This window comes from Achroia grisella, unplaced genomic scaffold (assembly GCF_030625045.1).
Source record: "Achroia grisella isolate CSIRO2021 unplaced genomic scaffold, CSIRO_AGI_Agris_v1 utg241, whole genome shotgun sequence".
NCBI lineage: Eukaryota > Metazoa > Arthropoda > Insecta > Lepidoptera > Pyralidae > Achroia > Achroia grisella.
Genome location: NW_026712734.1, coordinates 1 through 122559, shown reverse-complemented (window position 1 = coordinate 122559; position 122559 = coordinate 1). Strand labels below are relative to the sequence as shown.

The 122559-nt window shown below is 30.3% G+C and overlaps 11 protein-coding genes across 11 annotated transcripts; 6 read left to right on the top strand and 5 right to left on the bottom strand.

The window, feature by feature from the left end:
- Window positions 1-3701: 3701 nt before the first annotated feature.
- On the top strand, window positions 3702-24791 carry LOC131842472 (protein yellow-like). The gene is made up of 7 exons (XM_059190996.1): window positions 3702-4013; window positions 17033-17281; window positions 20873-21042; window positions 21998-22162; window positions 23011-23179; window positions 23596-23780; window positions 24026-24791. Exons 2-7 carry the CDS (start codon window positions 17065-17067, stop codon window positions 24470-24472), a joined length of 1353 nt encoding a protein of 450 aa, XP_059046979.1. The 5' UTR covers window positions 3702-4013; window positions 17033-17064; the 3' UTR covers window positions 24473-24791.
- A 75-nt stretch (window positions 24792-24866) lies between these two features.
- LOC131842619 (ATP synthase subunit O, mitochondrial-like) lies at window positions 24867-26657 on the bottom strand. The gene is made up of 3 exons (XM_059191197.1): window positions 26622-26657; window positions 25718-25902; window positions 24867-25204 (listed from the first exon to the last, which is right to left on the bottom strand). Exons 2-3 carry the CDS (start codon window positions 25890-25892, stop codon window positions 24867-24869), a joined length of 513 nt encoding a protein of 170 aa, XP_059047180.1. The 5' UTR covers window positions 25893-25902; window positions 26622-26657.
- Window positions 26658-26977: 320 nt separating this feature from the next.
- LOC131842673 (UPF0764 protein C16orf89 homolog) lies at window positions 26978-32050 on the bottom strand. The gene is made up of 6 exons (XM_059191244.1): window positions 31849-32050; window positions 29779-29928; window positions 28473-28625; window positions 27462-27755; window positions 27207-27376; window positions 26978-27124 (listed from the first exon to the last, which is right to left on the bottom strand). The coding sequence occupies exons 1-6, from the start codon at window positions 32048-32050 to the stop codon at window positions 26978-26980; spliced, it is 1116 nt and encodes a 371-aa protein (XP_059047227.1).
- Window positions 32051-33622: 1572 nt separating this feature from the next.
- Window positions 33623-40079, top strand: LOC131842507 (protein yellow-like). Its single transcript, XM_059191057.1, has 4 exons — window positions 33623-33944; window positions 38041-38212; window positions 38665-38846; window positions 39172-40079. Exons 1-4 carry the CDS (start codon window positions 33716-33718, stop codon window positions 40077-40079), a joined length of 1491 nt encoding a protein of 496 aa, XP_059047040.1. The 5' UTR covers window positions 33623-33715.
- Window positions 40080-46200: 6121 nt separating this feature from the next.
- LOC131842521 (protein yellow-like) lies at window positions 46201-47819 on the top strand. The gene is made up of 3 exons (XM_059191080.1): window positions 46201-46352; window positions 46545-46723; window positions 46837-47819. The coding sequence occupies exons 1-3, from the start codon at window positions 46201-46203 to the stop codon at window positions 47736-47738; spliced, it is 1233 nt and encodes a 410-aa protein (XP_059047063.1). The 3' UTR covers window positions 47739-47819.
- LOC131842705 (uncharacterized) lies at window positions 47734-51785 on the bottom strand. The gene is made up of 5 exons (XM_059191284.1): window positions 51537-51785; window positions 50960-51106; window positions 49712-49908; window positions 48968-49126; window positions 47734-48873 (listed from the first exon to the last, which is right to left on the bottom strand). The coding sequence occupies exons 1-5, from the start codon at window positions 51660-51662 to the stop codon at window positions 47835-47837; spliced, it is 1668 nt and encodes a 555-aa protein (XP_059047267.1). The 5' UTR covers window positions 51663-51785; the 3' UTR covers window positions 47734-47834.
- A 589-nt stretch (window positions 51786-52374) lies between these two features.
- Window positions 52375-70734, top strand: LOC131842707 (uncharacterized). Its single transcript, XM_059191285.1, has 5 exons — window positions 52375-52562; window positions 67960-68223; window positions 68996-69072; window positions 69741-69921; window positions 70461-70734. The coding sequence occupies exons 2-5, from the start codon at window positions 68037-68039 to the stop codon at window positions 70559-70561; spliced, it is 546 nt and encodes a 181-aa protein (XP_059047268.1). The 5' UTR covers window positions 52375-52562; window positions 67960-68036; the 3' UTR covers window positions 70562-70734.
- A 6339-nt stretch (window positions 70735-77073) lies between these two features.
- On the top strand, window positions 77074-80551 carry LOC131842567 (L-xylulose reductase-like). Its single transcript, XM_059191140.1, has 5 exons — window positions 77074-77293; window positions 77462-77714; window positions 78002-78116; window positions 78998-79200; window positions 79786-80551. Exons 1-5 carry the CDS (start codon window positions 77242-77244, stop codon window positions 79895-79897), a joined length of 735 nt encoding a protein of 244 aa, XP_059047123.1. The 5' UTR covers window positions 77074-77241; the 3' UTR covers window positions 79898-80551.
- A 960-nt stretch (window positions 80552-81511) lies between these two features.
- On the top strand, window positions 81512-85066 carry LOC131842709 (L-xylulose reductase-like). The gene is made up of 5 exons (XM_059191287.1): window positions 81512-81619; window positions 81876-82128; window positions 83126-83240; window positions 83456-83658; window positions 84164-85066. The coding sequence occupies exons 1-5, from the start codon at window positions 81568-81570 to the stop codon at window positions 84273-84275; spliced, it is 735 nt and encodes a 244-aa protein (XP_059047270.1). The 5' UTR covers window positions 81512-81567; the 3' UTR covers window positions 84276-85066.
- Window positions 85067-85075: 9 nt separating this feature from the next.
- Window positions 85076-99020, bottom strand: LOC131842708 (casein kinase I). The gene is made up of 8 exons (XM_059191286.1): window positions 98660-99020; window positions 98191-98301; window positions 97168-97360; window positions 95469-95611; window positions 94122-94324; window positions 90566-90725; window positions 87544-87627; window positions 85076-87068 (listed from the first exon to the last, which is right to left on the bottom strand). The coding sequence occupies exons 1-8, from the start codon at window positions 98733-98735 to the stop codon at window positions 87010-87012; spliced, it is 1029 nt and encodes a 342-aa protein (XP_059047269.1). The 5' UTR covers window positions 98736-99020; the 3' UTR covers window positions 85076-87009.
- Window positions 99021-108155: 9135 nt separating this feature from the next.
- On the bottom strand, window positions 108156-111452 carry LOC131842614 (class A basic helix-loop-helix protein 15-like). The gene is made up of 4 exons (XM_059191191.1): window positions 111314-111452; window positions 109790-110016; window positions 109060-109199; window positions 108156-108606 (listed from the first exon to the last, which is right to left on the bottom strand). Exons 1-4 carry the CDS (start codon window positions 111450-111452, stop codon window positions 108480-108482), a joined length of 633 nt encoding a protein of 210 aa, XP_059047174.1. The 3' UTR covers window positions 108156-108479.
- Between the last annotated feature and the right edge of the window lie 11107 nt (window positions 111453-122559).

The window sequence follows — 122559 nt, the reverse complement described above, 5'->3', positions numbered from 1 at the left end:
ACATATAATATACATTTTTGACGTACGAAAATTCTAGTTTATTTTAATACTTAACTTAACTTACTTTACGTAAATGCAATATTTATATTTACATTTATAATACTGAAGACTTAAAACTTAAAAAAAAATTCAATCTCTAGGGATAATAAATAATAGAAAAAGTTATTGTAGAAGAAAACTATAGTGAACTGTTAGTGGGGTTGTAATTACTACTCGCTGCAAATAGCCGTTATTATCCTCTAGTTTCAAATGAGTAGGTACTATTTGTCAGGTAAACATATGAGACACTGCACTGACATAATGACGTCGATAAACCTAATAGCCTAACGCATAAAACGATATTGAGTAAGCTAAGCTAACGGTACCTATTTGATGCCGGCTGACTCATTTGTCTGTAGATAGAACCAGTACCACAAATGCAATAGATTTCAGAATTCCATATAACTTGTCAATTAGATACTTTATTGTCTTTACCCACAGAGGCAGCCTATGAAAAATTGTCTGCGTACTTCACAGTCTCACCTATTTCAGCTTACTTTGAAAGCTGTGTTTTGGGTTGTCGCGTATTAGGCAGTGAAATTACAAGATAAGAAGCATGGCGTCTTAGTCCTCTGGAGTTCTATCGCGGGTGGGTGTAGTGCTGTTCATATATTTACAATGGCTATACCTTAACTGCCCGTCTAATGGTAAGTGATAACACTTACCATTAGACGGGCAGTTAAGGTAATGGTAAACATTTTACCATTCCAATTACATAAAAATATTTTTTATCATTAATATATGAAGGAAATCCCTTGATATATTAGTGATAAAAAATGTAGGGTTCTTGTGTAATATGTATAATCTGTTTGTTCCCAGTATATTATTAGATACTTAGAAATCTGCATATCTAATGGAATGTATACATTTTTCGCCATATTGAATCATTTTGATCAAAGCATTATTCTTGTTATGCCTATTTATCTAGATATAACTCACGCTTATTGACAGTGCTGCTTAATAAACATTATAATAATAGATCTGCATCTTTGCATAAATCACAAAATGTACAGTCATGAACTATATACTTAATTAACGGTAAAAATTAATATTTGTAGTCAACATTTTGAAAATATGTATATTTGCATAAACAACAATAAGGAAACGATAATAATTATTGTAAGGAAACAGTTTTATTTTATAATATTTAGTAAATTTAAGTACAGTGTTAATAAACGTACAGTGTCAGGACTTAGATATCCATGTTTCCTGTATGCAGAGAACTTGTTTAACAATTGCAATATGTTGTGATCAATTGTTATTTGAAACTACTTACATCATACCTAGCTATTAGGGCCACCCACACTCATCTAGGTATTATATATACCTACTCACTAATGATGCTGAATGTACCCACCTACATTTGCAATAATAATATAGAAAACCCTATTGGGTTTTTATTATTATTTATTATATTATAGATATACTGTCCCTTAGTTTCCTTTTATATGCTGCTACGATTTGCATTTAATACGTTATTCAATTCTATATGAGATATATGAAACAAATCAATAGGTAATATAAAATTATTTTGCAATAAGAAATATATTTTGAGTTTACACATCGTCATCGTCATCGTAAAAACATCAATCGAATATATTGTGAAGAACTATTTATAAAGCTAAAACCACAGAGAAACACACTTTTTGTGTAATGATAAACAGTGAACTTAATATAAACATATGTAGATACTATTCTATTACGATATTCTAACCGACAGACGACTGGAAATAGAAGTGTTCTGTATTATACAATTAATTATAAATCTATATAGACACATACCCTTACCAAATTCGAGTACTTATTTCTATTCCATATGGTTACAGACTATAAAAATAACTAATAATAATAAATAACATTATTTAAAAATAGTTTCAATTAATTACTCAATGAAATGTAAAAGACCGTAATAGTGTAACAAAAAGACACATGATTGCTCTAGTATTTTTAAAGATCAAATAGGTACATACTTTTCTTTATAAAAAAATATTCCTCCATTTCACAGAATTTTCTCACTTTACAAACTGTTATTACACATGACTTTCATAATTTGTCTTAAACTAACCTAAACCTAAATCTTTCATCTACATCATAAACATGCAATTCGCCGTTTTTAAATTCGATAATGTAAGTCTCATCACTAGGAAAGGAGAGTGACTGCCCCTCTGTGTATGTTCTGTTTTATCCTTTAATTTAAGTATTAGGTAAGCATTTTTTAATCCACAAGATTCCTACAAGTGATTAAAATAGGGAGCGAAAATCTGTGAGAAAATTACATAATTTTTTAAAATATCTAAGTTATAGGTACATGCTTTAGTTTGTATTTAAAACTTTGTATTTAATCTCTATATAAATCTAAGTAAGTTGCACTTTAACAAATGGTACTCAAATAAAATTAACCTTTTTTTATATTAATAAATAATTACCGTTTTCGAGGAAAACTTGTCGATTATTCTAAGACTATATGACTTGTAACTTGTATGTTTTTAAGATAGCACTTAGAAATGTATTATAAATAGTCATGTAGGAGTACGAGTTAAGTAAGAGCTAAATATAAATTAATAATGTTCTGTATGTTAATGATGAATATGTGATATTTACTCATATTTAAAATTATCGAAACAGTCATAACAAAATATTCAGTAAATTAAGTCAACAAACAATGTCAGGAATTCACTCATTAATCGGTACCAAGGATAGTGCCATTGTTAATAATGTTATTACTAATACTGTGATTAATAAATTGCAAAATAATCTAAAATTTAATACGTCATTATAGATAAGAGAATCCCAAACACGAAGGAGGCCAAAAAGTCAGCGAAAACATCACAGTACTAGTTTTAAAAGATTCAATTCAACCAGCACTTATGAAAAGAAAATATTTAACCTACTAAAAATATACAGTGTGGAATCCGAGAAAATTCTTGTCGCTAAATAAAATACCACGCGCCACCACCGCTGCCTATTTCTGTTAATCCTTATTAACAGAAATAAAAAAAAGAAATCTTGAATTGGATAATTTTGACAACATTGCGTACACAACATAGCGTGTGCCAACGCGCTTTCCCTTTTCCTGATTAATAAGTGGCTGCCGCTATTAGGACTAAGAAAATACAGGATTACGCTGATCCCATATTTTTCTAGTCTGTACTTGTATGAAAAGTTGTTTACTTCTACGAACTTTGCATGGTGTGTTTTCCCCTATAAACTAACGTAAACACGGGAAGTGTAGGCTATATCCTTATAATTAGACTTAGCCAGGTTATACTAGGCTAATCCCTAGAGAAAAATATAGGATATTTTTCCCTAGACAATTTTCCGCTGACGTACATACATGTAGTACATAGTACATGGGTAAATACATAACATTACATTAACATTTAGATAATAAAATTAATACCCATTAAAATGAGTTTCTATAAACTAGCTACTTATTTAATAATATCTTAAATTTGGGGATATATAAACAAGAAAGATTACGTCATGCTTTGATTTTTATTTCGTACACGTTTCGTTAAGTTTTTTTATATAGGTATCTACTTAATTTGTAAAAATTGAAGTCATAACGAAATTCAAATAGTAAATATAACATATCAAACAAACCCACATTTATTTAATATTCTTATAAATAGGTATACCTGTATGTAGCGATGATGAATAACATGAATGAAATATGAAAAAGCAACCCTATGATCATGGGATACGCGATGATTGGCGTAACACGAGTATAGTACTTATTTCGGACGTGCCTACAGACCATGTGCGTTATTAGGTACTTTACTTGGGAATTCCTATTAAAAATGAAGATGCAATAGCCGCGTCAAATTGATACTACACTTATCAACAATCATCGGACCTGTTTCACAACAGTACTCACTTGTCTCTTGCTACAGACACGCGCATATTTGAAAAATAATTATTAAACAACTCGTCATCGAAAACAAATAAAGTGAAATCACATCAATAGTTTTAAGGTATGTTGACTTACTAAGTTTATATTATATTTAAATAATATAGAAGTATGTACGTTGTACGTTGTACAATTATATACGACGTAATTGATTTTTAATTTGTTTTATAAATTTATGGGAATAGATTCAATAATATATAAACATACTTAATTTAAATAAATATTTTGTATGTAATGTGTGTAAATATTATGAAACATTTGTTTATATATGTATACACTGCATAAGTAGCAGACACAACTAAATAATACGAGTATAAGTGCCATACATCCGAATTTGCATATTTTTAAATATCGGAATCAAGTGGTAAACACTTGTATACAGTAACGAATTTTGTTGCAAATATAAACAAGAAACAATTATCTATGTATTTCTAAGTTTGTGGTAATTTAATCTTATTATACAATATTGTAATCATATATACATGTAATCATACTTACCCACATTATTTTTCTATACGTGTGAATATAGAAGCATAAATCGAGTTAAATTTTCTGTTGTATTTACTGTGTTTATTTCTCGGGACTTATAATGAATGTTTAGACTTTATTACTATTTACAAACTGGAATGTATAATCATTATACATTCTAGTTTATAAATAGTAATAATAATTCAAATAATAATAATAAATACAAATAATCGCATAATAAATCTGAGTGTAATGTGATGTAATTAATACATTTGTACAAGTGTTTGTATTTATATAAATTTAGTATAAAATGAGCAAGTAGTTTTTTGAACAATTTTTAATTAAGAATCATAAAAAATTTAAGTATATTAATTTAATATTATGAAACATAATAAATCGTTTCCGAGCTTTAAATATAAAACTCCTTTATTTTATACTTCGCCCTTGCCTTTTATAGTATTTAGCCATTAACTATCGTTAAAGATATAAAAAAGAGAACGAATAGCAAGTACTACGTTTTTTAGAATTTAGACATCCAGTATCTATTTTAACAAAATCAAAATTTTATTCAAAATCTACATGTATTTTCTAACAAACGGAACCCGTTATGCTTAGATACCTATATCATCGCAAAATATCACAAAAACAGTCACATAACCTCATATATATGAACTTCTTCGTTTTATTATAATGATATCGGTAATCGAAACACATTAAGATTTTTATTTTTTATCCGCCTAAAAATAAATTTTAACATGGAATCTATAAAAAGATGCTAAATAAGTTTATTTTCGACCTCACCTCATCCCAACCTGTCGCATGCCAACAAACCTTAGTAGTGAATTTTAATAGTATCAGTGTATTGTTGCTTAAAACTAAGTTCAATTATTCTACTGTATTTTATGTTATACAGTCACAGTGTACACTTAAAGAATTATATTATTTCTTGGGCAATAATGACAGATTAATTCATTTCTAATTGAAGTCGAGTTTCCAACTGAATTTAAAGACAAACAGGTTCTAAATACGTTAGTTATTTGTATGTGACATCTTTAAAAATTCCAAACTGAACAAATTACGATTTATTTTTTGTAATTGATGTAGTTTATTCTAATTTAGATCCCATATTGGGATTAAAATATATCAGTGTGTGTGTGTGTGTTTGTATTATACATAACAAAAAAAAAATAGCGAGTACTAACATTTTCTGAAAGTTTCAAATATTTAAAAAATGTTGTCTATTCACTGTAAAATGAATAAAACCAGACATGAATTATTATTTTGTTTTTCTGTCCGCAATAGTCTGGTTATCAATCAACTCATAGAATGTAAAGAATGGTTTGTTCCGCGCCGTAATAATAGCTAATAACCACATACTTATTATAATATTGAGGTTTCAAAACCTGTTCTATTCGTCTATAGTATCATATGTTACAAAATAGTTATTTTTATTTTATATTGTTAATTAACTAAAAATCAGGATTAAATTTCTCACAGTTAATCATAAAATCGACAGTCTTGTTGAGATACCGGGACAAATAGTTAGGACATTCTTAAATTGTTTAGTTAGTCGAATGGAGTAGATACATAATAATAATATCTCAGAACAATTCACACAGCGCCATCTAGTCCCAAGCGAAGCAGAGTATATATACATAAGAACATATCCAGATCGATACAAACAATTCATGAATGTTGTTGTACATGTTTGTACCGTGGATGAATCGAACATTCGATCTATCGGGAGTAAGGCGGTCTGCTTTAAAATCCGCTAGACCACCGAAGTTGTCTATATACATATATGATACATAGATACTGGTTCATAATAACAAAACAAATTATGTTTAGGGTGACAATACAACATCTTCACAAGAAAAGTTTTTTCCCTTTTATTTCTTCTAAACGTCAAATTATTGTTTATTACAATTTGATATGGGTATGCTATTATTAACCGGTAATACCGGTAATATCACCGATAGCAACATGTAGTTTAATAAATAGTAATGTTTTTGTATCGTATCCATTTCAGTTAATAATCCATTACGTTAATATTTGGTTGGCGTCAATTTAAAAATTTATTCATTATGTTATTAACCATTTGTTAGAAAAAAAATCAAAACTAAAAAGTTATGCATTTATTAAATATTTTACTTAACAATTTCAAATATTGGAGGCAACAGTTACTTAGAGTAATTTCTCAAAAATAGAAACAATAAGAATAAATAAAACGTCAACTATGTAGTTGCTATTATTTTTTTTCAGTGCACATTTTAGTGGCCATGTCTGCACATTACAGTGGCCTTTTCAATTATTTTTTCTACACGGACTTTAAGGTCTAGACTAGATAGATTCAAATATTATATATATTTGAGTAAGGTAATATTAGAGACTCTAAGCGTTTTTGAAACTAGAATGGTGTTTCGCGATACATACAAGAGCGTAGAAATATTAAATAGAAAAAAGAAACTTCCTTGTTATTTTCTTTTACATACTATATTTAAAGAAGAGTGCAATTATGTGACCTTAGGAGCAATTATCACAAAGTTTGTAGCCATAATAACAGTTATACCATCTATATTAGATAGGTACAGATCAATCGCGGAACTATGGTTGGTTGATTTGAAAGCATTTCCATAATATTTAGGTTGATCGCGTTTCTCGAGTTTAAATTACTGAATACAAAAACAATAAACCTACTTATAAGAACTCCTTGTCGGTAAACCAAGATTTTCTATAGCACTGTTTCAAATTTTTTAGAAGGCCCTACAAGAACAACGTAAGCGATGTCGAACGGTACACTTTTTTTTACTACCTTGCTATAAAAACTGTACTTTAAATGCTGCTGCAATTTTTTTTTGCTTCATTTATAGATACAGTTATACTATAGTTTAAATTTCATACAAGATTTAGTGACCCGTAACATTGAACTGCGTGATTAAATAACCTCAAGTTCAATATCGATAAAATCATATGAATGTCATGGTAAATTCTACAGTTATCCACTATTCAGTTCTATTATTTGTAACTTTGGAATGAAATTACTTGGACAATTTTTTTTGGGACGACTCCATTTTTGGTACAATTTAGCGATGTTATGTCCTTTTTTTCGTGTTTATGTTACGTGAGTTCCTCCTTATTTTGGTAAGATGGTTATTGATTCTTTCATACCTGATAAGCAATGATTGAGTTTACTTAAATCGTAGGACATAGCCGACGGTTATTTCTGCTAAGAAGCGGATATATTTACCTGCCCGATTATTGATGTTCCAGTTTCATAGCTTTATTAACTTCATAAAATTCTCCACGGACAAATTAATATGAATTAAACACCTAACCTCCGTAGACAAGACACGTATATAGTATATAATAGATAAATATTTGTTATGATAGTTGATCATCTAAAACATGATTACAAGATTTTATCTTTGTAACCTGAAACATAATTATACACAATAAAAATAACAACATGTTAGATTTATACGAGGTATAGATTACATATCTACTTATTTGGTCACGATTTAATTTCCGAGTAGGTATCTAGAACTGTTATCACTATTTTAAACACAGTGCATATTAATAGTGACTATGCCATATTAAATTATTAATTTACAATACATTTTCACAAGACTCTTATTACTTTTCCTATTATCATAATTACAATCTAGATATCCACTGCGCTTTCTTACGGATGTACTAATAAAAACAGTGACGTCAAATCTTGCCTTTACAAGATACAGAAATTTTTATTTTTTGGTGAAGATTTTATAACTTCAACTTTTCACTTTTCCTTACAGTTTTTTGTATTGCTACGCTTAAACAAAACATAAAATTAGCCAAATAGGTGCTAAAGCAAATAATATTTATTGATATATATATTTTTAACAAACTTTGGGAATGGTGATCTACGAGAACACCATTCTATCGTCATTCTGATATGAAAAACCTAATGAATCTTATCTCCTCAGACATGTTATTCTTTATTAAGATAAATACATATGTGTATAGTTCGAATGACATTTGATTTAATTTTTATTTATCAATACTATTGTAATGGTATTGCCATGGCACATTACAATGCCATGAACACGCTAAGGTCTTTTGATGTCTTTTAAAAAAAGCTGCGAGATTTTCTATTTACTCTCCAAATAACATCGTGAAACGTTGTAGGCATCTTATAAAAAGAGAAAATCGAAGTTCAAAGATCAATTTGCTCTCTAATTTGGAATCACGAAATTAAATCGGTCTATAGTTATGAAGAAAACGAAATACTATAGTGCAAAATATTTTCATTATACGCACTTTTACTTTTTCCTTGCTCAATTGTGTACCTTCTACATAATTGAGCGAGGAAATCGATTATATTATATTATATATTAATAAAATATATTAATTTATCGATTGCGTATAAATACAGGATATAATAAATTAGGAAGTAAGTAATAATATTTTTATGAAATAGGCCTATTTACAAATCGACGCGGAGCTAAAGCAGTGTACGTGCACGATGAATTTAATAAGACTACGTCACACTTAGGTCCAATAATATATCGACAAAATAGGGTCATATACAACATAAAAGTACAAAGGTGAATATTATGGTTATAACGGTAATAACCATAACTTCATAATTCACTTTTGTACTTTTACAACTTTTTTATCTAATTATTTAATTTAGTATTTTAACATATTAAAGTAAGAATTAACGAACTAAGTATCTAAAGTAGATAAAAATTTCATGCCTGCATAACTCGCTGAGGTATCTATGTAGATTTCAGACAGATTTAGACCACGTATGAGAGAACATCATAATTAAATCGACGTTTTAGTAGCATTTTTCACAAAATACCAAAAAGCTGTTAGGTTGTCTGTCAAGTTATATTTTGTAAATATAGAACTCGCCGGGTGATATATTTCATAGTGGATTGTATTTCTCTATGATAACCAGATTGCGAATTTTCATTTCAGCCTGAGAACAAATTAATTTGTTTACAAAGAATTGCGTTGCGTTCAATGTTGCAACTCTAATTTCTATCATTGAGATTTTCTGAAACAGATATGACAGTATCCACAGTATCGGGCTTCTTGTTCTCAACGATAGTTTAAATTACGCTATGCACCCAAATAAATATGTGATGATTTGTGAAAAGTGGGCTGATAAATACTACATGAAATCATTTTTGGATAAAAACAAATTTATATATTCAGGTATTTTATAGATTTATGTATAATTTTATTAGTTTCATTTTTATGTTTGCCTGTAAATCTCTATCACAAAGATTGGATTCAGCACAAACACAATATTTGAGATACCTAATAGGTAGTAAAGTTGACTCAGTCGTAAAAAGCTTTAAAATGATAAATTTATGAAATAATATTTTTGCATAATAATATATATCGGGTTTACTCATGTTCAAATGTTTAGTGTAAGTTTATCCGACAAGTTTAACTATGATAGCTATTTCAAAATATTTATGTAAAAAAAAGTTGTTACGATATATACATATATGTATTATATAAACATATTAAAAAGTTTTTATATGGATGTTTGAACACTTTTTAATATATTTATTACGTTTTTAATGTCTAAATCTAAACAATTTAATAATAGAATTTGTTGTGCACAATTCAGACGATAACTATTTATTAATAATAATAATAATAATTTATTTACTTAAAAAACACAGTATAAAAGATGGTAATTAAAACTTAGTATCATGTGTTTTGCCATAGTAGTGGCATGCAAAATAATTAAACATTAAACATCTGTCTGGTAAAACAATGAAATCTTGAATCGTCCCTAATGAGGTACACGATACAGTTACCTACATATCTTGTATATACCTATCTTTGCATGACATGTGTAGCTTTAATGAAAATTCAAAAGCTAATGCGATAATTATGTGAATTGGTATATCAATACTAAAATTGATGTTAAATAAATAGGTGTGTACCATATGTATGTTTGTATTGACAAGTTCAATGCCATGGTCAGGGTCACGACCGCTCACATACATTATAATTCTTGTAAAGTTAACGTGTACCTAGACTAGCGATCAGTTTCTTCTACAATAATCATGATGAACAACCGCCAATTGTTAAGGTTATTTCCGTCTATGATCAATGTCTCGGGTACGATTCCCAGTAAAATGATACACAGGTTTTCAAATTCATTCCGAGTTCTGAATTCAATCCCTATTTCTAAGAAGATTTTATAAGCTTCATTGACAAAATAAAACTAGAAGAGAGTAATAAAAGAATTATTTCTTGTGTAATAGTAGTATAATATAATTAATATTCAATTTTTTTTAAGGTTGAAAAAACCAATTTAAACTCGTTTATAAAACTATGAGTTTCTTTTTTCTATAATACAAAAGTTAGTTATACTATGTAATATTATGTTAACTGTGGTTATATACCTACATTTTTTGTAACTAGATATTTGTTAAAACATTATTGTTTTTTGCTAAATTCAAGCTAGTCTTGTAATTTCAATGTCGTAATCGTAGTTCGTACTCTACAAGATTTTGTGGTCAGTTTATGTGAAGTGCGAATTAGTGGTATTACATGTTTATTGTAATTATATGTTTTTGTAGCATTAAGTTAGAAACATTTTTTTGTTTCAAGGGTAATAAGGTCGTCGACCTTAGCATTTACTTAGCCCGTGACTTCGTCCGCTATATACATGTGATGACATTTTATATTGCCAAGGTTATGTTATAAAGCTGAAGATGTTCTTGACTTTCAACTATGTTAGTAGTACTAGTTTTCGCATGATACTCATAGTATAGAAAGATACAAATCAATAAATTATTATACATATTACCTATATGTAAAACTGACCATGTAATTAGGTAACTGATGGTCCCAATGGCTCTCTATGTGCAATATGAATGTATGTACACAAAAATAAAATATACTTAAGTACTTAGTTTGCCTGGTTTTAGTTTTCATAACGGTGGTAGTTCAAAATTACCGGCAAAGATTATCGTCTAATTTAAAAGCAATAGATGATACGATATTTTATTATTGATAGAGTAGATAAATGATCCTTATTCAATAGTGTCTCTAGAGTCAAATTTGTCAATCAGTCAGATTCATGTTGAGAAATATTGGCTCAACTGAATGATTGGTTTACTTATTGTATGCGGAATTATGTCTCCTAAAGACAGTAAACAGTATAAGGATGGTAAACATTCGTTTTTTGGCGGCCTTGGTGGTGTATCGATTTAACACACTGGCTCACCTTCCGATGATTGCGGGTTCGATCTCCGCACAAATTAAATATTTATACTCATGAATATTACTGTTGATATTATATTGTGTAATGAATATGTGTATTATAAATTATTTGCAATAAAAAGTATAGTGTCTTTATCTGTTTAGTAACCATAGTCTGCTTAGTTTAGGACTAAATAGTACTGTGTAATAATGTTTAGTTATTTAGTTATTCAATTTATTTCTATCGAGCTAATTGTACTACAAAAAAGTATCTACTTATACATTTAATTACAGTAAACTTTCTGAATACCTTTTGTAAAAATGTACTGTTGGTGTTTCTAAAAAAACAAATAAACGTGCTGTTAACGAATTACTATAAATCATTTTTAAAGAACCGGATTTTCAATCATTGCCTATAACCTCGTATACCTCTATTTTTAAGTCGTGACTGCTTGGAGCTTGTTACAGGATTACATTATTTTAGCGAATCTGCACCGTCACTAGATAAATAAAACAATTTTATAGCAACTAGGCATGCTTTGGGGTACAAGCATAGGGTCAATGTCCTAACTAATATCACCGAAGTAAATGATTCTGTTCTGCCATTAAATATTAGTGCCAATTATAATATTAAATCTCCATCAAGCTAAGAATATTTGTTTTATGAGTACTATATAACTGATAGATATATTTAGATACGATAATAGAATACAATACAAACAATCAAACTCAGTAATACAAAAGTTTCTCGAAACTTTTGGAATCGAACCCGCGACCAGCGGAAGTAAATCAGTGTGCGAAACCGCTAGACCACCTAGGCCGTCAAGATATCATATCTCTGTACCCTGACATTTCCATTTTAGGTACCCAAGCTGCAACTTTGTACAAAGTCAAGATATAAAATTAAAGATTAAGAATTTCTATTTTCTAAGAATATCTAAATTATTCTTAAGTAATAAATTGTAAACGGTTCATTTATAATAAAATTGTCTTCATATTAGCATCACAGTCAAGAAAACATACTTCCACATTTTTAGAGAAAATTACCAGAACTAGATAAAGTTCAAACATTAATAATATTCTACTACCTATATTAATAGGCAATTGTTTATTTAGATATATACGTAGATATTTATGATTATTTATTTGTTATTGCATGTTTTAAGGCCGTTCTGTAATTTCTTTTCCATTGAAGATTCTTTCCTGGTGCAGTGATAGGCCTTCAATGCAATGCTTACCTACCTATCGGCATAACAATAAAATTGCCTATTCGATGAGTAGACCAAATGCAATTATCCTTAGTTTAAAATCATTGGGATGTTGCATGTCAGTCTAGTTTAGAACGTTTTATTAATAAGTCGTGACATTTCTCAACTGTACAGTGACTTCGTTTTAAATTATGAATATTAATATTATTTATATACAAATAATAATTAATGTTTTTAATTTTTCTAATTAAAAATATTAGTTTTACATCTAATTAAAGCTTCTATGTAGTGTATTGGATACGAGTGAGTGAAATCTGTATTCACATGACACAAAAATCGTGTGAAATTCTATGGTTGTTAAAAATTGCAGTGATTCAAAATTATACATGATTATAAGTTAAACCAAAATCTCGTTATATTTATACATATTAAAGCACCAGTCATTCAAATTAATAATATCGATGATGAATGATATATAAAATTTTAACCGCCAAATCAACATATTAAAAAAAATATCCTCAAATTTAGTTATAACAAACGGCTAATAGTAATAAATCACATAATAGGTAAATCCAATAATGTTCCACATAAAATATCGACATCTACTCGTACTTAACAGGTTTTATTCAATTATAAGCATACCTATATATTTGTTTTGATACCTGCTGTTGAATTAACTATTGGGTTAAAATAATAAAATACATGTCATAATATAAAGGAATGTTGTAACACATGTCCAAAAAATGTGTTGCGATGTATCCCTCATCTCCGTAAGATACATAAACTACTCCAAAAGTAACCGCAGAATAAAATACCTACACGATTATTAAATAAAAAAAGTATGGTTTTAATTAAATAATTTTCATAATTCAATGAAAGTAGGGATACAAAAATTAACTTATATAATTATACTATATATTTTTAAATGAAATTAAATGAAATCAAAAATCATTATTTATGTTAGACTTCATAGCCGCTAATGAACGTAAATTTTTTTGTATTATAATTCTTTCTCTACCGTCCATTACACATCATTCAAATCAAGATTATTATATCTCTTGAATATTTAAAGTAAATTTAATTTTTAAATACTTGAGAGAAAAATATGTATAAAAATATTTGGTGTTATACTGGTATACGAGTATAAGAATAAATTCCATGTCATTGACAATTCCTGTTACAGGAAAATCAAAAACCGGTCAAGTGTGTATCGAATACGCGATAAAATGGTCCCATAGTTTTTATAAAATATATCGCTCACCTAAAATAATAGTAGATTAAGTCAAAAGTTTTAAATTTTGGAAAATCGTTATGACTATAAAGTCTAATTGCATTTTTTTAATCCAGTCTTACAGTAGGTGTGCGATGTATGAAGTGTTCATTTGTAAATTTCAATATCTCAGTTGCAGTGTCTATGGAGAGCCACTGTTCTTATTTGACCTTGTGCCACTACACAAGGGCTTAACAGTTCCCGTACATTGCGAACGTCAAATAAACGAGTGTTTGTGCAGATATGAATGTTTCGTAATATTAAATATATTACAAATATAGTGTTTAAAATATGTACATATACAATTGTTATTTCTGGTACTTATATGGGTAGCTCTGCCAATTTATGTCTTTGTGGGGGTCATAACACTTAATTAATTAACGATCTAGCGGGGATTACGTTTATCTTTGCTCTTAAACATATTCAAGATGATAGGGTTATGTTATTATTTATTTTATTATTATTTTATTTATTTATATTATTTTATAGTTTCAGTTTAAAAACGGTGTAACTTAGTTGTAACTAGTTGTAAATAGAAATTATGAATTTAATTCTATTTTAGAATTTTTGCATATGTATAATATAATCCAACTCCAGGTAGGTTCTAACTAATTACAGAAATACCTAATCTCAAAAAATATTTATTTACCTGTCCAAACATCTACAGAGATAATTAACACTCTATAGAGTTGATTAAATAATTTAGTTTTTGCCATTTAACCACGAAACCCTATAAAAACACGGCCTATAACCTTTGAATATACATACAGATTTCGATGTCTATTGGAATTTTGTAGTTTCTATGTAGAACTTGAACGTAGTAATATTTATTAGTTTTTTTATTGCGACTTTTGACACTAAAATCTACAGCCACTGAATAGTAATTATTGTTTTAATATCATACATACATACACTGATCACTGCTGATTTATAAGAGCAACGCCTGTTGTAATTTATTTACAAGTTTTTATGCTAAAATTGCACTCTATTTATTTAGTATCTTCAATCTGTGTCACAAAAGAGGTAATTTTATTTAGTGGTGATGTACGATAACGGATGATACAGCCATCGCTGTGATGAAATAAAAATAAAAGCATACACCGATTTGTCATTTCAACTAGTGTGTGAGGTACCGTTACGAGAGAATACAGGGATTTCGTGCATCGATGACCGGTCAGTATCGATTACAAAATTATCAACGACACTCGTATTTGTGTTCAAAGATTTAAGGATCATTCGGTACCTATATTTTTTTAACTTAGTAATAAAATAAAATATGTATACATATATTAAATAAAAACGAAAAAACATTTTAACAAGACAATTGTAAATGCATATAGTTTTTTTTATAATACTAAAATTACTACAGATACTTTAGTATAAAAGTTTTATATTTATGACATAATATTTTTATACTCAAATATCTTGTTATTATTTATCATTGACATAGTAATCGGCATAATTTTAATTCATTTGTATTAAATCAAATTATTAAGTAAAAATAGATTTTTTATTTTTTTATGTTTTTAACTTAGTTCTAGTTCTATCTTCATATTTTATCAAGTACTGTAATCAAGTAATATGCCATATTATAATTTTAAATATACTGTGTTACGTTAAATAAAAGACTTAAAAAAGTTTTTATTCTGTGTTGTAGCGTGCATAATTTTAATCTTCATCACTCAGTGAGCTCAGGTAAAATTATTATTAAAAAAACTTGTGTAAACTATTTGAAAATGTAGTACTTTATATAAATGGAAGCCGTAAATTGTTTTATATGCTCTCAAGATTTTAGCGCTTTTCATTTCGTTGTAAGAATATTAACTTTCCTAAGCATAAGAAAAAATTTTTTTGACTTTTAGAATGTTATTGACTAACAAACTTCCTGTAAAATATGATCATAGAACAAATGTTAAGAACTGACATCTCAATTACCCCAAATTACTCCAAGACATTACCTAGAGTAATTTGGGGTCATTGATATACAAAATAGTCATTGATTCTATTATGTCAATAGAACTAAATCAAACAGAAATATTTTTTAAACCCAATAACAAACATTCCTTTCGGCCATTATCGATACACTTACTTAAATATGAGTGAGTAGATGTAAAAAATATGTGACTTTGGTTTCTGCGAACAGTGCCGTTCTACGATAATATGTCCCAATTCCCATTGAATTATGTGCAGTTTTATGTCAATATGTTCAATGCTTGTCATTCTGTACTAATAGCGTAGAATTTTAAAATCAGGCATGCCATCAGCACTACATAGATCATTTATCGGAGTCACCGTGTTAGTGAATTCACGTACGCAAGCTGTATTGTTTGATTATTAAAATTAGTAAATGAAGTGATTCTTCGTGTGCAAATACAGGCGTCTTTTAAAGGACATTCGTGGAAAAATTCTGTGTGATAATATAAAGTGAGAATAGTGTTCATAGGTACCTACATTATGGGACCATACGGCCCAGAAAATGGATTCTGCGCTACAATGCTTAGCCAATATGGTAAATTTTGCAAAATTTCTTCTAAACAACGATATGCAATTATTATTGTTACTATGTCTAATATTTTAATAAATGACTTAATTACATACATGTAAATTTTAAGTTAAAATTATTTATTAGAAAATTGCGAGCAAAGTTTTTTAATTATAATAACAATAGTGGACATAGCTTGAATTTTTGTAATATTTATGTGTTATATTAAAGTTCATAAATACATAAAACAAAACTAGTTGATAATTAATAATAAATAAATGTATCGTGACTTAGTTGCTTGAATACCTGTATTTTTACATGACAAGCAAAAAAACGAGGGCAGTATTCGTAAAACTTAACATTAACTGTCGTATGTATTTCCGTGTATCGTATATAATAGAATGTATTTTAATATATATATTAACTGTTGTTGGTAGATCCTCAATTGCTGGATAGATTCAAATTGGAGATGTCGTACGGCATCGAAAGGTTCTTCTTGCTATCCTACTGCTTGGCTTGCTGCTGGCCTGGCTTAGGAGCTAAGTCCGAGTTACGCATTGTCAGACAGTGGCCGGAGCTGGAGTTCGTGTTTCCGAGCGAACAAGCATACAAAGAAGCTATAGAGAAACGATACTATGTGCCTGGAAATTCCGTGCCCATTGATGTCGACGTTCATCATAGACAAGGTGAGTTATATATTTAGTTTAATCTACCAATACGTATTACTAAGTATTTACAAGTGCTTACTATTAGTTTAATAGAGTATAAGTCTTTTGAACCACTTGTACCACTGTCTACATTTTTCCGAAAGACAAAATGTGTTTATCATCTGTTTTTTCTGTCAAAAAGCATTTTGCAATTTCAATATACAAAAGTTATAAAATATAATATGCAGTATACAAATGCAGTTTCAACCTAAAATCTACGGATCGTAATAGGTGGTAATAGCACCTGATACCTACATATTATTGCACAATTGAGAATTCCAATATATTTCAAATGAGAAATGTTAGAACTGCTTTACACAACAAGGTCAGAAAAGTAGAAGGCTGCAGAAGAACCACAGAAATAAATATCGACGTCCAAGATGGTCTAGTGGTTTAGCACACGGTCTTACTTCCGATGGGTTCGATTCCTCGCACGGCACAAACATTTATATTCATGAGTATGATTGTTTGTGTCAGACTGGGGTAATTTCTATGTATAATATGCATGTATTTATTGTATATAACCTAAAAATATCGGCAGCTTTCCGGCCTATACACCTTACAAATACGTATACAGCCAAAACCTAGGTATATAGTAAATGGAGCAATGAACTTGGAAATATTGCCAGAAGACGAAAGATGCAGGTTTTTATAGGAAGGTAAACTAGATTTCGGCATGGCGAATAATAAAATCATCATTATATTACTGTTTACTGTTAGTACACAAGATGGGAAGTGATTATTGTTATCAATAACTAAAAAAACAATGTTTATTCCGTAGTCCACGTAAGCAAGGTGTTTTAGAATATTTAACTGTATAATCTATTTTCTGGACAACGAATAATTAATTTCAAGTTGTCGAAAGTTCTCTGTACTATGGAGTATTTTTTACACCATTCCGTTATCTACAATGGGTTGCCAAATACGCACTTGCATTTTACAATAATTGCTTATATTATTAATTGCTTATATACAGTTCGTGAATTCTAAAGTATATATATTGATATATTAGACTATTTAAAGATATTTTTGTACTTATATGTAGGTACTGAATAATGAAAATGCAATAGCATATTGACTTTAATTGAATTTAAGTACAAGCATTTTTCTATTGACATTCACATGAACTTGTGAAACAGATACGTCATCATCATATACATATGTATATAGCCTGTTGTAAAGTAGTCTTAATTTAGTAGATTACATTCCAATTATTTCGTTTGTTACTTTTTTTTCTATTAAAGTATTCTAATTGCTTTGGAAACTTTGCGTATTAAGTGAAAAACAATCGATAAAGGAAATAGTTTTTACAGCACTTCTAAACAATATAGACCGATAAAGTTTTTACACCTGTTTCTAATACGATGACTCGTTGGGAAATTGTTTTTTTTTTATTTTACAATACAATTGACATTAAGTACAGAGCACCAAGTACCTTATCTATTTACAATTTGACATACTTTGCGTATCTAATCCTTTGTTACAATATGTGCACAGGGAAATAACAATGTCATCAACATTTGTGATCGTATTAATCAAACATTATTTTTAATTGTAGTGTAATATCGCTTTTAATTCTTACCAATTCCTATATAAGAATATAATTAACTATATCTAAATTCAGTACGAAGGCAGTTTTCATTTTTTTAATAATTTTATCAAGTAACACAATATTAGCATGGATCAATTCCCTGCTAAGTTACAGTATATGGTACTCGTTAAAACAATTTCATTATTCTTTTGCCGTTTGCAATACTAGAAAATCTTAGTTTTCTTATTGTGTCGATAAATAAAATTAATAGGCAGTTGGTAATTTACTGAGTACATAAAGTGCAGTTCATCGGATGTAAAAGCATGTTGTTTAGATTATTAACCAGATGATTAGGAAATCAGGTTATTCATCAGATGATATGTACATTTCATATATTAATAACAAAAAAGTGACTATATTCAATTGGAAAAAATCACTATGTTCAATTTCGTAAATCTGGAGTACCTAAATACTAATTTATTGTTAATTGAAGTTCACGGATATTTAATTGACATTTATCTTGATTTTAATTTACTTATTAAAAATTATACTATATTTTAGAAATAAACTATCAATGACAAATAACTTATACAATAAAATATATTTTCAGAAACTATATAAATGTTAGGTTAAACTCGCGCTCTATCATTTTTTTCATCATTGTATAATTTATTATAGTCTAGTTAATGTCAATTTATTATAGTGTTAATTTGTACTAATCAGAATGTATTTGTAATGTAATGCATAAATTTTAATATAATAATATAATATACGCAATTCCTTCATATCTTAATATATGTATACAATTGATTATATATATATTAATCCACCCAACGCCCCTAAATAGTTCGTAAATTTATATAACATTTACTGTGTTTATTTCAATGGGTTCCAACTCGTTTTTCCGTGCAATGCGACAGTGACTTCTGCTGCTAGTACTCGTGTACTATTTAACAACGGCTCTCACGATTTGTATAAAAATGCAATAATATAAATATATAAAATCTAATATCCCTTTAGAAGGATTTATCAACGTTCTATGTCGGTCTAGTCTGCAGATTTAAAACATGCATTGCTTAGACAATAGAAGTTATGTACAAGTCAAGGTATTATTATAAATAGAATTTTATGTTTATATTTTATTGTTAGTTTATTAGTAGCGTTCTCCTTATTATCCTTATATCCTTAGTATGTAATTACATAATTTGTAAAGCGTATTTAGGAGGACTTAAGTACACGATATTTAGAATACAATTATTATTGCTATATACTATATAACTGTATAACAAAGAGCAAATGCAGAGCAAAATACCAAAATGTTTGTAATATCAACAGAATGATTTGACTAACATATAATACTTGAATATATTTTACTAGCTGTATACATTATATATACATATATTTAGTTTAAATAACTTTTCTTATGATTAAAATAAACTTTGCTACTATAATTATATGCAAATACAAAGTAATTGCTATTGATCGAATTATTAAGTACTGCGCATTATTATGATGATACACATTTTAATATCTACCTTATAAAATATGCACATTTGCAAAATGTAATTGTAAATAAATTAAGTGAAATAGTAAGTTAGATTTGTCATATAATCTTAAATATCGTACGCGGAGCACGTTTTTATATATGTACTTAGGGCGTGACACCTATGTCATTGAAGGTCTACAACGTTTATACGATATAATATGTAAAGAATTAAGGAAAATAGCAATTAATAACATGGATAAATAGACAAGTCTTCACGCAGGTAGTCCGTTAATCTTCTTAGGGTAGATAATTAAAATATGACAGAGAATCAACTTAATTAGCTTTTAGTGTATTTATTACGATATCAACTGTGCCATTTTTCAGTATTGCCTATTTTTAAGGGTAATATCTTAAATGAGATATGCTATCTAATGTATGACAAAAAATACAATAATTGACAGATGCTCTGTTTATTCCGAAGGATACCTGCCATACCTTTTACCCCATCATAAAATGCGTAATCTAATTTTCTAATCTGTATATTTAATAACAGGTGATTTAAAATCTCGAATCTTTGTCACAATACCAAGATTTGATGAAGGCAGACCCATGACATTGGGTACCGTAGATGACACTGGGAGAGTATCTGCCTACCCAGATTACTCCTGGCACGACAATCAAGGCCAGAACTGCAATGGATTTACATCCGTATTTAGAGTTGCAGTAAGTATAATCAATTTTGTATAGAAACTATTAGGGAAAAAGTGGAAGCGTGTGAGGGTTATGTCAGTACCTTTTGATGCTCCGAGGGCTTTAATGTTTTCCAGCACGTATCAGGGTTTAGGGTATGTATGTCGAAATTTTAGGACTATATTACTCGTTGAGCACTTAGTTTCATCACTCGTTTTTAACTATATGTTAGGGGCGTCATGCGCGCGTGTCAAGTCATAAGGTTGTGGTCTTTGGAACTATCAAAGTCATGGTAGGGAAAAAGAGAAAAAAGGGGGTATGTAAAAAATGCCTAGATACATTTTAGAACAGAAACCTTTAGAAGATTAAACTATAGGTACTCTTTGGTTATTTCTACTTTATTATATTTGTGTAATTTTCAATGTATTACACATTGTACTCGAGGCTGTTCCGGGTATGCATATAATATTACTGAGACTGAGGTACCAACCTTATAACAGAAATTCATCAAACAATATTAGATATAGCAACAGTAGATATAGCTTCAGCTTAAATAGATCTTATTACTGTTTACTTAACCTCTATAATTTTTACTGTAGTTTTATTTAGAATACAGCGTTATTTTTTCCGCTTTGTGTAATAATAAACGAGACGTAATGAAGGCAATTATTTAGAATTACATACTAAATAATGGTCTTAACCATATCAACGTTCTCTATGTAACTTCCTCTGTGGGTGACTCAAAATAGAAATAGGAATAATCTTTATTCAAATAAAATTAATTTAAGTAGATACTTTTAAATACTTTTATAATTATTTACTTTAATAACAAAATAAATCAGTCATAGTTATCAGAGCAGACCAGTCTCTACAAGCAGCACCCGTTCACAACTTAAATAAGATATCTTTGCTTTAATATTGCTTTGGTATGGATTATCACGAATACATCATTCACTTATTAATATGATACTATTTAATTGTTTTATAGATTGATGAATGCAATCGTTTGTGGGTAATGGATACGGGGAAGATTGGAGACCAAAACCACTGTCCACCTAAAGTTGTAGCTTTTGACCTGGCCACCGACAATGTTGTCTTCACCCATATCGTCAACGCATCAAGTTATATTGGAACGTCACTATTTATTACACCTGTAAGTATTAACAACTTTACTAAAGTACCAAGAGGAGACTACAAGCTCTAGGCCAAGGATCCGACCACGATCGGTCTCAGACAAGAGTACCGAGATTTTCTAGTAGTAGAGGATCTCTAATACTAGAAAATCTTGGTTTTCTTATTGTACTCTCAGAGGGGAAACCTGCCAGGATCTTGAGATTCTTTCTCGAGATCCTGGTAGTTTTCCCCTCTCGAGGGATATTGAAAAAGTACTTGTGTATGATCGCTTGTATTAATTATTTAACCTCTAATATCAATAAGAACATCATTGTTGGAGATTTGTTGATATGCATCAGTAATTGTCACATTTTTGTATATCTTGTGACACCGCCTCATTATAATAGTTAATATGCATCTATTCTGCAATAACAAATTTTTAATTTATATTATCCCAAAATACTTAATGTTATTTATTGCCTGATATAAATATTACTGAGGAGAAATAACAGATAGTTTATATGAGAATTTTTTAAATCTATTGGTACTTACATACGGTAGCAAAAGGTATTTGATAAAATAAAAGGATAATTCACAAATATACTCTCAAGGCTACATTAAATTTGTGGCTACGGTAATAAAGTAAAATATGTTTTATGTGTTTAAAAGGTATTAATACAGGTTATCATGTAAATGTGATGAACATTACTATTTCAATTAACATATGTATTAGTTATATTAACATATTTCATAAATCTATTGTCTGTTCCAATATACCAAAACGACATATACTTTGTCTTTGCTATTATTTAGTGTGGTTCTCAGAAATATTTCTAAAGTGATGTAATAGGCTCACGCACTATATTATTTTTATTTTTATTCTTTCAGGTTGTTGATGTACGAAAACGTGGTTATGACTGCTCTGATACATATGTCTATGTAGCTGATGTATCTGGTTTTGGTCTTTTAATTGTTGATGTCGCCAGAAATAGCTCATGGAGAATATCACATCGTCTTATGTTCCCGTATCCATCACGAGGCACATTCACTATTGACGGTAAGGTTATTTCTTATGTACCATCAAAAGAACTACTTACTGGTATAAATCTGTTCTAATCTTAAAGTGCTGCCAAAACTTCAGATTTTAATCTACCATTCTTTATATAAATGTAACAAAAAAATCATATCCAGGATTACTGAATCCGAATACATTTATGCAATAATGCTTAGTTAATTTACGTCTATGGTGACTAAAGGTTAGCTTCTGTGACATTACATTTAAATTGGAGAATCGAGATTTCTCTTGGTATTGCTACGTGGGCATGTCAAATGTTGTAGTTACCAAGCCATAGCCAGCTGATAATAACTCAGGTTATTTCATCTGGAATAATAACCATGCAGATAAATTTATATGTATTCATTGAGGTACATTAATAAGCTTGTTTTATTAATTATTTTAAATGTTACTTTCAGGGCAAAGCTTCGATCTAATGGACGGCATTCTTGGAATGGCCTTGTCTCCTTTACGACATAATGGAATTGACCGTGATTTGTACTTCCATGCCCTGGCGTCTACTACCGAAAATGTTGCACCCACTTCATTATTACGAAATGAATCCTATATCCACGATTCAAATGCTGATCCACAATTGATTAAAGTAAGTGCATTTGGTAAAGTGTTTACTAAATTTCTCAAATATTGAGCTCTGAGAGTCATCTTTTATGATACGTCCGTGAACCAATCGAAAGGCAAACAATTTCAACAGTTTGCAGTAGTCAAATATATGAAAACAAAAATAAAATGTATCAATTAGACTTTGAAAGATGAGGTTAAAAAGATGCAACCACGTGCATGTATGCATTTTAATATAATGTGATAACGTAAATTAATTTGTATTTTTAGGTTTTTGCAGAAGAACGACCAAATCAGTCGGCTGCTGAAGCAATTGATCGTAATGGAATTATGTATTTTGGACTAATGGAGCCACCTAGCATTTGGTGTTGGAATACAGCTACTGAGTTTTCTACCAGAAACTTCCACCAATTGGCTGTTAATAGGGAAACGTTGCAATTTGCCAGTGGTGTTAAAGTCGTCAATAATCTCAAGGGTGAACAAGAATTGTGGGTTTTGACGTCCAGTTTCCAAAGAGTTATGACAGATACACTTACCTCAAATAGAATTAACTTTAGAATTCATGCAGAGAAAATCAAAACACTTATCGATAATTCCCCGTGTAGGGTTTCCCCAAAGGAAAGGATTGGAACACAAAGCTACCATGCCAATCTCATCACGCCCAGCAGGGGTTACAAAAGTGGGACATACAGATATGGCGCTGTCTCATATCTTTAGAAATCCGTGCCATGTCTGACCATTTGCTCAATAGCTTCATGTGGAACTATTGGCCATTTAGGAATATATATTACTAACAAAAATAAATGTTGTCTATTTTTACAATAAATTATTTTACTTCTGTAAGTAAAACTACTGTGTGGATAAAGTATGTAGTGATGAATTACGATAAATACGATACGAACAAATATGCAGTGGCGAGGATAGTTTCCTTGCTTCCACCTTAATATAGAACGGCATATAGTAAAAAAAGGAATTAAATACCGTTATAGCGATTATGTTACCATAGTTGTAAGATTTATAATAGACGTACATTTTTATAAGGATAGTAAAGTTATAAAAATAAAGAACTTGTGATAAATTTTGTAATTATTTAATCCATAAATAAGAGAATTTAAATAGATTGTTTCAGTAAATCAGTATACTTTTGCATTTTTGCGATACTCAAATCAATGTGTTTATCTTCAACACCCACAATCATTGCACCGATAATTGATGGATCTGTTTCTGTAAGTTGTATATTCTTTCCCACTTTGACGAATTTTCTAAGGGCGTCCATAAGAGATTTACGGTTAGAATCATTGAGTCGGCTCGCGGTAATCACTTCACATAATGCTTCGTTTCTATGAGCTGTCATTACAGCAAGAAACATAGTTATCATTCGCCTCAATTTCTTTAACCGACCATTTTCAGCAACAATTGTTAAGAAGTTTATAGCAGTAGCTGGCATACCTGAAAAATATATATAAAATAAATAAGTTCAAGATCTTTTTTCAAAACAAGGAAGCATGGTACCCATAAATGCCTATATGTGCGAGTATATACGTGCATGCATTGGTGCATTCTTATGTAATCCCATTACAGGCGTAAACATGTTTACGCCTGTAACGAAAAGAAATCTGTAAGGTCAATTTTATTAATATTTGAAATAACTTACTCTAATTGTTCCATCATGGGCTTAAGACAGTGAGAAGACGACTGAAGAAAAGATTGTGGGAATGCGTGAAAGATGATATGTATAAGGGAGTAAGCGCAGATAGGGTGCTCTAAAGAAAACAGCGAAAGCAGACCACATATTGCCCACACACATTGTCCCCAAAAAAATAGGATGAAGGGAAGGCAATGGTTATGTTTTTATAGACAGACTAAACACACAGATCAGATAAGATAGGCACTAACGTCTTTTTCTTCCAGATTAAGTTACATTTGTATTTATAGTACACTAACATTTTAATAAATACTTACCAACTTCTTTCCTAATTTCCTGTAACAATTTCGCTTTAGTAGCAGCAGACATCATACTAGTTTCGACAAAATCAATAACTTTGGGTTTGAGTAGTTCTTTTTGCAAAGTTCGAAGATGCTTCTCTACTTCCAATTGCTTCATTTGATAGATGCATTGTACAGTGCCGACACGCATCTACCTTCAACTGCTTGCATTTAGATAAAAAACATACTTCTTTCAATAAATATTTATGTTACTCTAAATATTTAAAAAACTATTAAATCACTACATACGCATCTCATCCTAGGTCTTACAAAACAAGAATATTGGACCAAGTAATTTATTGTTATTATAATAAGACATTTCAATTTTAATATATTATACTTAATCATAATATTGTCTTGTTACTGGAATGGTAAACATACAACATACGGTCTAACTGGTATCGTCGCCTATATAATAGATGAACAGTACCACTGACAATTCGACATCACATTACCACTCCGAAGAACTGAAATGTCTAAGTATACATTATAAATTGACAGCCACACTTACAACTACTTGGCTACTTGACAGCAAAAATAGGTGAGACAAAAGTACCTACGTAGAATATTTTAGACAAAATCTATTTCAGAAAAATAACTGACTAGGTAGGAATTCTCTTTTAACTTTTATCAGAATGAAATTGATTATAGAAAACAAAAACAATAAGCAAATCAAAAATCTATTCACTAATAGAGTCTACGAGAGTATCGTGAACAGGATCCTGACAATAAATATTATCATATGTTAAGGAATTGAAAGAGATCCTCATAATATGTTGTATTAAAGTATGTAGAGTTGCATGCACTTTTTGCCTATTCTAGGACAGATATGATGTATCTCTTGTATTTTGTCATGACAATTATAGAAGTATTTACTAACCAAATACTGGGATAGGCAGTTTTTTTCCTTGTGCAGCGAAGATTTGAAGTACTTTAGCCATAACTAATGAACATATGTTAACTTAAACTTTAGCTTTAAAAAACATTTCAAAATATTACTGTCTTTCATTACGTCATAGATAGAGATAGGTAAGGCCATATTATAAATTGTATATAGTCTAAACTAGGTCCAAAAATTTTTGATAAATTTTACAAATACTCATAGTTCTATTAGCTTATTTGTGTCGCATTCAAAAATTCAAATGATGAATGAATCATATTCTCAATGGATAAAAAAATCTGATTACTTCATAATACATTTTATATTAATTTTATTTAATATTATTTATGAATAAGTTATGTAAACACATCATACTGGAACGCTTGGTCAGTCTCGAGCAAAGCTCTTACGTATATAACCAGCGATCCGAGAGCCATGGCAGACGTTAACGAATTACAATTACCGCCTTCGGACGTCGCTGCTTTCTTTACTCTATATTCTTCCTGAAAATAAAATACATATTTATATGTAAAAAAATGATAATACAATAAATGAAATCAAGATGATCTGCTAAATTATATATACCTCTCGATCTTTCGGAGGAGGAGATGTAGCAGGTTCAATAAATCCCGTCAATTTCATAAAAGGCTGACGGTCATCTGCATAACATCCTTTAGGTTCTTGCCACGATAACATCTTATTCATCCACCTAGGTTTTATGAATTCTCCATAACCTTGCCATGTACAGTAGAATACTATAAAATGTAATACATTAATAGTATACTATAATATGAAGTGTCCTATGAAATGGCAAATAAATAATATTGTTAAATATATTACTTTGCTGCATAAACAAGGTCCTAGTCCCAGCAGGGTGATCCCACGCCTCGAGTGATTTCGACTCCTTATAAATTTGTATGCATGATTTGTAGATATATGCTGATAAATCGACACCTTCCATGCAATCGAATAGGCGAGATAGTATAGCTGCACGTACACGACTCGTTTGCTGGAATGCGAGACCCGACCCCTGCATAATTTGCGTCTGACATTCGGGTGTCAATTCGCAGACTCCATCCGATTGCGTGGTCTGTGTCTCCATAGCTGATATCAATAGTTGCATTGTACACGCATCTGTAATTATAATATTAAGACACGTAACAAGGTCAAAAACTTTCACTTCAAAATTTGCCAATTCGCCTCACATATTATTACTACCTCGAGGGCAAATTGAAGTGCCAAAAACGTTTAGTAACAGTATTTTGTAGACGCAAACTTATAACTATTCAAAGTAGGTGTGTGCATTGTACTTCCTTTAATGCAGCTAGAATTTTATTGCTTTTTTTATTACTTGGAATAGTAAAGAAGCTAACGGATGTAGTGGAAAGTAGCAAAGCGACTTGAAATTAACAGAGTCATAGATAGATCAATATTTAGATTTCATGAAGACTAAGGGAATATGTCGTAAAATATACTCAAAATTGCCACACTTCAAATCGAATCATAGCTTACAAAGCAATTAGTTTGTTGGTAAAAAAATCTGAGAAATACTTATATAAGTAGATCATCTACGGAAAGTATTTACGTATGTAATATAAAATTGTTCAAAGAATAGAATATAATATAATAGAAATAATATTTATTCGAATAAACTCTCAACAAAAACCAACTGAATATAAGTACTTATGAATAGTTTAATATTTTTTATTCTATCATTGTTATTATTTTTTAAAAAGAAAAGTCTTGTAGGTATACTTTTTGAATCTTTTTTCAGGTAAACACATTCTGGCACATTGTTGTTAACGCAATTACAATAAAACGAATTATTAACAAAGTTATACATTAACATACCAGCGGCCTTTCTACTCGGCATCTTTGTCCTCGCTTCTTGCACATATTGTTCGAATGTGAACCTATATGGCTTTTGTGTGCCCATCGTACCAATAGTAATGGGTTCCAATAGAGATGACAGCACCTCCATGTTCTCGAAAATAGATTTCACAACTATAAAACCGTTTAACTCTATTAATATAATCAATGGCAATATTGGAGCAGTACTGGTGGAAGTAAAATCGGCTCGGCGGGGTACGTTATGAGAAATTGGCCGTGGTGATTTAGAAGTTTACTAGCATTGATAACCTGGTGGATCATGGTTATCCTCTCATATAATCACAGAACAACAAACTTGTGTCACTGCAGGTCGTATCTATTTTGTTATTAAAAGGTAGCCTGTGTCCGTCATTCTAATACAAGCAAATAAAACATTTATTCGTATAAAAATAACAAACAGACGTTTGCACACATATGCATTACATAGCCAACTTTATCTTTATACCGAAACATAACACCTAAAAATCACTGTTAAATACCTTGATATATGACATGTTCGGCCTAAATATAGTACTATCAAATAAAGTATTAGGTAATTCAAAATATGCGAATTATATGAACATTAGTATTTTTTGTGTATAGTGTTACTATAATTGCGTCATTGTGATAAAAAGTAGACTTCACTGTTCAATGAAAGTAACACAACGATTAGAATGATCAATGGTTTATTGTAACAACCGATTTAGATACGGGCTATTACAGCTTACTGTTTATGAGAAAGTCGGCATTTTATACCTAGAGAAATACGAGTACTAATGTACATCAGCATCTATATTATAGATTTATACATTTAAATCGTATTAACATAGTCAGAATATAACGTAGTAATTTAAACCATACATATTTCATAACATACTTAAAATAGAGTGGAATTTCATTTATATATATATATTAATGTGATGTGGATTCTTTTTATCATCTAAATTGCGTAATAGGCATTTCCTTTACTTCTGAATGCAGTTGATAAAATAATGTTTTATTCATACACGGAGATTTGTGTAGTTTTTATTTAGTAATTCTAGCATAAAAATTATAACATCTACAGTTCGGCACCTTAGACGTAACTATGACCACTCGTACTACATGTATACCCTCCACTTCATTTTTCACCTAAGTAAGTCTCTTAATGTTAACCAATACCGTGTGGACAAAGCACAAATATTTAACTAACTTATAACTACTACTAAGTAAAAACCAAGCCATAAAGAGTATGATCTAACCAAATAACACTAGAAGTTAAACGATAAAATATAATAACTATACAAACCATATTCATAATCCTTACTGCGATAAACAAGTTTAGTATAATCAGTATTGTTTCGAATACGATCCATTCTTCTAGTTATGTTTTTCAAATTCTCACGCAGTTTTTCTGGCACTGATTTATCTAACTCGTTTATGGTGTATTCTAGCTGACCTGTAATTTTATAAAGTATAAAATGTGCGCAATTAAACACACTACTTACTACATATAATTCATAACCAGAAATTTTACCGAACTACGCCGGTTAGAATTAGCGTATCTACGTAATAAAGCTATATAAGCAACAGTATAGATTAACTGTTACTATAATAGTTATTCAATTTGTATTATAGTGTGTGTTTGTCTGTAATAGCTAGATCTTGAGTTTTATAAGAGGGTATGATTTTTATACAAAACTTAATTTATATTTTAATTTTACGGAGTATTATAGCCGAACAGTAAATTAAAACGGTAAAAGAAGCAAATAAATATAATGTAAATACAATATATTAATCAACCGGCTGATACCTGCCTAGAAAAAATCTAAGACATAGGATGAGATATAACTGTGTTATTCTTGGTTTCTTAAAAGTAAATTGTTATTATCATTACATAGTAATAAAACAAAGTAGCTGTCGCTGTCTGTCCGTCCCTATGTATCCTTATATCTTTAAAACTACGCAACGGATTTTGAAGCGATTTTTTTAATAGATAGAGTGATTCAAAAAGAAGGTTTATATGTTTAATACATGTACATCCGGGCAAAGCCGGGGCGAGTAGCTAGTACACTATAAATATACTATCCCTTGTCTTAGATGGGTTTAGGATGGTTAGTATATAGGCTAATTGTATCAGTGCCAGATTACAATGTATCCAATTCTGAAAAAAGAATAAATCTATGTAGCCGGGGTTCTTTGTGCCTTTTGTGTATCTACAGTCACACGATTTTGTAACAGAAATTTTAACAAAGAATTACAGGAATTTCTTTCCATTATACTTCTTATAGTGTAGAATTATTTTGATAGTTCATATGTTATTAATAATAATATATTGCAAAAATGTGTTTCAAGGGGCTGTGACAGTGATCAACTGACGAGCAAAAGATCAAGGAGATGTACTTTAATACTTTCTATTCCATATTATTTTCGCACTCGCACCCTGAGTTCAAAACTAAGCATGGCACTAGGCCTATAAATTATGGGTCAACTAATAATGTTAATTTGTTAATGTGTACAATGTGCTATATAAATGATCCAGGTAAGTCACTGTACTGTGGCTATTCTATATTGTAGTCTCATAAGGCTGTACAAGGTAGACAGATGAATTTTGTTGAGTAATTTATATGCGATCTATTAATACAATATTACGTATTAGGTATACTTGATTTGATTTAGACAACACTGACTTTGTCAGATTAGAGTTCATATTTTGAGGTAGGTCATATACCTATAGATTTATGTGCATATATGCGAAATAAAAATAAGTTATGTTCTGTGTTATAAAAAAAAATAGAAAGTAGATAGGCATGGTATGCACATAATAGGAGTGTTGAAACGTAGTTACTTGTCAGTGTAACGTAACATAAAATATTAAGTTATAACTCTTGACTTGATCATACTTAAAGTATATATTATATAAATGCACGAATCTATCAGATACATTTTATATTTGTTGTTAATCATAGTAAGATTCTTAAATTGCACTGTATACTATGCGATATATAATTTCTGTTTATATCCCGCAATATCAGCTTCTCAACAACCAGCAGCGCATAATTTTTTATGTATATCAAAAATTATGAATTATTTTAACCATCAATTATTATTCCTCTTTCTCATGTCTAAGAAGAGTAATTGTTATCCGACTTATATGTTTCATTAACAAATAAAAATAAGGAAACGTTTTCGTACAAATACTCGGTTAGATCGGATTATTACGTCCGCCTCAGAATGAACCGCGGATAACATCGTCTTCGTCTGCACAGACCATTAATAACGTTCAAGCCCTTACTTGCATTAATAAAAATGGTAGGTATATTATATATATATATACACATGTGTTTGTAATTAGTATAAAAATAATATGAAAACTGACCTCTTGCTAGACCCAAAGCTATGTACCATTCAGGATCCTTAGAAGGCTTTCGTTCATAATAATCCAGCAATTTATCCAAGGTTATAGATATTCTGTAAACTTTCGGGACGTTATATATAAAGTCTTGGGTATCAAAGTAAGGATATATAGCTGATACTTGGCTAAAAGCAAACGCCAATAAGACGACGTACGTTGTATACATTTTTATCAAAACTGACCTATTAACAGGTAACGAGATTGTGGTACGAAATTGTATTGACGTGGTTGCCAATTATTGGCTAATATTTAAACATAAAATTAGAAATAAATGTGAGAAAATGCCTATATTTCTATGTTTTATGTAATCGACAATCAGAACTTCAATACTATAAGAACAAAAATAATAAAAAGTAATACTATGTACTAGCAATTTGATCTATATTCTATAATGGATTAATTAATGAAATTGATAGGTATATTCAAGGTTTTCTACTAAAGCTATCTCAAGTTACTTATAAAGAGAAAGAACACGTTTGAATTTTGAAACTTTAATCTCGATAGCTTTGATGGTATTACAACAGATATCTTTAAATTGTAATGTAAGTGTTATATTAGCTTACACATAGGTACCTATAAAAGTTCACTTAAAAACACTTCGACTTATGAGAGATTACATAGTAATAGAAGAGAGTATTCTCTGCTTTTTAAAATATAATTCTTCAATATTGTAAAGGATTAATAAGGAATCACAACGAAAATAAAACCTGATATCAAAAAGAATCTGTGCACATGCAGTGCATTATACAATATAGGTATAAGAATACTAACTGCTAAGTTTAGACTTTCCATGTAGCTGAAGTCGATTGAAAATATTACAAGTCATGAAATCTCTTAAGAGTCAGCTCGCACACACAGATGATCCAATTTCGAAAAGATTTTTGCTTTTCTGACTCTAATTCTTTAGATCACAGTTTGCTGTTATCATCCAAAAGTTATATTAGTTATTAATAACCAGAATATAATATTGGTACTTACACAAAAATCCTACATTGTGAAGAATTAAAGTCGGCAGAAAACCATATATAACGAAACATTTCTGAAGACTATCAGATCTTGTAATAGCAACATTAAAAATATCACAGAAATATTCGCGAACTATGACGATCACTGTAATAGTTCGATTTATCATTTTTAAAAACGATTTATTAATTGAAAAATTGCTAATATTCTAAATTAAATAATATTATATTCTTAGTACTAGTACCTACAGCTGCATTGACAAATTAAACCTAGCCTTATACTAATCGATTTTCTGGAACTGGTGTTGTGTGAAGCTAACTTTATTCATGAGTATTTTACCGAGTTTACCAGCTAAGTACATATATTTTATTTTATTAATTATTATTATTATATTTGTCTACTAAATATTACCTTAGCAAAACTAAATTATCACAATTCGTTTTCATTTCATGTTTAAATGAAATACGGACGTCTAAATTTTGTTGAAATTAGAAACGCACTATATAATATTTCAGCAGAGAATATCTATTTTATGGACTTACATAATGTACCTACTAGCCGGACGTTTAGGTATAGGATGGATTATAGTTGCATTACACAATAATGTATTGCAATAGACTCCTTCAGTGAATAAAATGATTAATTACTTAATAAAGAGATGAGCTGCTAAAGTGAATGCATTCTTACATTGAAAGGGTCTCAGCCGCGTGCTACCACAAGCTTTAGTGCTGTGCTTGTACTCATGCGCACTCCGCGCTTATTTACTCGTAATTCTATTACATTAACTCTCTTTGTAGTACAGTGAATAATGAGTTCTGTTAAAGTGAGACTGATAATAAAATTTTAATATCTGCATTATGTAAACAACATGGCGCTATCCCATCAATGGTTCATACAGTGGTCACCACCTTCCATGGTGATCAATGATATTAACAACCAATATAGTGCCGTAAATAATTGGAACAAGGGAAGGAATAAGTTGGAATGGCAGGTCACGGTACATAATAGTGAGGGTGAATATAATAGTGTCCCAAATATTGGTCTTAAGGATTATCCCGATTACTATGGGCGTAAAAGCACTGCTAATAAAAAATACGGTAAGAGATTATAAAATATGTATTTATGGATTTAGTGTTTTCCTACAGAAAAGATAATATCCTTTCTGTAGGAAAACACTAAATAATATTAGGTATTAGATACAGCTAGTTTTTTTATATTGTGTACTTATTTTTACAGTTCAACTAATTGTTATTGAAAATTAAAACTTAATATTTCACAGATCATAAATTCTATTATAAATACACAAGCAGATTTAATCAATTGATGATTTTGCAATCAAGTTTTTATATGTCGGTTTATTTCGTATAATTTTATTAAACGATAAATAAAAGTTTTAGCGGCTTCTAATATATTGGGAGAAGTAAACATAACGTAATGAGAACATTTCCGGAAATGACCCCGCGTGTCTTTTCTTTAGTGGAAAGGTTGAAATGAACAATATAAACCACATCTGAAAGCACATTTGAATATGCCTTATAAGTGGATATAGACATCCATAATCTTATCTATTTATTTCATACTGCATCTATACCATTTTAATTTACTAAAATGCTATAGATGCAGTATAAGTAAAATTACATTTTACAGTAATTACATTATGACTGAATTGTAAAGTTAATTTTCATAAACATTTGTCTTAATAAGATGCCTTGTCAAACCTCATAAAGTTTTTTGTATGATGCTGGTATCCCACTCTAAAAAACAAAAAAATCTAATGTAGAATATTAAAAAAATCCAAAAATAGGACCTTCCACTTACGATACATGTTTTGAAGGATTAGTACCCAAACAATATATTACAGTTACACTATATGAGTTAAATAAATCGAGATAAGATAACTCCAATAATAAGCTAATTTATATTTTACACATATTATAATTATTGAGTATAAATAATAATCAATGATGATTTTGTTTAAATCTAGTCAAAAAAATCGAAGTCAACAATATCGGTTTATAAGGGTTATAAAATAATTATGTTTCGCCTTTGCCTACCAATGTTCTTGTGTTTTTTTGCTGTATTATTGAATTTTCTGCACTAATACTTGGTCTTATTTGTTTTAAGTCAGAAGTATTAGTTATTTGCAATGTCCTTTTTGATTCTTAATTTTTGTCGAGGTTGTTGGGGATCCAATATGGAAACACTACCGTTCATGTAACTACACAGATGTGTCATAATATAATCGAAAACGTAACATGGGTATTTTTCCACAAAATGTCGACAATTATCGAATCGGACATCGGAACATCTCTATTTTACTAGCTAGAGTAGGTCTAACTGATTACTGTACACGATAACAAATAAGAACAGCCGTGAATTTTTTTTAGTATTTGAACCATAATACCAGCTTTATATTTTCCTATAATCATCAGGGTCATACGATTGGCCCCAATATCTCTTGCTAGAAAGTAATGAGGTCGAGCATGAAGCTGGTGGCTCTATGAACAGCGTCAGTCTTACCTTGAAATGCTTACGCTTTTAGAAAATATTTATACCTTGTAAACAATACAGATTATAACAAATTTCTTATGGTTGAATGGTATCTTTATATGCCTACTACCTGTATTCGGTGGTTAAAAGTAGTAGTAGAATGTTTTATAGGTTCTAAACTTAAAGGTTGGAGTAGATCGACGTGAACACATACTTATTTTATCATTATCCTCTGGTATCTCAGCATTATACCGCTAGCGCAGGCGAGTGCACCATTTCATTATCATTGGACAACCTAAGAGAATTCACAAATGTCCCTAAAATAGGTAACCAGAGAATAGTTACTGTACCAAGCTGTTCAACTACACAAAAACATATCCATTAATAGTTATAATTATATTAAATATATTATTATATTAAATACATATCTCTATATAGTATATAAGAAACTTGCTATTTTCGTCTATGTCTTTCTCATAATCCTTTTTTTCAAACTATTCATCTGATTTTGATATGAATTTCACTACCATTTTTAGAATAGGTCTTCAGCAAGATTTTTATGTATCAACGTACACTAAGTTAGATGACCTCTGTTACATAAAATACACTCCTGCAAATACGGGTGTGTATACTAGGCGGGTCACTAGTACATGGTATAGTAATTAGACATTGTAGACAGATCTGCAGGTCTAGTATCTATGCCTATAAATGTGAAATCACGCAACTGTATGGTCGATACTTATATGTTGTTCTTGTGCAATAACTGTATAATGCTTTAGTGAAAGTAAAATGAGTTTTATTAAAAGTGCTGTTAATGAAAACGTGGCTACAATTTTAAAAACTATATACATTTAAGTAAAACTACTGTGTAGTATAATATCGTTATTATATAAATTGTAATAATGTTATTATTTTTACAATCAATTCTATACATTATCATATTTGTGTATAGTCATGGTTTCTATTATTATTTTATTTACCATCGATATACTCTGCTACGTATGAAAATAATTATGTTCGATTTTTTTTCAAAAATAAATACGACAGATAACGTAGGCTGTGTCTATAAGTACGAATTTAAATAAACATGTATTTTTAAGTATATTTAATGTAATCAAAAAATCAAGTTTAGTCTGTTTATTACTTTCGTTTCGTAGAAATGTTTTTATACAGGAGGGAAATTGCTCACATAACTTCTCAAAAAAGAAAGAAGATGTAAATAAATATATATTTATTGGCGAAATTCATTACTCATTTCAATGGACATTGTGTGACTTCGGAAGCATATCAAATACTACTAAAAAGTAAAGCGCAAAATCAATTTGTTTTGCATTGCGTGAATCGCAGCTGGACTTGGACAGTGTTCAAGACGCGTTGACATCTATGCTCTTCTAACAGCCGCCAGTTTATAGTCTCTGGCGGTTTATGACGAACCATGGTAGCTTGCACTAGTCATAAAAAGACAGACCAATACCAATTAACCTCTTTACCAGTTCAATTTTTATATCTTTTGCAGTAGACTTGTATACTTTACAGTGTCTACTGTACTGTACTCTTTAGAGTTGATAGATACCAATTCTTATAAATAAATAATCTATATCCATTTATTAATTCTTTGGTGTATTTTCAAAACTGTCATTTACCTGTGGCTTAGATTTTTGCTTATGTAGTAAAAATGGAAAGAAACTATTCCTCAATCCACTTCGAGACCACAAACTGCAACCTGAAAGACACGTTCACAGTAATTAAAAATAATTTCAAATGTATAAAATATGGGTACAGTCGTGTTGTTAGATACCAGATTACTACAATACATCTATTATCTGAATATCTATATTACTTATATTTACTTTATTAGAATAAATTATTAAGAATTATTACTTAAATGAGAATATGAATAGTGTTTCGTAAACAGATACCTACTCTCTACTACTCTTTTGTACTTGATCTTTTTAAGTACGTCTGTTATCAGACTGGACCGTATGCTTAAAAAATAATTTAAAAGACACTAATGTACCTGCAAGTATACTTTTGATGACTAATTAATATCAATTAAAATACATATGCTACTGTAATATCATTGTTCGGTAAGTTTAAAACAAAATCAAGTCATTGTTGACAAAAAAAAGTTAAATTGAGACCACTTCGTAAAACAATTGCTCAGTCTTGTTTGAAAGTTGGTTATTAACGTTTCCTCTTCATATCCACTATTGTATTTAGTGATATTTTTTTATTGTCTGTTAACTAATTTTAGTCTTTTTTAGCCGATATCTACGATGATTATTATAAGTAAGTTCTAAAAAGGTAAACGAAAATAAGACTGTTATATCAAATTTAGATATAATAGAAGGTTAAAAACATTCGAATTTAATATCGGAAAAATAAAACGTTATTTTTATATTGAATTGTTGAATTTTTAAATTGTTGACTATTACCACTTATAAAATATTAATTATTTTAAATAAACTGATAATTGTTGAGATGATAACAATTATATTTTAACAATGCGATGCTAAACCTAGCAGCTTAATGTAGGTACTTATAATTCATTTCGACTTCTCTCCGAAAAACTCAAAGTAGTACTCTTGAGGATTACAATTCTTAATAGATAATCGTACTTATCACTAGGTCAAGTATTTGTAATAAAATTAATTTATGCTGAAGATACATTTTCAAGTGCAAATAAAATAATTATATTTTTAGATAGATCTCAGGCAGCTGGATTTGCGCTATGGCTGACAATGTTAGGCGTGGCGAGTTCGCAGACCATACCAGCAGACTTGGATACACCACCTTTTAGTACACTTTACAAGTGGAAGCAAATCGACTTTGAGTTTCCCTCTATGAGTCACCGATGGCAAGCTCTCAGCACTGGGTATTACTCTTATTACCATCGTTACATACTCTAGCATAGCTAATCATATGACTAAATAATATCGGCAAACGGTCACAATATTCACGTTTTTATTAATTAATCTAGATAAACTAGAATCCTCAACACGATGTAAGAAAGTATTCACTTATCCAATCTATTTCTCGCACTGTCAAGTGGATTCTAACAGTTGTTCTACAACAGTATTCTTGAGTTGGAACTTCATAATATTAATATAATAATGATATTAAAGCAATGAATTAATCTGAAAGGTATAGCTTAGTAATAATTTTATAATATTAAGCAGTATCACAGGACTTAATTGTAATTCCATTGGTTTTGGGACTCTATAATTTTGTTGGCTAAATAATTGACTCATAAGTTTTAGCCATGAAGATATGAGTATATGTTTTTTTTAATAACACGTAAAATAGTATTATTTATTGTATTTTCAGAAAATACATACCAGAAAATGTGTTACCACTGGGATTGGAAGTGTGGGGGCACCGCGTATTCATCACAGTACCTCGATGGAGACGTGGTATTCCGGCGACTGTTGCCACTGTCTCGCGGTATGGTGGTGTAACCTCACCACCACTCAAGCCATACCCCAATTGGCAATTTAATAATCCATTAAGTAAGTTACTTCACTTTATATATTTCACTTTTTAAGTTTACTTGGTACCTATTTTGAATAAACTTGGCATAATCGCAGGTTCGATTACTTTACTGTACAAACGTTTATTTTCATATTATTATTATATTTAGTTTTCAATTTATCTGCCAATTTTTAATCTAAAATTATGCCATTTTTTGATGATCGAACTGTATAATAGTATAATATTTTTAAGCAATATCGGTTTACTCACTTTATTAATATGTAGATAAAAATGGTGTTAATTGCTATTTTATTATTTATAATTCTAACTTTTGCTGCAATTTATTTGGTCGTCAATTTTCAGGTAACGGCAGGAATTGCTCTGGATTAACATCAGTCTTTCGAGTCCACGTAGACCCCTGTGGAAGACTATGGGTATTAGATTCTGGTCAAATAGATTCTGTAGATAAAGCAGATCAAGTGTGCCCGCCTAGTTTATTAGTATTTGACCTTCAAACAGACACACTTATAGCTCGTTACACTATTCCCAAAAAATATGTGTTAGAAGACTCCCTATATGCGAACCTAGTAATTGATACAAGAACAGAAGACTGTTCAGATGTTCATGTATACATAGCAGATACTTGGCGCTTTGGACTTCTTGTATTTAGGGAAAGGGATGAGAAATTTTGGCGTTTCTCTCACCCCCTATTTTTTCCAGATCCGTTAGCTTCGAATTTCACTTTACACGGACTTAATTTTCAGTGGACTGATGGAATTTTTGGATTATCATTATCGCCGATTGACATATACACAGAGCGTATATTATACTTTCATTCTATGTCGAGCTATAGGGAATTTTATGTATCAACAGCTGTACTACAAGACCCAATGCGTGTGAAAAATAGTTCGTCGGAGTTTAATTTAGCTGGTGAAAGTAGAGGACTATCTGGGCAATCGTCCGCTTCTGCTATTGATGATAGAGGAGTTATGTTTTATGGTCTAGTCACTCGTGATAGTATTGGTTGTTGGGACACAAAGAAACCATACACGAAGGTAATGAATGGGGTGGTAGCTAAGAATTCAGAAACTCTTATATTTCCTAATGACATAAAAATTGATCAAGAAGAACGACAAAATGTTTGGGTCATCTCCAATCGTCTGCCTATGTATCAATCAGCTCCGTTAAATGCTGATGATTATAACTACCGTCTCATGTTCGCGGACGCTGTAGAGGCAGTTAGAGGTACTATTTGCGATCCAGAAATATAATATAGGTCCATCATCTCATATATATATATATGTAAATTTGTTGCCATAAAAATGTTATATTTAAAATAAATTATTTTTATAACGTATACTGCTCTATTGTAGAAAAAATATTTGTTTCATTTATGGCAAACGAAGGCTGTGAACGATGTCGTCGGCATCAGTTTAACATCTGTATATAATAATTTAAGAGACTTAGTTTTCTGCTGAAGTGCCTATCAAAATAATTCAAGTTATATTTCTACTACAACGCTGCATGTTACCAACGTAGGCGCAAAAAGATTGTCATCGTTCATAATAAAGAAAACTTTTTTGTTTTTACGTGTTTTGAAATAATGTATAGAAAGGTAACTCTTTAACGAAATATGTGCTTCATATAATAAATTTGCAGATATTCAGTCCACTAATAGTTACTAATGTTACAATAAAATAACCTGTATAAAGTAATATCTACCTATAGGTAATATCGTCTTCTTGTACATGTTAGAAATGATTGTATTTAAAGAAAGTCGAGATTATTAATTTATAATACTCCTCTGTTCAGAGACATTGTGAAAAGCTGATCTAATTTTAATAATCGTAAGTATCTAGTAGTTAGTATATTAGCAGTATAGTATTATTACAACTAGCTCCTGAATAATTAATTAAATACAGACAAATTTCATTTCAGAATTCAACAGAATTATTATTCTATTATATAAATGTGCCAGCTTCAGAAGTAAGTACATATCCCACATCTATGACAAGAAAAAAACTATTGAAATTGAAGTAGTAGTAGTTGGGTGTATTGAATATTATAAATTGTACATTTCTGCTATTAACAGAAACGATTCCTTCGATAAAGAATTATCTTAATTTTAATATTATACATATAAAAAGTCTAGCGGCCTCTTATTTTGCGGATATTTACTGTAAATAACGGCATCCTTGAGCAACCCCATTGCGTTTGTATATTTTATTATACATACATAATTAATGGGTTCAAAAGTTAGTATGACCTCGAGTAAACAGGATTCATCAACACATAATTTGTACCACTGTTCTAGAAAACATCACTTCCTAATAAATAAATTAAATACAAGTATACTTATTAGTAGTAGTAATGTTATTGAATAGTTTTTATATATAACTGATGATTATGAAGGAGTCGAAACATTCGAGTAAAGAACTAATAAGTTTCAGTAGTCTTGAGACTATACATACACATATGAAGTTACACATACAATGAAATGACAGTGTACAAAAACTTTATATTCTGGAATAACAACGGTACTACAAGCGTCACATGACGTGCAAGCTACTCTTCGTGTAAGCAATATAAGTATATAGGCGACTATTGCTGGCCTTTACCACAGATGTGCTATTGTTTGCCCTTTCAGTTACAATAAAAGTGAGGTTTAAGTAGATAGTTTAAAAGATATATAATGCAACTAACCCGACAAATTTTGTCCATAAGATGTCTCTAACACGAATACTTGTACCCCACACTTTAATAATTCATTAGGGTTCCATGGACTACTATGGGGCCACCGTGAATACTGAATGTAGTACTGTCTCTTCCAAATGAAGGATACTGCTATATTGTTATAAAGTCTTATTTCTAGTATTCCTTCTTTTGTCCTTATATGATGTATTTTATCTGTTCGTTGCTTGTTTCGTTTTCTTACCCCAGATTGTCAAATTCTAAATATGTGAACGTTCACAATATGTTAGGTACATATATAAATATTTACTATTATAACAGGGCAAGTAATGTTATAAGTTTTAATTTGTCGAAATAAGTGCACTAATAAGACTGGTAGAAATTGAATTATTTTGTTTATGCAATAATATAAATATACAACGTGGTTTACGAGAATAACAAGCAGTTACATCCACATGTGTTTTGGTCTGAAGACAAAACAGACGTGTGTCGCCGTGTTCCACTAAATTTATCTCTCAATTCAGGCCAAATAATTACTAGTTCATGGTCGTTTTAAAAGTTTTCTAAATGATAATATAAAAGGTAAGTGCATTATGTTTTAATTACATACACTTTTTCTTGTATATCAATTAATGAATCCCTATAATAATTGCATCCTCATTCCATGTGGCTTCTTAAGAATAGAATAGAAAATCTTATATTTAAGTAAACTTTATGCACTTTTGAATAGTCATTAGTTATTTTTTTTAATTTACCGCTGACTCCGAATGTTCTCACAACATAAGAAAAACAAGCAAAAAACTTGCGTGTTACTCTTTTGAATAAACGTTGTGCCTTTACATTTTTAAGTCGAAATGTGGGAATACACACTACCAATGAGTACTAGTTTATTCATTTGTAATGTAAGAATTATAGTAGGGATCACATTTTTACTAAAGAAGTGTCACATCTTAAACTCCTATTATTTTTTCACAGTGAAACAATATTTAAAGCAACAATTTTTTTTTAAATCGGTTCTGTAAATTTCGATTTGATCTTTTTTAAACAAATAATGAAATCTTTCCTCTTTTTAATGCTACGAGTAGTTTAGCTAGTCAGATATGTATATACATACATATTTACTATTATCTTTTAACTTAAATTCCAAATATATTTAGGCAGTGGTATGTGATACATTTTATTTAAGCTATCTTGCACGACATTTAGCGTGTAAATAGATTAAAAAAAAAACTATTTCTTATTTCTTTTTTGGTAATAAATTCTAGCATTTTAATTAGAAAAAAATAAAAACATACTATCTATTTAAACCCAGACAATGTTATCGAAACTTAGACCTCTATTTCGTGACTTATATTAAGTAAACAACAGACCGAGGTAAATGGATGTGGTATATTAACAATAACACGTTAATCACTAAACAACTACAAGTGATATATTTTTATTTTTAAGGTAAGGTTTTTAGAAACTTCTTCATCAAAACAATCTCTATCAATAGTAATTAAATTAAATTTGTACCGAATTAACACAAGTAAACTCTATCGATTGCATATGGATCATCAAAACAGTGCATAAGACATAGACGCAATATAAATTCTCAGAAAACCTAACAGTATCTTTTATTTTTTGAAGTTACCTGATTATTCAATCCAGGTGTTAACATGTAGTAATTAAATTTAATAAGTTAACGAGTATTTAAGACAAACAAAGAACGTGTTCAACCAGTCATGCATCAATGCTCGCTGTAAGTGAAGATTATAGGATAGTAGGTCAGTTAATAAATAGTTTTTAAATTATTGATACAGATATTTATATAGGTACTATTGTGTCAGGCTCTATATAAAAAAAATTAAACTACTACTACTACTATATCTTATAGATAAAATTTAATACATTCAATAGAATTTTATTTCTATACCTACTTACCAACTACAACGACATAGTTCTTTTTTACCGATTTTCACTCTATTTATTGCTTTGCAGTAGGAAATAGGATAATAATATTATATCTGGACCTCCTGTTAATCTGGGCAAGATTATTACTTACTTATTGATCGAATTTAGATAGGTATTAGTAGTTTCTGAATTTAACACATTTGGTTACACAATAATACATATGAACTTTAATATTCACCTGTACCATGATGATAAAAAATATCCTGTGAATAAATCTGTCTTTTAAAATTGGGTGACAAGTCTTGCTTCTTTAAAGATGTTGACAACTTATGTAGATAAAATTTGAATAGCTATGGGCTAGCTATTTGATTAGGTATGCCTGCAATGCCTCGACCTAGAAACGTTATAACTAAATACTATTTCTCTTAATATGTAGTAATTTGAATTTATTATTTTGAAATGGTTTTGTAATATTTTATCTGCATAATTTGACACCTCATTTGGAGTAATAACTAGCTTACTAGAAAGTATTAGATAAAACTTACAAAAGTGGATCTATCTGTTTGTTTGTCACAGATACTTGACTAAACTACGTAACTAGGTCAATTTGGTAAAAATTTACATTAGACTAAAGAACGAGAATCTAGTCTTGTGTTAAAATTATAGAATATTCAACCAGACGAAGTGGCATGGTAAGGTATATAGTAATATACAATATTTGGGGGAAAGGGAATGTTAGTAATGTGGATTATTGCTAGCAATGTATTATGTATAACCTCTACGTGGTTCCCTCTAGAAACCATTGTGATAGGTTCGTGGTGACTTTACCTCCATGGGCTAACTGACCTAGCCTCATACTCATCTTGTCATCCTTCACTGGTACCAGCGTATACCGTTAGAGCAGGCGAGTGTACCAATCCATTATCGTCCTTTAATACATATACAATATTTGGATATTACTTGTTACTTGTTACCATGCTTCGTTGTATTGATTAGCATAAAGTAAATAAGACTAACCGGATACCGACGACAATGTAGGTACATAAATGTAATATAAAGTTCAATAGACTAATAATATGTAGGTATAGTCAAAATGTGTAACCGTGGGACACGGCAAGTTAAAATCGCTCACGAAAAACATCTACACACCAATATTTAAAACTTAAAATAGCATTATATCATTCAACATTAGGTAATTAAACATTTATTTCTACATAATTAAGTTTTTATAATTATTATAACATAATCGCAGTAGATAAAAAAGTATATACCTATGTATAATGAAATAAACTTAACGATTGATGTATGTACTCGCTGTGCCCCTGGTTTCACCGGCGTTAAATTTCAATAAAAAATAAAGACAAAATCCGTTCAGTAGTTTTTGCATGAAAGAGTAACAAACATCCATACTCACAAAATTTCGCGTTTATTACATTACTAGCTGTGTCCGCGACTTCGTTTGCGCAACGCACACAACGGTAGCCCTTAAGTCTAAATAATTTTCCCTGTTTTTGCAATATTTTTCACTGATGCTTCGCTTCTATTGGTCGTAGCGTAATGTTATATAGCTTAAAGCCTTCCTTAACAAATGAACTATTCAACACAAAAATTATTAATTATTAATTTTATTTTGTCAAATATCTTTAAATAAATATAAGTATTTTTGTTTGGCATGATTATTTCATTTATTATAATCTAGCAGTTACCAGCGACTTTGTCTAGTGTTTAAAATATTTTCAATGCATTTTAAATGCAATAGTGTGTCTGTTTCTCTGTTTGTTATTTTTTTCATGACTAAATCTCTAAGATCTTATTGAAATGAAGATGATACGAATATATATTGTCTCTCTTTCATGTTATCTATCTTCATTTCACGAGGATGAATATAAACATAATTAATTGACTTTTCACTGGAAGTATTTCTAATATATATTCGTATCATCTTCATTTCAATAAGATCTTAGAGATTTAGTCATGAAAAAAATAACAAACAGAGAAACAGACACACTATTGCATTTAAAATACATTGAAAATATTCCTTTTGTACTTGACGTTTATAGAACACAGTCGCTTAGACGTAGATATGTATTCATCAACTTTACTGAACATAAACAGATAAAATAATTATATGGAATAGGTATTGTATTAATGATTCATTAAACTGAGACATATCTGTATAATATCCAAGTAGAAAATATATACACCAACATCCGAAATGTTAATAGAAGTGGTTTCGGCAACACTAAAGTAATATTCATATGCCACACGCTTGTGGTTTGTGGACAAGTTTAATCACAAACTGGTTATGTCAACTTGTCGCCCTTCAAATGCTACGGTCAAATATAATTAATCAATCCCAATGCCTAATGATGTGTATGTAAAAATTTGCACGACGTAAAAATACGTTAATTTTATTAGATCACTTTCAAATGTTCAGAATATTTTTATTCTACATATGTGCTAATTAAGTTTCGGTTTTAAATATATTGTATCATACATATTAACATAAAACATATTACCTACTTAGATTTCATACTATGACTTACTTTTACATTGATTTAAATAACACATACCCTATCTTAGGGTAGGTATGTATTATTTGTATCATTTCGTAACTAACGGTACACTATATAATATACACTATATAAGATATTAATTTATTTAGTTTCTATTCTTTAAGCTCCTTAATGTACCTCCTTTTTACTCGCTAATAAATACTAATTGTAAATTAAATTATCTAGTGATATTTTCGAAATTAATCTTTGCTACAACAGTAATACAATGATTTCTTTGCACTAGATGGAAACAATGAGGCGCCTGCTTATATTGTGTATCCTGACAGTGATCCAAATAAATGGACTCATTGCTCAGAAAAAGGCTATAGGCACTTTGTACAGATGGAAGCAAGTGGATTTTGCATACCCAACGCCTGAAGAGCGAGATGATGCAATAAACAATCAGTAAGATTTGCTCCAATTCTATGTCTTGTTATCCATGTAACTAGATACTATACATAAAGTACTAGAAACTCTTATTTTTCTTATAATAGTATTTTTTAATGAACGATATTGCACAAATGGTATCAAACTTTCATAAATAGTTATACTTTCATAATAATTATACTTCTACATTTTAAAAACTATGTTTTCCAGGGAATTTATCCAGGCTAATGTTATACCATTAGGAGTTGAAAGATGGAAAGATCGAGTGTTTGTGAGTACTCCACGGTGGAAGAAAGGTGTACCAGCAACATTGTCCTGGTTGCCGATCCACGCTGAATCTGAATCCCCGCCTCTGGAACCATACCCTGACTGGGACTGGCATAATGGAGGTAAATTAATTATAATTAAAAATTATAGTCAGTAAAAAAACAACGAACTATTCAGTAAAATATTCTGTTGTATTCTAATACTTTAACTCCTATTATAATTATTTTTGTTGCAGAAAACTGCACCGGTTTCACATCTGTTTTTCGCATGGCAGTGGATCACTGTGGAGTCATGTGGGTTCTAGATTCTGGCCAAGTGGAAGCTTTCGAAACACCGCGTCAACTTTGTCCTCCAACCCTGTTTGCTATAGATTTAGAAACGGACACAGTCATTTCACGTTACCAAATACCAAATGAATTTGTTCTTCAAAATTCTCTAATTACAAACTTAATAGTAGACTCAAGAGATGCTCGTTGTAGAGATCTTCATGTTTATATTGCGGATGCCTGGCGTTTTGGTTTGATTGTATTCAGAGAAGAAGATACAGCTTTTTGGCGATTTACTCATTACAGCTTTTACCCTGAACCACTATTATCGAATTACACGCTACATGGACTTAACTTTCAATGGTCCGACGGTTTGTTTGGAATGGCGTTAGGCAAATTTCAATCAGGTGATCGACCTCTTTATTATCACTCGATGTCAGGTTCTTACGAGTTTATGGTTAGTACGGCTATCTTAAGAGATCCGTCACGTCTTAGTGATGCTGTAGGTGAATTCAAACTTATCGGCGAGAGCCGTGGCCCTGATGGACAAGTCTCAGCCGCAGCTGTTGACCGCAATGGTGTCATGTTCTTTAACCTAGTTTCACGCGACAGTATTGGATGTTGGGATACTCGTAAAGCTTACAAAAATGAAAATTTAGGTATTGTTGCTAGAAATAATAAAACATTAATTTTTCCTAATGATTTAAGGATAGATCACGAAATACCACAAAAGATTTGGATTGTAACAAATCGTCTACCATTCTATCAATTTAACCTTATTAATCCCAATGAGTTTAATTACAGGATAATGTACTTAGATCCTATACAGGCTATAGAAAATAATATATGTCAATCAAGTATTCCCGACTAAGAAAAAAATGCAAAATATAGAATATTTTTTGTACTTGTACATTATCTTGATAATGCCTCAAGTATAAATATATCACATAATATAACAGTACCTAGTTTAATGTTCGATTGCATCTTCATTTAGCTCTTTTAAACTTTTTTTAGTGGAAGTAGAATTTTCAGAGTTCTGAGATAACATCAAAGATTCAGAAGTATTGCTTATAGAATATTCATGTATATTATGTATTGAAGAAAAGTCGTTTATCGTACCGTAGTCGTATCGTACTTTAAGTTCCTCTACTGAACAATTTGTATTAGTAGGTATTTCAGCTTTCATGCTATTCAATACGATATATAAGCTATCAGTAGAAACTAGCTGTTTATCCATAGATTGCCTTGAAATTTCATCTTTAAGCTTCCATTTTGAATCCATGTTTGAAGAATTCTTGTCTCCGGAATTATTACTAAAAACTACCGAATTCTCACTTAATGTCTTTTGCATGTTAGATTTCTTCAAACGATTTGGTACGTCAATTTTTTTTCGACTAACTACTTTTTTAATATCTACTATTGTAGTCTGATTGGATTCAATAGTTAATGTATGCTTATGACTTTTTATTACGTTGTTGTTGTCGTCTCCTTTTCTACTTTGAGTATGTGTTCGTTTTGTATATTCAGACTGCAATGTTAATGGTATCTCAGACAACTTTTTCATAAAAATTTGCGGATATTGCTGTAAATAAGAAGTGGTTCTTTTACTAGTGGTACCACCAAGTGAGGTTGCTTCCGTATCTTCAGCAGGTATATTTGTACAATCAATATTATCAAATTTTGGTATAATCATAAAGGACTGAGAATTAAATGGGTGTATACTACTGGGATCTTCTTCTTTCTTTAAAAATGCAGCAACATGCAATAGCATTACTCCAAATTGTTCAAGTATACGATCACTATCACGGGGTATTGTAACTTCACTGCCAAACAAATCTTCATAAAAACCTGCATCTGGTATTAGACGATTAGATGTATCGGGTTGTAATGTATCATATTCTATAGAGTTATTTTCAATAGCACAATCTGTAGCTTCATTTAACCGAGATAAATAATCACATTTTGTCCAATTTGTATCTCTATTAGAAGAATGTCTATCATCATAGCTACAACAAATATAGCATTAATTTAAAAATAGGTAGGCCACATACCGTTTTGAATCTCTAACCACAGATTATGATTTGCTATAAAATCACTTACAAATTTGTGACTAATTTTCTGCGCAAATGTTCTTCTCCAAATAATGATTTAGTGCATCGCCTTCGGATCGCTAATTCAAGACCGTAATCATGGTCACTACTTTGTAACACTGCTGGGAATGTTTTAAATGCTGATGCCATTTTAAGGGCATGGTAGTAACTGAGGAATAAATAGACGAACACGTCAATATCATCTAAAATACTTTGACTACTTAGATATTAGGTAAGATGAAACGTATGAAAATAGATTGAATTCATTTTTTACGTAACTATTATTCTCTAATATAAGAACACAACGTACGTGAACACGTACGTTGTGTTCTTATATTAGAGAATAATAGTAATTAATAACTTAATTACTATTATTCTTATTTAATAACTTAATTACTTAATATTAATTAATACTGAACAGTAATAATTAATTGTATCCATCAATTCCTTACATTAATACGAGTCTAATGTATTATTTACGTAACTAACACAGACATTAATTTAATGTAATTTGACGCTATCAGAAATAGGCAGAATTAATACATAATAATAACTTGCTACAGTGCTTTTAAAGTACATGTTACACTAACATTTTTTTGCGATTGTCAGAACGATTAGCGATAAAGCCTAACATGTACGAACAATCTTTAATTGTATTTTTTTCAGTAATGGGCGTACTGTAGATAATATAATAGATTTACCTGCCTAGAACTTAAGTTATAATAGAGTATGTGTTAGTATAAAATTGTATTACCTGTACACTAGTATCCACATGTAAAATGCAGGCATTATTGACGCGACTTTGGTAACAACAAATTTTATACAGAGTGGTCTAGCTGGTCCCAATAATACACATGTACCGAGGCCAAGCGCAAGACTCATCAATTCACACAGCAATTTTCTTACAGCAGCTATTAGAAGCCAAAGTAGTACTAAGACGGGCCGTTCCTCCTGCATTAAAAAATGTGTAAAATAACTTAATATTAATTATATTATAATAGAAATAGCTATTGTACCTACTTATTATACCATTGCTACAAATATCCATTTAACTAACAAATTTAGGTTTATGAGAGTATTACCTATACCCACGAATATGTTAATAGCGCCATCTAATCCCAAACAAAAAGTACTTGTTCAAATAAGTTATACGTACATATAATAAATAAATGTGTAATTCTGGAACCAACATCCTATACACACACCATTCAAATCATTCACACCATATAGAAAGCATCCAACTCAAATACATCATCAATGTAAATAAAAGTATTTACCACTATATATATTTATATATATATATTTATAATGTTTTACATATAAAGTATTTAATAAATAAATAATCTATGATAGACAACTGTGTATTAGAAGGCAAAAGCTTACACTTCATACATGAAGAAAGTTTGTACGTAACTTTTACTATATTTGTATATGGATGGGACTTATAATAGCAATCAATGGATATTTTTAAAAAAAAGAAAGGAACCGACCTATACATACGTTCAGTAAAAACTAAGTACCTCTTTTTACGAAAATTGGGCGATCGGAAGAGTATGATATTACGCACACTTATAATTTATATAGAGAAGGAGTGCAAAAGGCTAATATTTTTTTTTAATTATGCATAAGAAATATATAAAATCAATAAAAAAACTACCGCGTATTTCCCACATACATACATATAGGTACACTCTTTTCTTTATTGTGTGAGTATGTGGTCAAATTGATAATATACAATAGTATATTGTTTGTGTTTAACATTATTTGTCTATAGTCTTACAGAATGTAAAATTATTTGTAGTCAAACTTCGACCACAATAGTATAAATACTTATACAATAACCTCATGATCCGTTATTAGGAATTTATTACTAAGACTATTATACTACAAATATATTGTACAAAAACATACTATTTTGTAGTATGTATCTAAGTAAACGAAACTTGTGAAAGGAAATTAATTTATATGTAATATTATTCCAATTTTAACAATATAAAAGTACCAGGAATACAGGATATAGTAGAACTATATATGAGGCTAGATAAATGTATACAGTAAAACACTGGACAAGCATCACCCCGGAGATCATGATGCGCAGTGCGCGTTGCACTGGCAGTGTTAGTTCCTCCGGCATTCTCATCTGCCATACCTTTAAAAAAATGTATAAATATAATGTTTAGCAGACCGCTTCATTTTCGATTGTCACATATTCGATGCCTCGCATAGTACAAGCATTTGTATTCATTCACGTGTTTGTATTAGTCTGGGATTTATAAATAAGATGTACCTAAGTATTTACCAAAAAATATATATATCTTAATTGTCTAGTAGCCATAACACAAGCTCTGCTTATCTTAGGACTAGAGGGCGCTATGTGAAATGGCCATGGATATTATTATTAAAGAATAGCTGTATTATATTTTAGGCAAAGATAAGGCAAAAATATATATATTTTCTATGTTAACGTAATGTTAAGTGGTAAATGATGATGACTATAATTCAGAAAATATTATCATAATGTCTATCATAGTCTGCATATTATGTTTCATTTCCTTTAATGACGTTAAATAAATAGTCACCTGTTTCAGGTTAGCGTTCACTTTAAATAGTGTTGCATCGAATATTGTTCGCACCAGCCCCAACAGAGTCCATAAGCATACTTCTGACTGTAAACCCATTCCCACATATGATAGTATATTTATCATTCTGTATCACTTAACTTATGTTTTTTAAGGAAGTACATAGTTTGATATATTAGTCATTGTTAAATATTATCTTATATATAACGATATTATGTAACGATTACAGAATTGAAATATTTTGTTATGGTTTTGCCATTTTTATTGTTTAATGTCATATTTGACAATATTGAATGAAATAACATATCAAAATATATATTCTCTGAGATATTTTTTAATTATTTTAATTCCATGATCCTTGGGCCAAGAAATGTTATTTCTTAACTTTCTTATTTCAAAATTTGTTGAGAATGATGACAATTAGAAAAATCTAAATAATTATATAAAATAATTCTTACTATTGCGTGTGTAGTCTTTTATTAAACACTAATTGATTTGTCATGAAACTTGGAACAAATTAAATGAATACGTTTAGTATACAATTATATTAAAACCATATTCATTTGTAATAAATATATAGGTACACACCATTCTCTAAACTTCAATAATATAAACATATTAATTTTATTTTAATTATTATTTCTAATTGAATGTATTTTATTTATCATTTAATATACATTCATTTACAGTTAGTATGTATTTAATTCATTAATAAGATTTTTTTAGTTGTAATAAAACTGGTGTGGTCATCAATAATGTGCGTCAGTGGCTTTTAACATAACAGATGCAGAGTACACTACACTACACTACTAAGCCGCTTAGCTCAGACTGGCGAACGATCTTTGAGAGACGGACGGCTCTACTCTGCCGCATAGCAAGTGCGGTTTTATATTTTACGCGCGACGCGATAGTTTTACTTTGTGACCAATTAATATTATTTCTAGTATATTTGTTTAATTATTTGTGCCTTTTAGTGCCTTGTAAAGTTTTGTGTATAAGCAACAGTTTGTTTCCTTTGCCGCTAAGGTAAAAACTTTTTACTAATTATTAAATTCGTTTTAATTATCGCTTTTTTATCTGTGTAATTGATTGGGACTGAAACTATATTCATAGCGTTGGCCATGATGTTGTTTCAGAAAATATATTTGGGTTGCGTCCTTGCCTTGAACGCGATGACTCGCGGTTTATTTTTAATATTTCTGTAAAGAATCAGTATCACACCTTGTTTATCGTAATACCTACCGAATGTGAACTGTAGCACCTTTAACCTGCTCACACTCAACTCAAAAATAGAAAGTATGTATTATACATAATCTATGACAGCACAACTATTTTCTTTTTCTACACGTAGTAAGCGATGATATATGGGTTAACACCTGTATGACTAGTAGGTATCTACTATTATTATCACGATATGGACATGTATCTATCGTTGTACCTACTGCATATTATTACTTATATAAATACACATTATTTTTCTAAAAGTTTCTCTAAACATTTAAATTTTTATTTAAAAACCGTTAACTTTTCTTTCTTTGCGTGTATAATTATCACAAGACAAACTACAACACAGACAGAAAATTAATTAACAGTGTGCTATATGCAAAAAACAATGTTGTTGCATATATGTTCAGGGGATTTAAAATAATCATTCAATTTCTGTGATAATGCTAATGGGGACTTGTGTCAAATTTGTGGTAAAGAATATTGAAAATCTACAATTGCAAAAACTGTACTACGTGTGATACTAACCTTACTTATCAATCAAAAATTACAACTACGTATATAATCTTAATATAATTCAAGGGCAACTTAGAACTAAGAAATGATGTCATACTCGATACGATAAGCAACTCAGAATTTACTACTGTGATATTATACAAAACGTAGCACAGATTCTATTTCTGCTAGAGGTCATGTTTATATATACGGCATAGACTATATATTTTACTTTTGGAGTAATATATATGGTCTCTGTCTACGGAAGCATGTTTACACAAGATGAATTTTTGCTTAGTATTGACAACCAAATGTAAAATAGATTTATTTTTAAATTTATAGCTTTGTTTAGCCAATAAATTGATTGTAAATTAGATTGACAGAATAATTCTAATTATTATAATGAGAATATCAGAAAAAAATGCCTATGATTACACGAAATCTATAATAAAAAGGTTATAAGTAAAATAATAGCTATGGAATAATAATGTATGAAATATTTATTTATAAAATTCTGATAACCATTTATGGATTTCGTAGGTTCTCCACTATATAAAATATAAATATACCAATAAAGCACAATAAACATACACAGCAATCGAACATAGAAGTTCCTCCTTTTTTGAAGTCGATTAACGATTATGTACCGTCATGACTACCTACTAATAAGAATCATATTGGGAAGTAACTTATAAGCGACGTGGGTAGTGTGGCATTTGGTGTAGTTTATTATCCCACGCTTTGTGTAGATACTACCTATACAAGCTTATTTTTCTTTATAACCCACCAACAGACCTGCCACCGCGTTTTATTTCGTTTATGGAATGAAAGTAACCATAAATGAAAATTATGTAACGCTATTACTACAACAATTCATAATTTAAATAAAATAAAATTCCAATTCAGATTCATTTTTATAGAAAATCCCAACGCATAAGAATTTAATTTAATTCGATAATAATGAGAATTGAAAATTGTTAATACAGCATATTTACCTGCCTAATCTAAAAAAGAACATCATTTTGTTATTTTTAAAGTTTCTAATTTAGTGAAAATATTGAATATAATCTGGTTACTTAATATTAATTATTTGTATAATTTTGAGGAAGTATATTGTTTAAAGAAATTGAAAATAACTCTGAAAAATAGCTTCATCTGTACGCAAAGCAAGTAAAGGATATAATTAATATACAAAAAAGTATTTAAATGTCTCGTTACTGTAATTATTTTTTTTTAGGTAATTTACACTTATACATATTTTTAAAACCTAATCTCGATAGATATTGACACATTTAAGCTTCGAGTTGATAAACCATATACTTGACTGTAGAATCTGCAGACATGAATATTTTTTCTTTCAATAATTCTACTAAACTTCAAGAAATATACTATTTTAGTAGATATGTAACGTAGTTGCTAATTAGCAACTACGTTACATATCTACTAAAATATAGAATTCTACGTGAATTTTAAAGATTCTTTTATTTATTGATAAAGTTTATGTTAGTCATAGACAATTTCCTACTTTTATAAATATTTTAGAAGCATTAAACGGACGGAAAGTAATATATGCTGAACTTAACAACCTACATAAAAATACCGTGTCATGTTATTATTATCTTGACCTAATTGAAGATTCCCTATTTTTGCTGAAAATAAACATTGTGGGACTACCCAACGCTGGGAATTTGCTTTCATAAAAACGAGATGTCAATATTCGGTACAGATTATTTTAACATAGCACAACGGAAACACGTGTAACAACATTAACCAACCGGAATGCCTATGCTATGTTGTGTTCTAATGTAATTTCTAAGATCACAGAGTATTCTGGAATGTATAATAAAATACCTGCATTTGTATAAACGATAAAGTAAACATTGTAAATTACAGACGTGAACTAACGTAAATTTAATTTTGGAAGTAAACCGCTGGACCACAGAGACCCTGTGGTCCAGCGGTTTACTTCCGATGGTGGCAGGCTCGATTTCTTGGACGATACATACATAATTTGTATTCATGGGTATGATTGTTTGTGTTGGTCTGGCTCTTTTGTTTGTGTACAATGTATATATATAAGTGTTTCCATCAGTTAACTAGTATCGATAATACAAGCTCTACATAGCTTGTGATTATATGGCCCAATGTCAATTCCCCTGGGTTATAATATAAAAAAATAATTAAAATAGGAAATTAAAATAGAAATAAAAAAAAATAGGAAGGACATCTTAATAAACATATTATAGAAATTTGTATTTAAAATGTAAATTTAATACAAAAAAAATGACAGTATTTTACATATATCTTTACTACGATTCGCGGAATATGCAGAGACTAAAGTAACAGCATAGCAATACACAGCAGTCCGCTAGTACTAGTAGCATACCACAGTTTCTACGTTGATGTGTCGTACAAACGTGAGAACATGTCTCCCGACTCTCTCCGTACATGGTACACCATACGGTGCAAACATACCATCAAGTAGTTGCCCGCTCGTTTATCCCCGATTTCCCGTACTTTCTAGTTCCATATGCAGACGTAATACAACGGCTTTTATGCAATGTTTGTCCTACAGCCATTGCATGTAGCTACTTATAATACAAATATTATGTACTTATTGTCCTCTATTACTAATGTATATTTAGATTTCATGTGATATTAAAAATTAAATTCTACAATTATTCACTTATCTTTTCTAATCATTCACATCCACCAGTAACGTTTTTCAAGAAACTGGCTTTTTAATATATCGTTGTAGTTTCTCCGACAAATAAATCCTCCTCCTCCTATAAATAAGATTGATGTGAAAATGTATTTATATTTAAAACATTTTTTTCATATTAAGAATACCAGACATGTCATCTTCAATCTCATATAAAGTGAAAACTACTTTTTGCGTAGTGATCTTTAAAAAATGATCAAATTTTTATGAAATTTTATTTACCTATTGAAATATATATGTAGTATCAAAATCAAACGACTTTTTATATTTAGAAAATAAAGGTACCTAATCATTTTACACTAGTGTATATGTGAAGCCGGTGAGCCTTTAGTAGATATCAAATAAAATATGATTGTCAATATCAAATCTTTCAACAAAATCCATAAATTTAATAGAAGTACCTGAGTAATTATTAACCGCAGTGACTAATTGTAAACTGGATTCATTTAAAGAGATCATTGTATCTTTAGAAATGTACTTATGTATACAAATCATTTTCGAGTTGTTAATTTCATACTGTAGTTTCCTTTGGTTCTTATTTTCATTATCATGTTCATTAAACTGGTTAGAGTTCACTTCACGGTTCAGAGAAACTGTATTGTTGCAGTGTAAATTACATTAGAAAGATTTTTCTCTAATCTCTATGCATACATATCTAATCCATATACGAAATAGTATCTTTGTATTCTGTACTAAGTATAAGTATACTCATTTAAAATATATGATTATGTTTTTATTCGTGTAGATCTTCGACAAAAATGACATATGGCGGGGTGATAATAGACTACTCTGCTTTTTTGTATTACAAATAATAATACATTTTATTTTTATTAACTATAATACTCGTTTATACAACATTACAATAATGAAATATATATACCTACTGAACATTTCCATAGATACATTATAATGATAATCTATTAGTTACTGTTGCATGCTGCATACATGTATTGATGTTTCTCAATTCTGTGTTAGGCATAATCATTAATATCTACGTCATTTATTGTTAACAAATGAAGAATATTATTTGTGTTGCGTTTGTTATTGTTTTATATATATGATATATGAACAAAGAAACGTAAAATTTGGTATTTCGTTAAACTCTAACTTGGTCGAAAACGGGATAAATTGTTAATTTTGTAATACAAGCCTGTGACTCACTGCTTATATTGAGAAACCGCTTAATGACGTGTTCGTCATGTATATACTGATGATGACGAACACCAGATTTTGATTAAGTAATTTGGTATTCAAGATGGTAGACGAAATATGCCAGACAATAATGAATGTTTAAATAAAAGTAACTAGATATTCTGGTGCATATACCTATGCATGTCCGGATCTTTGGCTAAACCTGTAGTATAAACGTTTGATGGATTTTATTAAAGTTAATAGTTAGGATTATATGTGATAGTGTTTAGGATTATCTGTTATTCTGTTAATATTAGCATGTAGTATTGTACAGTTTTTACTCTATATTTTCTTACGTTCTTTAAAACTCTCTTAATGAGTATCACTTATTAGTGACCTAACTCAGGTTTTTATTATACTGGTGCAATTATTGTAAGATAGGTATTATATATAATCTTTTATTTATTTTATTTATTTATTAACACTTTATTGCACCAGAAAGACAAACAATTATACAAAGAACAAACAAGTAATAAGTAATAAGGTACAAAAGGCGGTCTTATCGCTTAAGCAATCTCTTCCAGACAACTTTTGGGTAGAGAAGAGAAGACAGAAAGTGGTAGATGGCGCAAGAATGGACTAGAGAAATAAAAAAGGCATATTAATACTAAATAATAATAATTTACATATACTACTTACATATATATATATATATATATATATATAATACAATTTATATACATATATACACACAAATATTATATACAAATACAAAATACACAGGAGTGTTTATTTTGTATTTGTATATAACTAAATTATTGTATAAGAGTAATTATGTAACACGCAATTTCGAATAAGCTAACTGGATGAAGACTGACAGATCAAGAAAAGTTTAGTTGGAGAGATAGTAACATTTAACATTTAACAGAGTTCTTGAAAACGGACAGTGATGGTGCGCTACGAATAGAGAATGGAAGGAAGTGAGTTCCACAAACGAATAGCTAGTACAGAAAAGGATTTAGTATAGAATGAGGATGTATGGATAGGGGTTTTTAAACTGAGGTTTGTAGCACTGCGTAGCCCATGACTTTGTGCCTCACCGAGAAATAAGAATCTTTCTTTAAGGTAGTGAGGAGTAGTGGGTTTAAATCTTTTCTTATTATAATATTAATTTAGGTTAAATTTATTTCGTCTTCACTTGTATTTTCCTTTTAATGAATGTTCAATATCAGATAACCACTTTTCTTTCCTAGTAATTCGTAAAAAGTGACTATGAGAATAAAACATAAGGATTGTCATATTGTATACCTACATATATGAGTGAACTAAGTGATAATGCTATATGATGACACCAATTTACTACTCACAGAATAGAGGACATAAACTTTAAAAAATCTAATATTCTATCTAGCACAGTAAAATTTATAAAAGATTAGAACAATTACAGCAAAATTACTATTTGTTTTGTACCTGAAATAGTATGTTGTTCAAGGCAGCGCACTATTACGTGACAGTGGGTTTAGCGTGAAACTTTTTAACACAATACGAATATAAAATAAAGTTGTTGACCTTGATTTTCGTAGTACGAAGCCGAACAGGATCAACTGAGGTCTATGACCATATACAGTTTAAGCGTTAAATTAGTGCTTCATGGAACCTCAGCGAGCGACATTGACATTGCGGTTGAATATTCCTGTTGTAGTTATTATTGCAGTGATGTCATATTTGCGACCGTGGCAAGAGTGACGCACATCGTCTTACAAAATTAGCAATGCAACATTCTTACATTCATATTTTCATAGTTTGAATCAAATAAATACAGTAGATGTTTAGTTTTCTTTTTAAATAAATATTGGCATTGAAGCACTATCCCACGATAAACAAGTACTATCACATCAATATTTACGATCTAAAAGTATACGCGTTGCCTATACCAATACTTATTTACTATGAATTTGAAAACTTTAGGCTCAATATCCATCCAGTTCGTACTTTATCATCACAACCAGATATAGTTGTGATGATAAAGTACGCATTGGTACAATATTCAAGCCCCTTACAAAATAAATATTGTTTGATAACAGAATTAAAACATTGAATGTAGAGGAATCACATGATTTAATACAACCTACAATATATACATATTCATTTCAGTCATAAAATTCAACCATATGCCTCATACTCTTAAAGAACAATATTAAACTAATAGATAGATGCTAAATATATAGACTCATGAGATAAGCGGTAAATTGTTTACCTTGCATACATCATTGTCGCATAATGAACTTGTGACGTAATATGACATGGTGCCAATGCCATTACTATATGTACCTTCGTAGGTACCTTCAAGTATATTGGAATTTACAATCTTAGGAAACTTCATTTTGGTTTAAATGTGATTATTTATAAGTGAAAATAATACCTACATTAGCACATTCTCTTCGCAAATGTTTTTATTTAAAATACTAATCTTATGCCTAAATACTAGATAGCATGGATATGCTATAGTACCATAAGTAAATATTTATTCATATAATTATTATTTACTAGCTGTGCCCTCGGTTTCACTCGCCTGAAATTTATAGCCTATATGTTATTCTGATGCATAAGCGACATTACTATAAATTTTCATCATAATCCGTTCAGTAGTTTTTACGTGAAAGAGTAACAAGCATACGTCAATACTGACAAACTTTCGCGTTTATAATAATATTAATACAATAAAACACAACTGGTTGACAACGTTTTCAATATTGTACTTTTAGTAGTAACTATAACAACAGGTGATCTCAACGCTAACAAAAACATATTGTATATATGTTATTCGATATGTTAATAGTATGTTACGTAGGTGCATACATTACGTGTCATATATTATATTTACTAATAGGTATTAACCTAATTTTGATGTTTAAAGCAATGCCAGTCCCAACTTAAACATTGTTTTTACAAGTGGTATGATTACTATTTGTATAATGTGTATTACAAAAAAAAATTAAAACAACTACACCAATACAAACATGAGTACAATTTTTGTGCGGTTGTAATGAACACACGTCCACCAGAAAATGAGGCAGTGTATTTAACTGCTACACTACGGAGGTAGATTTCTTATATATATTATTGAACTTATTAAATAATATTTACAAATACCATCATGCAATAAAATCATGTTTCTCAGTATGAGAACATGGACATAAATTAAGGTGTAGGTTTAATTACTTAATTGTCAATGACATTGTAATTAATTGTTTTTAACCTTGGATCATATTGTGAAATAAAAATAAATTTAGTACACAGAAGTGCGACATCTATTCTAACAAGACATATTGTTAGAAAAATTAATCATCTCATGTGCCTTTTTGTTGTCTCTCCTTTAATAGAGAACCGTATACCATAACTTCGAAGAATACATAAGCTAATCAATCACTCAAAAGATAGCCTTTAAAACAACTTGTAGGTACTTCGGATATGTTTGATAGTGAAATTAATACTAATGGGATTACGGAACAGTGAACATGCGCATGTGGGAACCGAGCGTGGGCACAGAGAGGAATGCCCAGATCAATTGCATACAGATGCCACGCGGTCCGTAGTGGAGCACTGCATCGCGCTCTTTGATTGAGTTACTCATCGATTCAATGAATTGCCTGAATGATGTTGGGTAACATTATTGTTTGATTGGGACATGTAATTATGGGTTGATGTTGTAATCAATCTTGTCCTGCAATTTGGAGATATTGTTCATTTGCGAGAACGTTTGGTCATTCCTTTTGACGATAATGGTAGAAATGATACCTGGTGGTACCACTTCTAGATATATTAATATATTTTTTTATTTTAATTTATTTATATCTATCCACACTTTGAAGTATCATGATTGTTTCAGAAGTATGTATATAGCCGACTTATATTAATAATGTTTACTAAATGCAAAAATTTTAAAATGACGCTCAAAATTTAGCCAAACCATATTCTTCCATTATATTATAAATAACATTATTTTAATAATATCTTGATTATATCTGTCTCAACATACCCGATATTTTTTTCAAATCATCATCTTATGACAACTATATTCTCCGATACCTACTATAATGTTATTTATTTACAAGACAAGTGATTATTCTGTTATACGTAATTTTTAGTTAATTACCTACTAATGATACTTTCAAACTTCCAAAGCGTACCTGAATACCTTTCATGAAACGTGCATCGTTTTATTAAAAAAAAAACTACTGTCTTTTACAAACCTGCCAAATAACTTTCTAAATCTATTTCTAAGCAATTCAGGAAATTTGATTAATGTACTAATCGTATACCGTAACCTATATCATCAAAGGTAATGAACATACAAAGCAGCTAATTTAAAAATCAGTTCGACTTATAAACGGCCACATTAACGGCAACATCATGAGTCCGACTACCGTAATGACATCTGTTCCGGGCATCAGCCGTTGCGCAATGGTTAACTCTAACAGCTAGGGTTGACAACCTTAAATTTTGTCTCATACATGGAGAACCAAAAAAAATCGTATATTGATTATTCAATCACTTCCATTCGGGATCGGATTTATTTTATATATACCTACTATACATTTTATTAAACTGTCCAGATACTTTTCACATAACTGAATCTGATCTTAGAGTAACTTCATAACAAATTGAATGAATTTTAATAATAAATTATTCTAGGCCAATATGTTGAACACGTAGGAAGATCTTCTTACTGTTGGCAACCCTATTACCGACGATAAAGACAATACATATATGCCGCACCCGCGCACGCGCACTCTACATAGAACTGCGCATTATCTTTACAACATAGTTACGTACATCCTATTTAGGAGTTTTACCTTTTTTGACGTCAGCTTTCAACCGCTGTTTAGTCTGTATGGGTTTTGTTATGAATTTAACAAAAAGCAGGAGAAGATAATATCAGTTTTCTGGGAGAGAACTGGCTTAGGTGCAGGCAATCTAATAAAACCCCAAGTACAATATTTACCATTATTGCAATGATAGTACTTTTCAAATTATTTCGATTAATTTTCTAACGAGTTTTCTTGTCTGAATTAAATCATTTTATAGTTTAGTAAAGTATATATAGTGATTAGAACTGAAACTGTATATATATACTGTAGTAACTATTAAATCTATAATTATAATTGTTCCAAATTGGTACTCCATCTCAACGTACAGCCAAAGCTAATGAGTCCAGAAAACTAAAGTTAGAAAACTAATAATCCTCTTTTTGGCTGATTTTTGTAGATTTATATTTGACGAAACTTTACCTTTACTTTCATTTTTGCCAGTAAAGCCACGGGCTACAGTTACTATTAAATATAATACTTAACAAATTGGAAACGCATATAAAAAAGTTTCGTAAGTACCTATTGAATTAGACAGATCTAGATAATCAGGCGGAGACAATAGGCTACGTAGATAAATGACTATTAAGTTAACCTTTGCTACGCAGTCGAGTCGCTAATTAGGTATATCGGGTTACATAAATAAATAATTTTCAATAATAAATAACTGTTTACCTACTTGCGAGGTACAAAGATCATTTACGGTTTTATTGTTATCTTTCCATTATTAGTATTACATAGACATATATTAACCCCGGGTTAAAGATAAATATTTGTAGTCGCTATATAGATATATTAGAAGTATAAAATAACATAAATAACTTTTTACCCTTCAGACGACAATGATCCCCATATCATCAAGTGTACATTACTATACTCTTCATAATGAGCCGACCAGGAGATCTTATCACTGCATCACAATGTAGTATGCTTTGCAGACGAATTATCTGTTTTAGTTCGCAAATTAGAAATTAAGCATTCACCTACTTTGTAATTCGCATTTGGGCACTAATGAAAGGTTTGGTATATCTGAAAATTACATATTATTGTACAATTTAGTAAATGGTGCGAATACATTTAAATAAAATAACTTCCAATGCAAAAAGAGAAATAGAATTTCAGTTTGCGGAAGCAGAGCATACTTTTTCCCGCGCAAAGTGACATCGCTACAGATTATAAACCTAGCACTGCACGCTACACATTAAGTTGTATGTCAAAGTATCTGCACGGCTAAAATTTATTTTATTTGTATAGGTATGTTTTTATGACAGCAATGACTTTAGGCGAGAAGTCTTGAAAGGTCGAGGTTTTCAAGTAGGTAAAGAATATCATATTTAGAAACATTAGGTGTATTCAGAGGAAGAAAAAAATTATTAATTATTTAGAATATTGCAAATAAATAAAAAAATAACTTAGATGTCTCGTTAAAAATATTAAATTATTTAACTATATTTATGATATAAGTAGGTAACTTGAAACTAGAATGTACATATATTTAACGCATGTAACGTGTAACATGTTTTTCTGTAACTAACTTATTAATTTACATCTACTCATAACCTACGTTTTTTAATAGGTAGGTAATACCTGTACCTGTTTACCAACTTGCGTATCGAAGAGCATATTATTAAATAATAATCTCAGGACATTTCACACAACGCCATCTAGTCCCAAAATACGCTGAACATGGGTTATGACACTAGACAACTAATAATAATACATATATATTTTTGGTAAATACATAATAACCATAGAAAACACCCAGACTGATATAAACTATCATAATGATGAATTTAAATGTTTGTGTCGTGTGAGGAATAGAACCCGCGTCCATCGGCAGTAAGGCGAAGTGCTGAAATGCTGCACCACCGAGACCGTAAAGTTAGTGGGTAGCAAATTAGTGGGTATCAATAAATCTCTGCACAATCTTATTACCACTGTTTGAATATAGGATCTCTTATATTCAAACAGTGACCAAAAGAGGGAATCTAAAAATAAAGTATAAATATGACTAGATGTATAAGACATCATAACTCAACAACTAAACTTCCTGGTCACGTGTATATACAAATAAAAAATAGACGAACATTAGAAAAATAATATGCGAAGATGTTCGTGCCCAATACCTTCTCTACTGCGCATCTAATTCAGACTGTAGCTTCATAGTTTGGGTAAAAGCTTTTCAGGGTTACGCATCGCAAATTGATAATGGGTTATAAAATGTCTAGGTGTGCTGTATTCGCAGGGGCGCGTTGTAATGGGGCCTCTAGAAGTGGGTCAGGCCAATGTCGGGTGATAGCGGGCGAGGGTTATCGTCGCCCCTGGCAGTTCCCGCACTGATTAAGCTATTTACAAATCAAATGTCCCCTTAATCACTATGTGAACGTCCTACTATACGATTTTAGTTTATGAGAGCTCACATTCATATTAGCGTATGAAACACATTAAATAAACACTCGTAATCTTAAAGACGAAAGCATTTCTTGTATTGACTTTTATTATTTTCTGTTGACTCTAACAACATGTAACATTTAAAGACTAAAACAAAAGAAAGAATATACACAGTTTCCTGTCAGTTTTCAAATAAAGTAGGTTGCCGATCTGATGACAGAGAGTGATAAAAAATAAGACGTGCACATGAGGCCGAAAAGTCCTATGTGAATAAATGATTTTGACTTTGGTATAGGTATATTGGCCAATCAGCAATTGATTTATATATGAAAGAAATTACTTCAAAAAGGAAGAGGATCGACATATATTTGATTGCTATGTATGTTTTGTGTGTATTATCTTGGATATCTCCGTCAATTGTGAGACGATTTTCAATATTGTTGTTTGATTACAAAGCATTTACTCCCAAAGTAATTCCATTGTCACCAAGTCAGGATCTCATAATGTGATATCAGGGTAATTGGGGGAATTTCTCAAATATTTTTTGTGCTATTGTGTGTTAATTCTAGTTAAGTCGTTCAAGTATTTGCGTCTAGAAATTATATCGACTTCATCTATAATCATTGAGTAAATTGTTAACGATCGGACGTACGAACGGTTTTTTAGTGGCCTGAACACGAGTATAACAGTAATTAGTAGTCGTTCCACCCACAATATTTCAATTTAAAACTTTTCTTCGTGGTATGTTTAAGCATCAGCAACAACTATAATATATAATATAAATAAAAAACTAGCTCTGTGACTTCGTCCGGATGGAATATACGACGAACAACGAATTTCCACACGATCTGTCTTATTTATTTTTACTTAATCAACAGCCTAAAAAATAAGTTTTAATCATCTAGCTTTAAAAATGACGATAATTCCATACAACCTTTCATCTCCCCTTTCAATTCCTTACAACCCTTTTTTCGCATTAAAGTAGCCTATGTCCTTTCTCACGGTCTATACTATCTGTATAACAAATTTCATTTAAATCCGTTCAGTACTTTTAGCGTGAAAGCGCGACAGACAGACTGACAGAAAAAGTTACTTTCGCATTTATAATATTAGAACAGATAACATAATATTGAAGAATGAAAAATAAAAAATATCAAATGAAAGATTTTACTGTTATTATTAAAAGCAATACGTTTATAATGAAACGTCAATGGTATTGATGCAGTAAATCATCTGAATTGCCATTGCGAAATTGAGCTGACCAGAATAGCCGATTGCGACTGAATACATGTGCGGTGAGGGTTTATGTACCTTGGTATAACCACATCAATGTGGTACTTAGAACTGATCCAAAATAAATCTACTAATGATAATTTATTAGATTTGTATTATGGTCTTACTCTTGTATTAATTGGATTCAAATAATATTCTTAATTTTTTGCAAAAACCATTATTTATTTCCAATTCACTCTCTAAAAGTTAACTGCCTGCTCCTCATGCATAAATTAAATATCAAACTCTTATTACTCACGTAACTCACGTTTTATGACGGACTACTTGATTCTATTGGTCACTGACATTATGATAGTAAGGTTCATAATAAATTTGTGATTATTTAATTATTTTAAATATATGGATACCACTCATGTTATTTTTATAGATGTGCTAGTTATTTTTACATTGTATGGTGTACCTATATAGGTACATTATATTATATAGTGAGAGTGTACCTACATCTGTCAAGAATTGAAAAATAGTTGGTAGCTATATAATTTTACTACTTCACATATCTGGAAATATATATTTACAGACAAATATATATTTATTGGAGATTACACACAAAGTAGACACAACTACTTTGTATGTAACCTCCAGATGGAAGCACAATATCAAACCAAATATATAATCCAAGAGACTTCTAATTCTATCTCTCCTCACACGTTGGATATATCTAGCTAAAAATTATCAATGTGACCATTATATCAAGTTATGTTTACCATAATGTTAATAGTTGACAGTGCTTCTGATAATCTTACCTGTGATAACAGCTGTGAAAGTATATTCATATAACACTTGCAAAACAAACTGAAATTGTATATTAACTGCATTCAACGGGGTTACGTAGGCACGCTTCTGTTATTGGGTCAGTCCAAATTCCTAACGGGTAATACTTCACGGGAACCTTGAGACAATGGTGCTATTAATCTTACTCCCATGCCCGTATGTACTTACGAGTATATTACAAATACGAGCTTTAGACTTGAAAACCCTATAGAGTTCAATACCTGGTACATAAATACATACCTAACCTACCTATACTCGTTTGTATTTGTTATATAGACCTATTTTACCTATTTCTAAGATGTGTATTTTAGTATATAGCTAATATAGGTACTTAAATTGGGTTTAATAACATATTAAAGATAGTTCAGCTAAATACTTATGAATCATATAATATTTTTATAGAAATACTTATAAAGAAGATATATTATCAAACTTTTCAGCTTATTATATTTTCTCATATTTAAATAACCTACATATAAAATAGAATCTACTTAATGCTTGCTATAATAATCATATCCCATATTCACTTCGTTAAAACCGAAGTGTTTCCATAAAAAACTACATTTATAAACCGCAAATTATAAAAAAAATCTCATATATAAAATTGCAGCCAGTATTTTGACAAAGACAAAGTGGCGTGTTGCAACGATAGTGTCCTATTGATATATTCACGTGGTAACACCAGAAATAGCATAGCCGTCCACCCGTGTGGACGATAATGAACATCACAGTTTGGGCAGTTAGGTACATACAGGAACGGATGTCGCCTCGTCTATGATATTTTTAGAGTTCGTTTCGCAACAACCTGGCAGATTATGCCGAGAAAGTGACCAAACTCCATAAGCGAGTTGAACGTAACTAAATTAAATTAACCGTTGTAAAAACCATGTCAGCTATTAATGAATATTAACTAAAAGCATTTAAATAGTTCAAAGAATTCAAAGAAACAAGAATAATTTTTAAATGTCACACATTGTTCTTAAGTTAATAATGAGAAGAAATATAAAAGATAATCTTAAGAAGATGTTTTATATTTTTACAACCAATCAATGTAAATAAAGATCACAAATACTCAATAATATATACACATTCTCTAATCTCAAATAGGTATCTACCTAATCATCAATGATCTACGAATGAGCCGTATATTGTCTAGATGTACAAACAAGTCTAACGAGATAATGTGTCCGATAACTTGTGGCGGACGTGTGAACGACGACTAGAAATCACTAAAAGTCGATGCAACTTGGAAACATAACGGGTCCAGTCAATTACCAACACCCACTACTAATGTTGACACAAAAAAAACTGTACTCTTTTAAAATACAATATTAGATACTTGCATTTATAAAAATTTGTCGCTGCTCTTACAATAATAACTTAAAAGGAACTTACTCAATTGTTTCTATATAATTGTATTTTATCATATTTGTTTCAATGTTTAATAAAGTTGGTCAAAACAAATGCATTTTCTTTATAAACTATGTATCTACTTAACAAAAGCTTAACAATTTCTTTTTTGTTACAGAAGCCATGCGGAGATAAATTATCAGTGATTCCGAAGTCTTCTATAATATATTGAAAAGATAATTATAAGAAGAAACAATGAAACGACTACAAAAATGCTGTTGTTGTGCTTCGACGCGCACTGGTACCTTAATAACTGCGGTTTTGGGTATCATTCTGTCCGTTGCGACTATCATAACAGTATGGGTTGTCGAGAAACATAAAGTTTCCTTCAGCACATTCATTTTCGATGACGATTTTGACAAGAAACTCTCAGATTTAGACAGTAGTTATTAATTTTTACGAACGTTTCATACCACATTTACATAGCATATGCGCAGATTTACATACCCTAACTGGAAATCGCCGTAAATGGCAGTGGACAGAAAAAGAAGATACAATATTTAGTAAAGCAAAAAAATTAATCACCCTTTCTAAACCTCTTGCTGCTTTTAATGAAAATTTGCCATTGTTTTGCTTGAGAAGAAAGTGAGTGCTTTTTCTTAAATATCTAAGTTAATCTACTTTATTACATGTGGTTTAAAAAAAATAGACCGTTACCATCTTGTTTTCGTAATTGAAAAACATTTAATGGTTTACTTATTCATGTAGATTCCAAATAGCAAATGTTTTCATAGTATATCCTATAGTCAATATCTCTTTAAATTTAACAATAAAATACATATGCCTTTACAATCTCTGTCTCAGAAAAGAAAGAAAGTTCACCCATCACCACATTAATTCAAGTTCAGATCTACTTAGCGGTGCAGTGTTCACCGTAGTAGCTGAATTTGAATATTCTATGTATCTGAAATCACTATAGTCACTAGTGTTTACAAAACAAAATATAAGATAGAGTACGAGTTTTTTAAATTTGAAAGTTAATAATAAACTGGCAGCAATCCACCTATTTGAAAAATTCTCTTACTATTTAAAAACTTCTTTATTCTAAATCGAAATATGATAATCATTTTTATCTTAAGCGAAGTCAAACCGGCTCTAGTTTATGTTTATATTTATTCCACTGATAATGTAAACTTCCTAATAATTTGTTTCAGTTCCGAGAATTATATTGACATTGAACCTGTGCTTTACCATTTTAATATGCACGCTTCTTATTGTGGCAGTTCTCAAGGTAAGTCTACAATATTTATTTATTTAACTCTAAAGTATTTGAAAAATATTAACAAAGAATTTGTTGTTTAACTGAGGATTACTAAGATCGAGAAAACTTTGAGAGAGATTGAGAGAACTTTGAAAGAAAATTACATAATAAAAATTTTAAACAAGCAATTTATTCAAATTATATTTGTGTTATTTCATGCCACTCAGAAATCGTTTTCGGTAAGTTGTAAAAAAAACTCTTTAAAGATCTTTAATACCCCAATAAATAGTGAATTATTATTAGAATTTTGTAACCTATAGTGACAATCAGTCAAGTTACTAAGAGTAAATAAAATGGTGTTCAATTTTATACCAATCATTGTAGAATATGTATTTGGGTTATAAAGTGCTAATCATCTAACAAACAAAAACTATCGAATGAAAGATAAAATTGGTTGGTAAATTGATAAACCACGGCTACTTAAAGGAAAGTATATGACTACCTATAGTTCTAATTATACGTAAACAGCTCCCTTATATTTACTCGTACCTAATGAAACATCGATTACATTCTTATAACAATGTAATGAGCTAGAAGATTAGCTAGTTAGCTATTTCTACCCAACTTGTCATATTATTACGTATGTATATGAATACACATGCAATTTAATTTAATTCTGTCACGATTTTACTTTCCAGAGGCGCTCATGGCTTATGCTACCATGGGTTGTGCTTGGCATCGTGCTAGCTATAGGACTGCTTATCAGCGTACTTCACACTTCAATCACGTACTATCTGATGGAAGACAAAAATGATGAGGATCACCACAACCACGTCATCTTAGCCACTGCTATACTCATCGGAGGACTTATTTACTTATGTAAGTGATTAATTATATTACGATATCATCAGGTTAAATTTTAAACTCTACAGTACAACTAATAAATGGTTGTAGCTTAACATAATTTTCAATATATCTCGAGACAATATACGGAAAGGTTTCAAATTCTTTAAAATAACCAAATTCTTCCTGTGGCAAATACATACTATTATGTAGATATACATTCTGAGCCTATGGTTTGTAACCAAATCAATGTTAGTAATGTGCATAAACTAATAAATTATATGTATAACCACACAAAAATGTTATCTAGGCTAACAAACTTATATATATATATATATAAATGGTTTCGGTTTCATTAATATGGTCATTTATATTTAAATCCGAAACTAGTCATCGGTTGTCTATTTCAAGGAAACAAAAATTTTCGAATTTTGGTTTTTAACAATCTTGGTTTTATTTATTTTTAATAATTATACAAAGTTGGAAAGGTAAACAAGTCTAATTTACATTGGAAGCTGTACTGAGCCCACATATTATAACAATATGATATTAATCAATGTTTTATTATTTTCCAGGCCTATATTTGTACTTGTGGGCAGTAGTCTTCAGTCACTATTTGGATGTGCGTGACGAAGAGGAACGCGGAAGATATCGCAAAGCCCCGTACCGTAGATAGAGTACAGATGGCAAATCTACATATTGTCAATACCATATATAGTATGATCTCCTCATATATTCAGACTTCATAAATACATGCACATTAGACTGATAGATTTATAATCTTTATGTATCAAAAATCGGAAAAACTGGTTCATTTGTCTGAATCTTATAATCAAAACAAAACACATTAAACTAAGTATCTTTTTCATGTAATAGACCAACTATTATATCTATCTTATGATATGTCAAATCTACCATCAGTTCGTGATAAGTTAAAAAACTCAGCTCTTATACTTTTCAAATGCGCTTGTACATTATTACAACAATACAGATTCATTCTTAAATTCAACTTGGGAGAATATATTGACTAGTGTATGCATTTTTTTGTTTTAGTGACTAATAAATATTAGAAATTTGAAAAAAATTTGGTGTAACAACAATGTATCCGTTATTGTTTCATTAATAATACTTATAAATAGAACATGTCAAATACATCAATATAGTATTTCACAGAACATAACAACTAGACATACAATATATGGTTCTGTAGTAAAGACACCTACGCTAATATTTAAATACTTTTTATCTTGTCACAATAAAACCTACAAGGCAATGTTTACAATTGTCAACATGTGTCATAATTACTAAGTATTTACCAACTTGCATGAGTTAGACGAACTATTTGTCATTCTCATTAATAAGGGTAAATAAAATGTGCAAGTAAATTATATTAAGTAAATGTTGAATTAAATCTGCCATGACAACCGCGGTAACAACCAAGTCGCAATGTTATTTATGTACAAATCTAAGAATAATAATTAATTTAGTTATTGGTCTAGATTTGAATGCTTGGCAAATCGAAACACTTTTATTTGAGATAAGAATGGATATAAATTGGAAATGTATTTTTGACTTTCATGGTGTGTATGCTCACGATTCGATTGATTGAACCGTGAGTGTATACCGTTGGATACCTAGCGGAAACACCAGATTATTTCCAACAGAAATTGAATGTATACTAATTCTGTGGATTTTAATTATTTACTTTAACAAGCTACCTTATTAGCATTAAATATAATAAAACAAAAACAATGAATGAAGAACATATTAATAAAAAATAAATTTATGTACAAAAGGTACTGAATATGAGTACGTATTTAAATAACTTATATAATATTTTTAAACAGATTAAATTTAAATATTTTTATAATAATGTTGATTTCTTGAAATACCTAAATACTTGCACAATCACTAATATTGTATATTATTACACTATACAGGAATTATATAGGTATTCTTTGCTTGTACCTAATCTGAAGTGTTAACAAAAGCTGAGACATAAAAAATGTGCCTTACAAAATATATGTAGGAAAATAAAAACCACATTTTTGCCGTGGTTTTATATATTTAACTTAAAGTAACAAATTTTATAATATTTAAGCGTTAATTATAGTTCTTAATTTTATGATATTATTTACTGTAAATTCATAAATGAATGAAATTAATAACATTTGACCTAAAATGTAAAATGTAAGTAAATATATAGTTATGAGCATCTATCTCATAACTATATATTTACTTCTTCTCTCATATTTGTAATCTACTTTCTCTCATATTTGTAATTAACGTAACGTGCGTTATAAACAATGAAAATGTTGATCTGAACTTATTTATTAATATATAATTTTTTAACTTATTATTTTACTTATCTACATACCTACATCTTGGAGAAATCATTTAGATGTATTAATTATTTAATTAATTAGAATTTAAGTTACCAGTTAAACTCAATATCTTAATTTATTTACATAGGTGTAAAATTTGAACTTTTTTATACGTCTATTATCTGCATATAGAATTTTAATAAATGTTTAGACATAATATTAACTTGTTTTTTTGTTTCTCTATTCTTTTTTTTCGGACTACTCCAATGCTGTTGGCCGCAGCTGGCCTTTACAGCTTCACTGGACGATAGGGGGCGAATGCAGATAGCACTCCAAACCCGCTAAAGGACTTATGCATCGGCTGAAGGCAAACTCCCGGCTGACGGATACGACTTTAGTCTGAGGGCATCGCTAGGGATTCGAACCTCGGCTCAGGCCGTCGTAATATCGATCCCCTTTGAATTGGATGGGGGACCGATCGGAGGCCGGGGGCTCCGGCGTGGAGCGCCCGAGCGCGAGGTATTCTTTATTGAAACAAAAAAATGTTCACTATGGTAATTTCTCTGTTTGTATGAAGCGAATCGTATGTCTAATATCGTGGGCTAAAACAACGGTGGATAATGCCATAGGATGCTCATGGCAACTAGAGTTAATGATCTTACGAATATTTTTGCGCATCTTTGCTAAACGTTTTCGATTATTTCTGTAGCGTTTTACCTAAATCCTCAGTCGTGTTATATTTATATTCACCTGAATACATCCATACTGGTCGGTCCAACTAGCAACCTTGTCGGTCTAATTATTTCTATGGAACACTTCGTTCGTCGTTTCGCCCCAAGTTTAGCAGAGCTTTTGTTGTTAGTACTAGATAACTGATATAATTACATTTTTCTTAATACTTACGTAATATACATAGAAAACACTTTATACTTTTGAATACAAAAGTTTGTACCATACAAGGAATCGATCCCGGGATCATTGGAAGTAGACAGGTGAGTAAAAATGGATGAGTAAGGCATGAACACTGTCATATCGCACAATCATATCGCACAAGTATAGGTAAAAGCCTCCGCCATTTCCATATGCTGTTTATACTAAGTATAACTTAATCTATTTACACTGCTACAGAACAAGAAATACCTACTTACTATATTCCAGAAATAAGTCTCTGGCTAAAAATCCACTACGAGCTATGTATACAGACTCGCGGTACATAAAGTTATCATTTTGCAACGCCAACAATTATTTTCTGCACCACCAATGGTTGACTGGTAGAAAATGCCACATGGTGTTAAGTCCGCCAAATGTACTGTACTATATATTATATTGTGTGCATTAAAGTTAAATAAAAATAAAGGCACTGAGTATGGCAATATGTTTGACGTCATCTTCATCCGAAATCATGTAACATCGACGAAGAAATCGCAGAGCTATGATGTTTAATAGTCTACAATAATAATATTTAAATAATGTTGTACTTTGATACTGTCATTACAATTAATAAGTGGTGTTAGGAAACGGTATGGACTTACTTTAAATAACAATAAAAAGGTAAATGAAGTAGGTATCTATACTTATAGAAGATTATTTACACTAGTCTCCAACTGAAACTGTTATAGAGTTATCGTATCAGATTGTTTGCCATTTACATAAAACATTTTTACAGCCTAATTAATGTCCCTCTTCTAAAGTGATTATTTATAATCAAAATTACAATTTATAAAATTGCCATTGCCTACTATGTAATGATACGTGGACTTAGAGAACTACAGAGCGTAAGTGAGTAAGGAATCTTACCAATGAAGACTTTATGCAAAGTCGTCTACATGGGCATCTGTTCATTCTGTCTCATCTATATCAACAACAACACAGCTTGCATTGTGAGCTATGTATCCTTTAAAAGGTGAAATACCTATGCCAATAAAATTACAGGGTAGCTACGAAAGCACAACCACGTGATGTTTATGATGTTGTTTATGAATATAGCCCACAGTTATTGGGTCGACAGCTTTTTTGCCATTCCTGTGTAAAAAAAATTGATTCTACATAAAAACATAGATGAAGAAGAAGCGATAGATAGCGAAGCGTGAATACGATTCTTGCAGAAAATATCCTCTTTACAGTGTACCAGATTAAATAGGCCTGTGGGCTCAGGGTTATATACTGCGCGCCATATACATTCATCTTTCGAAATAAATATTGTCTGTATACTACGTACTGTATATTGTCTATTATTGTTTGAGTTAATCTAGTTAACAACTCTACTTTAAACGTATTCTAAAAAATATATTGTATTTGAATGTATGCATTTTTTTATTAAAATACAGTATTATTACAGTCTTGTTTCTTAATGATTCCCCATTATCATGAAATAGTTTAGTAACTAAAAGAATGACATCATTTGATCGTTTGGCTGTAAGTGCATAATGCAATAATTTTGTGACATGTCTCAAAGTTTAGTGAAATTGCAAATGTAACACTGGTTATATATAAATTTGGTAATTAATTATTTAAATAGATGTACCAAACGGTTTAGGTATATAATAAATCACGGACATTACCTATAATTTTAATTAAATTTGACATGAATATTATATCTGCAAATATAGAGGACAGCGTCGTAATATAATCTAATTTCACGTCAAATTTCCGTTCAGCCATTTAACAGACAAAACAGCCATTTAACAAAAATACTTTGTCGTATTTATAATATTAAATGAAGTCATTCTCCTTCATATCCACCCGCTGAACTTAACATATCTGTCTTCTAATTGAGTCAAAACCCCTCGAAAAATACCAAGCTATTAGATATACCTATTACTATTAAAATACAAAAAAAACATTTACTTTGAAAACCGATATCTGTCCAATAATAGTTATTTTTTAATTCATATGTAAAATGTGATATTATATAGTTAGCTTTATTCATCAATTTTCTCATTATTGTCCAACATTGTTCTCTGTAATACACCTGTAAACTAAAAGTAAATATCACGCAAAATTACAATACATAACTAAACTACTCACAAACTTTTCATATAGTACATGCTTGCAGCTATATTGACGTCAGTATTGTTCGGAACCAATGAGAAATGGTGCACAGTTCAGTTCTATTTATATTATATAACTATTTATATAAAAAAAACTATTTAATTATTGGTATTGTATCATCCGTTGTCAAATACTCAACCGGGAAATATTCTCCCATATATTCGTTATGTTTAATATAATTTGGGGAATAAATATTTAAATTGCCATCACAAATACTATGTACCGTTATATGAAAAAACACAGTAAAAGTGATATATATAATATTATTCTTACGTAAGCACGCTTCAACTGTGATATTGCATTAACTTAAATTAGTAAAGCATGCTGAAATTACTGAAGAAACCAATTAAATTCTTGGTTGTTTTAATTTCGTTTAATTTACGATAATTTAAGATCCTTAATATGTCATCTGGCAAGGCTAATGTGATATACATATGTATGCCTACTTGTACTCTAATTCGTTTCCAATTGATTCCTTGTTAAGATTATACCACAACATTTTTTTATATTATAATGATTCCTACAAACTGATAAAATATCTATTACACTGTATGGAAACGTTTTTCACACCTACCTATATATATCTGTATACCTGCAATTTTCAAGAATGTAATCAAACGATTTTCCGCTGATAATCCGCTCAATAATGGAAATATCTATTGACTAATAGGTGAACAGAAGTCGATAAATTTATTTGACAAATTATTTTTAAGAATGTAGTGTTAGTTATGGACTAGACTAGTAGAAACTAGTGAATCCATTGTCTGCAATGTACCGGTAATGTGTGGTCGACTTCCACGCGGTCCCGATTACTTACTGTCCGTCGTTCATTTTTCAAAATCATTCGTTCATCTCGTTTTTAATTTTAGGTTCTTAGTTGTACAATTGATTATTGATATTATTCGTTAACGCGCGTCAACCTTTGAATTAAAAGTAACTTTAATCGATTATCTTACCTTCAATTGATTTTATGTTTTGAATAACTTTTGAAGCAAGTACGAAAAATAAAACCCAGACCATTGTTTTATGGTGCTGTATTTTCATTATAGAATTTGTGATTCGACAATCCAAAAATAAAATAATTCCTTTGACTCCTTTCATTTAAAATTGGGATATACCTACAGATGTAGAATTTTTAATATTTTAAGATAAGCATGTTAACAAATGGGTGTGTTTGACGTATGTAACTACACGTTGCAATGATTATTGCTCTGAGCAAAAAACTTCATTGTTTTCAATCTTATCATTTCTACATAGTTTCTGTCGAACCTAATACAACACAAATTTACGCACTATATAACGCCTAAACTAGAAGGTATAATTCAAAACAATGTTTAGTTACAATCGACGGTCGTGTCTCTACTACCGTGAAAAGTTACGAAACTAACTACATTTCGGGAAGCACGTCAAACAAATTATTTTTTAAACTAACGTTTTTGAAGTAACTATATAGTAGTAAAGTAGTTAAGGTAAGCTATAGGTAGTTAGTTACCTAACTAAACTAGCTTGAAAAATAAAAATAATGTTTTATCGGTATGTGTAGGATTGGGAGTAAGCGAGAGCCACCGCTCTACCTAACGATAACCCGAGAATTCTGTCAGATGTAATGATTTGATTCTGAACGTGAAATACTACCAGGAATAAAATGAATATGTTTACAAAATCTATGTCACCTCCACGCAACAGCTAACACGTAAATAACTAGTTTTGATAGTACTGGTTTAACTTTCAACTAGTTTTTCGCTGTGAACTACGCTACATCACTATCAATATTTCTTTCATTTCGTTCATTGTGTAGTTCAATCGTTCATCACTCCATTTCATTCTTCATTATTTATTCAGATATAGTTATAATTGTTCATTGTTGTTGCGATTCATATATTGTACAGTATATATTACACTAATACTCAAAAGTTAATTCGGAAGTATTAAAGTTTTTTAAGTAGGTATAAATTGTGCGAAATTTATAGTGTCAATAAAAATGGAAATATCCTTCAAAGGCAAAAGGATTCTAGTAACCGGTGCTGGACAAGGTTATTATCATATCTATTTGTTTAATTTTATTATATTCATAATCACATTGTATTATGAATGTAACATTAAGAATAGTACAAATACGCTAACTATATAGTCTTTGTGAATATCATAAACCGAGCAATTGTAATGCGACGTCGAATCATGTGTGTACACTTCATTTACAGGAATTGGACGCGGTATTGCTATAGAATTATGGAGAGCTGGTGCAAATATAGTAGCTTTATCTAGGACGAGAACTCACTTGGAGAGTTTACAAAGCGAATATCCGTCGATAGACATAGTGGACATCGATATTGCAGACTGGAATAAAACAAGAGAGGTGGTTGAATCTCTGGGTCACTTTGATGCGCTTGTAAATAATGCTGCTTTTGCATCATGCGAACCCTTTCTCGACTGTACACCTTCAGATTATGATAAGTTGGTGTTCTATATTATTATATTTAATTCTAAGACAATACATTTTTAATCTTTATTTCTCTATCACTAAATCTTCATTTTCTCTGACTTTACACAGATATTATAATAATAATTAATGTCTTTTGCTATATTTTATCATGGTAAAATAAAACTTAATAAATTTGTAATTACAAACGAATTTAATAAGTTTGTTACAAATCATTTACTCTAAATGGTGTTAGTAGTGCTTGGTAGTACTTGTAGCAATGTTAAAAAGCATTTACTGACAATTTCTTTTTTATTTTCAGAACCTTTAATGTCAATGTAAAAGCTGTTCTTAATATAAGTCAAATAGTTGCAAGAAAAATGGTAGAAAATAAGACACATGGTGCAATCGTAAACATATCCTCTCAAGCCTCTAAGGTATCATAGATTCTGTTAATTACTATAGTTAATAGGTCCTTTATAATTAATATATACTAGTTATTTTTATTTTTATTAACATTGTTTTATAATAACTTTGTGTGCTTTTGTATATATTATCAAAATAAGTTTTTCAAAAAGTGAAAAGATTTCCCTCATTGACTTAATCTATACCAGAATAGCTTTCCTCATTCCAAAATACACACTCCTTACAATATAGGTACCTATAGCTACCTACACTGAATTCATATAGTTTTCCAGGTTCTTGTCAATTATTGTTACCTGATATAAAAAAAATATTTATAAGAGAGAGAGAGAATTCTAAATGAACAAATTATTTTTACTTTAACTTTATATAGAAATTAACTATCATAGTGATGATGTAGTTTGACTGAATGCATATATGTCATCACTTTTTAGATCAAAAGATGTTATGACAGCAGACTAGGGCAAAACATTATATTAACATTAATATCTATCAGCAATGTTTTCATAAATTATCATAAATAACTTGAAATGTAAAGACTTCTTTTCCTGCAGTTTTTCTCACAATATGCATATTACTAAATTTTCTTCCACTGTATATTAACATTAATATATATCAGCAATGTTTTCATAAATTATCATAAATAACTTGAAATGTAAAGACTTGTTTTCCTGCAGTTTTTCTCACAATATGCATATTACTAAATTTTCTTCCACTGTTGTATTTTTAATGCACTGTATTGCTTTATATTATGTGGTGATAAACTATTATAATATGTACTTAATAACTAATATATGTAATCATTTTCTTTCGCATCATATATGGTTCTATCAAATTTAATTCAATTTTGGGCTTAGTTATTTGGGAGTAATTAACCAGAGGAATTGTGTTCCAGGCAGCCTTAAAAGATCATACCATATACTCTGCTTCCAAAGCAGCTGTTGATGCCCTGACTCGTGCCATGGCATTGGAACTAGGTCCCCATGGTATCAGAGTAAATGCCGTAAATCCTACTGTCATCATGACAGAAATGGGTAAAGTTGGTTGGTCTGAACCCAGTAGAGCGAATGAAATGCTTTCGAAAATACCATTACATAGGTAATTTATCTTTTTAAATATTAATAACAAATATTTTATGTATTCAATATAATTTTATACTTACATACTGTAAACCTTGCTTTTATATTATACTAACTACTCGACCCTGTTTCGCACGGGTGTACATGTATTATGTATATAATAATTCCTATAATTTCCTCTTGGATCACTCTATTTATTAAAAAGAACCTCTTCAAAATCTGTTGCGTAGTTTTCAAGATTTAAGCATACATAGGGACAGACGGAGACAGCGACTTTGTTTTACACTATTTATTAATAAAAATGATGAAGTCTATTTTGAATATATTAAATGTAACCCTACATTTTCCATGCCATTGTAATGTAATATTTATTAAGCCAATAATTTTTTTAAATTATTATATTTTACACAGATATCTGTATTCAATACAAGAGGGTAATAATCGTTAACTACAATCACTGACCTTATTTGATATGTGGGTCATGGTGAAACATAAACGTCATTTAAAACAAATATTGAACAGTCTTGTTGTAATTATTTAATTGTATGGAATGTAAAGCATTAGAATCATAGTATACTTAAATAAATATTAAATTTAATTTCAGATTTGGTGAAGTATCGGAAGTAGTTAATGCTGTGGTTTTCCTCTTAAGTGAAAAATCCAGCATGATAAATGGTGTAGAACTACCTATCGATGGAGGCTTTCTTGCTACATAAAAATCTCACGTTTTTATTTTACCAAAGTTATAAGATGTCTAAATTTTGTATTTTGATATATTATTAGATTATTAACACTATTTTCTTTTTATAATATACTTAATCATTTATTGACCAAAGAAAGTTATACCAACAATTATGTTATAGTATAATATAATTCTATATATGTAAAAAAGTAATTCTGCATTAATTTGTATTGCATTGTTTGCCATTTATAAAAAATAAGTTAGATTTAAATGTTCTTTATGGCTTGCTTTAATAATTTTAAGAGCAACTCCACTTCTCCAGTCATAAAGAACTTTAATATGTAAATATTGTGTAGTGTACCTCATTCTGTTGAATAATAAATAAATAAAATATTATTTTATTTATTTTCGCAGATCTAGTAATTACGTCATCATGTTAATAATTAAAATGTCCTCATTTGTTTTTATCGAATCCATAGTTAGAGAACGTGACAAGAATATGTATTTCTGCACAATTGGTAATTACGAAATTATGTAACATAACTGATAGAGGCATCTTTCATAGTTATCCGTGTGTGCTATCTCATATGACAGACCCCTTCAGTGCTTTCCAATCTTAATATTTTCTAGAATTTATTGAATGTGATTATCTATATCTCATTATTAATTTATTAAGGCTATTTGTTATACTTGAGACGACTTAAATAAAGGCTATTTGTTATACTTGACATTTTTTAATATGATCTATTGCTTGGCGCTTTTATACTTGACTGCATGATGTGAGATTATCTTTGAAGGCGACGGCTCTATCATTAGCTGTATACGGCGATGTTTATTGTTGACGGAAAATTAAAGACTTATAATAATATTAAATTTATTTCACTTTTATATCATGACGCCAAAATTGCGTCTTCGGTAAATAAACGTTATTCTATAAATAACGTTTCTAACTAGCATAAATAATAACACAGATACATTTATTGTAACGAAAATTATAAAGAGAATTGGATGATTGCCGCTGTATTGCATTGGTTTGTTTGATAATTTACCGTAGTAGTGTTGTTTTTGTAATTTCGGTCAGGGGCATAACCTGGATTGGATGAAAGTAATATCTCATAAAAATTAGAAAATTTCGATTCAACCAATGAAAAACTCAAAATCCTATTCTTAAGAAAACTCGGCTATTGTGTTATTACTATTACCTACCATTATCAGCTTTAACCGTAACTTACCGTACCGTAGCGTAACCTAATATGTAGCAGGTGTACTAAAATACATTTCTTCATAGAAATACGTACATCCGAAACAGACAACTGTTAATTTGTATTTCTGGCATTCTCTCCGGTGATGGAAGCAACAGCATTAATCAAATTAAGCCGACAGAAGGCTCACCTATTTGGATTCAAATTAATACCGAGCGAAATGTGGGTTCACCACGACTTAGTCTGCTGACAATGCCTGAGACATGTTTAGCAGTCGTGAATATATAGGTACGTTATCTAAAAATTCGTTTAACCTACCAACTTGTATGTTGATTTGACATTCTTATCACAATAATAATAAGCATATTTAATAGTTACGTTTCTTATTTATTAAAGCGACGTAGATAATGTAGGCAACAATTTAACTTTTAATGCGTATACCGGTGAGAAGATATTAGACTGAACGTTATTACTATATATACATATAATCGCTCCTTACATTATGGATAGAACTTTTAAAGGTAAAAGAATACTTGTAACGGGTGGTTCTCAAGGTAAGAAACTTTATATGTTTTATTAATAAAAACCCTTAAAATATTGCCTACTTAAATAGAAAGATGTTTCATGGCTGTTTTCTGGCTGAATGTCCCATTTTACATACAAACAAAAGATTATTTATTATGTACCTATCAAGAATTTTTAACAGTCGTAAAATGTAAATAAATAAAACAAGAACATAAGAATAATATAGTTAATAGCCAGCCAATATTCTACTCTGGTAAAAACATGGGCACGTTAATGAATCCGCAGGTATCGGATACGGAATTGCTTTAGAATTATGGAGGCAAGGTGCTACTGTCGTCGCAATGTCCAATCAAGAGGAAAGCCTGCAAAAACTGCATAAAGAATACCCTACTATTGAAGTAGCTTGTGTAGATCTCCATGATTGGGCCAAAACCAAAGACGCTGTGGAGGCTCTAGGCGTTTTCGATGGCCTCGTCAACAACGCCGGTGTCGCCAGAACCGAGTCATTCTTGGAGTGCTCACCGGAATACTTTGATGAGTAAGTTTACTTTAACACCTGTCTTACAACAATCAACAGTTAGATGGATGGTAATGGAATGGTGCATGCGCCAGCGCTAATGGTATGGGTACGCAGGGTAGCAGTGGATAATGATAAGATGAGCATGAGGTTGGGTTCAGTTAACATAGCAGAGGTTATCGGCAATTTCACCAGAAATTTATCACGAAAGCTTCCAGGGAGAACTACGTGTATTGCTAGCAATGGGGTTATTAGTCCATGTCACTAATCAACACTAGTCAATCCCTTCCCCAAACAACAACCTACAGTTAAATGGATGATATAGTGCGGTAGAATTAACGGTATACGCTGGCAGGGCAGCTGTGTGCAGTAGGTATGATGAGATGACGATGAGGTCAGGTCTGTGAGCCCATCGTGACAATATCACCAGGAATTATTCACCATAGTTTCCAGGGCGGACAGCTACTATTACTTTAAATTAATTACCATGAAATTATAAAAGCGCACAATATACCTATTATCTATTTATTTTAATGAGTCATGTCACAAGTAAACAGCATAAAAATAGTTCCTGAGCTGCGAATGCAATTTGATTGCGGTATCCTGCTTTGTTGTTGCAATAAACTAAATCGTGTTATATATAACTGCAGTTGTTATGACTTGTTTATACTGCTTGTTATAACTGCTGTGAAATCAGCACCTACTATCAAACTATGTACATGCTACATGTAATGTGCAGTAGTTGGACAATACCTGTGTATCATGTATACAATACCGCTCACAGAAGAAATTGTAGGTGCTGATATCACTGCAGTTATTATAACATAACAAGGTTAGTTCTGTAAAGACGCCTTCTTTAGAGCCAGGTAGGTATGTCAATCGTGGTAGAACATTAAAGCAATATGGCGAACAAGCAAAGTAAACGCGCGAGTATATAATATGCTGCTTTGATAACTTAACTATATAAAATCCCTCATTTCACATAATTTCCATATACAACCAAAAATTATTTTTACAGAACAATTAGTGTGAATACCAAGGCCGTGATCAATATAAGCCAGATTGTAGCCAAGAAAATGATACAAAATAAAATAAAAGGATCGATCGTGAATATTTCATCTCAAGCATCAAAGGTAGGGTATATATATAGGTTTTATATGAAAAAATACTATACGACTCGAATTAATATTATCGGGGGCGCTATTTTTATTCTTCTTGTAATTCCATCTTACATTTTGAATTATTTAAAGGATTTATTAACAATGTCCTAATTTAAGTATACCCTAGTAACTTTTTTTGTTAAACGTCTATTAAGCACTTATTTTACTATTATCTTAAAATTTAATAGGCAGCTCTTAAAGATCATACATCGTACTGCGCTTCGAAGGCTGCAGTGGATTCAATAACTCGTGTGATGGCTTTGGAACTAGGTCCATTTGGAATTCGCACAAACACAGTTAATCCGACTGTGATTATGACCGAGCTGGGTCGTAAAGTTTGGTCAGAACCCAACAAAAAGCGAGCTATGCTGTCCAAAATACCTCTAGGAAGGTAAGTTCGACATTCTTTTATTTGAATAGCACTCGCAGGTTTCTATATTCTTGTTACTGTCCATAGCCTCGCTCTCTATAGCTATGTTGTAATAGATACATTTTTTGTAAAATACAGGGACTAATTAAGTATTTTCTTTTTATACTGCTAATTATTTATTTATTTTATAATCCAGAGGTAGACTGGTAAACTGGTATGCTATAACCCAATAAACTTTCTTATTCGGTAGTGCTGTTCTCTGTAAATGTATTAGACACAAACATTATTATATTTCCTCAAGATTAGGATCATTGATTATATACGACAGTGGTACCAATCCAGCATACGGCTAATCTGATCATAAACGGTTACCACAGCCTATAGAGCTCTGACATACCAGGGTCATGTGCGCGTTGCCGACCCTTGAAACGTTACAATGAAATATACATATGTGTATACTATACCCTGCTTCATAAGAAAAGGTTATTTTATTACTCTATACTAATATCTTACTTTGCATTAACAGGTTCGGCGAAGTATCCGATGTAGTCAATACGGTTTTGTTCCTCCTGAGTGACCAAGCAAGCATGATTTCAGGTGCGCATTTGCCCGTCGACGGTGGTTTTCTTGCTACATAAAATGTAGTGTTTAACGAATAAAGCGAAAAAAATACCTAATTTTATTTTATTCAGTTTATTGTGCCAAATGAATTATACATACTGGACATAAGAAACAATTGCAAGCATAACAATTTATATATAATGCGTATTATGCTAAGATAGGCTAGCATAGATGTAAGTATAAAGAGAAAATATACCACGTGATAAGGTAAATTAAATATAACACAATGATACTTCTAGAACTAAAAATTAGTCCATTCTCTTTTTAATAAAAAATTACTCGCTTGGAGGGAGTAAATATTCTCATATACTTAAATTTAGAATTTTAAGATATCCAATAAAAGCCCACGATCTTTCACTAATCCCTTATCATTCTACAACTACTAATATCGATTCATCCCCTGCGCGTCGCCTATACGTGAACCGTACCACTCCACCTTCAATGAGAATTTAATACTTCAAAGCGGGAATATCATTTGGTACATGACACGTAGCTACACACACTCGCCCCAATCAAAAGGTATGCGCAGAATAACAGCAAAATAATCGAATGACATTAACACTACAACAGTTATGTATGTATTTATTTTCATTACCTAGGATATTGTAAAAAACAGTGTGTCAGCTTATCTAAATCCTTACAATTATTATATACAAGATCCATAAAGTCTTTCGTCGATTAGAGCGTACACTTACGCTAGAGCAAGCCACGACCATTCCGCGTCAGAAGCTTTTATCGAGATAAAATTAACGGCACTCAACACACTGGAGATACGAAGAAACAGTCGACGCCGCGTGACTGTCGTGCAGTCGCCGTGCCACTGCACAGTCGCCGCACATAACTGCTCAATCATTGCTCTCATCGCCGTCGCTTATAGCGGTTCAAGACAACACTGCCGTTCTCAAGCATATGAACACAATCTCAACATAATGCATCTAATCAACGTTATTCACAATAACAGAAGTATATATAGTTAAAATGTATTATGTATATGGTAAATGTTTGTATGAAAATAACAAGAACACTCGAGTGGACTCAAAACATATTCTGATATCTAATCTATCTGTATACAAAGAAATATTGTTGCTTCATTAATTGTTATTATTTAAAAAATGCTATTGTATACCCTGTTGAGACTAGCAAATTATGTATTACAATTGTATTAAAGTAATCATAATGTGCAGTCAATAACATGAGCCCCAAATAATAAGATAAGATTCAGAATAACTACATTTCTTACATCAATATTCAAATCATTTTTAAGTATTAAAAATATTGAAATAAAAACTAAAATCTTATTTCTGACAGGATAATAATAATCTTATAAGATTTGCAATACAACCCTCAAACGAAACTAAAATATTTACACAATATTGAACCTAATTCTCAGTCATATTAAGAGAAAGGTGGTCCATTACAATTTATAATCATTTCTGTATTTAAAAGGTACAAACAATACGCCACTCATCAACTACTGAGAAATTCATAATACAGTGCACAGCACTTATGAATTAATTAATATTTACAAACTTCAGTAACTAATTACACATGTTAACAGTAAATTATAACATTTTCCTGTTACTTGTGGTGAAATCTTTGCTAAATAGGAAATATAATAATTTAATACTACAATTAATATTGTAGTAAAATGGGATACAGCAATGGTAACCAATTATATTACATGTAATTTGTTTAGAATACAAAGCAAAAGGAGAAATTTGGTAAAATATAATTGAGATCATAGTTTTGTACACAAAAAGGAAAGAAACACAAGATTTAAAGTATTGACCTAACAACTGTTTGGAGAGAGCTTCATTTAAAAAGGGATACACTTCTGGAATAAATGTTTTAACACTACATTATATTCATTCAGGCCTAACCAATTGAATTTCTAAGATACTAGAACAATTTGAAAATTTATCTAGTTAAAACTATGGCAGTGGTTTGACAGACCTAGTAGGTCATACATGAAAAAGTTTGTAAGTTACAAATTCTTAAATTTGATGAATGTGCAAAATACTATTAAACTTGGAAGACAAAAAAATATTATGTGACAAAAAATAAAGAAATTATATATTGCACTCTTTTAAGTCATAGTATTTACACAAATAATATTTTATTTCGTTAGTCATCAGTTATGTAAATACTCTATGATTTCTAGCTTAGAAGCTGTAAAATTGTAATTGCAATTCCCTTAAGGAAATGATTCACTGTAGATAAAAGAAACAAACATAGAATATTCTTTTAATTATCTCTATTATAATCACAATTTAATCTATTTTAAAAATAAAAAAATACATCCCAATTGTCTCATTGATTAAGTAGATAGTTTTTGTCAGTATTTTGTAATACTCTTACATCTAAATATAACTGAGCATAAAGGTACAACGGATGCATGGGTAGGCCTATTTATTACTCCAATGAGTCACAATAAAACGTTCTATTTCATTTAGTCCACGGCCCACTCATTACCTTACTTATTCTAAAATTAAATAATTTACAATATATGAACGTTAACATGAATGCGTACAAAATCGTTTTCTTTAATACAGATTAGCATTCCGTGCCGTCACGTACGAACATCGGGAAGCGTTCGCGCTCGTGTCAATTCAATTGGATAGTAAATACACTCGTCATATGTGGATGTGCCGAGTCTGTAATGTCTGTTCGGGAGAACATAACATGCGGGTCACAATACTAACAGGGCTTCAGAATGTTGGTGTTATTTTAATGCACGGAGGGTGAGGCCCCTCACCGCCACTCCGAGATTGCTGCAACCGTCGTACTGGGTTGACCCGCCGCACCAGCCGCTAAACAATTACGTACAATTCTATTTAATATAGTATTGAGAAGGTATTATTACTAATTGGTACAGGTGACCTCATTGCTGTCAGGATGACACGCGGTCTCTCCAAGTTTATTCCTGATAAATTCGCCCCGTTAACTGATCTGACTTTACGCTTATCCTATCGCCTTCCTCCAGCGTTATATCGTTAGTGCAGGCGGTGACATCATTCTATATTCATCCATTGAAAAACAAATTGTTTTCATAAATATATTTTGTTCGAAAACAATGGGTAAATACTCGAATCCAAATATATGTATAAACTTTTAATAAGGAGTAGAATACTTATATATTTCTTTCATTTAATTATCAATGACTGGTTGTTGTAGATAAGCAATTTTTAATTAATTAATATTTATGTGGAGAATTATAAAATAGTGCTTATGCAATATATATCATATTATAAATTATATGATAAAATTTATATTGTATATACTCACTAGTTTCCTGTTCCTGATTTTGTTCATGGCGTCTAATAGTGGTACGGTCATTGCCACCTGATTGGTAGTTACCTCGTGGTCCTCCTATAAACATAGATATATAATAAGATTGTAAACATAATATTTAATTTAAAATACGAAATATGATAAACATGTGTTGTTTGCCATATTTATATTCCTGGAATGGACACTTTCTTGACCAGGAATTTAACATTTACTACATAACTATTTAAATAGATAGATATAGAAAAAGATAATGCAAGTGTAAAGTTTAAGTAAGTGATGAGTCTTGTCACCAAGCCCTGTAATACTATCAATGACGCTGTTCAATCTTAACAACTACAGAATTTTCAAATAAAATTAAGAGTTTATATAGGTAAACATCACTTAAAGAAATTACGTATAGCAGACATCAGTAATAAATAGCCTCTATAAAATTGACGCAAGTAGTGACTCATTAAGTATTACTTATTCTACATTGATTATAATATATTGATTTATGTATATTATTACAAATTAGTAAAATATTTTTAATAACTTTTTTGGCCTAAAAGCAGTGTCTTTGGGGTTCTGGTTCTAAAATTAAGCATATTCCAGAATTATATAGATTGATATCTAATGTAAAAACTACATCTTTGAAATGTTAATTTTCTCTTTGTTAGATGAAAATAGTTTATTCAAAAACGAAATGACAGTTTCGGGTCGTCGTTCATTAATAAACAAACATAAATTGATATGATATCTTTACTAAAACTTGATAATTACTTTATACAATGAGACAGCATCGTCGGCATTTTCAACTTGAGATATCAAAAAATTGATCTCAATCGGATTTCAACAAAACTTTGATAATCATTTCTAATTTTTTAAAATACAACGAAATTTTTGCATAAAAAAAACATAATAATAAAGTTAATATACTTATAAATTAGAAATATGAAAAAAAAATATAAGTTTCTAAGAAAAAAACAAACATAATAATAATTGAATGGTCAGAGATTCCGTTGCGACAAAATACATTCTTCTTTTTCGAATTGAAATTTTTTACAACACTAATAACATTGGTCCATTATGTATAGAGCGACTAATTTAAGTAATATTTAATTAATTTTGCTTATATACTTATTTCTACGAATTTTTTAAAGTTGTTGTTAAATATATATATATATAATATTTATTTTAGCATGCCAAGACAAAAGTCAGTTATGCTACCCTCCTATAACGCGGACTCTGAAAAGCACAAGCGGTTTTCGTCACATAATGGCAATTAATTGTTAAAATTAAAAAAGAGAACATTTTAGTATTTTTTAAAATAACGCTTATCTTGTAAGAAAATGTAAACGCGGTTTCCGTTTACTAAATTAAAATCATTGTTTATAAAAATATCATTATTATTTTTACAATGAATGGTTTTAACTATATAGTTTATATCATCTGGTTCAATGTGGATTGTAAATAAATTACCAAATTATATATAAATTATATTCTTCCATGTTTAAAGATATTTTATCTAATTTTATTTTATTTTACACAATACGATATTTCTAAATTGCGTGCCTGTTATTATACGTGTGTGTGTCAAATAATTATGTAACATGAAAGATATATATGTTTCTTATTTAGACTACATTGTCGCGTGAACTATATATAGAAAAACTACGTTCTTATATATAAACCTGTCTTAGCTTAAAATAACAACGAATCAAAATGTGAAGATCAAAACATGCATAGATCTATTACATGTGTAGATGATATTTTAACCATTAAAAGAAAATGGTATTAGGCGACATCATATCTGACAGTGAGGATGAGTGTTGAAAATTAAATCATTTTCAATTCTTTAGTCTATATCTTTTTTTTTGTTGGAAAACAGTTTTTTTGAGAAATTTAGTTTTTTAGTTTCATTTTTTCATCAAAAATGAGCTTCAAATTTGTCATTTTTATTGAATTGAACGATGTTAATGACACAGAGAGTCTTTCAAAATCTCAAAAAGTATAAAAGTAATCCCGCCAATGAGAGCAGTGTTTCTAAGGTCTTTTATTCTGTCCAAAATCTCTATAGCGCGTGATTTCATTACATATAATCAATGAGGCGTCTTATAATAATTTATAAAAAGGTTTGACATTAACAATTAATTATTTATCAACGCGCTACGAATTAGCCTGGTCAATTGATGCAGGAACAGCAATGATAGCAGTTGAAGCTTTTTTTACAACTTAGAATGGCAAACAAGTTTCTTCCTGATGGAAAGCGCGGTATATACATACAACGCGGTTCATATCAGCACATCCCTCATGCGTTATTCCTGAAAACTCGGGTGTTATTCCCCTGACTGTATATGTATTATATAAAATATACAAAATACCCACAGATATTTATAGTGCGAAAAAAGTATTCACTTCAACTAAATTATAATCGAGGTTAAAATGATTCAGATTATCTCTAAATATATTTCCTTTATTATAAACGTGACGAAGTTAATATACATATAAGGATGGGACCTAATTTAAAACACAACTATTATATATAAATAAAATAATTATTTGCTCATAATATTTAGAACAAGTTAATATCATATGTATCCGACTCTTATAATAAATTATATGGTATCTATTAATAAATAAACTGAATTAATACGTAAGAAGAATTAATTAGTAAATTTATGTTATAGTAATTTCGTCTTCCTGTCCCAATTATATAATTACCAAGATGCATTTAGTTGTACAATCGAACATTGACACACAGTAATATCATTTATCATTATTAGTACCTAATTAAGATAAATCACGTTATTTAAAAAAATACAATAAGTAGTTTATGTTACTTAGTTAAGTAGAAACATATCACATTATTAATTAAAATATTATCGCAAATGGTTCATACTAAATCCACACCGATTGAGCATCACGGTTATTTGCGTCTGTGTGCGTCATCATGTGTGCGTAAATCCATGCGATTATACCTCAAGTTGAGCGGCATCATTTTGTAATAGGCTCTTAATAACTTTTAAATGATACATACCAAACTTGAGCATATTCCAGTCAAACATGTAGTCGTAGGTGAAACCTTGTCGATGAAAGAGGGTACGGAATAGTTGTCGGAGGTGACTGTAGTCGGGCCGCTCCTCAAAACGCAGCCGTCGGCAGTACTTGAGATACAGTTGGAACTCAATCGGATGGTTCTGAAAACACGATTGCAAATTTTTTAATGAAGAATAGGAAAAGAAGCTTACGGTCTTTTACTCTCTTACAAACATAATCTAATGGTCAGAGATAGACAAATTACATTCTTCTTTTTAATTGAAATACGAACTAATAACTATGCCATATGTATTTAATTTACTAAATACAAAATTATATACTAGTCCTGTTTTTTATTTCAAATAAAAAAAGTGGTTTTAGTATATGTATTTAAAAAAATACAAAATACCCACAGATATTAGGCAGTGTTCACTTCAACTAAATTATAATCTTTAGACAAATAGACTGAGAGTCTATCTATTAGAATACAGCAGCTACCAACTTTTTTATGTATTATAACTGAAACTAGCATTCTTTAAACAAATCCTTATAATATAATATGTGTATACCTTTGAATTTCACTGCTTGTTCTATACTATCACATGCATGTATTATACATATACACCTTCCTCATAAATTACTCTGTCTATGTATCTATTGAAAACTGCATTAAAATCCGTTGCGTAATTTAAAAGATATAAGAGAACAGAACAGTAGCGACGACATTGTTTTATTCAATGTAAAGATCAAACAATAACGACCTATCCAAAGGTAAGGTAAGAGTCATCTGTATACATGAGCAGCACTATGGACATCATATAAACACATACAGCTGTGGTACCATTCGTTGCCATTCTGAAGAATTAAAATAACATGCCACCCATAGTCAGTAATTTCATTTCCTTATCTAATACATCAACCGAAACACAAAGCTTGCTGTTTGCGCTGAAATAAGAGAGAGCTAAAGTCTATCTCAGTAAAACTCTAGTAGCTTTGTCCATATTTTTCATATACTAGCAGAAAGACAAAGAATAGGCATGATGACACTATCTAAGAATGCCTGAAAACAGGATTTCATGTAATTTTATATGATAGGCTGATTCATATTTAAACATTTATTTTCAGATTACAAGTGAGATTATATTTATTTTAGTAAAAATAAAAATGCAAAACTTATCAATCCACCATGATAGATCGAACACCAATCAGGAGCGCGTGACGTCACTCATTCGTAAACAATATCGGTGTTGTCAATTTAACATATTTTATGCTATATTTGGCATAATTTTACGTTGTTTAGCATATTTGTTGTTTGTTCAAGTCACCGTTTATTGGCTATGTGCAACAGCATCTTTTCACTTCCTTTTTCTTATACAAAAAGATGTGAGATAGAAATAGAGTACAATATCGCATACATACTGTAATTTGAATTGAAATTTTACAGTCTATAATTTTTTACGAGTGCTTGATAGACGTTAATATGCCACCTAAATTATCTAAAGTCAGCATTACCGATTAAAGTGGGAGGAAATCTAACATTTCCTCCCATATTTATTTTGTTCAATAACATAATTGAATAAAACATAAAATAAAATAGATTTTATTGATTTTAAAGATATAATAAAAACGTGTACGTAAACAAATAATGTTTTATTTGAGAAATGTTAGCATTATTTTAAAATAAATAGCATAATTTTGGCAAAATTTTAATAACAGTTTTGCAATTTTGTTTATTGTCGTGATGTCAACGCTGTACATAGTACTATACGAAGTTCTCACAAAGTTGTTTTGCGTTATTTGTAAATTAAATAACTTCTTCGGCGTTTTTATTATTGTATTAGTACATTCAGGGACCGCACACCATCGATACACATTGGGATTCATGATTATTGCGCTTAAATCTTCAAAAACTTTCAACAAACACACTTATAACTCTACTATAAATTGTCACTTGTCAAATGTTTACGAATGGTTGACGTCACAGGCGACGCCATTGCTATTCTAGCGTTTTTGCACGAAATTTAAATTGTATTTTTTAAAAAGTAATCTTTCTATCAAATTCTTAGGTTTTTTTTAAAATATGATTTATTTTGTATAAAGATAGAATGTAAGAACATCGTGGAGTGTTTTTTAAAAATCAGTCATCATGCATATACTGTTTCATTGTAATGAAGAATGTTAATAGGTATGCCAAATCGGTCGAAAGTTTGATATAGTAAAGTTTGTATGTATACAAATATACTAGTTTTTGTTTTAGTCAAAAATATCTATTAGTTTTGATTTTATAGGCATTTAAACTTATTTCAACTATTAAAACTAAAATTTCGAGTCTCGCTAACAGTCACGTGACGTGTGACGTCATTTTACAATGGTCCGCTCCGCTTAGTAGTGAGTCGTCAGTATTTTGTTTTGTTTTCATCCGCTCATTACGTTATTATTCTATTAATTATTGAAATGGACGAGGGATTCGAAAAATGGCAATCGGATAATATGCTTAAAATAGATGCAATAATGGTTTCCCATTATTTATCAACAAATAGTGATTTCGTTGACGCCGAAATGCGAGGAATAAAAATGCAAAGGTAAGTTAACTTTTCTTGCTATTTAGAAAATAATTTATGTGTTTTAAAGTATTTTGTTAAAAGAAATACCCAACTGATGTCATATTGCAAGTATTGCAACTCATATAAGCAGAAGTACCAAACGTTTTAAGTTTTACGTTATATATATATATAGACAACAAATATGTGTTAGAGTTTTATATCTATAGGTACGTATGTACATCTGTAAATATAGGTACCTCTCTTAGTAAATTTAACTAAACACATATATGTATTGATTTATAGTGGGTTGAACAGATGATACTAAATATTTTTGTAATTTTGATTTGTCTTATTAATAAAATACGTAGGCCGTTTTATTTATTTTTATTTCTAACTTATTCCAAGTGGGCAAGAGACAGCTTTCGTGATGATGCTATCGGTTACATACAAGTAAAAAGAGCAAGTGATGTTTGTATGGTACACGCAGATAACGTGTGGTACGTACGCGGTGTTCGCGTACTATAGCATTTTTAATGTGGCTACATCGTCGAAGAGCCGACGACTGACATCAAATTTGTTGGATTTTTTTGTGATTATTATAAAAATAACTATTATTACTTTGGTGGTTGTATTTATGTATTTTGGCACATCACATGATTTCCTAGTATTTGGTTTGGTAATTTTTGAAGATATTTATAATTTCTAATGAAACGTAAGACGACTCCGTGCTGAGAGCGCGAGCGGACAGAGCGAGTGTTGTACTATGACGTCACACGAGTTCGCATCGCACGTTTACTTCTATAAATCAGAAACTAATTGACGTATTGAAGTAATTCTTTCACTTATATTTTTTATTTTTGACAGAGAATATGGAAAGCTATTATTCAAAATTAGTTAACATTCTTCATTGTAGAAGAATTCATTAATAAATTGACGATTATTATAATATAAGCACGCGATAAATACGTAGATGATATATCAATCAATATATGTATTAATCAGTGTATTACTTACTTTACAAAGTTCATCAAATGGTGTCGAAAGTTTTTTTTCTGATATTCTCTCATATTTTTGACGTTTAGTAGCAGCCTTGAGACCCTGCCATGGGAGACTACCACGGTTGAAGTACATTAGCACATATCCAAGTGACTCTAGGTCATCACGGCGCGATTGTTCTATGCCTAAATGTGTGTTAATCGAAGCATATCTTGCCGTACCTGAAATATATTTTTTTTAATACTTTAGACAGACGATTCAGAATTATATTGCGTAAGTAAGAAATAGGGCACTTGAGATAAACTATGATGGTGGACTTTATTTTCTCCATCTAATTTATGAGTGTGACAATCAATTTGCTAACTCATTACCTACTTGTTTATACATCAGACAATTATACAACGAGAGATGCATCCAACTGACAGCCAGACTGATAAAAGACATAACAACTAGGAGGATAATAAGTTTTTTTGTATAATCAGCACTATTATATTATAGACATATTACTGTTGCTGGATAAATTTAAATGACACTAATTTGGTATACACATAGATCAGATTCTAAATACACATTTATTGTATGTATAAAAAGATTCCTGTACATATTTTTTTAGTTTAGGTTATTTTTTACGAGCATATAGAGAATTATAGAAGTGTTTCAGAAAATACGAAGAATTGTACCAGCTCCCAACAGATCTGCCTTACTGCGTCGAAATGGATTACCCTAATTCATGCAGGTACCGCAAGAATATAATATTTTCTAGTAGTAGAACAAAATAAGCCAGATGCTATATATATATATATATAACTAGTTGTGCCCGCGACTTCGTCCGCGTGTCTTATTTTTCTAAAGGTAGGTAAGGGTAACTACCCCTTATTACATCAGCTACCTGCCAATAAAAGTCCTGTCAAAGTCGGTCGAGCCATTTCAGAGATTAGCCGGAATAAACAGAAAGTCAGACAGACAAAAATTGTAAAAAATGTTATATTGGTGTGTGTAGTATTTATATTCATATGCATGTAGTAAAAAACTATTACTTCAATATTAGAAACAGACACACAGATTTTATTTATATGTATAGATAATACATAAAAAGTAATATTATGCATTTAAATATTTAATATTAATCTACACATTCACCTTAGAATGTGTGGATTACAAGCCACAAGTCACTATTATATTTAATTGAATATATTTTCCTATAATCCAGTATACAAAAGATGATAAGGGGCATGCATGACTTATTATTTTATATCAATACAATTAATTGTATTTTCAATTCTCCTTATTATTATTTTTGCAGTCTTATGTTACATTTACTTATGTAAAACTTCTTATTATATAACATAGTTATAATTCATTTACCTGTTAAGTTTTTGTTTTCTCTGTATGGAATATGTTGCATAGTACGAGGATCCTTGTACTTCTTTGCTAAGCCAAAATCTATAATGTATACTAAATTCCCTTTTTTACCTAAACCCATAAGAAAGTTATCTGGTTTGATATCTCTGTAAGAAAAATATATTTAGATTAGTGATATTAAATATTGTATATAATAGAATATGGGTAAAATTATCACACATTTTTATATTATAGTCAACTTCATATCAACATTTTCAATAATAATATTTAAATGATCTTCCTCTGGTTTTATTGTGCAAAATATTGAATTAAATTGACTTTAATGTGTAAAATTTCTAAGCATGTTATATTGGTTATTTTAAGTTTTATATGTAAATAAAACCTAATAAAAGTATATCATAGATAAAGGCACAAATACAAATTCTTTTAAAAACAATATTGGTGTTCTCAGTCGTAGTAATAAGAGATGTTGCTAGATTTACAATAGGGTAATTATAGATTAGAATCCTTATCTAGTCACATTTTAACATGTTTCATAACAATTTTATCTGTAACTATGATGAGATTGAGATATTTTGAACCATTTTTAGAATTCAGTTAATATATTCAAATCTGCAATCAACTATATGGGAAGTTACTAAACTTGAAACTAATGGATGGATGAATAATAATTTCAACTTAACATTTGTCTATTTGAATATATTAACTTAATTCTAGTCATAAAAAAAATATTATTACATAATTATCACAGAACAATCAAACAATTGTTTGTAAATATAATTATCTTAATTATGTACAATCTATAATAGTATCAGTAGTACAAGTTGGTCCACTAGCTATAAAATTGCAATGAAACCTAAAATTTGATGCTCTTCTTTTTTAAATTATATTGACTGACTTATTCAACCAACTACATAGCAACACAAGTATCTCTACCTTATAGCAAAAGTGGGTTATCTACCTAATTTATTTGTTTGATTTGAGATTTGGAATCTAGAGCTGCATACTTTTTAAATAAACATTAATATTTTGACTTAAGGATAATGAGATAAGATTTGAACTTAAGGATAATGTTCTTTCAAATATATTGGAAATAGCAATAATCTTGAAAATCTATTTTAGAGTCATATCAAATATTTATAATACAAATAAAAATTAGGACAAATTTATATGTAACCCTATTGAATAAGAAAATAGAGTATAATATATTACATATTATATACTAAATAACATCATTGTAATGACCTATCACCCAAAGAGGAGAGCCTACTATTACTTTTTGGTTCAAGGACTCCTTCACTAGCACATGTTTGTGTTTTGTTTTCATTAATGCTTTTACATTTTTCTAATAAATGTTTTTTTACAATACCAAAAAATCTAATTTCGACCCTCAAATTTAAATTATTCAGATGCTCATTAATATATATAAATTTTCCATAAGAAACTCTTAAAATGGTAGTAAAACCGTACCAAAATCTGTTGCATAGTTAAGATGTAAGGTGAATAACAGCTACTTTATTCTATTTATAGTCATAGTATATATATATAAATAATAAACATGGACAAACTACAATATCAATCATAGGTTGATAACAGGAACTATTAAATGTTTACTTAAGGAGAATATAGTGTTGTGTTCGAGTTTAAATGTAATTGTCATGTGTAGCAACAAATTATAGCAATAACAAAACAAAATTCATGCCTATGGATGAAGTTCCTGTAATGTATGTCTTCAATGCGAGTGATGAGCTGATCAGCAAGGATAAGCACAGTCTTCAGGGAAAAACGTCGCGAACAGAAATTGAACAGATCTTCCAAGGAGGGACCAAGCAATTCCATTACCATTACATTGTAGTCACCTTCAGACCCACACCATTTTATTGCAGGAATGCCAACTGTTGACAATACATATTTTATTATATAATTGTATATTAAATTTTATATTATTTACAAATAATTAAAATAAATGTAGCTTCTAAAAACAACTTGCATATTTATCATTTGAGTGTCACTACACAGGGTTATTGATATTGGGTATAAGTTAAAACTATAAGGTACAAATGTTCACCGAACAAGTCTCTGCAAGATATAAAATATAATCTAATTTCTATAAAACTTAAAAAAAAAATAACCTATTGGTCAACTTGTTTATTGTGTGCACTATATTTATAAAAAGGGGCAATTCAGAGTTAATATCAATTAATTGTTATAATGCAAATTGCTACTTTGTATTTTTTGTAATAGATGGTGTTCATGATGCACATATTGCAATATACAAAATGATGTCTTTATTTAAATTGTGTTTATGAGTCCTAATCAATAATTATTACTGATCAATAAATAATTGTTTTCGAATAATAATTCGGTTAGGATGTATAATTGCTGATCAAAAGTTTAAATAATAAAAAAAGCAGTATCATTTGGTAATAAATAAATACTCATGGATATGTCACATGATCCTAAACTATGCAAAGTTTGTACTGCAATTACTATAGCACTAATAGATATAATTATCTGTAGGTAAATCCAGATCAATACATACACATTTATGAATGATTTTGTCTTAAAGCTTTTCAAAATTAGTTATCATTAACTGATGCTTTGGAAAATAATTATATGAATAAGATCCTGTTATCAGTGTTTTACAACTACAAAGTCTAGATAAAAGAATTTTCAGTCAAGGTGTAACCTATAAAAACTATAAAATTAGATTTATATTACTTACGCCCTCCTTGCATTAGCTTATAAAATTTGCTCTCTATGTGTAACTGGGGATGTCGTGTTTTTATGCATTCTAATTTAATAGCTACCTCCTCTTTGGTCACAATATTCGTTCCTGAAAAAGAATTTTATTATAAACCGCGTATATCAACAAGTCTACTTGATATTTTAATTTAACAACTACAAACTGAAAAGATTGAAGGTAAATGTATGCGCCTATTCAAATTTCAAACAAAATATGCAGCATCAATGGAGAATCATGACATCGTATGATGTACTTGTACAGATGACCCAAAAAAGGAGTAATCTATTCAAACATGCAATTCATAAATAAAATGTCCTTTAAAATAAAGAATCAAATATTATTTGATACATAGCCCTTGAAAATTATCTATTTCGAAACAAAAAAATTGCAGCTGGCCTATTACATTGACCATCTTTCTTTGTTTACAATCATCTGTATCAACACTCACCAAGATAAATATCCCCGAAAGAGCCTGAGCCGATTTTACGACCCAGTCGGTACTTATTACCAACTCGAAGTTCCATTTTGATATTTCAGAATTGATGAAATCACAATAATATCACTGACCACCAAATCATTACAGGACGGCCATATTGCGATATAGACGCAGATCTCTATTTGGGCGAACTGTGTAATTATGGGTGGAATTAGTTCGTATCCTATATTGATTGTTATTAAGTAAGTGCTTATCCTACAGACAATCTTAGACACGCTTAGATTACTTCTATTACATTAAATATATCAGAAACTTAATAATAATCTACTTATACGCGCACATGAGGAATTCTTTTCATTGAGAATCGGTGAAATTTTTTAGGGAGACCATGGTAATAGTCTATGGCAATAATTTTGAGTGTTGCCATTAGTTTTACTACAATATGGATTAAATAATTTTAATATAAATAAATTTACCGAAACTAGTAGATATAACTAATTTAAAAATAATGTCACAGGAGAAAACTAATGTGTGTTATCTAATTACTTTTTAATATAATAAAGAATGGTTACATCTACCTTACATTAAACATCAATATATGCTTCGGTTTATCAGTTTATCAATACTTACTTTCAGTTTCAGGTAATAACTGCCTTTAGAATTTGAGCATCATATCATAAATATAAAATAATGATTAGCAAATATTTCAGAAACACTAAATACACAATTTATATTTCAGAAAACAAGCATGAAAAATCTAATTATGCGGAAGCCCCGGTTCCAAGATATGCTGTACGAAAGCTCTAAAATAACTATACAAATATCTAGAATAGCAATTTATATTGAAATAAAACGTAAAATGCACATTATTAAGATATTAAGTGAATGCTTCACTTTACATGAAAATTATATTCCGTTTGGTAAATAGTTTAAATAAAAGGCAACACTAATATAGTTGAAACATAAAAATTGCCAGGATGTAAAAAATAATATGTATGAATTTATTATAAATGCTACTATCTATATATAACATAAACTCTAATATTAATGTTTCTTATTATATTTTATATTATTCTTATTATATCCCCATATAAAAATAGTATTCCCTCAGCGTAGTAACCATTTTTTTTAAATTAATTTTAAACTTACTCGTTTAAAAAATATTAGAGAAACGAACTGATTGAACTTTATGCTAGTTATATGGTCGGCATATAACAATTTTGCGATTGATCAATTTTACCGAAGGATAAAATTACACAAAAAATAAAACAATTTTTTCTATCTATCATTATTATTCATTACCTACCTACATATGTCATATGCGATGATGTAATCATCATCGTTGGCATATCAACCACTGGCAACTTCTAATTAGGTACTTATCCAACGTAACATTAGAATTTTAAATTGTGTCCTTTTCACTGAGATACAGTTCGATTAGATTTGAAAGAATTAAATATCGTCACGGCTATACTACGGTCTACGGATAAGAATTAACATTCAATATTCGAAATTAGAACCATCGTAATGGCAAATGAGCCTACAGCCAACTTTCGAGTTAATTTAGTTTGTTTTTGGCTTTTTTTTATCATCTGAGAGATAGTCAAAAAGATATATAGATATTCATATGCAAGTTTATTAGTGTCACGCAGTCTCGATTGATTTTTTGTGATTTTTAAGTCGTATACGTCATAATAAAATTTTAAAGTATATACATATAATAAAAATTTAATGTACCTACTTACTTATTAGATATTATAATTTTAATATCTATTTAAAATAAAAGCAATACGATTAGTATATGGTCTGTCTGGTACCTATACCAAATGGATATCAATATGACTGAAACAACAAGGTCAGAAGCTACGAGAGGAATTGACTCGGCGATGATAACGATGCAAATCAATGCGTTTAGTTGAACTTAAGTTCATTTATTAATAACATCATGTTACCACGTCTATATGATACTTATATATTGGTTTGAAACGTATCTCTACCAAAATTATAATAATAAGAATAGAAATAGAAATAGAAATAATCTTTATTCAAATAAACTCATTACAAGCACTTTTGAATAGTCATATTTTGATTCTACCACTCATTCGGAATGCAGATTCATCACAAGAAGAATGAGCAAGAAACTTGTGTGTTGCTCTTTTTAATAGATGTTTTTTTTATATAAATAATTACAGTGTAACAAGTAAGAGGCATGCGACAATCAACATAGAAATCGCTACGCACTCATTATTAGTGTAATCAGATAATATTGTCAGTGCTATGTATTTAAAATATTTCTACAAAAACATTATTATCGTTAACTAATTCTTCAATTTTATAGTAAGCTTTTTTGCAAAGGAAGTGTTTTATTTGACATTTAAATCATTTTTCTGGCAGATTTATAACAGACTCTGGTATTTTATTGTAAAACCTTACGCAATTGCCATTATATTACATTATTGCCATAATAATTACATGACTTTTTTTTACATATAAACAGTTGCCTAAAGCAATGACTAATGTGGTTAACTTATCATACCTACCATTAACCACCTTATTTAAAATATTAGGCAATGAAGCACCAGGAAGACAATTATTTATGACATGTTGATATAGACTTTCTGATAATGAACGGCCCAGACCCTTACCATATTCATCTGAATAAATAATTGTCCTTCGTACTGGTGCAACATTACAATTATCAGTTTTTAAAGACAAGTTAGAATTGAGTAAACTAGAACAAGGAGTGATTGACTCAGTCAAAACCGATGTGATTGACTTATTGTTATTTCCATTAGGGCTATACTGACAAGATTTAGGAGATTCACACACCGGTGTCTCACAACAACATTTCTCTGTCAATGAGGTGAACCGCTCCATGTTGTAATTTCCCAACTCTATTAATTTATCCAGCGATTTACTATAATTATTAATTTCAAGTTGAGCACTTCAGGACATCTACAGGACAGGCCAAGCCGCCGAAGTCTGGGTTGAGTGCCAAGTGCGAACCCCGGACTTCGGCCCGCGGCACCTCGAGGTTATACCATGTGGTTTTTTAGTGGGTACGAGTCCCACACACCACCTCGCAATCCCTCTGGCGGGGTGACGGTCTTGTTGAAGATTTTTCCACACGATAAAAAAAAAACAGGTATAAAAATTCCAGCTGCGACCATAAGAAGTAAGTCGTTGTGCTAAACCGCTAGATCACCAAGGCCATCAATTATCGGACTACTGTACTTGCAGTTTCTACAAGACTAGACGACAATTTGTGGTAGACGATGGTTTTTTCGAACTATTCTAATTAAAGCAGCACTTCAAACCCGCGAAGCTTAGCCAGCGAAGTTTTTCACAGAAATATCCGCATGAAAAATAAGCTCAGAGTTTCGCTTAAACAGGTTGACTATTTTTTTCCACTTGGCGCTATTTTTTATCGACTACCTATATCTCTGATCGGGATCATGGACTGTAATCTGTTTTGTATGTCACACATGGAGTCAATCACGGATATACGTAAACATATTACTACAATGTTGTGTTGCGAATGGGATACAATACATAGTCGTGAATTTATGATTAGATATTTTATATGTATTATGTTAGTATGCTTCATTAAGACCAAGATATAGTTAAATATTTTCTACAAGTTGAAAATGACAGCTGTGAAATGAACTATGAAAATGAATTCAAAAATGCAAATTTATTGAATTTATTGGATGAGTTCTGCATTCTACCAGCCCTACATTTGGTACAGCAAGGCTTGTATTGGTGGAAAGTACGCCATTGTAGAGTACTTAAAATTATATGTGAAGTTGTAAGTCTCTGTGTTGCTAGAGCCCAAATAGGATACTGACATATGACTACAAACAAAAGACAAATTAAGTTTATATAAGAAGGCACGGCTCGAAACTTTCTAACTGCTTGGACTATTTTAATGGACAGGTATATAAAACATAAGAAAATACCAGAGAATGTAGGTGTTCCATTATCCAGACGAAATAACTCCTATTTACGAAAAACAATAATTGTGTAATATTGTTAGACCTTACTGATATTATGACTTATGATAGCTTCATGCGAAACAAATACATCCAAAAACTATTTAATAAAAACAATTAAATATTACAAAGTAATAAACGAAATAGTGAAAAATTACTATGTAACCACATAGTAATTTTTATGTAATTTATATATATTATATATATAGTAATTTATATGTATATTTACATGCTGTCGAAGTGGTATCGTGAAATACCTCTATTTCAGAAATATCTTTCCAATTCTAAAAGACCATGGCCTGTCTAGAACTGCATTAAGTTCTATACTAGAAACTGCATATGAAGTTGCACTAGCAGGTTCCTACCAGATTTGTCTGGGCAGGGAGAGAAACACGAGCGGTTTTTTTTTACGGATGACAATGGAATGGTGCACCCACCTGCGCTAACGGTTTACGCTGGCGGGGCACCAGTGGAGGATGATAAGATAAACATGAGGTCAGATCAGTTAGCTACAACGTGACAAATTCACCAGGAAATGATCACGATGGTTTCCAGGGGGAACTGAGTGGAGGTCGACCTGACATGGTACATTGCTAGTAATGGGGTTGTGAGTCCACATTACTAACAATCTCCCCCCCCCCCCGTCCCCCCAAACACGAGCGTTGTAGTTGGCAAGTAGTGTAGTGTGTAGTGCTAAGTGTTGGTTACACGCGAGTCAAAATTCCCGGGAACTGCTCAGAATTTTCCTATAGAAGTCAGATAAGGTATATTTGTTTTGAATTTTGAATTATATAAGGTTTTCTAGATATCTATTACTTTTAATAGGCGCAGTTAAGAGTTCATCCATTCTCTCTTCATGATTTGCTCCAACGACTATTTTGAGCATTTTACTACATAATAGGTAGCTGTTTCTGTTTGGTTTGTAAAATATCCTGTACCAAACTGGATATTAGTATTTATCATGAAAGCCCAGAACTCGTGAAGTAATATTAGGTACTCTTGCTATACATGTAATATATACCCACGTATTTATATTTTTTTATCTTGGCAGATATTAAGTAATCCTACAAACTAATTTTACGTTCATATGACAATTGAGATTTTAATTAGTTAGTTAGTTTAGTTAAATACTTGTATTTAACTAAACTAACAATACACAATTTGTCAGCGAATGATTGTAACTAAAATTAGTTACCTCGGTATTGGAGTTTCAGGAAAATGAAATACAATTGTTTTAAACTTTGCATTTATCATAATTGAACATTTATAATGTTTTAATAATAATATGTTCTCACAGGAACAGACATAAAGTATTCTTCAACAAATAAGTAACCAATTAATCAAGCCTCATCTAAAAAGTCATTATGTATTTTATTTATTTATTACCTACATATAGGTAGGTAGGTATTTCTGTAAATTATATTACTTAAAAAAAGTGTAGGAATTACTTCAAAACAAATCAATTATCGCTATCATATTATTAAACAAATTGACTTCAATGACTACAGTTATCAGATGAAATTGACAATAAGCTTACATTTGTTTCACATACTAATTTAAATTTAAAATTATGTATTTCAATTAAGCACTAGAAATGCAATTTCATGTAAACACAGATAAATTAATATAACTTTAATAACAAAATCGGTACCTAGGTTCAATAGATGCATGTAAATTGGTAAAGTTGGCCAGCGATCCCCTAATAGACTAAATACCGTCTACACGGAACTAAAATAGGGTCAATATCGGAACAGTCGTATAAAAGAAGATGTAGTGCATGATTGAATCTGAATTGAAATCGGTGAGCATAGTATGTAAAATCGGGCTCGATTTCTTTACACGCAAGGCTGTCTAGGAAGCGATACGCGCACTTTACCTTTGCCTTGAATTTGCCCCGCAATTTAATGTCGTAAAGATCTGTCTACAGCACATTTTATTGCTTGCCCAATTTACAACATCTAACAAATTAGGTTCAGTACTAAATGAATGCGAAAAACAAAAGATCAGAATAGTACGCTTTTAATATTAAAAAGTTCATCAATATATTCGTACATTAATAATTGGAACCAATTATTGTTTTTGTTTTGTAATACGTTTAAACCCAATAACATCATTAATCTCGTAATAATCTCATCTCTATATGTATATTTACTATTCCTCAAGTTTTTCCATTTCAGTTTGATAAAAAGAGTCTTGCCTCTTTTTTTGAAGGTTGGATTTATGCGGTAAGGAGAGTTGAGATTATTTATTTAACTTCAATGCACACGATACAAAAGGTGTACTACCTTTTGTATCTTATGCATTGAAGTTAAATATTCTTGGTTTTAACACCATGCAGAATTTTCTACCAGTCAACCATATATAGTGATGAGAATACTTGTGTTATTTTTAAAATATGTAGGGGCATTTTTGATCACTGACATCCAGTAATATATATTATATTCCAGTCTTATCATATTACAAAGCATTATTACTGAACCATTGTTATTTCTGAATAAATAGCGAAATATCATAGGTGTTACCTACTATGGATCCAACCCACATTATGTAAATAATAAAATAAAAGTATCACGCAGTTACAAGCAAATATAGGGGCACAACAACTATAACTTTATTATGTAACATACTTAGGTACATACACAGGACAATAGTTTTCTTCAACAAAATATATTAAAATACTCTAAAACCTTTGCATTAAAAAGACTATGAGACAAATTACTTAAAAATAACAAGATATAGGTACTTAATACTAAAAAACTTATAAAATAAAATACATAAATAAAATTTGAAATTGACAATGAGTAGTTCATTTTCATAATTGATTTCATATTTAATTCTACTCTAATTGTATATGTACTAAAATTATCTGGCTATTCCGAACACATCAAGACAGAGAGAGAGATGAAAAAGACGGTGTATGTGTGAGGATAGATAATATATAGATACGAATAAATTATTAAGGTATCTTTTGGATGGAAATCATATACAATGATATACAATGTTTGAATGACTCTAAGTAAGTAGGTATACTACGGTACATTTTGTTATGGTACGATTGTTTCGTAAGTTAAAGTCAATTTTATATTACGTTTTACCTACATAATAGTATGACACGTTAATATGTTTTCTTTGGCAATAAATATCTGATTGTTTAGATTGCTTTATATACATGTCGATCTACATAGAAGACATTCATTTAATTTTTTATGGTAATCAAATATAACACATTTTTAGCTATATCTGATACGATGAAAATTCTTTGTATGTATATAGGCTTTACATTTTAATGAAGACCGACAACTGCTATATATTACTGCGATACATAATCCTAATTTTTTAAAAATAGTTATAACATCATTTTAACATTAAAAAAACAATGTGTAATTCGAACAATATTTACGGACTTTGAAAACCTTGCTGTTTTGTTTCATACACAGAATTTGAGCTATGATGTACTTCATTACTTTATTGTTTCATTATAACATTGTAGTAATGAAAGTAATGAACAAAATAAAAAAGTTTCCATAATGTCTTAGTCACTTATTCCAAGACGTCACCACAGTGTCATTATTTTCAATGAAACTAAAACCTAATTTCGGAACAATGAACATTGAGAACAATGAGTAAACTACTAACTGTGCTTGTCCTGAAATAAGAACAATTAATTAAGTTGTATTGATAACCTCCATCTCAATTCTCCATTATTTCAAATATAATCAAGGTATATCTTCAATTTAATATTATGAAATTGAAAGAAGAATATTATGTAATGGCAAACCTATCATGTGATCGTATTACCTGTTTCAAATTACTTGCAAGATTGCAAATATAGCGCCCAAATGTACACAGAGTAGCAGTAGGTACTAAGTGCTCGTTATACCTTTTAGAAATCAAAACAAACTAAACCCATATTAATAAAATATCTTAAAACTGACTGACTTTCATAGGAATTTTCAGAAATATGAACATTTGAAACGAAAAAGAACGCGATCCATGGATCGCGTTCTTTTACAAGTTTACTACTAATTGCGAGATAGCTCGTAAACTATCTCGTAGTTGGCTATAAACTTATTAATAAATAATACATTTATTGAACAAAATTTACAATTATATTCACAATAAGATCGAGAGTACAAAAATACATATAGCAGGTAATACAGTTATTATAAAAGTTGTTGCGTCGCTCTCTATTTATGTAACGATAGATACAAAAGGTGTTTTAGCAAGTGTCTGAATACTTTCACTTTTAATTATAGATGTCTACTTAACTAAGAACGTGAAATGGGTAGATGTGATTTGATTTTAATAAAAATAACATCTTATCTATGATCTTTGAATATGCAGCAGAGGTTTATGTCAAATAAAAATGCACAATGGCCAATTCGAATAATTACTACTACTATTAGACTGACCGCTCTAAGACTGAGAGCCTAAATGATGTGAGATAAGGGTTTGAATTATTTTAAGTCATTTATTTTTATAACGTATATATATCTACAAATAAAATACTACTGGAGACTCTGATGCAAATAGTAATCATCCGTAGTTACAGGTATAATAAAATGAAAATTTTTATCAATACTTTTTATTCTATGGAAAACTATAACTTAGATACACATAAATAGTTAATATTCGTATATATTAAACACATTAGACTGTGTTTTATCAAGTTATAAAAAGAAACTCTACCTACTTACTTATTTACTGTCTTATCAGGAATCTTTTTCAGGTTAGTACCTATATGTAGTGTATTATACAATTTGTTTGATTGGCACTCACATCGTATAAAAAATGTACAAGAATACTGAGATTCGTTGTATTATTAGTGTAATGTAATATAACAAAACTATTTGTTGAAACCGATGTCACATACACTACACGGTATTTTTATTGATAATAACTCTAAAAATAATGATCGAAACAAGTTTAATTGTAACCACAGCCTATCCTTTTAGGATATATATTTATCCTTATATGATTAAATTGGAAAAATTACTTTATGTTTTTAATGTCTATTTATATACAAAGTAATAACATTGGTAAAATCATATCAATTGTTTACAAATCGACAATATAATTATATGAAGGTATATATTAAGAAGGAAAAATATATTATTTATGGTACTAGACTAAAGGAACACAAAATTCGAACTATATCGGTACAAGATTATGTAGTACTAGATAGGTATAGAAAAATTAACAACAAAATGTTGTATACATATGCTCTCACCATGCACTAAAAACAAATACAAATAGAGAACAAATGAGAATTTGCTCGTTCTGTAATGTATTCTCCACCTAAGTATACCTTTAAGGTACACCTTTTTCCACGTTGTATTTTTAGACCAAATTATATAATAGATATTAGACCTAGAAATTTTACTGGTAGTTTATTTTATATATACTTTTTTTCTGTAACCACAATTTTTAAGCTACCATTTTTTTATTTGACTTTATTTTTAAACACACGATGCGATTTTCGCTTAACAGATGTTAATGATTTTTTTCACAGTCAATAATATTCAATAAAATAATTAGTTAATACATTTTAATAGGATTAGTAGTTTGGGACTAGATGGTGCTATGTCAAGCTCTTGAATATGTATTCATTATTTATCTATATCTTTATTTTACCTTTATTAAATTTTTGTACAATAGGCGGGCTTAATGCTCTATGAAATTAAAATTAATTTTTAGTTCTCTGCTTGTGTTCTTTTAGTAAAAATTCATCTTTAGATGAATATAATTTATAGGAATCCCTTTAGCGAGCCGATTCATTAATATGCAGATGTGCATGCGAGCCTGGCAGTACGACAGACGAGACGGTCACTGGTGCGGGGTCAGAGGCAGTCGCGGACGCCCGGCGGACTCTCCTCTCTGTCCTGATCCGTCGCCTCGTTATTATTTTGTTCCTGGTCCCTATTTAATACGAATACGGGTTCGACGTTCTCATCGTCACTATTGAATCTGTAATTATTTAAAGAAAATTATATAAAAGTGCAAAATTAACTAAAAATAAATGTACAAATAAACATATTGGCTTATCAATGCGATAACCATATACTGAATTATTTATTTTACTAATTACAAATATAATATGAAAATAAAATTAATACTATATTATTATTTAATTAACGATCCACAACTATCGTAGTATAACAAAATATAACCTGTCACCTAATATCATTTAGTCAGAAGTTAAATAAGGTTCCTACTATTATATAATAGGTATTATTACTCCTTACAATTACATAAGTTAAAAATGACACGTAGCATACAATGGGGAGATCTACATACATTCAATAATTGGCTATGGATGATAATGGATGATGACGATGACCTAGATTTATGGTTGGAAATGATCATAATAGTGTTGGTTGTCGTATGAATTAAATTTGAAATGTATTGTGAATGACTTACTGATATCTAGGGCCTTCTCCTCTCATTGTACATATGGCATTTGTGAGGGCCTTCACATAATTTTTGGCAAGAGTTAATGTCTCAATCTTGGATAAACTTCTATTATCTTTCTTAACATGAGGTATGACTCGTCGCAAATCCTGAAAAATAAATTTAGACTACATTTTACAGTTTATTTTAGTATATTTATTAATATATAAACTTACATTATTCTTTACTTAAGAATGTTCATTCAAAAATTATTTGAAGTTATTTTTTAAGATTAATTAAATAATATATAATTAAAAGTGCACATGTTAAAATCCAATCAAAGAAATAGTCATATTGTAATTGTAAATAATTACAACTTATAATGGATACTTGCAACGTCTCAATTATAAGTAGAGACGATTTAAAGTTTTTAACGTGATATTAAAAGTAATGCAAAAAGTACTCTATGAGTGTACAAAGGTTAAATATTATGGTTTTCGTACGTATTATTGTGGTATTATATAGATACCTATAAAATTATCACCGAAACTTAGTATTTTAGCTAATTATGTACAACGACAGACCTAACTATTATATAAAATATATCAAGGTACAGTACTACCTAGTTTATCATCATCAGCATCTGATTATTAAATATCAATAATACCTACTTGAGCAATAGCAAAAGTAATAGTGTTATATAGAAAATGAATTATTTTTAAATTCTCTAACGCTAAGAATATTTGGTAGTAATATTTACCTCGAAAGCACGATTCAATGAATGCATTCGCATCCGTTCACGTTCATTGCTTTCGAGCCTACGAAGGTTACGTTCTCTAGCGGACACGCCGCAGCGACGGCGCCGTACAGGACCCGAAGAACCGCTAGCGCTTGCTGCTGATGATGACGAACCGGCGACTGCTCGCCGCGGCCGACAAACACGCCTCGCAATCTGTTCGTCACTCCCACTGCCACTGTCATAAAAATCTGTAAAGATACAGCCAAATTATATTTACAGTCACATGAAAATCACCAGAGGTAGATATTTTCGCAGTCGTTTACGTGTATGTTTCATGTATGGCGAGAAGCTGCTTGATTTGTAAGCAGCATTTCGGATACATGGAGGCAGGGAAGTTACAAATTAGTCCTTCGACAATCTGGAGGACTAATATGCAGCCCTCGTTCGTTGCAATGGCAACGATACCGTGGGGAAATAATATATTAATGTGATGTCGGTGATGCCGTGTATACAGGCAACGTTTATCACTTAACATCAGGAGGACTAATAGGACTATAAGTTTGTTTTCCATTGCAATTAAGTAAAAATAAGGGATAGGTAGTCAATTATAGAGAATGTGGTCCATTTAATTACAACTTATATTACGAGAATTCATTAGATGGATTGTATTAAATGTTTTATGAAATGTTCTTTGCCCATCTACATATGTATGTATACCATCTATTGCGTAGCGTTAAGGTGAAACGTATTCCTAGGCAACGCCCACGAGGCAACGCGACGCCGCGTTAATTATGTATTTTTTATGGATAAGCAACTTTATTCTTAATGCATGGAATTGTACTAATTAGGATTTAATAATTACTATTTTCCCAATTTTTGGAGCCCCTTTCATAGGTACTTTTTGTGATGTAGTTACCTTAAAACAATGTATAGTTCAATAATATTAATTAGATATAGATGCATTTCACAAATACTAAGAAACTATTAACTATTAAAATTCAAAATCGCGCCAACGTCACAAAGGCTCCGTCATGAAGCGTGGGCAAATGTATCGACACAAGATGCCACGACACAGAAAAGAAGTGAGATCACCCGATCACTGTTTTGTGCAACAAGTCAGCTGCTCCGCGAAACTCGCCTGTTACGTGACGTGACTGCACGCTTGATAAACTATTTTGCGTAAGAACATGAATGCAGACTTAATCGATTTGAACGCGCGACTTTAGGTGATTTTCGTAACACTCTTATCTGCTTCGTGCCGTTTGGTGGCATCCCATACAATAATGTTATTATAATTAACTCTACTATACTGCACCACGTTTTTCAATTTATTCTGCCGTTGTCAACATTGCTTCAGAATTAACATTTATATCTTTCGCTACATTTTTATCTTTAGTATTTGTTATTTTTATGAATAACTAATAAATAACTTTCTGGAATAAATTATCTGTATATTGTTACACAAACGGCATCGTCAATTATGTACATGGAAGGAATCGGCGAACGAGATAGCAACTTTATCTTATGCAATTTATAGATACGCACCTCCAGCCTGTTCTATTTTATCGGCAATATCCGGTTTGTTGTCATAATACTCGGAAGCTTCATCCTCGTAATACAACACCATCTGATCCGGCGATTCCGCCTGTGAGCCGCCACCCTCAGCACTTGCCCATTGGGGCATCTTGAAAGCTGAAATAAATAATAAAATACGACATAATATAATACAATAACTATTACATTTTGCGTTATGTTATGTAGAACAAAAAGGTTCTTTATTTCTTAGTAGTTGTAACACCTATTTTACAAGATTAATTAATTAGTGAAACGGCAATTTAACCGTTGGTACAGAGAATCTTGAATTAAGTTAATTTATTATGAGTAGGTTATATTCTGTACTGCAGTTGTATAGTAGATCTCAGCTACCCAATATGTCAGTTCATTAATTACTTAAAACTCTTTGCCATTTAATATTTTTACACTTATCTTTATTCATTATTATCTTCATAAATATCATATTTACCTATTCTTTGTAATTAGTAATTGGCTCTTAAGTTAGATTTTTAATCAACCGACAAAATTACATTCATATAACCAATTTTAATGGTCAACGGTATTAATATTTTTACCTAGATGGTACCTAAAAATAATTATAATCATGGTTATATATTTTTTCTTTTCACGGGTATCAATTATTCTTAAACGAGATAAACTAATCAATGATCTAATTTTAATTTAAGTTTTTTATAGGTAAACTAATTCTAGCTGTTTACGGTCTAAACATGCAATTATAGTAATTTTATATGAGTCTAAATAAATTTTAATATTCTTTAGTTTTACAAACTGCTGTCTTAGCCCAGTACCATAGAGCGAATAATAACACCTACAAACCTACGTCAGTATACGTAAACGTAATTTCATGGTAAGTATTTCACACTTTTCCGTTGCTATCGACTGCGATACGTTATATTGTACACCGTAACAAATGAAAGTTCAACTCCGGCTATATTATACCTATGCAGAACCATAACATTAAATGTTAAATTCAGTATATATTTCACATACATTCAAACAATTATTATAATTTAGGGCTTGGTTTATAAACTTTTATCTAACTTAAAAATTTTTCATAATCGTTATGGCCACTTAATGAGATGATGACATATTGACGTCTACGCCATAAAAACCCAAGCTAGAAGATAATATAACGACCTTAACTACCTATAACCAGATGTGTTCCCGTAGACAATTCCGTAGACTTGTTGAGTTACGTAATTCTTTTTCTGATCAAGAAGGTTTTACTTGCAAACTATTCTATGTTTTTAGTTTGGATCTAGAAGAGGCAATGTAATATTTTTTTGTATTTATACTTTATTTTCATTAGTTATTTTATTAGTTAGTCACACAATTCGTGTGATTAACTTTTAATTCCAACAAAATTTAAAGGAATCCTTCAAAAATATAAATTCCCACGCAATATTTTTGTTGTCTTGTTTGTTGTCAGATTTTATCTCTTGGCCTCATGGACAATAGTCATGGTATTAAACCACTAAGCGACAGTGTACCAGTACTAGTTAATAAGTAAATACTTAATACCTCTTAATGGTGAACCAAAATTGTGTTCAGGATGCTACCGTACATTTCAACGAGCAATACTGATAGAATTCATGGAACTTTAATTTAAAAAAGAACTACATATAACAGGTCGCTACTGTATTAATTATATTATATATACCCTTTGTATACAGAATTGCCAGATGATATAGTGTAGTTAGATACCATAATGACAGTGTTGAGAAAATGTAACGTTCAAAGGCGGGGGATTATCACACGGCGTGGCGCCGGCGGTCTCTAGGCGGCGGGCGTCGATGGCGCCCACGCGACGCCCAGTCGCGCGACAAATGACACTCATGCCTCGAAACACCCTTATGGCACATAATTGAAAAACAGTACAAACCTATTTCATATAGGTAGGCATTAAATATTTGTAATTTACTAGCTCAACCGCGCGACTTCGCCAGCATCACATTTACTTAACATTAATCATTTTATTTTGCCCAATTGACATATATCTTTTTTAATATGAGCCTGTGTTATTCTGATGCGTAAGCTATATTACTGTAAAGTGTCAACAAATCCGTTTCGTGCGTGAAAGAGCGTATTTAAAGTATTTGCGTATAATAATCATCCATCTATCCATCCATACTCACAAACTTTCGCATTTATAATATTAGTAAGATAGTAAAATTAGTTCTTAGCATTTGCGTTGCTATTCGCGAGTACAGGTGAGGCGTCATCTCTCCGTATTCTCTAACTACACTGATACATGTCATCTTTTAAACGACACAAGCACAGCAAGTAGCTTGGAGTCTGAATTAGGCGAGATACACAGACGACCATGTCGTACAAAGTCTACCTCGGTAAAGTTATGACTGCCCAAAGGTATGTAGGTAGACCAAGTTTTGCAAAATTATAAGAAAACATTTGAAACATAGGATACTTGTTGAATTATTAATGTTTTACATTCCGCTTTAGTATTCCACGTACGACAAGTCAGTTCGCCTGCTAGTCAAGTTTCGAATCAGCATGTTGGTCACTTTTGGTTTCATCGTGAACCAGTTTCTAATTTATGCATACGAATTATTGAAAAATATTGATTAGTTATACTACTACTACTACGTTAAAAAATTATAACCTAATAGAAACAGAGTGATTTATTACAAACATAACATAGCATTATCACGTTATCCAGGATAGGGTAGTCAGAGACATTATCAATTATCAGCTTCATTGTGAACGCAATACGTGGATTGAATTTAAATGTATATTAAAAAATGTTATTATACCAAATATTAATTAGTGAGGGAGTAAGAACACAGACATACCTATGGTATTCCATTCCCAGGATGTCGTCGTTAAAGATGTATAATGAAAACAAAAAAACATCAGTGTTAGAGACCTAAATTTGGAAATAAAAGTATCTACTTTCCGCCATCCTTCGCGTGGGATTTAAACGAAATGAAATTACGTTATCTATCATTGTACTTATGTATTATTTCCTAAGTAGATAAAGTTGAATCCTATGTAGACGAGCCATATAAAAGTACCTACGTAACAGGATAATTAAAGTACTTTATATTATTTCTAATATTATGTTTCCTCTCGCCTTAATTAAGGTTTCTTTCTATATATTATATAATATATCATTTGTATCAACTGTGATATATTTTTATAGATGTGAATACACAGATTTCATATCATATGATGGATTATTATATGATTTGCATTTGGCAATGCAATGCAATGCAATTGCAATTATATAATGACTTGTTAACTATATACGAAGACAATTGTGTCAATCTGCCGAGAACAAAGGGGGGGGGGGGGGGGGGGGGGGGGCGTTGGTTATTTCTAATGTTATGTACTGCATTTTCTAATATATTATAAGGCATAAAATTCTCAGATGAGTGGCTAACTCCCTTACATTTCCCTTTCACCCGAGTTCAGCAAAATATACAAAATATTTAATAACTTATATACTGAATTTGAATACATAAAAGATTCATGATTTTGTACTAGTAATTCTTTAGTCCACAATGCATTGCAATCGCGTGCGGCGACCACGTGCAGCCTCGACCGAACACACGCAAAATAAACGGATACAAACAAATATGAACGAAATTACCTATACCTGCGTACTTTTTGCATTGTTTACAATTTTTGAAATCATATGATTTCAAAAATTGTAAACAATAAATGGACGAGTGTTCATAATGTAGACAAATCACATTTTTTATTAATAACTACTGGAGTAGATCATTATTATATTTATTGCGTTAATAAAATATCAAAATGAATAAAGCATTTATATACTTACAGCCTATTTTAAACATAAATTAGTTAATAACAATAGATAACCTATTTAAATTTATGGGACATTATAAAGTAATTGTTTAACTACTCCCTCTGTAAAAAGTATTCTTATTCTTACAGTTATTGCGTGAAGCTAGAAGAAAAAAGAAAATACTTTATTAGCAAACAATAATGCAAATATATTCATACACATGGTCACATAACTTTAAATTCTAATACTTTTTAAAATAAGAAAACATTGCATAATTGACCCTCTGTTATGGTATCCAACCATTATTACAATTTGTATCCCACTACTGGGATACCAGTCCCCTTCACGGCGACAAAAATAAAAACGTTTATTAAAGAACACGATAGTTACTGTCCCATCTAACAAAATTTTATAAACAATGCATTACTTATTATTACGTCTATTGTGGTTATTGTCAGGGTTTTTGTAAATATATAGGTACACATATACATCATTACAAATATACATCCACCGGCCATATTGTTAAAAGTTAAACATAATTATTTGCGTAATAAAATATGCGTCACATTTTCCAAACTTAACACCTGTTCTAATAAATTCATGATATTGTTTTTAAAATATACAATGATCTTTATGCTATGTCATTGATAGTATTTTAAACCAATTTCAAAATAAGGAGGTTCTTAGTTGTTCTAGATAGTACCTGTTGTATCTCCGTTAAAATTGGCAATAGTTGTGCCATAATTATTCATTTAAGGCTGTTTATTTTTGTGCAACAAAATATACTTAACTCAGACAAAATACACTTAGGCTTACTATACAAATTTGTACATACTTATATATTTGTTAATTATATAATGAAACTGAAAGATATAAAAAAAATATTTTTACTCTATATCTGTAACTATCTTGAGGACAATGCAGAATGCGCCGATAATATAATTTGGTCATTACAAATACATATTTCTATTGCACATTTTTTCTACTCGTAGTCCGAAAAAATAACAGTCATTTTTATTCTACAATAAAATTCACAGACATCCGATAATAGCGGTTTAAGACATCTGATTTTTGTGGATTTAATTCCTGGACCATGCATTTCTTTTCTATAAATTGTTTACTCATAGTATAAGAAATATTAAGATCACAATTTTTAATGTTTTAGGTAGAGAACCCAACAAGTGCGTGGTGTGATTCGCACCTTACCAGTTTATTTTAATGACATTGGGCTAATATCACACCTTTTAAGATTGTCGGTGGATTACCTTAAGATTGGTAGGTACTTTATGCTTTATATACAACAGGTTTATACAAGCATCTCGATGTTGACATTTGCGTGACATTTCGAACAGTATGTGAGTGACGTGAAACCGGTGCGTGCGCGCAGCTAGAAATATGTCGAGCAAGCTGAATAGTGTAGCCTATAAGTCTATCATAATTGGCATATTATTATGTAAGCCGATAAGTTAACGTTTATAACATCAGTGGGGTTTTATACAGTGTTTTCAGTTTGAAAAGTAAGAAAGACAAATTCAAATCTCGAAATGCATAACTACTAGTCCTTACTAATATCACGAATCCAAAAGTGTGTATGCCTTTTCGATACCTTATCAATATAAAATTACTGAACAGATCTTAATCATAATACCAAGATAAATTGTATTACGTCATAAAAGATAGTTTATGTCCGTCACATACGCTATTTTTGAGATAAAAGAATCTCAAAAATATCCGGAAGGGATCAAATAAGGAATGAAAAAATGTGCGGAAGTGCCTACAAATGCACCTATTGGAACATATTTGAACATATTTCAGTTTCAGAAAAAGGTAGGTACCTTTTTCTGAAAATGAAATATGTTCGACAATGAACATAATATAAATTAAAATTAATAATTAAATTAAGTTTAATGTTCAATTGAAGATGCTGACACTGACGCGGATGAAGCTGCGAGTTTACATACGAATTATATCTCACGTCAAACGAATAATATTTTATATGACTGGTGTATCAAAAAAGCTAACGGCTAATGGAAAGTAGAGACCGCCGCCGACAGACACATAAGTAATAGGAGAAGGGATTTTTAGTAGTAATGGAGCTCCCAATTGCTACTAAAGTAATGCTACCGATTGTTACTAAACTAAACAACAAAAACTTATTGAGTTAGATCGTATGTTTTTACAGTATTCTTAAAAATTTACTAGGGATGAACTCTACGTATGGAGGACCGTAGTGATTTTTGTGTGTAATAAAATTCCGTCGGCATTTTTTTCGTGAAAGAGTAATGAACGATGGATGTTCATTCTCAGTTTTACAAACTTTCGCTTTAATAATATTGGTAGTACTTCCGAAATTGTAATGAATTGGTATAAATTATTCTATTTTCTTTCATAAAAAATTATAAGTAAGATAAATAGAAAGAACTATTTTAGTTACTTACTGCTACTACCAAATATACAATTAAACTTTCATAACACTTTTATTAAGTCCTATACGAGTATGTATTAGTGCAATTATATAAAAATCACAGTGAGAGGGTTAGACCCAGGGCCTGAGGCGGTGAGCCAGCCGACCTTCGTTCACCATTAGTTCGGACACTTTCACCTAACTTACCACGTTAGCCCACTTACGGTTATCGCTTAGACTATTGTTACAGAGGATTATTGCCTAATATCTTGTAAAGGAATCGCCATGGAATGTAAACAAATCTCCGAGGTTAGGAAGAGACTAATAAAGGGGGCTTGGGGATTAGTGGCCTATGCCCTGATTACTTCTGGTCAAATTCCATGCAATATCTTGTAAAAACCACCGCGGTTAAATTCAAGTGAATGGGTTATGAGGAACTAATACATCTAACCCCATTACCATACTACTATCTTTCAACGGTACCCAGGTAGTGCATACAATAAATGTGTGGCACAGGCAGTAGCTTTCAATCATAATCCACACAATGTAACTCGAATGTTGCTACTGACATTAAAAAAAACAAAATTCACCAAATAAAACGTCTAAGTTTTATTTTATATTTCCTACCATAAATTGAAGGTAAAAATTGGTTTAATGGAATAAATTAATTTAATACAATTAATGGTCAAATAGAATAAGTATTACCTACGATATCTGCGAAATTAAATAACCACTGCTATGTCAGAACTATAACGCGATGTACCCATGTACGTACTTTAATCAATGTGTATTAATTTTATTTTAAGTGTGTAAACTGTTTTGAATGTCGCCTGTAATACAAATATATCAGCTCAGCTGGCTAAACATTTAACAATTATTGTAATTATGCCCATAGCATCGGTTTCTTTTCTTTATTCCAAGGTTCATGTGCAATACAATAACTAGCAATGTTGTGTATATCGAGAAAATCGATACATATCACTAAATAATATTACTGTAAAAGAAATAAAATACAGTTATGAGCAAACAAATATAAAATTCTGGTCACTGATAATAAACAGAGTGACATATTTTAATTAACATTTTAAATTTCTTTATTATCATAGTTTATAATATAGAATGAAGACGTACAAAGAACTTAATTCCTCTATTACATGAAGTGGCGTATGTAGAACATTGCTTTTAGAAAAAATAAAATTTTGTAAATATGTTTGACTTTGAACGGGCGATAATAATCAGTCACTAAAGAAAATTATAATTACAAACGACTATTATGTCACGATAATTAGTAAAAAATATTGTAATACGTGATACCAACGTAAATGTTAAGAGAGATTTACTTTAATAATTTTAATACGCAATAAAATCATGAAATAACGCGCTCCGTGGATAAACGTATATTTACCTATAGAAAACTTAATTTGAAATACCATCACGTTTACTCGTATTTAATACCGACATATGTACTTTTTTTATACTACGACGGTGGCAAACAAGTGACAATATATGACTATTATATACATAGTATACTAATTTATTCTTTACAAAAGATATAATACGCAATATTTTTTTAACCTAATAGTCAATACGCAGATGATCTACTGTCTTACCGTTATCACTTTTCAAAAAGTTACCAGAACGAGCAGGTTTTTCAGTATTACACTTGTTTACTCTTTCTTAATGTAGTTAATATGGTTTGTTTAAAACTTAACTAAATTTCGATGAGACTTTTTGCATTCATTATTATAAATTTATATTCACTATGCGAGGATTGCAAAGCTTTTTTAGACGTATTTTAGTGCCTCCTGTCCTTGCTATTCAGTAAAAGTATACCAAAATATTGAGATAATCAGGCATTTTAGTGGAATAATATAAATAACTAAAATATGTAGGTAGTATAAAATATGCTAAAAGGCGGGACGTCTTGGTTTATATATACCTACAACTGATCATCGTGGTTTTTTAACCACATATGTAAGTACCTAAGGTATATTAAGAATGTTGATTAGGTTAATTTGTTAATAAACATGTACCAGTTGTCAGGTTTTGTATATAAATAATGAGATACTTACTTGAGCTATTCTTAACTAACTACCAGAAGGAAGTAAATCCAAGAATACTATGACAAATTGAATGATAAACTTTTATTTGCGGCCTTAACTGAAAGTCGGTAATGGTAGCACTTTCGCTTATAAATACTTGTTGCGTCCCGTTCCGTAGCATGTCTTATGCATGGTTTATGCTTCGTAATCTTTTATTTACATTAAATTATTATGTTAGTATTTTCCATTTTTATAAGATCTTCCTGATACAATTATAGTTTTATTAACTTACAGTAAAACTAACCAATACACTGAGACTTATTTCACCATTGCATGAGGTAATATGACTATTCATAAACGTATAAAAATTATAACATTTGCCATTGTGAAGCAACCTATTCTGTAATTTACTTTGTAATGCAATAATTACCTCCCTCCAGAAATCTACGTTTTCTTAATATAATTAGAGCTTCAATAATCATTACATGGATAGAAAAATATACCTACATCGTTTCATTAAACGAGTCGTACTTCCAGGAAACAATAAAGACGCATCTATCTACAGGTTTCGATAAATAATTGTCACGGCTAGGTAAATCAACTGTGAAACTATACAATTTTTCTAAAAGGATAGTAAAATCATAAATACAATTTTCGATTACTTTATACCTTTCATACAAAAACCGTGCGGTTTGTTTTTCTACAAACAGCTACGTATTTACCTACAACAAATCGTATGACCATCTCAGTGGCGTTTATAAGGACAATCTAAAACAATAAATTATTCTACTATCTTCGTTACTTATAATATACAAGGCATTAAAATTAATAAAACAGAATACAGAGCATATCCTAAGCAATTTTAAATGTACCTACTTATAGATATTCAGTTATAAAATATTTATCATAATCTAAAGACCACTTCCTCGATAACAATTGGCATAATAGTTTTAGGGTCCTAAAATATTAATATACAGCTGATATCAGAGTAGGTTGAAGATATCATTACATTATTACACGTTGTTTTATACAATAATGGGTAGATTCTGTATTTATTTCATGTTATAATTAGACGGTATAATTTATCAAATATGATGAAATTGCAAATTGCATTAATTTAGTAAATATGATAACTTTTTATTCATGATGTACCTATTTAATACTGTTTTGTGTTGATGTCAATGAAAAGTTAGATATTATACTATTATATTAAATTTCTGACATTCTATGAAGCGAACACATTTTTACCAGACTAAAAGTCAACATGCGATATAAATTAATAATAGATATCTTGATATGTACAAATCTATTGTCATCCGTTACATACACATAGATGCTATGGTATCAACCGTTCTAATGCAACTACTTTATTTTGGTTTAGTATAATTCAGATATACTGTCATAAAATATATAAATAGTAAAGTTAGCACATTAAGTGACCCTGTCTTGCTTTTGTATAGTTTTATCTACGTGAAGGTGAAATTCTTTAAAAAATATGTTTTGAAAATATATCTATTTACTTTACTGCAGCACTAAAGTATAATATTTTTTCTAATGGGATATTCAATGTCCACTAGATTATAGCCCATCTAAATAGAGTAACAAAAGCAATTAAAACATTTTTACAATTACAAAAATATTGCTAAGAATTTAATACGGAATCATTGTGGCACCTTTAGATATATTATCGTATCGATATGTTTTATTGCCCAAAGTTAACATTGTTATTATATATTATCGGAGCGGAAGGACTTTTGTAACTCCAGCGTTGGACATTGAAACATTTGTAAAATGAGTAGACATTTCTTAAAATCAATAGTTTAAATACAAATATTAAACATTCGTTAATTTCCTATGGTATGCTATGTCCGATTAAACTCTACATTCGTATTTGTCTATTTTTTTATATCTCTATTTTTATTTGTAATACAATAATATATATTTATATCTCTATTTTTTACGGATACAGCAGAATACGATGTCGTGCCTATCCTGTAAAAGCAGTAGGTACATACCTTACGGGTCGAATTACGTTTTCAAGACATCCAGGAACTGCCACTAAACGACTGAACTGATAGTCATCCTTTAGTGACAACTTCAAGTACAAAGAAGAATAATACATATGAAGAGAAAGTAAGTAAAAATACTACGGGAATGAGTTACGGCGCGGAGGAATAACATATCTAACAGTTAATAGTAAATATATAAGTAAACATTACACATATAATTCTATTATATATTTAATATTAACGGACTTCCACGTACATATCCATTTACATATGTATAATATTGATTTATAGCAAGCATAAAACACTATAGATAATATAGTTATCGCGTGATGCAGGCACACTGATATTACTGTTCACTTCACTACTGTTACGGTTAATATTTTGTTACCGTTGTGTTTATCTAATATTTATTGTCATTTAGTTCTGATGAAATTTAATATAAAACTCTCAATGATAAATTACTATGAAGTGACAGAATCGAAATTGTCTGAACCATCAACATACTATTAGAAAAGGTGGAAAAAAGACAGCCTCTTTTTATTTTCGTCTACTTAAGCACATATAACTATTAAAATTATATAAATATTGAATGTAATATAAAGAAATAATTGTAAACAATAGTTTAAATGAAAATAAACACCTAAGAATAGCCTGTAATGCCTTGTAGAGTGAAAAGTTTCACAACGATAATATTTAAACAACATATAAGATCCCGAAAACGATATTTTTTGTTCTCGGTAAAGTACCTCCTAATATATTGTATAGTACAAATGCAAAGAACTATGATTAAAATTAGGAAAATGGTTGTACATCCCTTGCCTTGCATAGTCTACAGCAGGGTTTCTTAAAGTGGACAACATGAATCCCTAAAGATTCACCATTCGACAATAGGGGGTTCGCTACAAAATTTACGTATTGGTCTCTTGGTGGCAGACACGACGCCTGAGTATCCCGAACTCTCGTGAATTTCCTTTTACTCTTTGCTTCAACAT

Coding starts and splice junctions, on each gene's coding strand:
- LOC131842614 (XM_059191191.1), bottom strand. CDS start 111,452: ATGCCCCAATGGGCAAGTGCTGAGGGTGGCGGCTCACAGGCGGAATCG. Junction 110,017..111,313: donor TAAAATAGAACAGGCTGGAG/GTGCGTATCTAT, acceptor GTATCTTTACAG/ATTTTTATGACAGTGGCAGT. Junction 108,607..109,059: donor GGAGAAGGCCCTAGATATCA/GTAAGTCATTCA, acceptor AAATAATTACAG/ATTCAATAGTGACGATGAGA.
- LOC131842507 (XM_059191057.1), top strand. CDS start 33,716: ATGGCGCTATCCCATCAATGGTTCATACAGTGGTCACCACCTTCCATG. Junction 33,945..38,040: donor CACTGCTAATAAAAAATACG/GTAAGAGATTAT, acceptor TTATATTTTTAG/ATAGATCTCAGGCAGCTGGA. Junction 38,213..38,664: donor TGGCAAGCTCTCAGCACTGG/GTATTACTCTTA, acceptor TTGTATTTTCAG/AAAATACATACCAGAAAATG.
- LOC131842521 (XM_059191080.1), top strand. CDS start 46,201: ATGAGGCGCCTGCTTATATTGTGTATCCTGACAGTGATCCAAATAAAT. Junction 46,353..46,544: donor GATGATGCAATAAACAATCA/GTAAGATTTGCT, acceptor TATGTTTTCCAG/GGAATTTATCCAGGCTAATG. Junction 46,724..46,836: donor CTGGGACTGGCATAATGGAG/GTAAATTAATTA, acceptor TTTTTGTTGCAG/AAAACTGCACCGGTTTCACA.
- LOC131842619 (XM_059191197.1), bottom strand. CDS start 25,892: ATGCGTGTCGGCACTGTACAATGCATCTATCAAATGAAGCAATTGGAA. Junction 25,205..25,717: donor GGAAATTAGGAAAGAAGTTG/GTAAGTATTTAT, acceptor TATATTTTTCAG/GTATGCCAGCTACTGCTATA.
- LOC131842472 (XM_059190996.1), top strand. CDS start 17,065: ATGTCGTACGGCATCGAAAGGTTCTTCTTGCTATCCTACTGCTTGGCT. Junction 17,282..20,872: donor CGACGTTCATCATAGACAAG/GTGAGTTATATA, acceptor ATTTAATAACAG/GTGATTTAAAATCTCGAATC. Junction 22,163..23,010: donor CGTCACTATTTATTACACCT/GTAAGTATTAAC, acceptor TTATTCTTTCAG/GTTGTTGATGTACGAAAACG.
- LOC131842709 (XM_059191287.1), top strand. CDS start 81,568: ATGGATAGAACTTTTAAAGGTAAAAGAATACTTGTAACGGGTGGTTCT. Junction 82,129..83,125: donor TCACCGGAATACTTTGATGA/GTAAGTTTACTT, acceptor TTATTTTTACAG/AACAATTAGTGTGAATACCA. Junction 83,241..83,455: donor TTTCATCTCAAGCATCAAAG/GTAGGGTATATA, acceptor AAAATTTAATAG/GCAGCTCTTAAAGATCATAC.
- LOC131842707 (XM_059191285.1), top strand. CDS start 68,037: ATGAAACGACTACAAAAATGCTGTTGTTGTGCTTCGACGCGCACTGGT. Junction 68,224..68,995: donor GAAACTCTCAGATTTAGACA/GTAGTTATTAAT, acceptor AATTTGTTTCAG/TTCCGAGAATTATATTGACA. Junction 69,922..70,460: donor CGGAGGACTTATTTACTTAT/GTAAGTGATTAA, acceptor ATTATTTTCCAG/GCCTATATTTGTACTTGTGG.
- LOC131842567 (XM_059191140.1), top strand. CDS start 77,242: ATGGAAATATCCTTCAAAGGCAAAAGGATTCTAGTAACCGGTGCTGGA. Junction 77,715..78,001: donor ACACCTTCAGATTATGATAA/GTTGGTGTTCTA, acceptor TTTTATTTTCAG/AACCTTTAATGTCAATGTAA. Junction 79,201..79,785: donor TCGAAAATACCATTACATAG/GTAATTTATCTT, acceptor ATTTAATTTCAG/ATTTGGTGAAGTATCGGAAG.
- LOC131842708 (XM_059191286.1), bottom strand. CDS start 98,735: ATGGAACTTCGAGTTGGTAATAAGTACCGACTGGGTCGTAAAATCGGC. Junction 97,361..98,190: donor TAAGCTAATGCAAGGAGGGC/GTAAGTAATATA, acceptor TATTGTCAACAG/TTGGCATTCCTGCAATAAAA. Junction 90,726..94,121: donor CATTTGATGAACTTTGTAAA/GTAAGTAATACA, acceptor TCGTGTTTTCAG/AACCATCCGATTGAGTTCCA.
- LOC131842673 (XM_059191244.1), bottom strand. CDS start 32,050: ATGTATACAACGTACGTCGTCTTATTGGCGTTTGCTTTTAGCCAAGTA. Junction 28,626..29,778: donor CAGTAAGGATTATGAATATG/GTTTGTATAGTT, acceptor ACGGTTTTATAG/TTGTGAAATCTATTTTCGAG. Junction 27,377..27,461: donor GACCTTGTTTATGCAGCAAA/GTAATATATTTA, acceptor TACATTTTATAG/TATTCTACTGTACATGGCAA.
- LOC131842705 (XM_059191284.1), bottom strand. CDS start 51,662: ATGATAAATATACTATCATATGTGGGAATGGGTTTACAGTCAGAAGTA. Junction 51,107..51,536: donor TGAACGCTAACCTGAAACAG/GTGACTATTTAT, acceptor ATTTTTTTAAAG/GTATGGCAGATGAGAATGCC. Junction 48,874..48,967: donor AGAAAATTAGTCACAAATTT/GTAAGTGATTTT, acceptor TATTTGTTGTAG/CTATGATGATAGACATTCTT.